The following is a 137,206-nucleotide window of genomic DNA, read 5'->3' as shown; positions in this document are numbered from 1 at the left end:
CCAGGGAAGAGCAATCAAATGCCTATTGCATGATAATGAAATGACGTGGCTGCAATACAATGTCATAATGGAGAGATATAACCAAGGACTCTTCTTTCAATACGTCTTGTGGTAGCTTCAGATTTGGTTCATGTAATAAAATTCATCTTCAGACTGATTTCCATGCTGGTCAGTGCTGGTTTGCTGCTGGTGTGGCTGGTGGACCAAAACAAAATATATACTGGTATAACCAGCATTGCACTATGCCGGTCATGCTGGTAACCAGCTGTACTGGTCTTTGCCACTTCTTGTTTTTAGCAGGGATCACGTCTGGGTGCCCTCACCTGAGCTGCATGCTGTGATAAATCTGATAAGTATCACACAGGCCGTAGCCCTGTGCAGCCGTCAAATGCTAAAACACCCTAGTTCATTGTTTAGGGGGTTCCTATAAAACTGCTTTTTAAATGTGTTCAGTTTCACGGTCCAGTCGTATCTGATGGGGTTCAAACACAGCAGAGGTTAATGCATCGCTGAGCAGATGTAACCCTTGGGAGCAGCTTTTGGGGTATTTCTTGCATGTTGTAGAAGGAAGCCCCTCCCCCCTTTTCAATACCTGCCCCCCTGGTGGTACCGCGATGTGGGGGGGGGGGGGGGTCTTTCCTGCATGGGTGCTGCTGCTGTGAAAATTCAGGAATTGATGAAAGAGAGTAAATGGGAGCCGTTTGTTTGAGGATGTGGCTGCGTCCAACCTGGGGGGGGGGGGGCGTCGGTTTGCGATGCGAGACGCCTGAAAGCAGGCCACACTTCTCACAGGATTCAACCTCACCTACAGCCACATCCGTGACTCACCGCCACCCTGTTACCCTCTCGGTTTTTTCATCCTTTGCACGTCGGTGCTGGGAAAGCGTTCGCAGGTTTTTGCTTTTCCTCATTTGTATTTTTTTGCTCCACTGCCTTCCTTCTGCAAAGCCCTGTTGCTCGCAGTGAGATGACTGGGGTGTCACATAGAGGAGGGGGGTCATTATGTTATGGAAATGAGGCTTTTACAAGCCCGATAGGATGACACTGTGCGTGACGCACACACCTGAATATGGTTGTTTCTTTGAGCAAATCGGTCCTCGAGGACCCATGGAAACATACATGAAAAGACAATCACTCTCATTTACAGTTAATTAGTAAGAGTAATCAGTCACTCAGTTAGAGTTAATGAATTAATGAGTAAATGAACATACAGAATAAAAGCTATGAGCGGTATGGTGATAAATAGCATGAACTTTTTCGTTGGGTGCCTGCTGGTTCAGGTCCTGGGCTGGAACCCGGTATAGCAGCATTGTATCACAGTAAAATATTTGGTGGGGAGGGAATTAGAGGCTCCTGCCCGTACCTTCCGGGATAGGCTCCAGACCCCCCGCAACCCAACAAGGATAAGTGGTTTGGAAAATGGATGGATGGATGGATTAGAGGTTTCTTTAGAGAAGAGCAGGAAATAATCAACTAAAATGCAACAAGCTACATCCACTGAGCCTAAGGGCTCCCCTATAGCAGTAGAGCTCTGCAGTGGGTTTCCCGTGGAGCCCCTCAGAGGTTCAGGGGCCTAAGCTAAATGCTGCAGAGCTCTGCGGTGGGTTTCCCATGGAGCCCCTCAGAGGTTCAGGGGCCTAAGCTAAATGCTGCAGAGCTCTGCGGTGGGTTTCCCATGGAGCCCCTCAGAGGTTCAGGGGCCTAAGCTAAATGCTGCAGAGCTCTGCGGTGGGTTTCCCGTGGAGCCCCTCAGAGGTTCAGGGGCCTAAGCTAAATGCTGCAGACAGCCACATGTAATATTCATACAGCCCACGGTGTTGAAGCAGCAGTGCATGATGGGAGCCTATCTCAGACCCCCGTCCACTACTTCCTTTTCCTCCCTGACTTCGCAGTTTCAAAATGCATCACCCCACCCCCCGCCCCCCTTGTGGGAGCACGTCTGCCACCATGCTCTATCTGTGCTTTTTCGGAAGTGCGCTCCATATCAGCTTTACAGCACAACTTGTATATTTACCGCGCTGCAAAGCCCAAATCCCAGCTGGAAAGCTGCAAGCAAGACTTGCATTGACACCTTCTCAGTATTTAAAATCCTTTATTTTTTCAAGTCATTAATGCATTGGCATGTGTGAATGAGTGGTGTGTGAGTGTGCCCTGCGATGGGCATCCTGGGTTGTTCCCTGGCTCGTGCCCATTGCTTCCGGGATAGGCTCCGGACCCCCCGCGACCCAGTAGGATAAGCGGTTTGGAAAAGGGATGGATGGATGGATTAATGCATTGTTCTAATTGGCTGCTTCATAACTCATGTGTCAAAAAATGGATGCTCTTCCTGAGCAAGTTTTTATAGGAAGCCCATCTACACAATGCTGATGATTCAGGATGGGGGGTGGGATGAGTGGGGGGAGCACGTGCACAAAACCTCACCTGGGGCCTGTACTACGAAGCGGGGTTACTGGCTTATCGGGGTAACCTGTCGGATTTTAGTTTGGGTAAAATGTAAGTGAACGAATATGAAGCCCATTTAAACTGTGGTACCTTAAATCTGACAGGTTACCCCGATAAGACAGGAACCCGCTTCACAGTGCAGGCCACTGGTCACCCAGCCTGCATGTCCCATTTTCCCCATTTTCCAGAAGAAACTCATTTTACAGCTGTGTTTCTGACTTAAACAAGAATCCTTGAAGGTTTCATCTGACAGTGCTTTTCACTGAACTACCCCAAAAATATAAATATTATGAAAACAGTGTTTTACTTCCTACATCAGTGTTTCCTGATCCAGTGCTCGGGCACCCACAGTCACATGACCCACAGTCGTCCATGTTTTTCCCGGGAACAAAATTGTGGTCTGGCTATATATGGATTGGGAAACACTCGTTTAAATATTATAGTTTAGCCACGTGTGCGTCCTTAATCTCAAATTGGGATTTAATAAAACCTGTCTAATCTGCAGATGTGCTGAGCTACATGCATGTATTGAATTCTGCTGACGAGCCCTGAATGGAGGAAGGTGAATTCAGGAGAGCTGTGTAGTTCAGATAGGCGAGACATTGGGGGGGGGAACCTTGACGGCCCTTTCACATGTAAGGTTAGACGTCTACGTGTGTGTGGGAGGCGGCGAATCCAACAATGTACATGTATAATTTGACAATACAGAATCTTTCTGGAGCATTTCTTATGTATGTTGAGTTTCCTGAAGAAACTCCTGAAGGAAGAGGATCGTGTGCTATGTAACACAGTTTACGTGTCTCTGTTCCTGGAACTAAACATAACATAGTGTAATTCCCAGAGGGATTCTGCATATCTTCGGTAGAACATTTCCCAGAGATGAATAATTACCGTTTCCATGTTTTTATTGGATCCACATGTTGGGCTCAGGGTTCCCAGCCAAGAACCATAAGCTCATCGCTCCGTCTTGAAAGAGTCTCACGTGTTATTTACATTTTTCTTACATTTCTGGGTTTTAAGTAGTAATGGGAGACATGGGGGGTTGAAAGCCAAGTGGGCGGGATCATCCAGTGCTCTCAGTAATGGATTGGTTTAACCCACTTCCCACTGGTTACTTTATTGGTTCCTGTTGGGTTAAACCAGCCAGTAATTGACAACATACGGTAATTCCATCCACTGTACGTTTCAAAGTCTCAGGTCACTGTGGCCTGGCCCACCCAGCACTCACCATTGTTATGCCTTAATTATTTCCTTATCAAAATAGCACAATAACAAAATGCCCATCAGGAAAGAGAAACTGAGGTCATCTTTGATATGATCTTTCATTTGATGAAAGGACCAGTAACTCTCTTTTTACTCTCACCTATTTAATTTGCCAGAACAGAAATGTCATAATTTTTTTGCTGCAAATTGTTAATGTGCAGATGCTCCCCGGATTACGATGGTCCATGTCGCGATATTTCAGCTTCACAATGAGTAAATCCTTTTCACTTTCAGGGCTTTATTCAGTAAGTTACATGAGATATTAAGCACTAAAATAGGCTTTGTTTTAATGGTTTTGCCCAACTGTGGGCTAGTGTTCTAAGCATGTTTAAGGTAGGCTAGGCTAGGCTATGATATTTTTTAGGTTAAGTGTACTGTATCAAAACGCATTTTTGCCTTACGATATTTTCGCTTTGGGATAGATTTATCGGAATGTAAGCCCATCGTAACCCCGGGAGAGCCTGTACTTGTCATGAGATTTTATAAAGGATTAGAAGGTGGCCTAATTTTTTGTCCAGTTTCAGTCCTGGTAAATGAAATATGAGTTTTTGCTCACTTGTTGGCACCTGCATGGCCTAGGTCAGGTGAATGTACAAGTGTCTCGAAAATAAGAGGCTGTACGGAAATCATTTTGGTGGATGGAGCTTGCATTAAGGGAGCATGCGAAGACCTTGGAGGACCTCAAAGCCAAATATCTGTGTGGCCATCGGTTGGTTAATTATGGGCTTGAGGTATAGGCTGGGCTTTGAATCCTCAAATAGGCGGCTTTTCAACATGGCCCACTGATCTCAGTTCAGCTCCCTGCCCTCGCTGTCCCCTCTCCTCACTCTGACAAGGAGCTTCTTTACCCAGGCAAGGGGAAACACAAACGGAATGTCAGACTCAAGCGGGACAGGACGGCCATACCGCCGTAGGCGTTTCCAGCTATTTGCGGGATTTCTGAACCTCAGATCCGTGTGGACGCATTTATAAAGCATACGAGGCTGACCTGTCCTGCAGTGGTGAGACGCTCACAGGGTCTCCTCAGACAGAAGTTGTTTTTTTCTTCAAAATGTTGTCCGGCTGGGATGGCAGTAGTCATCGAGAATTTAATGATTGCAGTACACATTTTTTTCAGCAAGTAAACAGAGGGGAGTATCTGTAAGGATGCCTTAAAAAGGGACTGAAAAGGATCTTCTGTGAAATGTGGATGTACTACAATCCAGCTGGGGTCTTCACTGCCCCCTGTGCCACACTCCGACAGTTCCGAGGAAGGGGCTCCCATTTATTTGCTTTGTACCTTCCCCCCGGAATCAATGCCAGCCATGCTTTGGATAAACAGTGCATCATGCAAACTGCCCGAGGAGGCTGTTGGTGCCAGAGGGTCGGGGGGGTCCTGGGTCTGTGACTGAGGAGTGTCACCCCTTTGCCACATCACACACACACACAGACACACACACACACACACACACAGAGTTTAGGTTTTCACATCTTTGTAGGGACTTTCCATTCATTTCTACAGGGAAAAACTCTAAACCCAACGTGACTCTTAACTCCCCCCCAGCCCTAACCGTAACCCACCCCCAGCCCTAATCTTAACCATAAGTAACCAAACAAAACACAAGACTTTTAGCTAATTACGTTTTTTTTTACAGACACATGTTCCCCTTTAGTATGTCAGCGATCGTCTGCCTGCTCGCTGATTCACATTTTCCAGTCCGTCCTCCAGCATGCGAGGTTCCTGGAGGTGAAACCCTCACGACTGAAAGCTCCACTTAACAAAGGTTTAAACTTGCTGTCGCATAAATGTTTTTCTTTTGTTGTGGCCGTAGCCCTCTCGCCGCCCCCCTGCCCGGAGTGTCCCCCCTCCCTGCGCCCTCTGCTTCGGGGGGGGAAATGGAAAGACGGGTGTATCCCTCTTCCTGGAGACTTCCGAACGTAACGCTGAGCAGCTGTGAGTGCCGCTTCTCCCGTGGGGGAGGATTCAGGTCTCCTGAATGACGCAGATTCCTGCACGCCGAGCGGAGGGCTGTCGGTTTAATAAGCGCGAGGCGGAGTGGTTTGGCAGCGGCCTGTCGGCTTGCAGGACCACAGCAGGGGGGCGGCCAGCGACACAGAATGAGCCGCTGCAGGCTGAAAGGAACCGTGAGAAAAGGATAAGTACAGTTAGGTCTTCCTCTCTGTGTAGCAACATTCACCCACACAAACCCCATCCAGGCATGCAAGTGACACTTATGTCTGTGGCTGAGCCGAGAGATAAGGCAGCTGGGGCCCGGAGGAGTAGTTCCCTGTTCGCAGAAGACATCGGATTTCAAATTTTTGTGGTTTTAAATGAGAGATTATTGTGCTGGAGAGTTGTACAAAAGACATGGAGCCAAGTGGCTGCCGAACTGCTCCTGGATCCCAGGCTCGGCCCGACAGCTGCCCGTGGACCTGGGGCGAGATGTTGTAACCAACTGAATGATGTGGGGTGGGTGTGTCCTGCTTGTGATTGACATGGAAGGGGAGGGGCTGATGATGCAGGGGGTGAAGTTTGACACCTGTGTCCCATTGTAATTTGACGCTGGGGACCAGAAAAGACAGACAGCGTAGGACTGGAGTGAATGAACAGCCCAAGCCTGCGTCGGCAGTGACAGGTCTGTTGACACAAGACCCCCTCGTCAAAAGGTGGTTGAGTGGGGTGTCACCATGTGGGGGGGCACAGTGATATGTGACACAGAGTGGCTGATCCTACTCTGTATGTGTCACACTGCGTTACAGAAATCATCACTTAGCTCTGACAAATGTAGAAATTGGCAAAAACCCGAATAAAATAAAAATGTCCAGTGCACGATGTCTCTTAAAGAGAGACGGTCTGGATGCTGCTGAAGGTGGCTCTCTGGTGCCAGCCTGGCAGTCTGCAGGGACCCGCTGAAGCCGTCATGCCTGGCCCTGGGGCAGTGGCAGGCTAGAGGATTCCCCCAGCGGTCGCTGTGAGATACAGAGCTAGCGTGAGGCCTCACCAGTCTCACGGGGTGGGGATCTGGGGGGCGGCCCAGCAGGGATTACTTTCACTAAACGTGTAAGCTGAAGTGCTGTTTGTGGTTCTGTGTGGCCTGCAGTGCATACACTGTGTCGGGAGAGTGTGGACTGTTCAGCCTGATGGAATCCGGCTTTGGCTGCCCCTGCTGTTTGAGGTGGTGGGGGTGACTTGCCCCCCCTGCCTAGCTGCATCAGTGATGCTCCTCAAGCAGGGAGCATGATGTCATAAGTGAAAACCTGCCAGCACCAAAACTCGATGAGGTATAGAAGTGCAGGCACCCAAGTCAGGGCGCAGTGGCTGGTGGGGGGAGGGGCTTGTGTGCTTACTGTTAGAGGTGATGTAGTGGGTGGGGTGGGGTCAGCCAATCATTTTGACCCAGACTGGATGATGATCATGATTTTCTACCAACTGATGTTTCCAATACTCAGCTAGCCAACAGGGAGTCTCCTACCCCCCGCCCCCCCCCACCTTAAGGGAAGGAAAATGGACAGAAATCCACTATTGCTTTATGTGCAGATACAGCGTCCTGAGTGCATTGTATCATTGTATTTGCAATAGTGATTTTCATGTTTACATGGGCTTTGTTTGTATGATGTCAGTATGATGTAAAGGAAATGCAGTACATAGGGTCTGAGCAATTACCAGGAGCCCTCTAGTGGCGTGTTGTAGAAGTGCACTTTGAAACACACTTACTCTAGGCCAGGGGTAGACAGTCCTGATCCTGGAGTGCTGGTATCCGGCAGGTTTTCCATCCTACCTGGTCCCTGATGAGCCGCACCTGATCTCAGGCAGATAGGAACCCCTCAGGTAGGACAGAACACTTGCTGGATGCCGGCACTGCGAGATCAGTGTTGTCCACCTCTGTTCTAGAGCATTCCCACCAAATGAGGATAAAAAGACGTCTTAGTAGAGTAGTCTGGCTGTTCAGCGGTCGTCTTTGCATACTTGAATCATAATGCAACCCAAGTTTATCTTGAGTGACTCATTTCCCAGGCAGCTACCTACTTTCAGTTTTGCGGTGATGAGGTTATAAATCACCATTGTTGTTATTCATTTTAATCTTCATTGTTCTAAACCAGTCTTTTGTCCTCTGTGTGATCAGCACTTAGCTCAACTGTCAACTGTGAAATTCTTTGGGCTCGTTATGACATAACTTCCTGCTCTGGGGTTAACTGGGGACTCCTGTATAATTCTGACCTTCCATTGTGGAACATGAGCAGGCCACTTCATTCCTGAATAGCAGAGGCTTGAGAATATATGCTTGAAAAATCTTCTGACTCATTTATGAATAAGGAAATTTAAAAATTCCACACAGTTGCAATTATTGTAGCGAATGACTTTCTTTCTAAGTTCCTGAGTGCTATCAGAAGGTCCTCCATTTATTTTCAATAACCAGCTAAGCTGTTAATGGTCATGGGGAAAGGGCATGACACACCTGCCCACGGGGACCCCAAAGTTCTCCCATGCATGTGTGATGTCCCAGTATGCACTGCATTCGAGTCCGCAGTTACCATGAGCAGATGGTCGAGAGGGTTTGGGAAATGCCAGAAAAGGACATGGAGGCAAACACGAGCAGATATTGGTATCTACACTGTAGGACGGACAGGCAGGTGTGAGTCACCATCTGAGCTTTGTCTCTATGCACAGCACGGCTGCCACAGGAAGGCCACTGAAACATGAGGGGAAACCTCGACTCGTGCTCAGGAAGCTGAGGTTGGACTGAAACCACCAGCTCGCCATTTTAAAAGGCTCCACGCCCCGGAAATCAATGCTGATTTGTTTTCGAAAAGTGACATTAAACTAATTTGACAGCTGTATGCCTGAGAGGGTCTGTGGTTTTCAGGGTACATCAAGGAATAGCGTACAATAATAACAATAATAATAAGTACAAGGGCAGTTTCATGATGGGGGAGGGTCCTGATAATCAGGTGACCAATCACTCCTCTCCTCATTGGCTCGTGTTTCACGGAAACCCCTCTCTACTCACAGGAGGAGGAGGGAAGAGGAAGGGGAGAAGCAAGAAGTGGAAGGAGATTCTGCGCTTTCCTCACATCAGCCAGTGTGTGGGGCTGGCGAGCGTCATCGGTGAGTGTGAGGTGTATGTAGTCCACGAATGAGCAAGGAGTCTTTTTATCTGAGAAGGATTGTGTGTGTGTGTTACAGAGAGAGACTCCTCCTGCCTGTGTATGTTTGTGTGTTACAGAGAGAGACTCCTCCAGTCTGTGTGTGTGTGTTACAGAGAGAGACTCCTCCAGCCTGTGTGTGTGTGTTACAGAGAGAGACTCCTCCAACCTGTGTGTGTGTCTGTGTGTTACAGAGAGAGACTCCTCCAGCCTGTGTGTGTTTGTGTGTTACAGAGAGAGACTCCTCCAACCTGTGTGTGTGTTTTACAGAGAGAGACTCCTCCAACCTGTGTGTGTGTCTGTGTGTTACAGAGAGAGACTCCTCCAGCCTGTGTGTGTTTGTGTGTTACAGAGAGAGACTCCTCCAGTCTGTGTGTGTGTGTGTGTTACAGAGAGAGACTCCTCCAACATGTGTGTGTGTTACAGAGAGAGACTCCTCCAACCTGTGTGTGTGTGTGTGTGTTACAGAGAGAGACTCCTCCAGCCTGTGTGTGTGTTACAGAGAGAGACTCCTCCAACCTGTGTGTGTGTGTGTGTGTGTTACAGAGAGAGACTCCTCCAACCTGTGTGTGTGTTACAGAGAGAGACTCCTCCAGCCTGTGCTGTGTGTGTGTGTTACAGAGAGAGACTCCTCCAGCCTGTGTATGTGTCTGTATGTCATAGAGAGAGACTTCTCCAGCCTGTGTGTGTCTATGTGTCACAGAGAAAGACTCCTCCAGCCTGTGTGTGTCTGTGTGTCACAGAGAGAGACTCCTCCAGCCTGTGTGTGTCTGTGTGTCACAGAGAGAGACTCCTCCAGCCTGTGTGTGTCTGTGTGTCACAGAGAGAGACTCCTCCAGCCTGTGTGTGTCTGTGTGTCACAGAGAGAGACTCCTCCAGCCTGTGTGTGTCTGTGTGTCACAGAGAGAGACTCCTCCAGCCTGTGTGTGTCTGTGTGTCATAGAGAGAGACTCCTCCAGCCTGTGTGTGTCTGTGTGTCATAGAGAGAGACTCCTCCAGCCTGTGTGTGTCTGTGTGTCATAGAGAGAGACTACTCCAGCCTGTGTGAGAAGCAGCCCATTGGCAGACAGCTCTTCCGTCTTTACTGTGAGACCAGACCCAGGCTGAGGCGATGTATCCGTCTGCTGGATGCCATGGTATGGACACCTTCAGTTCTACTCTGTAGTGCCCCATGCAGGCGGCCTGAGCACACGATGGCACACAAAACAAAGCAGGTTATCTGCAGGCACTTTCTCACACACACACACACACACACACACACACACACACACACAGCCCCAGTGCACAGACCCTGAAGGGTGAAGGTCCCTGCATTCTTCACATTCCTGATTAGCTGCAGTCAGCATCAGACAATAAATCTGGGGTCCAGCTGCTGGCAGTGAGATCCAGCTGTTACGAGTTTATCCCACCTTATCTAGCCGCTACAGTCAGGAATGGCTACATAAGATGGGAACGTATGTAAGATTTACTCTAGGAGGGACGGCTGACAGAATCATGCGGCACGGGGACGGGGGGGGACGAGCAGGGAATTTGTTTGGGGTGCAAGTGGGGAGGAATGAAAACAAAAGATGGTCATTTTAGCATTGGAAACACATGGAAAACAAACAAGGAAGAGAAACAGGAGCCTGGCTGCGTAAAGGTGCTACATTGAGGATTAGACCTGATTGTGTTGCTACTTAACAAGCCTACAGACAATAGAAGGTGGGAGTCTGATGGCAGACGTGCTGGGGGGTGGGGTGTTAGTTCCTGTGTCGATATGTGTATTGTCCATCAAGGTTGCGAGAACCACGATGTGATTAACTGACTCCTCTATGTCTCATGGATGTGATTGGAGCACAGCAGGTACGTTATTGGTCAATAAATTCATTGCCTGATGGTGATTGGTGACTTCACTTGTCACAGGACGAGTACGAGGTGACGCCGGACGAGAAGAGGAGGGCCCATGGGGAGGAGATTGTCCAGCGGTTCCTCACCACGCAGGTATCCGTTAGCCCATGTGCTGCACAGGACCTGCTCCCCGAAGTCATGTGTCTTGGGTGGGGGGGTGTCATAGTGGATTTGGTACTGAGAATCGAGCTTCTCGCTTCTGGCAACCCTGGCTGCAATATAAATATGCAACAAGAGAAGAGAAACGTTGTCTATCTAATTAGCTGGGTTCTTGATTGCTACCGTGGCAACACTGAACCTTAAGGCCAACATAAGGTGATGACATCACTGTGCCCTAATGAATATACAACTTTAACGAGGAATGATCCAGGTTTAGCTTGCAGAGTCCGGATTTTGACAAGAAGAAGATCCAACAGCCTAGTTCTTATTTTCATGTGTTGATGGTCTTAGCTTCTGATGTCACCTTGTGTGTGTGTGTGTGTGTGTGTGTGTGTGTGTGTGTGTGCGCTCACTCGCAGTCCCCGGAGTGTGTACCAGAGGTGGCCCAGCCTCACAGGCAGCTCTGCCAGCATAACCTGGATCTCAGTGCCAGCAAGGAGATCTTCAGCGACTGCCGCAGGTGACCCCCCGCCCCTCTCCACCTCCCCCTGCCCCCGTCCAGCCCCCTGTGCTGCGGCCTCCTCACTACTCGCCTACTCTCCCTTCCAGGGCTCTCCATGACTACCTGAGCGATGCCCCCTTCGTCGACTATCAGGACAGCATGTATTTCGACCGTTTCCTGCAGTGGAAGATGCTAGAACGGTCAGTCTGCCTTCGCTCTCATGCAGCTGCATTTGCGTTTGCAGTCCTGTAACCTGGGATGCCAGTTACACTCACTTCTGTGGCCTTTTCCTGTCTACAGACAGCCAATCACAAAAGACACATTTCGGCAGTACCGGGTTCTAGGAAAAGGTGGATTCGGGGAGGTAAAGATTATCATGTTCTTTTATATACGATGTATCTTTATGGTCCTTTGGCATTCGCAGTGAAAACCGCCTGTAGCGTTGTTTTATTGTTGTTTTAACGTGGACTCGACGCCTCCGGGCTCCTGTGCAGGTGTGCGCCTGTCAGGTACGCGCCACGGGAAAGATGTATGCCTGCAAGAAGCTGGAGAAGAAGCGCATCAAGAAGAGGAAGGGTGAAGCCATGGCCCTCAACGAGAAGCGGATCCTGGAGCAGGTGAACAGCAGATTCGTGGTGAGTGACCCTCTCCTGTCTCCATGACACCTCCATGATAATCTCCTCCCCTCGGGAAAATCAAGATTCATATACATTCACCCACGCTGTAGCTAACAGTTATGGAGATGCTTCAACCATGGCCATCAGAAGACTTACATTTACATTGTTCATGTTTAGCAGACACTTTTATCCAAAGGAACATATAAGTGAGGCAAATAGCACATTGCAAACATTCAGCTAAGCATGAGTGCAGCTGGGCTGAGCTTCCAGTGAATGTCCAGGTAGTAAGCAGTTTTGGAGCAGAAGCTACACAATTTTTAACAAAGCGAGAAGCTAGTAAGACTATTCGAGAACCAGAAGTGTAACATTCAGAGAACATAAGGAGGCATCGGTCTAGTAGAGGACTTCCTAGATGAGATGAGAAGGTAGAGAAGGAGTGTGATGACTAGACGTGGTACTGCTGCTCATTCCACCATCAGGACGTCATACAAGAGAACCATCTGGAGTGACCCTTCTCATGTGGTGAGCTCTGAGCAGCCATGGTTTGCTGACTGACAGGGGCGACATAGGATGTAGGTCTCGAGGAGCCTTTTGATTGCCCATTGATGGACCTGTAAGCCCAGCACCAAGGACTTGATGCAAGCACCAATAGGGAGTCAGTGAAGAGGGACAAGGAGGGATGCGACATGAGGATGTTTAGATTGAATGAATATCAGATGTGCTGCTGTGTTTTTGAATTATTTCTAGTGATCTGTCAGCACAAGCTGGTAGATCTACTAGTAGAGAGTTGCAGTAGTCTAGGCTTGCGGTAGGAAGTGCCTGCACTAGAAGGTGAGCTGCATACTCAGACAGAAGAGCTCAGATTTTCTTGATATTATACCAAGTGAATCTGCAGGATTGGGAGACGGCTGTTATATGGTTAGCAAAGGACAGCTGGTCATCTATCATTACCCTGGGATCTTGGCAGACCTTGATGGAGACAGTGTGGTTGATCCAAGCTGAACAGTGATGTCATGGTGCATGATAGGGCTGGCAGGGAAGACAAGAAGCTCAGTCTAGGAGAGATGAAGCTGGAGGTGCTGCGCCCTTATTCAGGCTGCTTTGTCAGCCTGGCATGCAGAGATCTGAGCGCAGACCAAGGCGTCACTGGGAGAGAAGATCAAGTAGATCCTGATGTCATCGGTGTAGTAGTCATAGAAGCCATGAGACTGGATCAAAGCTGGAGAAAATCGACCCCTAAGTCATACAGTGCACTCACACTTGTCGAAAAAACACATCAGAACAGCTGAAGGACCTCCACGTGTAGCAAAGTTCGGACTCATTTCAGGCAGGTTTGTTTATTGACATTCAGCCAGTCAAACTCTCCATTCGGATGCAGACTGTTTGCATTTCATGCTTTGCAACATTGCATCTCTATCAATATTGATACTGGGGAGCACAATGCTGACCCACATGCAGCGGCAGACCTGGCAGCGTTCATGAAATGCTTGACTCGTAAATATGCGAAAGTTGCAAGTGTGACACTGACCAAGAGAGAGAGAGAGTGAGAGAGAGAGAGAGTGGTCAGGCATAACTGAGGGATCCTAACCTCATTTCCCAGGTCAGCTTGGCGTATGCTTATGAGACTAAAGACGCCCTCTGTCTGGTGCTGACCATCATGAACGGTGGGGACCTCAAGTTCCACATCTACAACATGGGCACTCCAGGCTTCGAGAAGGAGAGGGTGCAGTTCTATGCTGCTGAGATCTGCTGTGGCCTGGAGCACCTGCATAGGGAGAACATCGTCTACAGGTGAGATGTTCTCTGCACCCTGGGATCACAAAGGAACATGGCCAGCCAGCAGGAGTCATTGCTGCACTGGAAGGTAAAATCCACAGCAATAGTGAGAGAAGGAGGATAATTTCATTTTGTGTAAATCAATAGATGTTAAGCGAACATGCCTACCTCCAGACTGACCAAATATTTTCCTGCAGGGACCTGAAGCCTGAGAATATCCTGTTAGATGACAATGGTAAGTATTTTCAGTGGGTGGTAGAATCAGTTAAGGACAGATATCACTTTTATCAGAAGTACAGTCAGCCTCCTCAGGTGCCGTCATAAAATGTAAGGAACCACCTCAGCCAAGGTGGAACCTAAGGTGGAACCTAAGGTGGAACCTTTATGAGGTCAATGAAGCATTTCATTTCCAGGGAAATGTATATTCATCTGGTTGATTCATCTCATATATTCATGTTTCTCAATGTAAGGAGTTTTTATACTACAAATAATGTGGCGTCTGAATTGCACCTTATGGATCATAAACCTCAGCCTGTAACCCGTATTGCTCTGGGATGAGAGTTTGTGCCTGAATATCCTGATAATGAAATATTCTAACATACTAATAATATAAAATTGCCCCTTGACATACAGTAATTCCTTTTTTCGTTATTTTGCTATGGCATTATTTGTACATTAGTTTCTCCACGGTTGATGGTGATCCATTTGACATAGTGGTATACGTTATTCACCATGGTGTACTGTAGCTCATAAACCCCTGTCCATGGTAAAATACCCAACCAAGAGCCATTGAAAGATGATTTTACCGGGATAGGATGGACTTATTCCGAAATGCGGCGCTACGGCTGTGGTGGTATACATGGTAATATGCGTGGTGTTTTATTGACGCTCAGGACACATTCGGGTATCGGACCTGGGGCTGGCTATCAAGGTGCCCGACAGCGAGCTGATTCGGGGCCGAGTGGGGACCGTGGGATACATGGGTATGTCACCCTCTACCCGGATGGGATGGATTAAAAGAATCCATCTGCAGGACGAGCTGCCCTTTATGCGGCAAAAATACACATTTCTTCTTCATTTCTTACGTAAATTTCTTAAAATAACTTTTGATTGTGGAACTCCGAGAAGGCCATTGGTGTCAAACCTCAAACGCTGCCACGCTGAAGCCTGTGTGTCTCTGTCCCGGTCCCGGTCCCGGTCCCGGTGTCGCACAGCCCCAGAGGTCATCAAGAATGAGCGGTACGCCATGAGCCCCGACTGGTGGGGCCTCGGCTGTCTGGTGTACGAGATGACGGCGGGCCGCTCGCCCTTCCGCGCGCGTAAGGAGCGCGTCAAGAGGGAGGAGGTGGAGCACCGGGTGCTGGAGGAGGAGGAGGAGTACAGCGACAAGTTCACCGAGGACACAGAGGCCTTCTGCAGGATGGTGAGGTCACAGAGGCATCCGGAACATCGGGGTGCGGTGGGAGAGCTGGGGGGTGTCGGAGTTAAAACAGGAAATCGTGGTGCTAGACACGCCCTTTAGATCCGGGGCGGCCAAACTTATCGGCAAAGGGCTGGTGACCTTTAGGTCAGCTGTTCACACCCAGGTGTGAGGACTCTTCAGCCAATCAGAGAAAACCCGCACACACCGTGTCCCTTCCTAGGTAAGATTGCCCACCCCTGCTCTAGAGCAACTTCAGAGACTGTAAGTCTTTTCTCAGCACTCGGGTGTGGAGATTCATCCAGTCAAACAAATCAAATGACTCACTGACGTAATGAAGTAGTGAGGACTGCCAGGAAAGAGCTAAGCTTCTTATCCGTCTTCATCTGTCATCCATTTAAGGCAGAAAAACAGTTTGGCACTGCTGACAGCCCAGTCTGGCTGCCGGCGCGTTGCATTTTTTTCACATGCGATATCATTACCTTATCTCAGTACCCAACCTTGCTGAGGCAAACCCTGCTGTGTGCACTAAGCTCCTCCTCCCTTTGGACCCCCCCCACTTCCTAGCTGTTGACTAAAGACCCAAAGCAGAGGTTGGGGTCAGGTGGAGCAGCGGACGTGAAGGCCCAACCCTTCTTTAAGAACATCAACTTCAAGAGGCTGGAGGCTGGGATGCTGGAACCTTCATTTGTACCAGATGTAAGGAATGGAGTCGTAGACTGTGTAACAGCCCACAAGAGGGCGCTGCTTCAACTACTGCTATATATTTACATGTAACCTAATATCCAAACATTACACAAATGGTTAGAATCACAGTAAACAGATGTAATCTGGTTAGTCAGTTCACAGCACTGGTGACTTTCAGTTACAAGCTGTAGTAATGACTTACATGGAAAATAACACATATAAGCTTCAGCCCTGTGATGGGTTGGCGCCCCCTCCTGGGTTATCCCCTGCCTTGCGCCCATAACCTCCAGGATAGACTCTGGAGCCCCTGTAGCCCTGAACAGCATAAGCGGATACAGAAAATGGATGGATGGTTGGATATAAGCCTCAGAGTGAATGCAGTCCTTTGTACATTATTATATTAGTATTAATATTAAACAGAGATGTTGGTTGAGGAAGATGCTTTGAGTCAGGAGGTAGAAGCCTTATTCTGTGGTGCAGAGCTCAGTGTTGCCATATTTCCTCCCCACCACGTCCGTCTCTGTTCCCCCAGCCCAGAGCCGTCTACTGCAAAGACGTCCTGGACATTGAGCAATTCTCCACCGTCAAGGGTGTCAACCTGGACCAGACTGACAATGACTTCTACGTCAAGTTCAGCACCGGAAGTGTCTCCATCCCGTGGCAGAATGAGGTACGGGGGCCAAGGTGTCGATGTCACGAGAGCAGATTCAGCTTTCCTGCCAAGGTTACTCACTCAAATGCACACACCTTCACAGAACTCCTTAAAGTGAGTAAGAAAACCACAAACACACAAGCAACAGGAGGCGTGACAGTTAAGATCATAAACTTCTAACTTGACTCAAATCCTAGGACAGAATCAGCAGTAGGACCATGAGAAAGACCTGAGCTCTGCATCTGCTTTCCATAGGCACTTACCAAACACAGCGTCATAGCCCCCCTGGAGCCTGTCCCAGGAGGAACACGGCACTTCGACACCCTTTATGGGCAATTTAGGGACACATGGGTCATTCAGACTCATATATTCAACACATGGTCCACGCTTGCCCATCGCTTGCCTGTAGATTTTAGTTGCTCTGGATTATTATTAGTCGCTGCCTAGTTGATTTCAGTTCTTGGGAACCAGTGGGTGGCATTTATCCAGAAATGTTTATCTTGTCTGGGTCTCGAGGCTTCCCAATGGCATGTCCATAGCTATGGTGACGAGTGTTTTGTGTGGTTGTGTGTTGTCTTATCTAAAAGGTTCACCAGGATTATGGTAACAGGAATAACAGTGTGTCTCCCCGGCAGATGATTGAGACGGAGTGTTTCAAAGACCTGAACGTGTTCGGCCCGCAGGGGTCCCGTCCCCCTGACCTCGACTGGAACCTCCCCCCTGAGCCCCCCCGACGCAGCTTCCTGGATAGGATATTGAGGCGAAATGTGAGGACATGCCCCTTTCCTCCAGCATGCTACACACAGGATAGGAGTCTCCTTTTTAAAAGACTGAAAGATATTAAGCATTCCAAATTTTATAGATATTACCAGGCAGGCTTTTTTCCATCTAGATAATTTTTATCCAAGATAAACAGCTATATATGGAACACTACCTCTTACAGACATGTATAGGAGATCTACGGGGATTTTGATTACCAGCTATACAACAGCAATAAAAGCCAAGAAGCCATCCAGCATGTACACACAGAGCTCTGGAAAAAATTAAGAGGCTAAGATTGGCACGGGGCTTATGTGAAAAATACATTTTTTGCTAACTGCAGCCTGGTTCTTCCCTGCTTCTCATTGATGAAGGGCTTCTTCTTTGCTTTATGGGTCTTCAGTTCTGCTTCGAGGAGCCTGATATGCATTGTCCTAGCAATACACTTCACACCACTTAATGTTCCTCATTCCTTTTTCTGGTCACTTTATGTCATCGATTCATGAAAAACTGTCGGATAAGTTGACGATCATCTCTGGCATTAGAATGTTGCTTCTGCCCTCTAGTGGGAGTTTTATTAGAGGGAACAGGTAAACTGAACTGGAAACAGCAGGCAATAATCAAGATCAGGGTCACGGGTCCAATGAAGTAAAAAGCCGGGGAGGTCAGTCTTACTGAGGAACAGGAGAAGAAGCACAGGAACACAATGCAGGGCAAGTAGGCAGGTACAAGCTGGGGCAGAGCGGGCTGGACAGGAGCAGTCAGTATGGGAGTGGGCAGGACGGGAGCGGGCAGGACAGGAGCGGGCAGGACGGGAGCAGGCAGGACGGGAGTGGGCAGGACGGGAGTGTGGCATTCTGCCAGCAGAACCAGGATTTAACAATGCAGATTCTTAAAAAATATGGAGTGGTCCCCTAATTTTTTCCAGAGCTGTATAAGCTCTTCTTAGCACGGGCTGTGTTCATGGTACAGAATTATGGAAATGCCTCTTGCAGGCTGCTGCTTAATCACTTCACCCTGAAACCACTGAACTTCTCCCTTTCTAAGCTTTCAGAAGATTAAATGATTCAAGCCAGACAGACACCTCAGCTGGCACTGCGGTTGTGACTAATGCTTTAGTGTATCAGCCAATGGCTTTGCTCAGTCATCTTCCCACCCCCTTTTAAATACACATATGATTCGTTAATTGCATTTTTCAACACACCTCTCACGCGCCTGTCCGCGATGCACAAACGCATACACGAGAATGTGTGTTTCTGCTCTTTCAGCATCCGGATGTTTCCATGGTCCAGAGCAAGGCCACATCTTCCAGCGTGAACTCGGTAGACTCGATATCGAACTCTGTGCCCTAGTGATGAACCACGGTCCGGAAATAAAGGCAAGCGCTCCAGGAAGACCCCGGTGGGACAGGTTGACGGAGCCGAGAGGATGTGCGAGCCCGTGGGAATGCGGAGCAGCAGCAAGGGAACGAACTAGATACGCACCCAAGAAAGACGCAAACTACAGACGCAACTGGTGTATCCTCAGGACTGCCGAAACGGAAGAAAAGGTTGCCGATGTTTAAAGAGAAAAAGAATATCAGGGCATTGATTTAAAAAAAGACCACTGCAGGGAATAAAGTCTGTGTCCTTAATATTATTATTATATTTTTTATTATTGTTGTTATTATTAATATGGTTCATACTGTTTTTTAAAATATTTTAAGACGTTTAAATAAAAGCGCGCACACACTCGCTTAACAAAGGCTAGTCCCGCCTTGCATAATCTCAGGCCAGAGATTTTTATTTTTTTGTTATTATTGTCATTGTTGTTGTGGCTCCGTATCATGTACATTTTTTTAAACACTGCATACGCTTTCAAAAAAATTGCGACGCTAGCAGGTCGTTGTGGGAACAGGTCAGTTGTTTGTTTATGATGATGTCATAGAGGGGAAAAAGTGGGAAGTCTGGGGACTGGAGGAGATGTGGACAGGTGAGGTGCCACCTGAGAGGAGTGCTAGGGAAGTTTTAGGACGAGGTGAGAACTGGAGAGTCTGGCGGTAGACAGACGGTACTGGAGGAACCGCCAGATGGACCAGCGTGAAGTAACAGTGTGTTCCTCTGGCTGACACCTGGGACCTTCAGGGGTTTAAGCTGCCTGCGAGGGGGAGAGAGATGAGCCAAATGGAAGATGTCAGCCAAAATAAAGACTCCAGACTTGAGCAAAAATAAACACTTTTGACTGATTTAATGACTCAAGCCATTCTATGAGTTCCAGAGTCACTCTTCACTACACTGACATTTCTAACCCGGTCCATTTGGGCAGAGAGTTGACACTTTTAAATCTTTGTTTGTACAAAAGACAATAGAATCTGGGTCACAATCAATACACAGTCAGTGTTTCTTCCTTTAACCACCCGGAAAAATATTCATAACGAAAGAGGATGTTGAACATGTAGCAAAAGCCTCCCAGTCTCATGATGATGATGATGATGATTAGATGCTAACCCTACCTGTCACAGGCGAGCAGGACGGAAGATCGCTCAGGAAGTGCGAGCGATCCACAGGCAGGCAGGCAGGCAGGCAGGCAGAAATCGGGGCAGACAGGGGTTTATTCAGGGCAGGTCGATGAACACCGGGTAACATCAATGACAGACAACGGGTTAGTGTACAACAGAGACTTAAATACAGGGAACTAATCAGAAAAGAACAAGACACGACTGGGCATAATCAGGGAATCACACGTGGGTAATTAGGGGGTGTGGCACACACGAGGAGCGGACGGAGCGGGCGTCACACTACCTCCCTTCCTGTGCTAAATGCAGTGCTTCTCATTCAGACAAAAGAGCTCCCAACAGTGCTCACCTTAACTCCGGTTATTTTTTTTTACTGGATTAACATCCTGAAAAATCTGGAAAAAAGGGGAGAGAAAGTGAGAGAGAGTTTATCAAACACCCTCTTAAATAGCCTCACTTGGTGAAACCAACTCCCAGATCCAGAATGTGATAGAATTATAATTTAATGATCAGTGGTCATTGTTGACACCACAGCACACAGTGCACAACAATGAAATATGTCCTCTGCATTTAGCCCATATGTGACATTATGATAGAGCAGTAGTTATCCTTGATTGTACCCCCATCATCATCAATCAGTTCATGATCCAAGAACGATAACATGCGATGGCCAAGAACGATAACACACGATGGTCAAGAACGATAACACGCGATAGCCAAGAACGATAACACTACCGACCTTCCAAAGACAAGGATGATACAGTATTAAGACACTGACTTTATTGTGGCCTTCAACCCTGACTGAAATTCTTTAATTGCCCAGAAATAAATGTGCGATTTGAAATGTTAATTGTTATGCTAAAAATATAGGATTACAAACCTGAAAACAATACAGGGAGAATTTTGTGTATATGTGTAGATTATTGTTGTATTATTATATGTATACATTATTATCCTTATGTGTATGTGGGACATAACCCATGTACAGTGCTCACAGAGGGTCTTGAGAGGGTTGCTATATTCAGTAAAAATACAACAAATTTATTGGTTCTCAAAATCTGAAAATTATTCATTTTCATCAAATTATTCATTTGTTTACACACACATATATATCACATAGAAGAAACAACTCGTAGCTGATTAATTTCAAGTAGTGTTAAAATATAATTATAAATATAAAATAAATAAATATTAATTATAAATTATAATTCTTATAGTTGTTCTGAGTCAAAACATTCATTAACAAGCAGTCTCATTTGATGCCTTTTTAATTATTAAAACCGCTGCAATAATATAAAACAACCAACATCTGTGTTTAGTATTCCTTCGGGAGACTATGACTACAATTGCAATTGATGGCAAAATGGCAAGAACAGACGTGACTGAATCAGTGTGTGTGTGTACTTCATAAAAAGAAAAGCAGTATGTCCAGATATGTTAAGCACTGTTTATCAATGGACTTTTGTTATGAAACCTATAAAACAGATCAGAACATTCCATTCGAATTTCTTTCGGATTAAAATAATGCAAATAAAACGTCATTTTAACTCGCGTGCTTGAAAAATAGAGACCGCTTCAGTGTTTTTATAGAGGGATTTAACAATTGTAATGCTAACTTTAGACGCTGAACGTCTAACGACCTTTCAATATAAAGCAGGGGCGTCTAAAACTTTGAATAAACCCTGTGCTTTTATTGTACAGAGTAATCACTATAATCCGTACCGTCTGAACGTACTGAGAATGAGGATCGGATTTATCACGACGTCCTTGCATGTCCGGAACTGGTGTAACAGTTCCCTCCACGATTTTCATTTTCTGTTTTTCTCATCTGTGTTATACATGGACAATGGGGCACACAGATGGCCCTGCAACACTGAACAACTCTCACATCAAAGCGCGAGTTGATTACTTGCGATTAATATGAAACGCTGCAAAATTCACGACACACGAATAGAAAGATCACCGGAGATGCAAGTCGAGCCTGATAGTAACTATAACGTGGGGAATGGACGCATACGTGAATGACGCAAAAGGTTCTCAGATTCCTATTAATAAGCCAGGGACTCAGCGAGAGTTTAAGGACAAAGAAATAAATCATGCCATAAGTTCAGTCCTTGTGCAAAATTTACGGCTTAAATTCCTTTCCGCAAGCCAGACTTTTCCGGAAAAACGCAATGTCGCAAATCCCTTTAACACGGACACATTGTCATTAAAATAATATTGTGAAAAGTATTTATAAGTGTAAGCCTGAAAGTTGTGCGTTTGCTCCGCAGGAATTCAGATCTTTCCAACACTTTTATATGTGAGTTTTAATAGCGCGTGGCAGCTGACAGACCTCCAAAGAACCTCCAGAAGTGTCAGGTGATGCCGACATTGCAGGTGCATGGGTCAAGATGACTGCGGAATTATTTAGCGTATCATGGGGAACAGCCTTGCTACCTTTGACAGCATACGCCACATACAAAAAAATGCTGCTCTACCAAAGAGGAGGAGTGGTAAAAGCTAACGATGAGCATTTAATTAAATGGTATTTGGACTCATGACGGAAGTCAAATGTCCTGACTTCAATCACCTACAATCACAATCTAAACATCACTGAATCTTCATGGGAATGACCTGCCTTTCCTGAAGAATGCTCCAAAATCCAACTACATTCTGTTTGGGACTTCAGAGTATTCTGTGAAGGACTGAAGCTGTTTTGAAGGCAAAGAGTAGCCTTACTCCATATTTACATGCTTTATTAATACATTGTTAGGTGTTTTACTTTGGCCAGCCCTAAATGACAGCAGCATTTCTCAAAAGATACACTATGTCATGTTCGATCTTACTGTGGCATCGTAACTTTCAAATGCCCCAACGTGGGAAAATCTGTCTCATTTGTATAGTGAAATGTTCCTCTGCCTCTGAGTGAAGATTGCAGGCATGACATGTTCAGTCACAGCGTGCGCCATGTATGAGCACTGGACGTTATCTTGACAAATTGTTTATGAGAATCAGATACGCTGGTTGTGTAAGCGGGCCATCCTTGGTCAGGGTCCAGCCCACTCTTGAGTGATGCTGTTTTTATCTGTCTAATGACATTGACAGCTTTCTGGTCACAGTATATACAGGCAGAATCTTTCTACTCTAGCAGAATCTAAACCCTCTCCTCCGACGAAGAAAGTCTTTTCGATTCTTACTTACAACCGAAACTATGTTGCCTGCAACTTTTAAGCTTTGTGCAGGAATCTCTTACGGACACATGCGGAACACGACGGGTAAGGAACCGTTCATCAGCCCTGGTTTTGTTTTTAAACATCATTAAATCAGTCATCAATTTAAACATATTAAGTAAGATGTAGGAAAGTACTTTAACTGATCTTCCTTTGGAGCATCGTTAGCTGTTTAAGTTGACAAACAATGCGGAACATTTTACAGAAACAGGCATACATGGCTCAATTAAATAGTATTTGCCATCACATTTGACATTTCTAAAATGTTCATATAATAACAAAAGTACTTGCCTATCCCAGGTGTAAATATCATATAACCATAAATGAATAAAGACATACTTTTGGGGCTAGCTTTTAGTAATTATTTTAAACTCTCAGCGTAAATAATAATGTTGATATCTCTTAAAATATGTTGTTACAGTATGTTAAATGTGAGATGGGTATTTTAAATAACTAAACTATTTAAATAAATATATGAACAGAGTTGTACTGAGGGCAGATGTGATCTCGCAAAGGTGTGTATTCACTTCAGTATCTTTCAGACACATTTTCATGGTCTTTAGGGACAGGGATTAATGCATTTAGTCTGAATGACATTTTGTACTGGTTTACAGGACTAAGGAAAACGGCGATTGTCGCTTTGAGCCACGAAATGAAGAGAATAGCAGGTCCTGGTCCCAATCGCTGGATCAGTCAGGTCCGCAGGAGGAGTTCTCTGAGTAGTAAGTGTGCATTATAGTCTTGTATAACTGTACGTGCCTCACCTAGGAGGTTATAAAACTACGGACGAAATTCCTGTGCACAATCCACAGCATCTTTTGCAGGCAGCAGGATTGAGGAGATGCCTTACAGTGAAGCAGAGATGTCCTATGTAAAGCAAGGAGAGGAGGCTCTCCAGAAGTCTATTAGGATTCTCAGTGACCAGGATGGCTGGAAGACTGAGATTGTGGCGGTTAGTGCCTATCTACTCCTACCTGATTTCTCAGAAAATACTGTACTGTGACGGCCACTGGACCCCCAGCTGCTCTAGCTTGAGAATAGCCTTTATGAGACTCCTGTGTAGTTTGTTAAACTGTTTTTTTTTTCGGTAGGAGAATGGTGACAAAGTGCTGAGCAAGATGCTCCCAGATGTTGGCAAAGTGTTCAAACTGGAGGTGATGTTGGACCAGCAGCCCGATGATCTGTATGGAGAGCTGGTTGGCAACATGGAACAAATGGGCAACTGGAACCCCAATGTGAAGCAAGTTAAGGTACGAGGGTCAATTTAGAGCGTTTCGCTAATGCAATTATTGAAATATCCAAGACCATTTAGGACTTTTGTTTTCTTTAAGTAGCTACTCTGCAGGTTTACAGTTTCCTATTGGTTGATCCCTCTACAGATCCTTCAGAAGATTGGTCAGGACACCTTAGTGACTCATGAGATGGCGGCAGAGACGCCTGGCAATGTGGTGGGGCCCCGGGACTTCGTGAGTGTGCGCTGTGCCAAGCGGCGTGGCTCCACGTGCTTCCTGGCAGGAATGTCCACAAGCCATCTGGGGATGCCTGAGCAAAAAGGCTTCGTCAGGTGGGCTTTTTGTCAAATGTCTACGAGCAAAGGAAAGGTGGAGTAGATGCAGGACACTGCCCCTCGGTTAAAGCCTGTGGTGACTGACAGCATGTGATAATCTTGCCCACTGCCTTCTCTCTCCATTAAGTACTGGATTTCTGTTGTCACGTACTATTTAGATCAAATATAAACCAAAATAATAAGGTAAATTGAGAGAGTGGGTGAGACTGTGGCCTTACACCTCCATGTTTGGAGGCAGAGGTGGATAATTCAGGTTAAGGTAGCAAAAATCCAGATCAAGATTTTGTTTCAACCAACCAGTTAAGTTCTCTGATACTGTGACTCTCTATCCTCTTATCTGACCTCACTGCTTGAATACTCTCAATTCAGGACAGCAGCACATTGGCCAACATCACCAAAATGGGCCCTTTCCTGCAGTTCCTGAGTGTGTCGTCATTTCCAGTCCATTTCTCAGCTTGAGTGTGTGTACTCCCATGTCACAGGGCGGAGAACGGGCCCACATGCATTGTCATGCGACCCAGCACCGAGGACCCTAACAAAACTAAGTTTACCTGGCTGCTCAGCATAGATTTGAAGGTGAGAAGGTTTCAACTCAACCACCTAGTCAATACGCTGTCATTAGTGATGATCGGGTTTAGCGTGGAAGTCTATGATGTTCACGTTAACTTCCAACTTCACTGCTCCATCGTTACGTAAACCCACCCTTTTTACCGCTGTCAAATGGAAGGCAATGAGAACTAGATTTTGCCTGTGTCTCTGATCTCCCCATACATTTTTAGGGTTGGATCCCGAAAGCCATTGTCAACCAAGTGCTTTCCCAGACTCAGCTGGACTTTGCCCATCACCTGAGACAGCGGATGGCTGCCAGCACTATGGAGGCTGCCCTAGCCTGCTGACACCCCTAGGCACCGCCTGTCCTACCCCACCCACACCAATCACACCACTGATAAGAGGAGGGGACTCGCATCCAAAAGGGACCTTTCCCACACTTAGAAAACAGAATTCTGCTTCTTCAAACTTAGGCATCACAGGAAAGCTGATCACATTAGCATTGCTTGCAGACATTTGCTGCTACTTACCCCAGAACAATATCAGTATGATCCGTTGTCTATGCGTGACTGGGAGACATATAAGCTGTTACAGCTTTTCTGAATTGCTAAAACACTAAACCTCATTCTTGGAACAAAACTGCCAATTACCAAAACTAATTTATTGAATCAGTTATCCGTTTGGCAAAACTTTATAGACAGTACTCACCTAGTTAGACACAATTTGAAAATCTAAGTCACCTTTTTGCAAAACTCTAAACATTCATCAAAACACATTTCGCACCATGGCGAACTCTGATGCAAAATAGATAATACAGTCTGCAAAAGCCAGCACACAGTAATCATCATTTAAACACAATGACTCACAACTATTCACACATTTCTAAACATGTGTAGAAGCCAAAGAGTGACTAGAACATAGAATACGTCCCAGCTGAGAGTGCAGGTATAATAGGAGCTGAATTTCGACATCAAGGTACACATGGGTCACACTGAGGATTCTTCCCGCATCACCCAACAAGGGAGAGCATTTACTGTGAGGCCGACAAAGTCTGTCCTTATCCAGCCCTGAGACATGGTGATGAGGCAGAATGAATATTCTTCCTTGACTGGCTTGGCAGTTGCACGACATTTTACTGTAATACGCCTCTCATTTGGATTTTCTCTGTTGTTTACAGTAACCTTTTCTGAGTGCTGGATACTGAAACATTACATATCGGTTTAGTATAAATGTGTACAAACATTTTTGGTTGACAACATTTTTTTTTTCTATAGTCTTCTGGTTTCCAATTTTGCGACTCAGCATGCAAAAGGCCACATCCACAGCAAACGCTCTTCCGCATGCCAGTGACAGTTGTGACTGGTAGTGTTTTCAGTTTTTTGCTGTGGTGTGTAATGACTGCTTAGTGGTTCATTTAACTGACTGGTTTCATGTGTTATCTGAAAGCTGTGTTTGCTTTTGAGCAAGGATAATATAGTTCTGAGAAGATTGTTTGATTTTGCAAGACAAGTCAAAGGGTTTTGTGTGTGTAGCTTGGATTTTAGGGTTTGTGTTTAGCGTTTTGTGAAAAGGAGAGATCTTAGGAAATGTGTATTAGCAATACAGAAAACTGTAAAAGATTATGATTATCAAAGGCATTACTCTCAGGGCATTTGAACAAAAAACAACCACTTGAAGCATATATAGTCCTATAGACGTATGTCCTGATTTGATCACTTGCTGACTTTGCGTTCCTACACTGGACCACTAGAGGGCACTTGTCACTGCCATCCTCAAATGACTGTTTTCCCCATCAGCCCCAGTTCAGACCAACAGCTTGTAAGATCCTCCCTTTTCTGTACCAGCTGTACCAGTCCAACCATGAATTTTATCGCTGTATAAATTTTAAATCTGTATATTCATTGTAATTACTGCACTTGGTGTGTGATGCCTTGTATTTATTGTGAACCATTAGAACGGCCTGTCACCCGCAATAAAGGGATCTGTCAAGCAAATAAAAAGCAAGAACTGCAATTTTTCCCCTCAGTAACTTCACGTGAAAGTAGTTCGGACCAAGAACTTCAGGGAGTGCATTTTTAAATATTTTATTTAAAACCAGTTTCATTATAAAACAAAACACCAACCCTGGTAAATGTTATCTAGGGAACTAGCAGGGCAGAGAACTTTAATAGAACAAAAGCAAGCCGAAGGAAGGAAGAAGTGAAACCAAGAACATCAGACCGGCAGCCTAAGTAAATAGGAGGGACTTTGTACTTTGTATGATGGTTTGATTCACATTAGAGGCACAACCAGAGATATTTAGAGACCAACTCCATGCTTCCTAAGCTAGAGGAGTTTGGCGATTCTGAAGAGGGTGAAACAGTAAAGCTACCCAGAATTCCAGGCTGTTTATCTTAGCATGTACGAAGGCTGTCTCCTATGTGTATATTCTGCCTTCCAGATTTTCCCCAAATGAAACCTTTCGGATTTGGATACACAATGCACAAAGAATTAACCTGCTTACATCTGACCGACCCCACAGGTCTGGTTGTACCATAAACACTCTGAAATGCTTTTAAACGTTTTCTGAGAAGGACTGACTGCTGCTGATATTCTGGCCATAGTGGTTCCATCACGAAAGCAGGAAATCTTGAAAGTTTTGAGCACTTTCCAAAGAAATGTTATTTTGTCCCATTCAGTGGCCACGCTGGCAGACCCCCGATTGTAACGAGCATTATGAGGTCATTGATGGAAACCAGCAAAACACTTAGGAACATGAAGATACAGGGTCTTATTGTTGACGCTTAATCGCAAGTATCTTGTAAAACAAGGATTAGGTAACCGTGCTAACTGGTCCGGTCCAGTTCGATCCTTCCTTAAGATGGATGGAGTTCACATTGGGCTTACGGGTCAGTGCTTGGCATGAAGTGAAGTCTACTGCGGTAATGAGAGTCCAGCAGGGAGGGTGTGACACATTGAAGGGATTTGGGGGGGGGGGGGGGGGGGTCAGCCTTCCCAAGGGGGGCTGCGACGGCCATCCACCTCAGTCTCCACATGGTACAGGATATCTGCCAGAGTGTGCTCAATTACAGCTCCCCAACCCATGTCACTCATCTGCAAGGATGCAAATAAACAAGATTTAAAAATAAAGTAAAGGTCTCTGGGATTCGGGAGAGACCTACATGCTAATACTTACAGGCTGGTACTTGATGTCCTTGGGAGCGTATTTGAAATGAGGCCCAAAGTTAACAGATACCTAAAATAGAAGGAAAAAGAAACAAAGTTTACTAAAGAGGAGAATTACATACAAATAACCATACAACAGCCTGCCAGTTCTGTAAGGATGTTCTTGACATTAGTAGAATTATCTTTAAGACATTTTAAGAGGAAAACTCATTCATTGTTCCACACACACAAGGGGTAATGCAGTTACTTACTGTGCAATTTTTGTAGAGGGAGATGGCAGGAAAGTACATTCCTTCAAAGAGGTTTTCAAAAGCCACCCCCTGGTTGATGCCATTCTTGTAGAAGATCATCTGTATGGGAAAGACAAGGGAATCAGGTAGGGCGGTGTGTGGGAGGAGGCAAAAACATGGGACCGTCTGGAGATCCACTTTAGATCCCCAAATCTCTCATATACTTGAGTGGTTGAGAAAAATAATCTCCAAACAGGACATATTTGCATGTTATTTTGACTACAGCAAAGCACTTCAACCCAAGGGCATGTTATCCTGCGCTGCCCTTGGGCGACAGATAAAGGGTCAGCAGCCAATTAAGGCGTAGAAACATTTAAGCGTGTTGTGACTCATGTCTCCTCCGACATGTCTGGCAGTTGGCAGGAGGGCAGGGTAGCAGAAACATTCACCTTGCTTGGGGTCACGGGCTTCAAGCTCTTCTCCGCTTTATCCAGGTAGTCCTTCTCCTCAAAATACAGGTAACTTTTGAACTTGATCAATGCCTGTGAAATCACCCAAATATAACAATGCAATGATTATAGGCGTCTTTAACAGATCTTTTGGTCTCGTCACATCTTGGCGATCATTAACACCCAGTTAACATTTTACAATGTCCTTCTGCAGTCCTTTGAACTCGCTTGTTTCTCCATGGGGTCTGAGGAGTCCAGGCTGAGAAATAGCTCAGCAAACTGAAGTTGCAACCTCCAAAACACTTTTTGCTGAGTCATCACCCATCACTGCACAAAACCGACAATGGGAGGGTGAAAGAAACATCCTGAAGCGCCCAGTGAATCCAGGAAAATCTGCAGTACCTTGTCTTTATAGGTGTCCGGCAAGGCCTTGGCGGTCTCGGTGCTGTCCGGCAGCTCGATGTAGAAGCCCAGAATGTCTCCCTGGCCGTAGCTGTTTGAGTAGTGCTTCCCGATGGACTGGTGGAAGCGGGTGCCCTTCTTGCTCCGCCATGAGTAGCTGAACTTATCATAGCCCAGTGGGGCTTGGAGGTTGCCTGGGATGGGAGTCACGGGGGATGGAATTATCTTAAAACTAGTCAACCATATTCAGCGTGATTTGAAAAAAAAAAAAATAGGAAAAACAGTATCTGGGTGATTCTCATGAAACCATCAATCCCATTTCCAAAAGTGCAAAAGGTGTCCATTTAATGTTAATTTAATAAAGCAAAAAAACAGTATTTTGCTTTTAAAACGCATGTGTAGAATCTGTGTGTTGTGTTCCTTCAGGTTTGCCACATTATTTCAATAATATATCAATTTTCAGTGAAATACAAAAAAAATTAGGTAGATTCCAGAAAGTGTTGCAGTAATGACAGAAATCAGTCAAAATCAAAAATGTTTATATGAAAATATACACTATTTCAGTTTCAAGTAACTGAGCATGACTTAATGAACATGACTTAATAAGCAATTTAAAAATGTGAAAATGTACTGGCTTTCTAATGGTCTTGATGTTTTCAGACTGTTGCGGTAATGAAATTTTAAAAGACTTGTTTTGGGAAATGCTAAACATGTTAAATTTTCTGTAAATGATTTTAAATTCATCCTTAAAAACACTTCAGACCTGGTTATTAAAATTTGTTGATACAAATCTTTTAAAATACTTCATGTTTGAAATCAACATTTCGTGAGAAACAACATGGCTGAAAGAACTCACCTAAGGGCTGGGACCAGCCAAGGCGAGCAGCCGTGTCAGGGGGCATGTCGTCGATAGACGCCTCGAAATACCAGGAGCCCTTCCTGACGCCATGGGATGCTCGCACCATGGAGTAGCCCTTCTCTCCAGTCACTGTCAGACGGTCGTCAGAAATCTTCAGCTGCGGGGCTAAACGGCATGATGAACCAAAATGGCGGATTAGGGAAAGAGTGCAAGACACAGAGGGTGCTGAGCATGAGCTCACCCCGAGCTGGGGGATAAGGGTCTTGCTCAAGAGCTCGCAGACGTGCCAAGGCTGGATTCGAACTGGCGACCTTCTGATCACAGGTACACAGGGTTATTGTGGTCACCTCAACCATGCAGTGTGAGCGACACATGTTTGTACAAGCGGGGAGCTCACCTCGGTCGTGCAGTGTGAGCAGCACGCGCTCGTACAGGCAGGGAGCTCACCTCGGTCGTGCAGTGTGAGCAGCACGCGCTCGTACAGGCAGGCCCGGTACAGATCCCCGGGAATGGGTTTCCCCGCCCAACAGTCCAGCTCGAGCTTCTCAGGGTCGGGTGCGTGGGGGTCTGGCTCGGCCAGGATGTAGCGGTAGCCATCCTTGTTGAAGGGGTGCTCAAGGGGGTATCCATGGGGAGGCAGGCGCTGAGCTGAAAAGAGGGGGTCGCTACGGGGGGAGGATTTGCAACAAGAAACATCTGTTGGCAGTAGTGGTGCGAGGGACAGTAGTTGATCAGTGATCCATATGAATCCCGCCACCCCCAGGCAATTAACGGAAAGAAAAGTTGTTTGTTAAAAAAAAACACACAAAACAGGGGAGCCTGGCTCACAAGATGACAGCAGAGGCTTAACTGCCTTAATGAAAAGCACAAACCGAAGCCGTAGGGCCTGGATTTCGTGCTACTGGAGCACAACAGAATAGGTCTTTAATGAACAAATGACGACTAGGGGTGCTGTGTGAATCAGGCTGGATATGAATACACATCACGCCAGTCAGTTTTCTAGAAAAATTCTGGTATAATTACGTTATGCATAGCAGAATTATACAGCTTAAATATGGATTCTGGATTGTGCCGAGTGTCACACAAGAGTGGAGTGTGTGGGCGTAGGAGGGAGGCTTGCCCACCTGCGAGTTCGCTTGGCAGTGCCAGTTGTGCCACCCTCCTGCTGCTTGCGCTTTGCTCCTCTGCCTTTCCCGGTGCCTCCAGGTGCCAGCCCACCTTCCGTACAAACAGTGTTACTATACAGCGCCGCCCTGCAGGTTGGCCAGCACACAACGGCACACACACAGCACTCAGCCACATGGGGAACAAAGCCAGGTGCAAGAGCCTTTACACGCACACGCACACCCCAACCCACATTGTTGCCTACCCCAACTGCTGGCCGACCCCGTAAGCTCTTGATGGGGGGGGGGGGGGGGGGGGGGGGGGGGAAATAGGATACATACAAAAAAAAAAAAAAAAAACAAAAAAAACTTAAAAATTGTTAATTAAAATATTTTTTGCTACAAACTAAAACTACGTCATCAGTAAAAGCATTGCGACAAAGAATGCATAACTTAAATATGAATATACAAAAATATTTGTAGGAGATTGCAATTCATACTGATCTTTTGTGCCATAAGAGATACTAGGATCCAGAACAATAAATCGCCCAAACAGAAGCTCAGCTCTTTAGCAAAACGCTGAAGCGTCTCTGTGCATTGTGACAGTCGCTGAGGGACACTAATCAAAGCACACAGCCCTCATGGCTGTTACAACCATTTTCACTGTTAATGCACGTACAGGATCAGCATACATCCAAGAGCAGCATCTCAAAAGAGCGTTTAAAATTAGCAGGGCTATACAGTGGTAAATTTCACTGCAATTTTTTTTTTTTAGGAAAAAAAAAAAAACGAAAGTTAAAACTTCAAAGCTATAACTCTCAGAGTGCTTGCTAAGTAGAATTATTTTCCGCTTCCAGTATTAAATAGTATCAACGAATATCACAAATATTTGCTGGGAGCCAGTCTTTCACCCCCCCCCCCCAAACAACAACCCCAAAGACCAAAAAAGAGAGCACTGACAACTCTGCAGCCAATCAGAGGGCAGAATGCCTTAAACCAGTATCATCATAACCACAGGGAGCCCCACAGGAAGCATGGTGAATGCCTGGACCGCAAGCTGGTGCGATGCGTGGAGATGCGCACTGAGCGTGTGCATAAGGAGGGAGGGGCAGCAGTTTAACACAGAGCCAAAGGATTAACAATTGCAAATGGAGCTTGGGGGGAGGGCGAGCGGGTGCAGGCCTAGGAAAAAGCAAGCAGTGGCACAGTGTGGATTCATCGATCCGTTTAATTTAACAGCCAAAGCATTACACCAAGGGGCTAAGGTCTCATAGTCACCTGTGAACGCTGATCCACCTGTAACACAACGCACAGTCGTTTAGTGTCACCGTTCACCCCTGCGACTTCAGTCACAGGTATCCTTACTTATTATTTAAAGAGATGCGCTAAGTGCCGAAGTCAGCGTAACACAAAAAATGCCTGATAGTTTTAAGCTAAGACTAAGCGTTATACAGAGTTGGTAATCCAGGTCGAGAGAGTAAAAATCCAGACCAGGATTTTGTTTCAACCAACCACTGACAGAAGAAAGCGCTACTCGAAATGCAGCTTTTGCATCTTCAGAGACGGGCCACCTCCTTACCATTAAGTCCAGCCGCAGTGGAGACGGAGGTGGGCTGTTTCTGGCTATCATAAGAAGGGCCGATGTTCGCCAGGTCCTGGATAGAACAGGAGAACATACACAGTATTACCAGCACGGTCACACAAACACTAAACAACTTATTAGTACATGTTTACATGCCTGAATTCTAGCCTAAACATGTGTTTTCAATCAGGTTTTAGAGAAGGCCATCTGTAACGGCCTCCAGTCCCACACCAGTGACCTTGCATTCCACCACTAGCTGCTGCTGTAAACCTTCCTAGCAAAGGCTGTTAACACATTAACTGCAGGCTGGCACTACAATAATAATCTATTAGATATTCAACATCAACAAGCAGCACCCCAGCAGCTATGGGCAGCACCTGGTCCAGCAGCCCAAATTTGGGGTAGTCCTCTTCAGGATCTTTGCTTCCCGGATCTGGGTGCTCTTTGACCAGAAAGACATCTCGCTCTTTGCTCTAAAAATAGAAAGAAAGAAAAAAAACAGCAAACGACAAAATCTGAATCCACATTGAATGAAGCAGTACAATCTCTTAATTTTATCCACTAACATTTAATCGTTTCTTTAAATACGAAAATACACCCTGAATTTCCTGACAAAATTTATGTGATCAAATCAGGGATTTTTCAAAAGAGGAGACACAAAGGGCCATACAGACAAGGTGCATTGTGATATATGCACATTTACCGGCCTTCTGTACAAGGTTGTGCTTTTGTTCCTCAGACATGATGAACAATATATCTGCCTGATTCTGCCTGCAGCTTTTTTGTCTCCTGACCAGCCAATCAGCCGAACTCCCAACGGTCACATGATCTCACCATGGCCTTCACGATATTGTTCGGCCAGGTCAGCTTGCCAGGCCTCTGCCGAGTCGTCATGCACTCCCAGGACTTATCGATAAACGGAATGATGTCCTGCGCAAAAGACCAGCGAAGTGTTAATGGCTTTGGAGCGAGTCTCCTCAGCTCCTGGCGCTGAGCCCAATACTAACCTTATCCTTGGAGAACATGGTCTTTGGGTGTTCATCTTGAGTCCTTGACCGCCATGTCAAGTTGGCCAAGGCGGTGAGGCACATCTCCCGAAGATCTATGGGGTCAAACCAAACGGAAGCTCTTGTGGTCCAAGGGATTCAAGGTAACCATGTGATGTCATACAACGCCCATGATTGGCCACAGGCTTCTCAGCATCCCCCCCCCCCCCACGGCTACAGTAACTTCATACTTACTGGCCTGCTTCCGCAAGAAGTACGTGTTGCCGCTATGGTGACACATATTGCAGTGAAACACATAGGTGGTCATGAATGGGAGGGAGGTCCTGTAGGAGAGAAAAGGGAAATATTACCAAGACATGCATGGAAGGTAGTGGAGCAGTCCAGGAGGGTTCTGATGATTATTTCAGCTTCCAGGAGCCCTATGGTAGTATCACTGACCAAGGGGATTAATCCTAAATGTACATTTTATTGAAATTAAGCTTAAAAAATACTACACAAGTAATAAAGTAAAACGATTTAAAGGGATGACCGCATGCACAGACATGGCACTGAGCAATAGGTACAGGCTACTCACGCCGTGTCAATGCCGAAGGTGTCCGCGGTGAACCACTTCATGCAGAGGGCGCACTGCAGCTCCACCTCGCCCAGCTGGCGGCCGTTTTCCTCGTCCCCGGAGCCCGTCTGCGTATCGGCCGCCTCCGATCCCTCTCCCGTGGGATCCTGACAAAGGAGGAAGGGAGCCTCTGTAATTGCATTTAACACTGCGGACACAGAAACGCACACGACCTCATCATAGGTGTTAGACAAGTGACAGGCGGTTCATGGACGTGTTACTGGGATCGGCTGCGAATACTGCAAGCTAGCAAACCATAAGTACCTCAACACGTATTATTATCACGATAATCATTCATTCACATATTTATCTCGTATTTCCATTTACCATCGTTTCTTTCCCATTCGTCGATTCAGTTTCCATATTCGATGCCAGATCTCCAAAAGAAGCGTCCCTGCAACAAAATATACCGGTAGAAGATGCCAAAACTGTACCAGATATTTGGACCTACTATCATACAAATTATGCGCTTTAAACACATTTATCGGTTTTCCAAAGCCAAAAAAGTGACAAAGGTTCACTAAAACGATCATCAGTAAATCAAGTCGTTTGGCGTCGGCGGGGACCCCGATGTCCAGTCAATTCTTCAATGGGTACTTGAATAAAAGCGCTAAAGAAAGTAACCAGTGATAATATATTTCAACGGAGGGGACATTATACTTGAAAAAAAAATAGTAATGAAAAAACACTACGATTCGGGGAGAAATATGTCAGTTGTAAAAGTAAACCGGACTCTGCCAACCAGAAGCTTCCCATAACACTTGAAGACGTTATTCACTGAAGCTTAGTGCAGTTATAGCTAAGCTTCATAATGAATGCAGCTGTTATTTTAAGGATCGACCATACGCTTATAAACAAAAAATATGAATACAACTTCAACATATTTTTGCAGTCACACAGCCTACCCTTCCCCGGACGCCGCCTCTAAGGCTGCACCACTCGCTTCTCCTTCGGTCGCCATTTTTCAAAAACTATCGCTCTAAATAAAATCTCGTGAAACTCAAATCTCGCGAGATGGTGCTCACAAGCCCGCGGTGGCTGGCTGGGAAATTGAGTAAAACGGAACGCGATGGAGCTGCTGCCGAAAAATCCCCAATAATTAAGAGAGAAGCAGTGCTTCAGGCGGCCCAGTACTCACCAGTGCAGATTACTGGGAATGTTTATTGCATACTGCCACCTCATAATTTGTCGGCACTAAATAACAAGTGGAGCACTAGTACCCGTTTTCTCCACTTAAAGCGCTGGCGACGACTGCTTTATATTATAGTCCAATAAGTATTACCCAACAAAAATGGAAGTTGATAAAATATGTAATATTTCTGGATTGTGGAACATTTTCCCCCCAACTCTGAATACCTAGAAAGGGTGCCTGGTCCAGCTGGCAAGATTGCTACAAGTGAATTGCGCCTTTGCCTTTAATTTAAATCAAATTAAACATTTTTTTTTCGGAAACCCCCAATACCGCCTCCTTTGGTCATACGAAACACTACCATTACAGCTGGAACCGTGAAATCTTTGCATCACCATCCAAGAAGACCTCAAATGGGGCATCACCTCCATCACTAAGAAGACCCAACACCGCCTATACTCCTTGCAACAGCTAAAACAAAATTGACAGTTATGTGTATTACAATACGATGCCTTATGATAACTTCGTACTTGTGGTTTTCTTTATCGAATTCTGTCTGTGCAAAACCAACACGTGGCATGGCTATGCACGAACACATGATCTGTGAATGTGTAATAATACGCCAAATGAATTACCTGAGGTTCTGAGATCTTTACGAAGGTAAAGAATTATGGAGAAGATTGATGATGATGATAACCTTTTATTTCGAACATATACAACAAACCAATATATACACATACGTATAAACACGCACACCTGCCTATATAGGTACACACACACGTATGTGTGCCAAAGGCAAAATAAACAAAATTTTAATAACATAAAATGAAAAAAAAACAAACTTTTTTTTTTCACCAGTAATGCGAAGTCAAGCAGCGCGAAGATTTACACTGCGCGCGGTCAGGCAGAGTCCCCCAAAGGTCACTCCGAGGACTTTATTTCTGTGCGATTTCTTTGTCAGAACCGTGCAATTCATTACATTACAATTCACAGTAATGCTTTTTAAATAGTCACATTGTTTTTTTTCCTCGTTAACTTCAAAACAGTAATTAAGGTTTTTGTCTCATGCTAGTTAAATAGAGGTGCACATCTCAGTCAAAAAGGTCTCTTGTTGATCCTTATCAGTTCTTTCCTGAGTTCCTGGTTTAAACCCAACAAAGCACAGAATATGACCCATTCAGTCAGTTGTTTTCTTCCATGTTTGTTTGACAATTCACTCCTGCATATGTATTGATGTTTGATTCACCTGAATCTTTTTTGGTAGCGTCTCTTTCAGCAACTGTCCTGGGGAAGTTTAATGAAAATAATCCTTAAACTGGAGAACCGTTAACCTCCCAGGAGATCTGAGGCGTATATTTACATTCAAGACCCTCATAATGTGATAAAACAGGAGCTGTAAACATCACCAGTCCCACCACGGACAGGAATGCTATTCAGCTCTCTGTTGACCACCTCCCCGTCTTTTTTCAGGTGGTCTGAAAGAAAACGTGGCCTAAACTATTTTATTGAGCGTTGTTAAGTTCTGTCCGCCGATAGCCAGGCAAAGGAATTGCCCCTGAGTGCAATTTCAACAGTGCCTTGGAGTGCTGTTCAGAGGCATGCATTGTCTACACTCTGCTGTGTCATAGCCCATCTGCAAAGAGAAGAGGAGATGCCTGACACAAATACAACCCCCCTCCCTATTCTTTTACAAACAGTTTAGAACTGGTGTTCAGCCCCCTAACCACTTTACTGTGACAAATTGTACCCCCGAAAGTAGACAAAACATGATCATATGTTTCACTTTTTTTGACAAGAACTTAACGTTGGTCAAAGCGATTCGCTGGCACATTACACTCACTGCTATTCTTGGCTCTATTTTCACATTCGGACCTTAAAATGCTCAGGGAATATCAATCTCATGTGACATTGTTGGATAAATGCTTATTTAATGCAGCCACAGTTAGTGCGGAGTCCATCCCAGACAGAAACAGCATAGAAGGGATGCCTGTCCACCGCTGCTCTGCTTAGCGTACAGCAGAGTGCAGCAATTGGCTAACAACAGCATTTCCAGTCTTACTATCCTGGCTAGACACAGAGCTCTGTAGACGTTATTTTGAAAGATTCACTTTTTTTTTAGTTGGGCATAGGGTGTTCCCTGTGGTTTTCCATTATATCCAGTGCCATACCACGATCTGGCAGGTCGGATGAGTTTGTAGTGATAATGTGTGTGCATGGAATCGCATCCCTGCCCGAGGTTTGCTCAGTCTGCACCTCGAACAAGATAAATGTGGTTTTGAAATAAATGGTTAAATAAACATTTATTACCTAGTTACACAGCAAACATTTGCATACTGAGCCAAGGGAAGTTCTGTTTCTTAGAACTAAGGATGGTCACTGGATGTCTAAGTGCAGCTTTAAGTCCTATTACCCCCCAACCTAAATTCATTTATTTCCCCCAGTAGGGAGCAGGCTGCAATATACCCACTATATACCTCACTGGGGGGGCAGTAAACCATGAGTCTGCAGGCACACTTCAGCCAGCTGGACCCTCACTGGCAAAGTCACCCCACTCCTGTGACACCCCCCTTCAACAGATCCGCAGGTCAGGAGGGGTCAGTGTCACCCACGGCATCTGCTAATTGTCCTGGAGGGCGGCTTCACCTTTCCCACCCCGCCACAGAATAATGGCTGTGTGGCTGTCTTGGGGAGTCCTGTCAGTCGACATATTCGCCATCAGTCTGCCAGTGAGTGCTGCTTGGGTATTGAATCCTAGTTAATTAAACGCAGAACAACAGCATGCATTGTGGCTTATAGATCAATGAGCATCTGAACATTGGTTAACTCATGAAAATGCTTTTTTATTGTGTCCCCAGGAATGTCTATAGAACTATTGAAACTGACGACAATGCACCCACACAAAATCAAGGTTCCTTTTTCATAGTTGGAAAAGATTAAAAATAGCAGATTCAATGTACAATTGTGCACAACTTCTCATATTTGAAAAATAAAGAAAGGGAAAATAATGAGACAGGAGTTGGTGAAAGTAATTTTCAAGTTAAGGAATACCACCGTAACTTTGGTATTCCTTCCAAGCTAATGGAAATCTAAACTTCCATGTTTCCATAGTCTAAACATATACTTCAATAAGAAAAAGTGTCATATATTTAAAGTTTCAAGTGTTCATGGCGGTTACAGGAATAGAACATGAAAAGTTCAAATCCACCAGATGATCTACTTTAATATCCTGCTTTAACAGTCCTTAGGGGTTATTGCACCCATATCCTGAATAGATGTAGTGGTCAAAAGAGGCGTAATTTTCTCGTTATAACTAAATCGGGCATTCAATTACGTCAAACACTTGTGTGATGTTTAGCTAAAGCTAAATCAATAAAAATCCCCTTTGAAATAGCAGCACTTTCTCTTCTAGGGAATGTCAATTGTAACGAGTCGATGAGATTTACATGAAAAACAGCATTCACGTGTCCTACCAGCGTAAAATCACAGAATTGCAAATAATGACACGGCTCTCAACAAAAAAGTACACGATTCTAAAGAAAACGGGCACATTTTAACCAGATGCCCCGCAATAAATAACCGAGCGTTTACATCACCAATTGTCCCCTGACATTAGCATTTTAAAGTGGCGGGGGCTGATCCTCCAGACTTGAAGCGCATAATCTGCCCCAGGTTTTGCATCTTTGGAATGGATTACTTAACATGGGGTAACCGTTTGAAATGCCTGTTTTGTGTTGTAATCACCACGGTTCATATGTCGTTGAAGAGCTTTTAAAATGCTAATTTTGTAAGTGTGAGCGTCGTGTGCTGGCTGCGTATAAATTGAGCCATGCGAGGCCAGCGAGCCACTGTCGTGGATCAAGGTGCGTCAGAACCTGCGCTCCTGTCTTATTTGTTTTGTTCCTTTAAATTCAGTTTATCTAGGTATTTATCAGATAAAAGCAGCAATGCAGCCAGGAAAAATGCCAGAAGTTATAAAAACTTCTTTTACCATAGTAGATATTCTGGATCCCACTAAGTTTAACGGAAGATGTGCGGTTCCTCGAGGAGGTGTCACGGTGCAGAAAAATAGTGGTAAGTGCCGCGTTCATTAAAGCATTCATCAGACACGCACTCTGATCAGTGTAAGGGAATAAATGAACAGTCAGCAAACTGTAAGAATTATGTTCGTAACAAATAGGTGTTAATTTTGCTTTTTATTTTCCATAATATTTTGACCACCAGAGGACGACATTTGGTTAAATTTTGTAATCATGGTGAAATGATTTTATTTATAACCTGTGTCAATCCCCCCAATAATATACTTTAGAATAGTTTATAGGCTTGTGCGGTTTTTTTTTTTTTTTTTTGGTGTGTTTTTAAGCCTGTTATTGTGGTAAAACGCGGATTTAAGTAGTCGGCATGATTTAAGGGGAAAGGGAGAATTTTGCAATTGAGAGATTTATTTTATTTATAGGCAAACAAGCAGAGACCGTAGGGATTCCTGACTTTAGCATCGTGGAGGGACGAAGTCCTCCTGAATCCACCGCAGATCAGCCGAGGTGCAAGACGAGGCGCATCCGGACAGCCTTCACGCTGGAGCAGCTGCGTGTGCTGGAGCACAGCTTCCGCGCCAGCCATTACCTGTCCGTCTTCGAGCGCTACGGCATCGCCACCGCGCTCCAGCTCACCGAGACGCAGGTGAAGATCTGGTTTCAGAATCGGCGCACCAAGTGGAAAAAGGAAAATAAGGACAATGTGTCTGATGACCAAGAGCAAGCCGGACCGTGCTATGGGCTGCCGCACGCGGACCCCGCGAGTTTACATGGCCTTCCCACGCGTTATTGCCACACCGTCCCCATGTGCTCGCAGCCGGCTCTGATGCCTTCGGTTCTAAGTCACCATCACCATCATCATCTTCATCATGTATTTTAAAATGATTGAGACTTGCTGTGTTGCGTTCCTGGTTCACTATTACCTAAATTAGAAAGAGGGAGATTTGAGTGCGTACATTGCAAAATGTTAGAAGCAACAACGTGTAAGTAAATTATTTTAAGGTGCGAAACTGTAAAACTATGTTTTTACCCTTTGGGTAAATTCTTGAGATTTTGTATAAAATGTTAATATAAATATATGACTAATAATTGTGTTATTTAAAACGGTGTATGTCTAGGCCTACCTCTGATACTTGACTATTACCTTGAATATGTTATATTACTTTTAATTTGGATTTAGTAAAAAAATTAAAATAAAAAATAATGCAAAACACATTCTGCAAATGACTTCTCAAAAAAGTAATACTTTAAAAAGATATTTTTGTATTGAGCTTTTGTGTGTGTGTTTTTTTTTTTTTTACTGAAATTATTTTGTTAAATAAATGTCCAGAAAAGTTCTCTTTCGTGTTATAACTGCTTATTCCTTCCCAAAGTTATTGTGAGCCACAAAAATGAGGTAAGACCGGCTGCCTGCCCATCCTGAATGTTAATAAGGGCAATTCAGACACTCCAGGTCCCCAGAACTACATGCATGTCAACTGCCGGTGAAAACCAGGGAATGTGCAGAGAATCACAGGGCAGGAATAAGAGCCACAACCTTAGAGATGTCAGGTCACGATGCCTCTCTGCATCTCTGTGCCACACGCAGCATCACCTTTGCAGCTAGTTTAGCTCCTTTATTTTGTTTGCGGATATAATTTAGGAAATTAGCAAATAATGCTACCAGCTGCTTAGCTGTAGTGCTGCCTGTTGTATTGATCCATTCATCCAATTTCCTATATTTTATATTCACACTACATGGTAAACAAATGATATTTCTGTGGAATTCTGGCCCTGTGTCTGCCATCCCATGACCGATGCGCTATATCTCCAGATTGCATATCCGGCTTGATCACAGTGAGTGGGGGGGGGGGGGGGACGTGCAGCCATGCGACAGCCCCCAGTGTGCAGGAGCTGGGAGGTCAGCGGGACACTACAGCACGGACGTTGCTCTGGGCCTTTAATCCTTAACACACTGAATCTGTAAACAGATCCCGGAGCGTATTATTAAAAAGTAAAAGGAGACAAATGAATGGATTACGATGTGAGTAATGTCTTTCGTGTCTGGTTAGAGTTAATTGCTTTACAATACCAACCATGGAAATCTAATGCCGTAATGACAGTTATGGGCATTTTCTGACGATGATTATTGCTTGTAGGAGAGAAATGAAACAGAACCTTTAACAATAAATGCGTTGAACAGTAGGAAAATTGCAGTAAAGTCATCATTTTGTGAAGGTAAGATATTTCAAGTCAAGCTGCGTAACCCAAGTCACTCTGCGTTGTATCCAATGGCTTTATCTACTGTTAACTAGTACATGAGCAAAATGATTACAGTTGTAAGTAAAATCATTTTCTAGGGAAAATACTAGATCTGGTTTTGATTTGGATGTGAAAATTACTGAACTTCCTTTGCTTGGTAATAAGTGAGAAAGCGTCTCTAATTCCCTTTGTTCCGTCCCTTGACGTGGCTGCGGGTGTTGTTCTTCTCAGCACTGAACATTTGGCCCTTATTTTTGGCTGAGAATCTGACTGGACACAAACTCCACATGAGATATACTGACAGCCAGATGAAGCGAAGAGTCTGATCATTGATCAGCAAGATAAAAAAAACGCTGAAAAACATGTGAGAAGAATCAAGCAAGGAAAGAATAAGAGTGAGGCCATGTGGTGAGTCTCTGTGTCTCTGGTCTGGAAGTATGGAAGCACATGTTATACTAAAACTAACAGGGATTTCCACGTCATTCTCATCATAAAAAGCACTGATAATCCATCCATCCATCCATTTTCCAAACCGCTCATCCTATTGGGTCGCGGGGGGTCCGGAGCCTATCCCGGAAGCAATGGGCACGAGGCAGGGAACAACCCAGGATGGGGGGCCAGCCCATCGCAGGCACTGATAATCACCTTCACAAATAAATTATTAGGGGAACACGGCAGATAATTTACTGCCCCCCACAAAAATCTTCTTAATTTTATATATCATGTCTGGTATAGGCACCATAAAATACATTTTATTCCCCAAAATTAATACATTTTCCTAAAAATACTGAAGAGGATGGAAAATAAACTGTTTCTACTATGGTTTGCTTTTAAGCCATTTAAATCAGTAAGTCATGTAAATTATTTTACCATTGTTCTTATCTCTTGGCAGTGAAGCCATTTCCCCATAATCAGACATGGTGTGAAATACTGTACATCACTACATCTGAGTTGCACAGCCTTCTGGGAAACTGTGCATGTATTTACTGAGCAAATTCTTTCACATTTACCTGAACGGCTAAGCTAGGACCTTTCATTTAAAATTTTTTATTTTTTTTGTGAAGATCCTGCTTGGCTGACGTGGACCTTTGTGTGGCTGCGTACTGGTTTGGGTTATTGTGAGACCTTGCATCCTTTTTCATCTTTATCCATCACTCATATGTCACGCTCTCCCCCCACCGGTACCTTGAGGTCCTTGCGGTGCATGGTATTAAGTTTCTTCTTCTTTATCCCACAACCCTGTGACGGACAGTGATTCGTCACCGTGCTAAAGGTCCTGTTCATACTTGTGTGCCATGTGGGAGCAAGAATGACTGTCTAATTGTAAACGTCTCTTGATTGTAATGAAAACCTCGGTAGACTCCATAACTTCGCCTCTGTGTGCATGTGTGAGCTCTTGCTGAAAGTAACTGTGTGGAGATAATCCACATTTTTAAATGCCCGTTAGCTTTAAGGCTCTTTTAATTGTTTCATTATGATGAGGGACAGTCGTGCGAAGACCTGCATAGAAATAGAAATAGAAATACTAGACTGCAAATCAGTTTGTTCAGGCAAATAAAAAATTGGTGGCAATAGGGTGTTCCTGAACTATTTTAGTAGCCACTTTGAACTGGGACACAGTGGATATTATATTCATTGTAATGTGTCAGGACTTCAAAGTGCATGGAAGGAAGGAATGTCTTCCTTTCCACAATGACAGCTGTGCATGGTTAGAATAGTCCCATATGCAAATCACATGTAGGAAGCAAAGTGCGTGCGGGTTCTAGAATCCATTTGAATGACATCACTCTCCTGAGGCTACCTAACTTCAGGGCTTTATGAGTTGAAGTCTTTGATTGCGTTCTGAGGAGACAGTTCTGCTGTACCTCAAAGAATGTCTAGCCCCTAAAACGTTATCACTATGTGCTGCGATTATAGGGGCTTCCTTTGTTCCTTTGTACTGCACATTTTATTAAAGCATCAGGATACTTAGCTAAGAGTTATACGTATTACCCTGGCATACAGCTGGATTCCCTGATGTAGTGTTGGCTTGATGGCTTCGCTTAAGGGTACAACAGCTGGTTTTTTGGAGGTTTATGACACTTTTTGGGTATTACTGCTGGCAATAGTCTGTAGGCATATCTCAATAAGTAGCCTTATTATGTAAAATGGGATTTAAAGCAGTGTTTCCCAATTTGGTCCTCAGGGACTGACAGTCAGTCCACATTTTTGCTCCCTCTGAGCTCTTTGTCAGACAGCCCACATTTTTTTCTTCCTCCGAACTCCCTGCCAGACAGTCCACATTTTTGCACCCTCCGAGCTCCCTGCCAGACAGTCCACATTTTTGCACCCTCCGAGCTCCCTGCCAGACTGTCCACATTTTTGCTTCTTCTATCTGGGAGGGAGCTAAAATGTGAAGTGCCTGTGGGTCCCGGAGCACTGGATTGAGAAGCAGTGCTTCAAAGGGATCAGTGACATTCTGGCCGAGTGACCAGCTGCGGAGGATCTCTGTGAAATCAGGGCTCCCGTGATTTGGCCAACACGTGTCCAGGACTTAACTGAACCCAGTGCTGGAGTGTGACCCTGTGACTCATTATTCCTGCTCAATGCAGCATTTGGCTTCTGATCAGGCTCTTAAACTCGGCTGTTAAATCTTTTGTTTTCCTATCCTATGCTCCAGTTACTTCATCACAGGCTCATAACTTATTTATCCAGTAACTTTTCTCTAGCAAGAACCAGAAATATACTTGCTTTGATGAATTGGTATTTATGAAATGTCTTGGGAAAAAAATCATACATCTTCCATCAGGACATCTGGTTGAACACAGTTGGAACATTTTTATTCCTTAGATCCCATATTTTCTGAAAAAGAAGGAGGAGAAGATGAGAGACCAAGGACAGAGAGAAGGAGAAGAGAAACGCTGAGAGGATGGTAACAGAGAGACACTTCAAAGCTGTTCAGCAATGAAGAGTATGGAGTTGCCAGACTTAAGATGCATAAGTAGATTGCTGAATTAGCTCATTAGGTCTGTCCCACAAAGTTCTCCAAATATCACATAACCTTTACATTTATTTCACAGACACATTTGTCCAAAGTGATGCACAAGTGAAGGAAATAGCACATGAGTAACATTCCTGCTGACTAGGGAGTCAACTAGGCACTTTCAATGAATGTCCAGGTACACATCTGAGCAGTATTGGGCCAATAACATATTCGAAACAAAGCAAGAAACTATTAAGACTGCAATTCAATCAGCAGAAGTTAAACTGGTCAGGTGAGAACATCAGAACATTTTTTAGTTATAAAACCTTTGCTACACAATTCTGCAGGCATTTTCTTGGGTGATTTTTAAGGAAAGGGCCTCCCAATTTGGGCACAAGTCCTGACATGCCTCAAACCCTTAGCCCCTCATTCCTTCCTTTCAGAAGCCAGAGGACAGTAACGTTTATCCAGTTTCACACCTGCATTAGCCAGTTTGTCTACAAATGAAGGGTGCCGCTAGCTAAAATGTTGCCCCTACAACAGCGTGTTATACATGAGTATAACTGAGTATGGGTGAGTATTATTGAGTTTTTAGAGTCAGGGTACTGTTAATTTACATTGATGGTATAACTGGAGACCAAGTCAGCTGCTGGTGCAAATTCTCTCAAATGCTTGTTTTTGAAACCACAATGAAATTGCCATCGGCAAATATTTGGTCTGCCAGCATTTAATTGTAGCCAAGCAGCCCTCTTGAGTACAAAGACTTATTGTTTCCTATAATTGCTTATTTCAGCCTGGAAGCTTTATAAAAACAATTTAAAAATGGGGGTAATGTACATCCCCAGAACTCAGGGCTTTTGCTTTGTTTACATGGGGTGACGGGGAGAGGTAGCCCCTTTCCTATCAGCTCTGTGTAAAGTTATGTTATGACCTTGTGTATATTCAGACGTTTTATTTGGTTATCCCTGTTTATGATTGGACGTGTTAGGAATGAACAGGATAGTAATGACAGTCGGAGTCTAATAACCAAACATTTTTTCATCCCAAAAGGAAGTCGGCCACGCATGATAAAACTGGGGTCTCCAACTCCGCTCCTTGAGGGCTACCGCCCAGTAGGGTTTCTATTCTACCTGGCTTCTGATCAGGTAAATACCAGGAGCAGGTGTGGCTCAACAGAAGCCAAGTGGGACAGAGAACCTACTGGACAGAAGTCCTCCAGGACCGGAGTTGGAGACCCCTATGATAAAACATTCAGCAAACATATACGATGGCTTTTCGTCCGTGTCTGTGGATCAGTAGATAAACATAAGGGCAATTACTTCTCTGCTCCATTTCAGCTGCCTTAGGCTGATAACGTAAACAGCAAAGAACGCTTTTCCCAAAGGACAGGGAAAGGACGACAGTATGTATCATAAAGAACGGCTTGGGAACAGCCTGGATCCTACATTTCTAGGCAGGAGTATAAAACCATTGGTTTGGTAGGAATTGTACTCTTCATTTCATTCCTCCATTGAAACTGTGTGTCACCTGGCTCCTGTAGGCGCTTCTCTGGTGATAGAGATTACACTCGCAGTGCTCTCAATGGATCTCTGGGTGTGGTTAAAGGTGTTCTTTTACACCCCTCTCTCTTTCATTCGCTCCACCTTCAAGGATGTTTCTGGTGTATTGAGACTTCAATGAACTCTTTGGGTACATAGTTGCTGCCGTTCCAGTGCTGGAGATGGATGCTTTACTAGAGCTGAAAAAGTGAGATGTTGATTCAAATTAGTGGGACATCAGTGGGAAAAGTAACACAATCACATCTCAGTAGAAGAATCATACATTGCAGCAATCACAGAGGTGTTATGAAATGAAATCCATTGTTTGTTTGTTTTTTTTTAAGCACAACCTTGTGTCCTTATCCACATCAGATAAGTGGCTTGAGCTCTCTTGGTTCCAAATGTGTGGTAGCACCCTCCTTGGGGAAGTGAGTGGGCAGATCTTACCATTGATTCAGATTGTAGACACACCCGGCATGATGATAGCTCAGGCCTGAGAACACAGACCTCATGATAATGTACTTTTAAGTCAATCTTTGTACTAAGGCTTTTAAAGGTGACAGAATCATGTAGGCAGTTTACTTCTGAAACAGATGCAGCCCGTTTTTTCAGCTGTCGGCTGAACTGTTCTCCCATTTTAAGATTCGAGATTTTTTTTTTGCTTTCCGTACTTCAGAACTTATGAATTCTTTGTCTGTGCATTCAGTAATATGTACCATGTTACAGATTCAGCAATGCTGGCAACTCTCACGCATCTGGCGTGACACTCACATTTTCAGACTCTCACGGTCCTGCAAGAAATCTTACGGCAAATCTATATTATTCCATTAGAAACCTAAAATGAGCTGCATCAAAAGCTTTCGGGTATTTTGCAAATCCGACAGACTATTCACAAAGTAATAGAACTGTTACATGCATGTAAAAACGTGTGCATGCGTGTGCAGACTTGTCTTGAATTGAACATCTCATGCCAGCCAGCTGCACAAGGTAGGTAACCCTGAATTAGACAGCAGAAAGCACAAGAAGGCCACTCAGAAAACAAGGTAGATATAGCTGGGACCTGCAGAGATACATATTTATGGAATAAATATGAAATAAAAGGAACAACTGAAACAGAAAGAATGGCTGAGTAAAGTACAAGCTGTAGTATTGCTCTGCCCAGTAAAGTGTACTGCGCATTTATGAAGCTACAATATTATTACTCAGGATTGTATCTGTCTACACCCTCCCACTTCCAGTGAGACCCCTCTTGCAGGGGATCAAAACGATCAGACTCGGCACAGCCTGCTCTAGATACGCACCACATGGCCAGATTTCTCCTGTGACCTCATTGCTCAGACGTGCTTGGAGATTTCAGCTAGAGCTCTTGTACAATAAAAATCCGCCAACTGGCAGTAATCATCGACTGCGCTGCAAACAGCTTTTAACCAACACCGGTCAACTTGCTCTCCCAGAAATGTAAACATGGCACTTCTCCGACTACAGATATGTACATTCTCCATGTTTTTCTGCGATTTCCCTGGGCTCTCGTTCCCTTGACTAACGCATGTGATGTAGCTTTGCCCAAAACAGGAATACTGTTGAAAAGTGAACCCTGGCCCCTTTCAAATGTGAGAAGCACTCTTGTAAAAATGCCCATAATAAATGACTAAACTTTATTAGCCAAGCTAACACTAACTATAACACTAACTCTAACCATTACCCTAACACTAACTATAACACTAACTCTAACCATAACCCTAACGCTAACTCTAACCCTAACTCTAACCCTAACACAAACTCTAACCCTAACCCTAACCCTATATAACTCTATTATAACTCTAACCCTAACAATAACTCTAACGCTTAGACCAAAGGCGCCCCATTCAGACAAACTGCTGACTCGGTGAGTGTCTGTAAGAGTTACGTAAATATGTGTATGAGCACAATGACCGGACTGCAGAATGGCAGCCCACTTGCTCCATGCCTTTCGGCAGCCAGTTGGCCTTGGATCTTCCAACAGTTTCTTTCAGCATTTTGTTTTTTGATGTTTTCCTATATTTTCCATGCCCACTGCACCATTTTCCCAGCCAAACCCCATCTCCCAGTTCACAGGGTTAACAGGGTATTGTACGGGAGATAATGTTTTTCATAATAACTATGTGGTATGAACCCTCCCCCCATCTGCTCCTAATTAGTACTGTTGATACTTTTCTCCCCCAGTTTGAGGTGACCTGCTTTGCTGGCACACATCTATCTGTTGGATTCAGTGTTCTGCTTGAAACAGAGAACCCTGCAGACCCGCCCCCCCCCCCCCCCCCAAGTCCTCCCACAGAAAAACACTGAAAAACAGCACGCTGGGGGTCATGAGTGTGTCTGACATCCAGCCGTCATCTGATAAGACGACCACTTCTGGAATCTTTTCTAGAGCGTGTCAGGCAGGTTCCGGCGAAGAGTCTTCAGAGTGTTTTTGTATGTGTACTGGTGTGGAGGCCTGTGTGTGTGTATGGGGGGGGTAAGTTAAACAAAAGAACATCCTTTAAAGCTTCGCAATAACATGCAGTTTACAGACACACAGCCCCCTTGGCTCTTATTAAAATAATTATTTTTCCATCCAGGATGCTTGTTCATTCATGCTGGTAACTGCCTGTACTGTCCATCTCTTCTCTTCTCTTCTCTTCTCTTCTCTTCTCTTCTCTTCTCTTCTCTTCTCTTCTCTTCTCTTCTCTTCTCTTCTCTTCTCTTCTCTTCTCTTCTCTTAAAAAGCTCAGCATTCTCCAGCCATGGAAGAACTGATATAGAAGGTATGCAGTCACATAGTTTTCTGTTTTCATGTGTGGTTCTCACACCGCATGTATACAGCAGAGATTAAAAGTCCAGTCTCTCTCTCTCTCTCTCTCTCTCTCACACACACACACACACTTTTTCTCCCCCCCCCCCCCCACAGTGCTCCAAGTCTCCGCCTCTGGAATTTCACATCTTGGGAGGTGTTCACCCCTACCCGCAAGCCAGCCCCCACTACATCCCAGTATGACAGACCGGGGGGAGCATTACTGGAGGGATTCCACTGGAAGAGAGAGGCTGAGGGGGACAGGAACGAGGGCAGCGCTGAGGTCCAGCTCCACGGAAACACATCACTGCTTCTCCTCTGCTGGGAGTCCATCTTCATGTGATCCAGTTTTTTTTTTGTTTGTTTTCAGTTGCAGCTCTTCAGACCAGAACATTCTTCACTTTTCCCTCAGTCCACAGCAAGTCATCCAGCCTAATTCGGACCAGTGGCGGATGTTTCCTTGAACCTGCATCTATATGGGTGCTGGGGATTACAACCTTTGCTCTAATTCAGTGCCAGTTCTCCACATCTCCCCCTGACAACTCCTCACACAGCTCTCCTCTAAGGATTCTCATCTCTTGGAAACCTGAACCGTTTAGGTTTTGCTGTTGAGTCATTTCGCGTCTGGCCAGCTCTGGTTGTTTTATTTTCCACGGGAGTTGCAGGAAACATCAGGATTTTGGAACCAAAGTTCTCTCTTCAGCTCTTCCAGGACCAGCCCGGGACTCCCCTGGACGGGTGAAAGAACAGAGCCATGTTTAAGATGAGAGGCACTGGGGTGATGCTCTGTCTCGCTGCCCTGCTGGTCATGGGCTATGCGTTGGCATCCGCTGAGTCAGCTGACACCGTGGCCTCGGTGGTCCAGGTGGGACAAGGCGGGAGACATGCTGATCGACGGAAGGAGGAGCGACAGGCTGAGATCAGAGAGGATGTCCTGATGGATGAGCCAATCGCAAAAGGAGATGCTGAGAAAACCAAACCAAAAGTCAAGAAATCGCCAGAGGAAGTACTAGCAGGTAAAATAGAGAAGAATTTTAAAAACCTGAAAACAAAGCTTTGTGAGAAATGTACGGTCCAGAGGGACAAATTCTCTGTCATTCCAAAGCACCGCATTCATCACCAAGTTGTATAGCAGAAGCATTATTGTGCAGATTTCCATTTTGATTGTTTGCATGCGGAATGTAGCTGTTGTTTTTGTTTACTGCTTACATTAATCTAGTCACTAGAGCTAGAGAAGCATAATGTTTCGTTGCAGATGAGAGTAACTGAGCTGGCCGGGCATGAGCAGAGAGGTCTTGGTCTCACTTTGTGTATCTCTGTATGTGGTTAAAGTCGTACTGAGGGGGAAAAAAAGCACAGCTCACTGCACACTGCGCACTGCGCACTGGCCCAAACACCCACAGCCATCCACATGAGGCTAAGCCTTTGATTTACAGGGCGTTTTGGAAATACAGCATGTGATTTTGGTGTTTTTTCTTTTACTGAGGTAGGTTCATTAGTGGGATGTTTTTACTGGGATGGAAAAATGTATGTGACCTGACAGCAGGGCAGCATTTGTTTATGGTGGTTTTTAAAATGATTTGTTGATGGTTTTGAATACCTCCATGAGGAAGGGGGGTGCTGATCTTGCCTGTTATTGTTGGTGAAATGCTGTTTTGTGTCTTTGTTAGCTAGCCCGCACTGCACAGTTTACCGTCAGGTCACAGCAGCAATAAACTGCTTATAAGACAAAATTAAACTTGCATCGTACAAAAAAATGTTCTACTAATTTGCTCAGCTAACAAAGAGTAAGCTTGGAAAGAGTGGAGCTGATCGCCACTGTCGGAACTTACCGATAGCAAAGAAAAAGGCTGAATCAGCAGTCTGAGGAGAAAGAAAAATATAATATCCTTCTGAAGGAAGTGTGCCAAGATGGCCGCGTGTGATCTGCAGAATGACTGACTGTGTGCGCCTTGATTAATATAAATGCCATGTTAGTTTTACTGGTTTGATTTATAGAGACTTACAGACTTGGTGCATAGAGAAGAAAGTTCTTAGTGAGGACTGGTGTTATAAGTCCTGGCCAAACTGAGTCATTATGTGGGATTATTGGTAGCATTTGAAGAAGGTGCCTTTTGTCCCAGCGCCAGTTAATGCCACCTTCTTCTGTGGCGATTAATGGACAGTCTGGCAAACCCTGGACGTCTGTTTATCCAAGACCCATGCTGGAACCTCTCTCCATGTTCTAGTCACCCCATCCTGGACCATCCACACAGCCAGACGCAAACGTTGTCAGCGTTCCAGGAATCAAGACTGTAACGTCCCCAACCTAACCCTTCATAACTAGCCAAGAGCTTTCATGGTGATTTGTTTAGTCTGAAATCTGTGCCAGCTATGGAATTTTCTATCCAAAAAAGAGTTTGGAACCCAGAAGCAAGTATTTCTTGGAATACCTGAGCTTGTATTTCAAAGGTACATTTGGATGCTTCTTGCGTTGAGGGTCTACACTATATATTTTTGCAGATTTACTAGGCTGACAGTTAAAGAGCATACCTTCTTCAAGTAATGGGGAAAAAATGGCAGAAGGACAAGGAAAATGGAGTTAATGGTTGACAGACTCGGGCCTCTCCTTAGCCTTTTGGGGGCATGCCTCTGCACTCTGCCCAGGTCCACTTACACCAAAAAAACACAATGGAATCATTTGAGTGCAGGAAAGGCTGCTCCCCAATGACAGGATGTGCTCAGCGAGCCGTGCCAAGCTCGTGGTTTTATTGGAGCAAGTGTGAATTTGAATGAAGAACCCAAGTCCCAGTGAAGCAGGGCAGTAAAAGATCTGGCAGCCTGCAAGGCCCTCAGAAACCCAGAACCCATGCCTAACCTCATCTCATGCATGATCCCATGATTTAGTACCGTAGAACCCAATGCAGGACAACATAGTGTTGAGCAGCAGTTAATGGAGACGTCACCTTTGAAATGGTGTTTTATTCCCAGGGGTGTGCCCCAATAATGCCCCAAGCCTTGAATATTAATCAGCGCACCGTAGCTTTTAATCAGAAAAACTACAGAGCTGTTACTCCCACAGCCGAGAGGTAAGCAGGAGTATTTGAGTGATTAATGTGTCTGTTTTTTCCCTTCTAACTCTTTCCAGCTAAGGTAAAGAAAGAAGAGGAAAGAGAAGCTAAAGCTAAGAAGCTGAAAGCCCCCAAACCCACTAAGAAGCCAAAGCCCCCCAAACCCACTAAGAAGCCAAAGCCCCCCAGGCCCACCAAGAAGCCAAAGCCCCCCAGGCCCACCAAGAAACCGAAACCCACCAAGAAACCAAAAGTCACCAAGGAGCCCAAGGAGACAGAAGAACGACTGACCAAGAAGACAGACATAGAGGAGAAGGAGGAGGAGCAGAAGAGTCATCCAACTGGCAAGGGTACGTCTGCCTCCCGGCCCTTTGCTGGACCATACCAGCCCTAAAGCAGGCTCAGTTCTGCTTGAGAGATGTCCTGAGATTGACGTCATAGTACTCCAAATGTGGTTAACGGTCTGAAGCACAGCGGCATCCTCACTGGTGTATAATGTATATTTAACCTCAACCTGTCAGAACATATGATATAAGTATATATACATGAGATTTTAACTTTCCAGATATATTCAGTTCGATTTGTAACTACTAGCATCAACTCACTAAGTGAATGAATCATCTAAGCACGACGTCTTCATCTCTGTAGATGACTGTTCAAGCTAAACGTTGGTGTTCCCTTCTAGATTCATGCTTGATCAGTGAAACTCGACACGATGAGGTAGTGGAACACTGATGTTAAGCTGGACTTTGGAAATGGTCACAGATTTAGACAGCATCATCCTGAATTTGTTGCGGATTCACTTTTCCCAAACAGCAATCGGCACCACAGACCATAAGGACCCATGGGAAGAGGGAACTCTATGGTCTCAACATGGTGAGATAGCAGAATTAAATATAAAAGCCAGTTACTAACCATTAAGTCATGCTTTCCGCCCTGTGGTACCTTGCTTTGTTTGGGCCCAAAAGCAGTGTTTTCAGGAAACATGGTGACAATGTCATGATGACTGGAATGTTCTTATTTTTTGGTGTTTGGGAAACCAGGGTCACCTACAGCACCAAGCACTGTGACCAAGAACTTAAATAAATTCGAGGATAAAGACTGGGATTCCAAATGTAAGTTGGAAACATGACTAAGCTTTTTAGTACAGTTTTACCTCGTTTAGCTCTTCTGAAAATGTGTGTGTTGCTTGAGTTATTTTCTGTCTGTCTGTAACAGTGGCGTTCGGCCAAGCTGAAGTCTACTTACCTAATGTCTTCTGGTTTATTGTCAGCAATCCATGTGCTTTTGATGCGATGGTCAGCTCTTAACTTTAGGTCTGGATCCTTTTGATACTGACTTCTCCTCTATGCATATGCATCCTATTCCTTCCCCAGTAGATGGCGAGATAGAGATCTTCCCCGATGCCAAGGAGCTCCTTCCCACAGAGGAGTGGCACCCATTTATCCCAGGTAACTTCATTATCGCCCTGATGACACCAGCACATGAAACTCTGTGGTTCATCGTTTGCTAATGTCTCAGCTTGTGGGTCTAGGATGGAAATCTTCAATGGCTTGTTTTAAGGGCAGCAGCAAGGGTCCCATGTGGGTCCCATTCAAAGTCCCATGTTTCTCTAGTCAGCTGTGAACAATCAAAGACAGATCTGTCTAAATTACAAACTAATATCCCAGGAACTTGTGAGTACAGAAAGGACCCTAATAATGAAGACAGACCTACTACTGTGTAGGTCTACATCAAACAATGCAACAACCATGTCTGATAGTAACTTCAGATTCCAGACAAGGTGACAATATTGGACATAACTAATATGCATAATACCTGAAGATAAAACTTTAGTTGCCTCCGTAATATTAGTCCATCTATCAGTCTTACAGTTATGGTCGTGAGGGAACCTGTAACCTATCGCAGGCAGCATAGGGCACAAGGCAGAGCTGCACTCTGAATGAGATAATATATTATAATCTTAATATTTTGCCTAATTTTTTTTTTTTACAAGAGTTCTAATGCTTTGCTTGTGGTTTTTCTGCATTAGAGGAGACCTCCCCTCCACCTGTCGAGATTGAATGGTACGAAGAGTACGACTATGAGCTGAATGGTGTGTGACGACAGCCATTTTCTCATATGTGTAATGCACCCGGGGCATTGCAGCTGGATGTATCACTGCAGAGCGGGCAATACATGACTATGCTGCTTCAGTGGATCCGAAGACCATGGCACTATGGATGTATAGTAAACTTGTTGCCATGACAATATAGCCATGACATCATTTTCAGGCTATACCTGTTGGAATGGGAAAGGTAGCTATCCTACATTCCTAAAGGCAATGAACATTCGTGGTAGGGTGTCTGTCCCCTTCTTAGATTAAACATTAGTGCTGATTGCTTTGAGGGTGTTGCACTACACCATAGCAAACGTCCCTGATTCCTGATAAATTCTGTGCCCCCAGCAGCACAGAAGAAGCTTGAGGAGGAACGAGAGAAGGCGCGAAAAGAGAAAGAGGAGAAAGGTAAAAATAATCAGCCACCGATGCTTAAGCTAACCAGCTTCACCTTAAGTTCAGGGATCATTTTCAAGCTGGAACGTCGTGCAAGGTTTTCTCACAGGCCGCTCAGCGATCCAGGCAATGTGTGACAGAAATGTTTGTGCAATTTGACAGTTTCCTGGAATTTGTGTATAATGTTGATCCAAGAGCTTCTAGTCAAGCTGTTTATACATTATGGGGCAGTAAGAGTTGGGCTTTGATGTAGAACAGCAATAACATTGTAAATAAGCCGGTGTTATTACTGTACTGGTAAAGAATAGTGGAAGAGGTCAGAGGTCAGGATTGGAATGTAGATGGTAGAAGAGCTGCTGCCTTGGCGCATTAGGGAGGGGAAGAGATGAAGAGCGAAAGACAGGCAACAGGAGAGAAACAGAAGCATGTGTGCCACTGCGGGGGGGGGGGGGGGGTGTTCATAAAATCAGCAGCTGGCGCTGCGTGTTGCCTCCTTTACAGAAGGGGCAGTTTTAGGGATTGTTGGGGCAAAAGCACGGGCCCAGAAAACAAAATACCCCAAGTCTTCAGCGAGGAAGAGGAGAGGAGCCCATAATGGACTTTCCACTCTTCCTCTTCCTGTCCCTCTCTATTCTGGAGCTCCGCTTAGACAGGGCAGGATGCAAAAAGCAGACTGCGGAAATCGCGATGCTTCGTTTGCAGCCCCTCTGGCAGAAGGTCCCCGATCTCGTCGTCTCTCTAGTTGGCCATGCTCACTGGGGTCTTCTTTGTGCAAACGGCCCTTCTTCTTCGCCATTGCATGTTCTTCCGTTTTTCATGCCAGCTGTACGACAGAAACGTCACCAACACGCCCGCGCGCTCCTGGTGAATTCTCCGGACGACTTCCTGCTCCAGTCACACATGCGGGTCAATCTGAAATGACCCCGACTTCGCACCAGGGACCTAGCAGGGTGACATGCATTTAATGTCTGAATGGGGCTAAACGCGCCGAAATGGTGAAGCTCTGACTCACTGTTCGCCCCTGTTGGTTTGTGCCACAGAAAAACAGAGGAAGAAATGGGAGGAGGAAGAGGAGGCCCATGTGAAGCCACCGCCTGTTTACGCCGGGCCAAAGAGTAAGAAGGAATCACCCCTCCACCCCTAACAGCCCCACACAAATCCGCCCCCCACCAGCTGGTATTTCAGGGATGTCCAGTCTTCCGTATGTCCTTTGTATCCCAGCATTCAGTGATTCATAAAGGTCTCGCTGAAACTTGATAGGCTTAACTGCTATAGTCATTATCTGAACGGCTGCAATGGTGATTTTCCTTTTTTTTTTTTTAAATAGGATTTTATTTTTCATGCAAAATGAGAGTAATGTGATTTTCTAAATTTATCATGACTATAAATAATAAATAATCAACCCAGTTGTTAATCTGCCAATACAGCTGAATGGACACTGGATTCAGACACTTTTGTTTGCACCGTAAAACCACTTTAAATGACAAACTGTGTCCACACATTCCTTAGATCACTTTAATGCCAGCAAGTAGTAACACACTTCATGTCCTCCCGGAGATTTTGGATGCTGAGAAGGTAAAACATGGCCCTCAGTGTAAACCAACTCATTGCTCATTTCCCACAGTTGTGACACAGACCATTTGTGTGTGTGTGGGGGGGGGGATTTTGGACGTGGGTTTTAATGTGAAACAGAGCCGTCTGTGCAACTCGAACAGACATTTCCGATGGCCCAGCGTCGGGGAAGCGCCTCTTGCCAGAACCCACGTGCCTGCAGCCCACTAGTGCACATGCAGACTAATGTGTATGGAAAAACACTGAGCCTCAGCTTTAGGACAAGCCCTTGTCCACTTCTCAGAAAAACACGTACTCCTTGCTGATTGTGAGCTGTGGGAATCGCAGGCTGTGCACTGCGTGTGAGCTGCGGGAATCGCAGGCTGTGTGCTGCTTGTGAGCTGCGGGAATCGCAGGCTGTGCGCTGCGTGTGAGCTGCAGGAATCGCAGGCTGTGCGCTGCGTGTGAGCTGCGGGAATCGCAGGCTGTGCGCTGCTTGTGAGCTGCAGGAATTGCAGGCTGTGCGCTGCGTATGAGCTGCAGGAATCGCAGGCTGTGCACTGCGTGTGAGCTGCAGGAATTGCAGGCTGTGCGCTGCGTGTGAGCTGTGGGAATCGCAGGCTGTGCGCTGCTTTACTTTATCTTTAACGCAACAAGTAGAGACTTACATACACCCATGTTAAACCCAGGGTGGACACAAAGGAGAACCAAAAATGATGTTATTTCCTTTACAATGGATTTATTTACAATTTGTTAAAGTGGTGAGACTTCTTGGATGAGCGGACATTTTGGCTTACTGTGTGTGTCAACATCTGCCTGCCAGCTGAAATGTAACGTAGAGTGGTGTCTCGTTCCGCCCCCCTCCCCCACAGTCTGCCCGCCCTTGGGGCTGGAGTCTCACCGGGTGGACAGTGACCAGCTGCTGGCTTCCTCCATGTCTGACCATGGCTTTGGCCCTCATCGGGGACGCCTAAACATGCAGGTGGGACGTCACCTCCAACCCCCCCCAGGTCATGGGTGACTGCGGTCTGATCCACAGCCCCATCACAGCATAGTCTCTGCCACGTACCACAGCCCTGATGGCTCCCATATGTACCAGTCACAGTCACCAGGCCCATCACGGGAGGGAGGTACTGCATGTAATGTGGTGCTCATCTCACACATGGAGGTGTCAATCACAAGTACCATTACTTTGAATAAAGTTTAGCAGAGAAATGAGGAGTAGTTTTATGAAGATTATTTGATTAAACGTCATGTGTGGAGATGGATTTATCCAAATGGTGGAGAGGAATGAAAACAAATTCAAATTGGCTTCAGTACAAGACCAAAGACACAGGAAACAATGCTGGGTGTTGGGTAAGGCTACAGCTGCATGTGGGACTGGGCTGCAGGGTCTGGGTGTGTGTTCTGCAGGAAAGAGATACAATAAGGCACAAGGGAAGGGAATGAATGGGCTTGTCACCTGACCTCACCCCCACCGAACATCATGCCCCCAAATCTTACAGTATCATTACATGGGAATATTATGTAAAGTCATATGTCTGTAGGGTTTGGATGACAAAGACAACATGTATGGCGGGGCCTGGTGTGCTGACCCAGAGGAGCGGGATCACTGGCTCGAGGTGGATGCCCGCCGAGAGGTCCAGTTCAGCGGGGTCATCCTCCAGGGCAGGGATTCTCAAATCCAGTAAGGAGGGTGCTGTTTCCTTCAGTGAAAAAGACGTCCACCAGATGTGGGCAAGCCTGGTCACGACTAGTACAGGAAATCAGGCCCGTGTTTGCCCTCTCTCCCCTGGTCTTAGTGAAGACTTCGTCACCTCTTACCATGTGGCCTTCAGCAATGACAGCCGAGACTGGACTGTGCTCCATGACGGATACGCAGAATGGGTGAGTCTCCTCTACGGCTTCGCAGCTGCTCCATAACCAATAAGATCCTCTTCTGTGAACTACTTCAACCCCCCCATCCTGTTATAGTTGTTTATTTTACAAGATATCAATTAAAAGTCAAGAATTCAGAAGTTAGAACGAGTACAGTATGAAAAGGCTAAGCTCCTCTGTGTGGGCTAGCAAACGATCGCGGCTGACAGACATGTTTCCCTTGTGTGTGTGTGTCCCCCCCCCCCCCCCACTGCACTACCCCAAGCTGTTCTTTGGGAATGTCGACAAGGACACACCAGTGCAAGTGCAATTCGCAGAGCCCGTGGTGGCGCGCTACATCCGCATCCTGCCGCAGAGCTGGAATGGGAGCCTCTGCATGCGACTGGAGGTGCTGGCCTGCCCGCTGCCCAGTGAGTGACCACCCGCCCTCAGCGGCACCAGCGGCAAAATTAACATCTGAATAAGTAACTGCTTGTATATATAGAATTACACCTAAACAAAATCACCCTTTAGGTTGCTGAACATCTGGTAGGACAGATGCTAAACACAACTGAACATTTTTGGTCTATCTTCATGTTCTCTGGCTGACATTGAAGTCCCACAAACTATGTCTAATATCCCACAAAAGATGTACAACAGTAAGAGTTCTCTCAAGTTGCTCTTCCAACCACTGTGTTCCCTGCTTTCCGCCATGATACGCAGACGCTCCTCTACTTACAAACGAGATACGTTCCGAGCGGCCGTTCGTAACTTGAAATGTTCGTAAGTCATTATTCAACATCATTTTACGGGTTTACGCAAGTACAAAGAATGGGACAGGAAACGGGAGCCCAAGGAACACAATTTGGACGTTCAGTCCTCTTCGTTCGTATGTCTGAAAGTTCGTAAGTTGAAAGTTCATAAGTAGAGGATCGTCTGTATTGTTGCTGTCCGATGGGAAATATGTATACACGCCTTATTTCACTGTAGATGGGATACGCCCATCTCCTCTGTCTACTGACAGTATTTGACAAGTCCATTTAAAACATGGCTGTGTAAAATAAACTTGTAGTACAGAGGGTGTCTCATTACATTGTTTTTGGGTTATTTTGTAGTTTCTGAGAAAATGCATTTATTCATGCTCCTGAAATAATGGATTGTTGGAGATACATATTTTTGCTACAAATTTATACACTGCCCGGCCCAAAAAAAGCCACCATTTGAATTTATATTAGCAACTACTTAAGAGCCGATGACTGGATCATTATTACAGCCCAGCAACATTATGCAGCAATAAGGTGAAGTCAGCTGAGCACCTGAATCTCCTGAAGGACCAGGTCACACCTCCATCCATCAGCAATGGAAGTTTCTCTTCCCTGTTGGCATGGACATATTCCAGGGCAAGGATGCCAAGATTCGTTGGGTTCCGATTGTCAAAGAGTGGTTCAGGGAGCGTGAGGAATCATTTTCACGCATGACTTGGTCACCACAGAGTTGTGACCTTAACCCCATGGAAGGTCTTTGGGACGTGCTGAAGGAGGCTCTATGGAGAGGTTCACTATGCTACGTCAGATGTGCACCATAATCAAAGCTAAAGACGGTCCAACAAAAAATTCAAAAGGCGACTTTGGAGGGAGTGTATTTGACTTTTGTGAAGCATTTTGACTAGAGAAGCCTGGGTCCTTGGGCCCAATCAAAATGCTTCTGACATTTGAGTGTGTAAGATGCTGGGACTAACAAGTTTGCGAGCTCACCTGTGAACATTCTGGTTCAATCCCGTAAACTACTGCTCTGTTAATGTCTACATGATACCTTTCTATTAGACCCTGATCAGATGGTCTATTGCCCCTGTCTCTCAACAGACTCCTACTACTTCAGTGAGAATGAGGTCACACCCGTAGATTACTTGGAATTCAAGCACCACAACTACAAGGAGATGAGACAGGTATGCCCCCCCCCCCCCCCATGCAATCAAGAACAGAAGCAAGTGACACTGGATCAGGATCTCTATTGAGGGAAACCGTATTTATGGGAAACTGAGCTGGGTAAAGATAAGGAAAACTAAGCATGAAAATACCAGATATCTTGTGGTAACAGGGATATTTATACGAGAGCATTCCAAAGCTTGGTCACTTTCCCATGCAAGACCACATGGGAAGTCTTCCTCCAGTCTTCCTTCTCACGACCCAACTTTGGATCTCAGGAAAGGGTTTTGCTTGGCATAATACCAACGTCTCCTAGGATATCAGTGTGCAGGTAGAATTTAAATGGGTTACTACCACGGTCTGTACAGCTTAGCATCTTACCTGAAGTCTCACCTCACCGAGCCCTTCCTTCATTTCCTGCAATTCTACCACTGCCTCTGTTGCCCTCCCCCCACCCCAGTTAATGAAAGTAGTGAATGAGGAGTGCCCCAACATCACCAGGATCTACAACATCGGAAAGAGCTCCCAGGGGCTGAAGATGTATGCCATGGAGATCTCCGACAACCCCGGGGAACATGAGACAGGTAGCATGCCACAGAGACATCTGGCAGGGAAACTCTCACGCCACAGTGGTGGCAGCTGCGAATCCCACACACTTCATCTGCGCAGATCTCCCTGGATTCCTGTGGAGGTCACCTCGCTTTACAGAACAACATCGACATAGCTGTCACCTGAGTAGCTGTCTCCATTCCACATAATCACTAGCTACATGCCATGTCTGTTATCCTGAGTGAGACAGGTGTGGATGTAGACCCTAAGCTGTGCTGAAGTGAGGCTGATTGCTCTCTGGCAGGTGAACCTGAGTTCCGGTACACGGCTGGTCTCCATGGGAACGAAGTGCTGGGCCGGGAGCTGCTGCTGCTGCTCATGCAGTTTCTGTGCAGGGAGTACAACGACGACAACCCTCGAGTGCGCCGCCTGGTGGACGGAGTGCGCATCCACCTAGTGCCCTCGCTCAACCCTGACGCCTATGAGCTGGCCTATGAGATGGTCAGGAAGCGGCTCTCTGCGCATTCATCCTCACTGTCATTCTCAGCTCAGTTTTTGCTGTAGCGTGTCAGCTAAGTAAGACCCTCTTCGTCGTTTCTGTGGTCCAGGGCTCTGAGATGGGCAACTGGGCTTTGGGGCACTGGACAGAAGAGGGCTACGACATATTTGTGAACTTCCCGGACCTGAACAGCATCCTGTGGGGGGCGGAAGACAGGGGCTGGGTCCCCCGCTATGTGCCCAATCACCACATCCCTATCCCAGAAAACTACCAATCAGACAATGGCTCGGTGGGTATGGGTATGGAACAGGGGAGCAAATGGGAATCAAAGAGTTTATTGCCCTGATCTGGGCTGACAACATGGGCCTAAATGGTTCTTAACCAATCGTTTCAGAAGCTGCAGTTATAGACCTACAGTGATTTTTGAAATGCTCTTCATTTTGATCGCAGATCTCAACGTGTGTTGTGTGCGCGCAACTTGTGTGCTTCTCAGGTTGCCGTGGAAACGCGAGCCATCATCGCCTGGATGGAGAAGCACCCATTTGTACTGGGGGCCAACATTCAAGGAGGAGAGAAGCTTATAACCTACCCCTTCGACATGCAGCGCCCTCCCAAGATGACAACGAGGAGCCATGATGGGAGGGTCAGGGGGGGCCAGGAGGCAGAGGAGGAGATCAATGAGGAAGCCTGGGGGCAGGCACAGTGGCAGCGAGAGGAGGGGCTGAGGGAGACCCCAGACGACGCTATGTTCAGGTGGTTGGCCACGTCCTACGCCTCCAGCCACCTCACCATGATGGAGACCTACCGCGGCTCCTGTCACACTGATGATTTCACTACTGGCCAGGGTATCATCAACCGTGCCACCTGGAAGCCCGTCGTGGGCAGTAAGTATGAGAAATTAGCAAAATCGACAAGACCTTTGCAACCTTGACACGGTGAAAGCAGCTGCAAACCAAATGTGTGAACCTAGAACCCTTCACTACATTAATTACCTGAAGCATTCAGCGTATCATTTTATACATACGGTATCATGCTACAGCGTCCAGGCGGCACTGTGGTCTCATACCCCAAGGTTGGATGTTGTTCCCAGTCTAGGTGCTGTATGTGTAGAGTGTATATGTTAGGGTCTGTGTGGGTAGATTTGCTGTTGCCCAAAGTGTGCAAATTACTGGACTCCCATGTAGACTGTCCTACATGGACTCCCATGTAGACTGTCCTACATGGACTCCCATGTAGACTGTCCTACATGGACTCCCATGTAGACTGTCCTACATGGACTCCCATGTAGACTGTCCTACATGGACTCCCATGTAGACTGTCCTATGCCCTGTGCCACGTTTCCTTGGATGTTCTCCAGTATTACGGAGACCCTGTACTGGATGAGTGGTCATGGATGGGCCACATGTTCTGGGAAAATACAGATTCCTAGACTAGACCACAACATAACACAGGCATTAGCCTTCATAAAGTATGTTTGGGGTCTCCAGTGCACTACAATTCAATACAATACATTTACAATCTTTGCCTCACTTGAACTTCCTGTAGTGCCATTCTTACAGACACAATTTAACACCTGAGGTCCGTTCCTACGACTATGCTGTTAAGTGAATTGGTCGATAGGTCAGCATACTGTACTGGTAGTGGGTTTGTATCAACCATCTTTAGATGTTATTCTAGTGTCACATTTGCAGCATTTATAACATTTTTAGTATATTTATAAATACACAATAAAGTGCAAATTTATAGAAGAAATATGTAGTCTTGGAGATCGCAAATGTTAGTGTAATGAATACTGAGTGACTGTGGGAATGAGACTGAGACTGAGACTGAGACTGAGATGAGACTGAGACTGAGAAAGGGTGATGCGAGATAAGAAGCTTGAAGCTGAGATGCCGCGCTATCCTTCCCACGACCAAAGTTCTCGGACAGCGTACAATGCTGAGCGGTCAGAGAGCGTTGATCGTAAGTCCAGGGGGTCGTTAACCAGGTAGGTCATTAAGTGAGGAGCGTCTTTGCCCGCACTGTGTGACCCTTTGACACTTTAGCTCGTAGCTGCACAGTAAACACAGTAAGTTAACCCCCCTAATGGAGGTTCCTTTAGGTCTGTCCAGGGCTACACCACACAGCACTTGGCTAAAACAATCCCTTTCATCTCTCAGGCATGAATGACTTCAGTTACCTGCACACCAACTGCCTTGAGCTGTCTGTCTTCGTGGGCTGCGACAAATTCCCCCATGAGAGCGAGCTGGCCCACGAGTGGGAGAACAACCGCGAGGCTCTGCTGGTCTTCATCGAACAAGTTAGGAAGGCTGCAGTGATGGCGCTGGGCTAATCCCTGCAGGGCTGGCTGCTTTTTATTGCTGACTGGGTCTGATAAAATCTGACGTAAATCGCTGCTGTTACAAGGATTTCCCAAAAGCTATGCAGCTCTATGACAGAAGAGCTATTTGTCTTTGAAGAATTATGTTCTGTAAATGCACAGTTTAAAGGAACCAGATGTTTGAGATGTTTACTGGCCGATGATTATTCAGTGTTGTGCAGCCATCAGTATATTTACTATATAGAAATGATGTGCTCTAAGGAGATAAACACCTCCATGTGTTCCCAGGTGCACCGTGGCATCAAGGGCCTGGTGAGGGACATGGATGGTGACCCCATCGCCAACGCTACCATATCCGTGGAGGGGATCAAACATGACGTCAAAGCAGGTGACGTGAGCGTCCGTTTTGTTTGTAGCTTATCGGCATTGATCCAAGGTTGGATTCCCGGGTTCTCATTTATCAACCGTGCGTACAAACAGTTTTGTGCATAAACCGTGCATCACACATTTTTACGCATGGCATAGTATTAATCAGTTTCTTCCTGTGTGTAGAAATGTGCCTGTGTACAGTGGGGGCCTGGTGAACTCGAAGAACCTTCGATGATGATAGTTCATCAGATTGAATAACATCCTTGCATCTTTTGCTGCGTAAATGGAACAGTGTGATATATTTAAGCAGATCCATCCGTGCATCCAACGGGGAAGTTAGCTTCGCTAATTAGCGGTTAGCGGATCAGCGGAACCCCGCCCACCACTGATGTCAGGGATGTTTTGTGGTCATTTTCAGATCAAACCACTTCTTTCTCACCTGTGCCACTTTTCGCGTTACAGGTGTCTGCAGGATAATCATCCATAGATTAATTTTCTTGACTCATTGTAAGAATTTGTGACCCAGAATATATTTATTTTGCCATTTTATTTCGTCATTTGCTGTAATTTGGATTTTAATGATTTTTCATACAAACAGCGGCAACGGGAGACTACTGGAGGCTGCTGAATCCCGGCGAGTACCGGGTGACCGCCCGGGCGGAGGGGTACACTCCCCAGTCGCGGCTCTGCCTGGTGGGCTACGAGCAGGGCGCCACCACATGCACCTTCACGCTGAGAAAATCCAACTGGGATCGCATCCGGGAGATCATGGCAATCAACCGGAACCGGCCCGTTCGCGTGCTTCAGGGAGCCGGCAAGCCGGCCGCTACATCAGGCGTCGGCAGAGGAGTTGGGGGCAGCGTTGAGGGCGATGTCAGGAGAGGCATTGGGAATGGTGTTGAGAGAGGAGTTGGGAATGGCATTGGGAGAGGCGTTGTGAGTGGTGTGGGGAGAGGTGTTACAGGCGGTGTTGGGAGAGGCGTTGGGGGCGGTGTTGGGAGAGGCGTTGGGGGCGGTGTGGGGAGAGGCGTTGGGGGCGGTGTTGGGAGAGGCGTTGGGGGCGGTGTGGGGAGAGGCGTTGGGGGCGGTGTTGGGAGAGGCGTTGGGGGTGGTGTTGGGAGAGGCGTTGGGGGCGGTGTTGGGAACCCCCAGCTGAGGCGTTTGAGGTTGCTCCAGCTGCAGAAGTTGCGGCAGCAGAGGTTAAGGGCAAACATGTCCACCACTCTCCCCCCCACCACCCAGCCCCCAACAACCACCGCGCCCCCTACCACCACCCTGCCTCCCACCACCACTTTCGAACTCCAGACCGACACCACCTACCCGTCCGTCACCGCCCTTAGCGAACAGCTGCAGGACACATGGCCGACGCAGGATTATAACTTTGAGTACATCATAGACGATTACTGAAAGTGGCCACAGTCACAGCGGGGTTACCTGGGACCCCCTATGAATCAAAAATGTCTAAAAACACCCCCAAAAAAACCAATCCAATGACACAATATCCTAAATACTTAAGAAATAAAGATTCAGCCCCTCAGACCCACACCTGAACAGTCATTAGCCCTACACTCTTAACAGTTACTGGGTCAGGGGACATTCCTGGAAAACAGAAGGAGGATTTAATTAATATGATAATATACTATATATATAATGTGTGTGAAATAAACTTAGCTGAATATCCAACTGGGAATATAGAAACATCCATAATGCTTCTCCCCTTGGCTGTTTTCATCCACACATGTAGAGGAGCCCCCCCTCTTCGAAAGCCCCCCAGCCACAGGACACACAGTCTGCTGGGCAGAGAAGTGTCTGCCTGTTCAGTGCAGCTTCAGAGGATGGACGATAGCTCATCCTCTCCAGGATGTAAATACGAAAAGGTTTTTTTGAGGCCCAAACCATGAATGTACCTAAAAAACAAAAATATGTACAAACCAGTAAAACTGATTACAGGCGACTAACCTGAACGGAAACATTACAGCTTGTCACAAATCCGAAACAGAAGTTTCTTCTTTGCTTCACGATCACCCTGCCTTCTTATCTGATGCTTTTCCAAAGCCAGACAGAGTGGGAGCAAAAAATTACAGTGGTTAAGTGTGGTATCTCACTTATGTCATTTTTACACCGGAGCAGTGTGGAGAAATGAGATGACTGCAAAGATGCTTTTTTTATTGGTGGTTTTCTGAAATGCTCATTAAAGTACTGAGAGAGATTTTACATTTTGGGTCTGTCAGCTGGTGTGTTTTTATTGGGTGGCGGAATCAAACCACTCCACCCAGCTATAGTCACATTTTCTGGAATCTAAAATAACAGTTAAAAAGATGTGTGATTTATATGTTTAATGCACAGACTGATTCTTGTTATTGAAATGCAATCTCTTGGGTTAATTATTTGCTTATTATATACAGTTTATTGGATACATGAAATGACTGAAAAAAAAATGTTTCACTGTAGTGACACTGGAATGGAGCAAATTAACAGTCCACACTGATAGATTGTTTCCAAAGAACCAGCTCAGCTGTGAGTAAATGGAAGGTTGATTTGAAGGAGCCCCCCCCCATCCCCCATTGCCCTGCAAAGAAAGGTACCTGAAGGGTGGGGGGAAATGGGGACTGAGGGGGTGCAGACGGGTTTAACAAAATGGAGGAGAGGGACAAAAACATGAGGGAAACTCATAGGCAACCAAACTGAGTAGTGAGTCTTGGGAAAGGATGTAAATGAAGAATTCTGAACCAGGATGTGTTTATTGTCAATATTTAATCCAGTTTCACAAACGTATTTACAAAACATCATTCTCAAATGCTGCTCCTACAATACTTCAAGATCATAGACCATCCATCCATCCATTTTCCAAACCGCTTATCCTACTGGGTCGCGGGGGGTCCGGAGCCTATCCCGGAAGCAATGGGTACGAGGCAGGGAACAACCCAGGACGGGGGGCCAGCCCATCGCAGATCATAGACCATATATTACAAAATATAACAACCATTTTTGTGGATTCAGATTGCTGAAATACCATATCCTGTTTGATAAACAAATTGTAGTTACTGAATTCCAGTAAGATTACATAATCTATCTAACACAGAAGGCTTACACTTCAAATGCAGGACTATACAATATCTTGCCGGCTTTTCCTGCAAAAGCAGAGTTAACAAGCATTAGTAGAACTGACAACTTTAGCAGATACACAGATAAACATGTAGAAAACATTCAAGAAATTAAATTAACAATAAATAACAGTGTTCTGCTGTATTAACATGGATTGTGTCTGGAGCTACATAGAAGGACATAGTAGCAAGATTCTGTGCCTGAAAAACATCACTTTTTAGGATCCTCCTCTGTATCTTCTTATATAAACTGAGGCTCAGCAAGGAGAATTCCTTCCCATGACAACCTAAATCCTCCCGCACAGTAATGACCCCGCTGGAGAATAGTGAGGCACAATCCATTTCATAGTCAGTAAAATCATTGTCCTCTTGCACCCCCAAGTGGCAGGAGGCTGAACGGCACCCTTCTAGCAGCGCATCACGTGGCTGCCATCTTGGAAGCCACCGCAGAGATTAGCGCCGCCCCTCGTCCGCTCCCTTCTTCTGATTGGATGAAGGTGATGTCGCACCCAGGTGTCAGTTCCTGGACAACTGCATGAAACTTCTCCTGAAAACTGGGGAGGGAATTTCAGAGAGAACATTTGGGGGAGCTTAAAGGACAATATTACTGATGCCGTCACCAACATGCATGACGTCTGGCTACAAACAATCCTCCATGAAAAACCAGCGACATGTGGCTTTCTGCTGCCTTACTCACCTCGGGTGCAGTTTGTAGACGGAGCCGTCGATGCCCACGGTTATCTCCAGCAGATCCTGGCAGCGGCTGTCCCGCATGCGATTGATGATGCCGGCAAGCCCGGCTGCGCACATGTGAGCGGAGCGTGTGGAGACGCGCTCACACGCCAGTCGCACGATGTCGCAGTCCAGCTCAGAAGGCATCAGACCCAGCGTCGTCAGGACGTTGTATATCTGCTTCCTGTCACCACAGTCACTGTCAGGAGAGCAAACACTTCTTATAATGAAGCCCTATATTGTAATTATGGGATGCATGGTACCTGGTAATAGTACATCTATAATAAATGATAGTTTAATGTGGAATAGTTCATATAACTATTTTCAGTTAAGGCTTCTTGTTAAAAGGGAAAATACACAAATAGACCAAATTAATGACGATTGTTTTGCTTTCTTTTCATTTTCATAAGTAATATGTTTAAAACAACTCCATTATCTATATCAGTGTTTCTCCACTCTGTCCCTGGAGACCCCCAAAGAGTCCATCATTTTGCACCCTCCCACCTCCCAAGACACCAGTGTTAGATATTTGGTGTTCTTGACTGGCTGGGAACTGTGAGGGAGCAAAAATGTGGATTGTATTGGGGTCCCCGGGAACTGGGTTGAGAAACACTGGTCTAGACCTTCAACAATAAAACCAAATAACAAAAACAGAGTGAGACAAACAGGAATATGGAAAAGGGCATCAAAACAACTGCATTGTTAAAGCAGGACATGCCAGAAATGTACAGAGATCATAAAACACAAACATTTTTTAAGTGTATGAATTCTACTTCTGATATTAATTAACAGCCCAGAAAAAAAATTATCTCTTGATGATATCAAGAAGAGTCAAAATGGAAATGGAAGAGCTGCAGTGAACGAAGGTTTGGCCGTGAGGACCCTGCTCCGCTTCAGTCTTGGGGGTCTGCAGGGTGACCCGGTCTCGGCTTACCTCTCGATCTGTGACACGAAACGGGTCTCGAAGCTGCCCTTGGTCCTCAGCTGCTCAGAGGCCTCGCCGTGAAAGAGCAGGTCCTCGTTGACCAGCTTCAGCAGCACCAGCCGCACCAGTTCGCCCATGTACTTCCCGCTGATGATCTTCTCGAAGCTGCGGGTGAGGAGTTGCGTCACAAGGAGAGAAGCGATGCGTCAAACACACCGCCTTCGCCATATGCCACCCTGGCTGCTATTATGGTGCTTAGCAAACATCCATTAGCGTCGCAGCCCGTAGGTCTGCGGTCTGCGAGGCAGATTGATGGGGGCTTTATGGCAGCCTACTGACAGGACGTCATAAAAAACAACCTGGCTGCCAGGAAACAATGCGAGAGCCAACAGAGGGTAGGATCAGCTGAGGTGAGTTAGCCTGATGGACACCTCTGGACAAAGGTTTGGTCTTCTTAGGAACACAAAACACATGGCTTCCTGTCCCCTAATTGCACCCTGAAGCCTGTTTGCGTGAAGTTGAGCTGGAGATCATGCGTTTTAACATGGATTAATGTGCACTGAACTTGCAGAACGCAAGTCCAATGGTCTCAGTCCTCTGTGTGATGTGTCCATGTGTTTTGGATGAAAAGAATGAAGATATATGTGGGTTTGTGTGTTGGGAAAAACCAGTAGATATGTACATGGATATATCAGAAGACGTAAAATAAGGAAGTGGAGAAAAAGTTGCCCAGGAATGCAATGGGAGTGACTTACAGCTGCTGGCCAGGGTTGAGGGACATTTCGTCTGCTTTGCGGTCGTATTCCAGGCGAAACTCCTCCAGCTCGCCATTGTCCCCAAACGCTCCCCACTCGGTGTTCACACACATGCGCCCCTCGTCACCCTCCACCAGCTCCACCATGTTCATCTCTTCCATGTAACATGCATTGCACCCGGTGCCTAGGAGGAACCCAGCCAATCGGCAACTTAACAAGATGTTGGGTGAAGCAATTTCCAATGATGCCCCAGGGCATGCTCCGAGATTAGCCACTTACCTACAATCATGCCAACTTCACAGTTGCGGTTCTCATAGTAACAAGAGATCATGGTTGCTACGGTGTCATTCACCATGGCGACCACGTCCATCTCAAAGTCCTGAGAAAAACAGAATTCAGTCACTCAGTATATCTAAAAAGATAAGCTGTTGGTGCAGGATGGATGGATTTTAAACATTCCAGTTGACTTTGCTAGTTTAAGTTTAACTACATACATCAGCTGACCAGGATTAGCTGACTCACGCCTCTCCTTTTGATGGCATCTCGGAGAAGTCCCACTACGTTGTTACCCTCTGCTCCCGAGGCTTTGAAACCCTTCGTCCAGTTCAGCAAGATTCCCTGGATGAAGGGTGGGAGAAGGGAGCAGGGGATGGGTGTCACGGCTCACGTTCCTCAGAGTGTCGGCACGGCAAGCCGCCACTGCACCTCTCACCTTGTCGATGTCTTCATGCCGCACAGGGAAGGAGAAGGTGAAGCCGAGGGGTAGCTTCTTGTGCTTCAGCTGGTGCTTAGCCAAGAAGTCAGAGATGCGTTCAGCAATGTAGTCGAAGAGCTTCACAGGAAGGGAGGGAGCACGAGAGACAGAAGGTCAACAACCGGCACTGAGGAGTAACGGCACCTTTCAGACTAACGCGCTCTGGCCCGGCCCACACCATTTCTGCTGTGCCAGTCATGGCATCCTCTGGGATCGAGTACATCTGTTGCTTGGTCTCCAGCTTCCAGCCGGTCTCCTCATCCTCACCAACCTTCACCAGCATCACTCGAAAGTTTGTTCCCCCAAGGTCCAGGGCAAGGAAATCTCCCACCTCTGTGAGGAGCCCCACACCGTCAATGACATTAATAATGCAGGTTCAGTACTCCGGTACCTCCTGTGACTAGTCAGCGGGGGGCTGGTACGTACCCGAGCCCTCGGGGGTGGAGCGCACATAGGTGGGAAGCATTTTGACGCTGGCCTCCTGGTGGGTCTCCAAGCGCAGCCCCCGCTCCATCTCTCGCTGCAGTCGGCACATGACCTCCTCCAGATCGACCTTCTCCAGGTTGAACTCGGACAGTATCTGATCCACCTGGGGCAGCCACCGGTTAAGGGGCTTTCCTTACATGTTCTTTCCTCACAGTTTTTTTTTTTTATTTTCTGCTATAAGTACACTTTGAATCACTTTATGTTATCTTTATATCATTACGTGGGTATGGAAGATGGGTGAAAGGATGAACAAACATTTATTAGCCAACTTATTCCAAAAAAAAATAGCAAATTCAGAGATATATCAGCACTAACATTCTTGCAGTAAACATTCCATCAGGTTGACTTAGCTATTTAGCTCCAATCGGTCTCGCCCACAATGTTGTGTCAGCGGCACGTTTTCCTGTGACCGACTGACAGTGAACTGTAACGACGGACTCCGCCTTACCATAAGGACTCTCTCCACCAAGGAGCTGCGTCGGCGGGCCAGCCTCATCCGCTGAGGGCGGCAGGAACGGGCACAAGGCATGGTCGTGGTGAAGAATGTGCCGGAGAGTAAGTAGAGCTGCTTGTGGGCCGATGGTACCGTGGGGCTGCAAGATCACAACATTTTATTCTGCTTGGACGATGGGAGGAGGGGCCAGGCTTCCAGTAATATTCAGGCACACTAAGGCACACCTACATCACACTCGTTTAGCCACGCCCACTCACCACACCATACCCAAGATTTACACACCATAGCCCTGCGGTCAAGGCTCTGCCTTATCATACTGGGTAAGTCTCTGATCTTGGGTCAGATTGCCACAGAGTCAGGACATGCTGCCAAGGGAGAGTGCTGAGCAGTTATTTTTAGAAAGTTCATCTATCTTATCGTTCATTCCTGACCCTAACCCCAAACCCGGTTCTATTTTTGGTGCACTGTTACGAAAATGTTTCTAATGTTAAAAAATGACCCAAATGGGTCACTGAACGCAGAAATATGCTTGCATTTGAAAAATTCCTTTAAAATGTATTGGTTACCAATCTGCTAAAAGAAAGTGCATTATATGAAACGTAATAAATGTTGTGTTATACAAAAACAATTGCTTATACATGTGTGTAATACAAAAAGTACGCGATCGATAATTGCAAATATGCTGATGCTAGTTATTCTTAAGGAGGTGTCCTTAATGCATAGAAATTTAAAAGGTTGCAAAAACGTTTGACAGACAGGATATTTTAAAAAGTATGTTGCAAAATATATCTGATTAGGTCTAGCCAGTAAATTGACATAATAAAGCTCTTTAGTAGAGTGAATGTGAGTTATGGATTTACTTCAATGATGAATAACATCAAAGCGGGAAGAGAAAAGGCGATTTACTTAATATTTCCTGTCCGGCAGACAGTTCTGTGTTTTCCCGTTAAAACAGTGTTCGTATTTAGCAGTTTCAAATCATATATTTCAATAAATTCCACAACGGTGGCTTCAGTCTCTGACCTTGGTCAAAAGCGATTACTCTGTTTGATCTGGTCAATGTCCTGTCCTGTAAAACCTGCGGTGATGAACCTGAACCTGAGGTGAAGTTAAATATGAAAACTTGTATTATATATATATATATATATATATATATATATATATATATATATATATATATATATATATATATATATATATATATATATGGCCACCTCATGAAATATGGATTATTTTATTTTCTAAGGAGAACCACAGAATAGATGCAACAACCAGTGCCTGTCCCCTGAAGTTGCAGGGAGGCGACCCACTCCTTCACTGGGGTGAACTCCAACATACTGGCACCAAACTGGTCGCCTGTGAGTAGACTCACACGGCGCCTCTCATCAAGTTCGATACCAGAGTAGAATGGAGTCCAGCTTCTCCAGGACTGTGGTTCCAGAGCCCAGGCAGTACGTTGAACAGATGTAGTAGCTGATGATCGCTCCACCATGGTCCCCTCCCTCAAATACCACCCCATCTATAGGCACTTGAACCCCATGGCTTCCCCCCCCCCCCCCATGGGAACCACATAATATTTTGGGTCTGACCTGCCGGACCCCATGGGTAGAGACCCAGTCAGCGGGCTCCCTTTCACATAGCCCTTTTTATTATATGCCATAGGGGTGAATTGCACTTTGCCCTGGGAGACCTTACCAGAGGGAACTGCCTCAGACAGCAGAGATGCACGGATTACAGAGGCAGGCAAACCCTTCACCATGATAAGGTCAGTGAGTTAAAATACTTATGCAACTCTGCTTGTGAGACTGCGCATTTCGCTGTTAATATATACACCTACAATATTCAACATATAGATGATTATTAATTATAATAATTACTATTTCGTTGTTTATTTTTCTAGGCCTGGGCTGAAGGTGTCATTCAGCATGAACCACACATATGACAATATGTTAGACTGTGGTAATTAATTTCCTGCTATTCCGCTTCTTCCCAGCGCAGCGCACGCGAAGAACGTTTTATATAATCATTTTTGTCTCCTGATCGTTCTATTTTTTCCACGTTGCTTGACATGCACCTTTGTTCTATTTTATTTACTTTCATTTCTTATTTTATTTTATTTCATTATTACCCAATACTTTTATCAGGAAAAAAATGTTCAGCGACAAGGTCACTCAACAGAATTTGATATAAAGTTGCAGACTAAGCGTTTCAAATACTACACTAATGGCTACATGGTCTCAGATTGCTTTGTACCTGCAAAAATCTTCAATTATTTATTAAGTATAATACATATTTTTCCCGAGTAATATGTGTGGTCACATGGATTTAGACATTCATAAAATGTGCATTCACACTAATTCACACACTTAATAGGCTTTACGTATTGGCGTATAAGTCATTGCATTTGTTTCACAATCTTAATAATTTAAATCAAGGTTTAAGAAACTCGTGGAAGGGAATCAGTTACTGATGGAAAATCCCAGGTTCGCTCATTATTCATGTAAACCCAAACACTGAGGTAACCCGGATGTGTGCCAAGTGCCTCTAAGTGGACGATTATCACGGTTGATCAGACTCAGTGAGGTGCAAGTTTGCGTGCCGGCCCATGTTAATTTAGCTACTTCAAAATTAGATAATGCCATGACCTAATATACCAAACGGAACAAATCGTGTTAAAACAAATTTAATATCTAAGGCGATCGATTCACGCTGTGCAGAATAACTTTATTAAGGCAGAAATGAAAAATGACCCCGATATTCTGTCCCATGTTGTCTGTAATTCCAGTTTCTAGTCTCATCTCGATGACTTAAGTCCTCCGCATTTATATGTGTATATTCACGTCCCCACGCAAATGATGCAAGACAATTTGACTGGTTTTGGAAGACTGTTTCCTTAGCCTTTGGCCGTGCGAATAAACAAAGGTTTCACTATTTGCTTGGACATTACAACCCATTACTATAGCAACCTACGTACGGTCTGTCAGGGATGAACTTCCCAAGCCGTTAGCATGGAAACTCAGGATTCACTGCCGTCGTATAATGATAACGCAATAAATAGTAAACTGGAACGAAAGAAAATTTGAAAGAGACTTAATAATGATAAGACGTTGCACAAAAAATGTAAAAAAAAAGCAAATATAAACTGATTTTTTTTTCATGACATTAAAAACAGACCAGTTTATTTCTTTTTAAACCATTGGCACAGTATTAAGCGATATTCCATTTGAAATTAAAGTTAATTTTACAAATAAAGACAACTGAATGCGTAGGAATCTCTAGAATCCAATAAACAAGATTGTATTTAAAAAAGATTGTATTTATTTCTATAACAACGTTTCTTTTAATTTATTTTTAGTTCAGTTTATATGTGAACATACGCGTTCAAATTAGTTCATATTTGTGAAGGCTTACTGTTAATGTACTAAACCAGACTAAAGCTGAAAGCTGCCGTTAGAGAGAACTATTAGATAATAAAAGGTCTACGTTATGAATACATTAATAATAAATGAAAATAAGTAGCAGCAGTGACAATAATGTTATTACATAAAACATATAAACTACTGATTCATATTCTATGAGTAATAATTATTAGTATTAATCATTCAGTTTGGAAGGACAAATCACAAACTATGCGGAACTATTGACGCGTGTCTGTGTTGTTGGTCGGAATCTTTGCCGGGGGGCTGCTTTCCGCTTTTGACGTGGTCCGGTAGAAAAGGAAAAGAAGGGAGTTTCTGTTTCCTATCCGATTGACTGTCTTTGGACCTTTAGTGAGTGATTGGAGTAATTGTCAGTTGAATTGTTTATTCTTTATTTGTATTTCTGTATGTTTTTTTTGCTTTTTTGTTGCTGAAGTGTCCTCGCACGAATATCAAGTGTTTAATCTGTTCCTCTCAGGTTCGGAGTTGACTGCTGAAGGCGTGAGAAAAAGGTAGCTAGGATTTGGGGCGACCAGCTGCATCTATATCTTAATAGCAGGAAAAATAACACAGTTTAACAGATTTAGTGCATGCCGTACAAAGGACCAGTGACCTGGTTTAGCTGGCTTTCTTAACAAGGTGGTTGGCAGAGCACTGATCTGACTAAGTATGGGCGTAACGTTGTTGTATTTTTGAAGTAAACCTGCAGCGTTAAGCGTCTTCCCAGAACTGTTGTTCTGTTGGCTTACCAACATAATGTAATTTGCATTTGATCTAATTTAGCTGTTCTTAATTCGTCCTGAATACTTGTTTCGCTTTCGTTCGTGAGTCTTTCTGACACATATGACTGATGATCACGAAGCTATTTTTATCATCGCTGATGTATATCTAAGACGTTCCTTGATCCGTTTCGGTTTTCTCATTACCTTCATATAAGTTTGTGGTAATAATCAAGGGCGATGCTAGTTAAGGTAAGATTGGGAAGCAGAGGAGCCACATTTATCCAGCTCTGAAGTTCAGTAGTGCTTCTTGATAGTCACGAGTTAGGAAATAATCGACAATTTAATATAACTGATTTTGCGAGTGTGATTTTATTTTGGTCCTTTGCCACTGGGGCACATTTTAGCGATCGCGAATCACTGCTGCATGTGGATAGGCGACACTTGGTCTGAGTATCACTTTGTTGATGCAGGGGCTCCCGGGGGGCACAAGCAGAGTCAACATGAAGCTGTACAGCCTGAGTGTCCTTTACAAAGGAATTAATAAATCCAACTTGCTCAAAGCTGCGTATGATCTTTCTTCCTTCAGCTTTTTCCAAAGGTCGAGGTAGGTGGTACAGTCCGTGCTGTCTTATCTGTGTTGTTATCTATAAAAACAGCCTTAAATAATTATGCTGACTCTGTATTGTGCGGTTGTAGGACTGATGTACTTAAGTCATTTATAAAGATCTGTCTGTTGGGTGATTTTTCCAAGCCCCTGTATTCTGTGTTGCCTCTATTGTTACTGTAGCTGAAGATGGGCAGGTATAGGAGCCAGACACTAGCTGTGTATGTGACAGCAGCCCTGCTGTGTCTGTCAGCTTCTCTTATCTGTTAAACATGAAGCTTTAAGTTATAAGTCTGTACCCTGACAAGAGCGGATTGCTTCATTCATATGTGCGGCAATTGTGCTGTTCAGCGTGCAGGAGTTCATGACGTTCACAAGCGCCCTCATCGTGGAACGTTCTTCAACCGGGACACGTTCCTCCATCAAGGAGCAAGGTAGGGGATGGGATGTAGTCCTGCTTCATGGAAAATGTTACCACAAAGATGCTCATAGTCTTAAAAGCAGGTGTTTTTTTGCATTATTATTATTATTATTATTATTATTACTAAACACTTCAGTTTATTTGTTCAGGATGTGGGGTGATTGTGGGGTGAGATGAAGGGAAATTCCCTCAATGATGAAAATGTTTGGATCATGGGAAATGGCCTAAAATAATGTCTTTTTTATCTCTGTACTCGGTGCTTTGAGACATTAATCTAGATTTCAGAGTTTTTTTCTTTATGACCACTGGAAGTGGAGGGACTAAATTGCAGGTCTTGACTAGAGCTTGTCTCAGGCGTTGGTGTTCCCTCCTTTAATGAAAGGTTCCGTGCTTTGGGTGACATTAATCCATGGCTGTCACTTGGCAGTGCTTAGAATTCGAGCTGCAGCAGTAGCGATTCTGATTTAGATTGCAGGGTTTCTCTGCCTGGTCTTTAGACTAAATGGCTTTAGATACATTATTGTTAACTTTCTCCCATGACTGAGAAAACGGCATATTCTGTTTGTGGAATTAAAATGGTGTGTTCTCCCCTTTTTTGGTCTTTGCTGCAAACCCTACTTATCTGCTTAGGGCGGTTATGAGGCACATCTGAGGGAGGGTAGTGAGTATAAGCCTGTGAGCTTTTGACAGTCGTTTTCTTCTGCCAGAGTACCTGTGCCATGTGTACGTCAGGAACGACTCCCTGGGCGGTGTCGTGATTGCGGACAGTGAATATCCATCGCGAGTGTGCTTCACGTTGCTGGATAAGGTGTGTGTCCCGCCTCCATATACCAGCCTCGACGGCATTCTCAGGTGTAGCAGTGATTGTTATCACACTGTCTTCATATTATTATTAACAACAGTATTAATAATATGTTTTTCTATTATGTGCCATTACATTTGCCTGCCTGTCTTATCAGTATTCTGCCGTTGTAAGCTGCCTTCGCTACCAGATCTGTAGGACTCTATTGACCAGAAGGGGGTGCTGTTTGTGAGGCCCGGCTTGTTCCTTTGTGGGCTTTCCCAGGTGTTGGATGAGTTTTCCAGGCAGGTGGACAGCATAGACTGGCCATCTGGTTCTCCAGCCACCATCAGCTACACGGCCTTGGACAGCTACCTCGCCAAGTACCAGGTGAACGCGGAGGGGGGGGCACGGTTTTAGAGCTTCCCTTGGTCAGCTGACTTCTTAGCCTCTTTCTGAGTGGTCGTTGCTTGGTGGCAGTGCCAAGCAGTGTGTTTCAGTGTCCATTTTCTCTTTTGTGGTTGTTAATCGGTCAAATTATGCGATTTTCCCAGAATCCACGAGAGGCCGACGCTATGACCAAAGTGCAGGCGGAGCTGGATGAGACCAAAATCATTTTGGTGCGTTTCCCGATCTAATTGTACCCCTCTTTGTCTGTGTGTCTGAATAATGTCTGTCTGCCACCTCTTTCTTTCTTTCTTTCTTTCTTTCTACCCACTTCTCTCCCCTCCATCCTTCCTACCCATCCATATTCCCTCCTTTCTTACAGTGCCGCGTGTCTCTCTCCTCAGCACAACACGATGGAGTCTCTCCTGGAACGAGGGGAGAAGCTGGATGACCTCGTGCAGAAGTCGGAGCATCTGGGCACACAGTCCAAAGCCTTCTACAAGACGGTGAGAGCGGAGGGCCGGCTCTGCACTCTTAAAAGCTGCGGTTAGAGTGGAGCTTTTTATTTTCCAGCTGAACATTACTGCAGGTTAAGGGTTGTTGGTTTCTGTTCCAGGACCGGATACTTCTTTTGTACCTTTGAAATGGATATTTAATCTGAAACTTAACACTGATATTTAGCAATATATTAAATAATCTATAGACAGCAGGTCCAGATGTTTTTGACTTGTTACTTTGAGATGTACTGTTAGACCAAGGTTTAACTTCCTGTTTAACTGCGTGTGTGTGTGTGTGTGTGTGTGTGTGTGTGTCCATCAGGCGCGGAAGCAGAACTCCTGCTGCGAGGTCATGTGATGGAGATGGACAATCTCGCTAGGCCCTGCCCCCCCCCCCCCCCCCTTCCACAGATACCACTGTTACCGCAAAGGTCCTGGAAACCTGCAGCCATTTCCCGGGGCTCATGAAGCAGCCAGTCTGGGACTTAGCGGTGGACTGGTGGGAAAAATCTACATCTGAGGTCCTGAGGGGGGGTGGGGCATAGAGGGTGGGGGCAGGAGGCACAAAGTCCAACCCATAAGCAAGGCTAAGAGTCTTAGATGAGCCTGAGTCATATATCATGCGTGTGCTTTGCTTCAGAATTGGTTTGGTGCAAAGCTGCTTGAGCGAATATGTGCTGTAAACGAGTCCCCCCCCCCCCTCCTTCTCATTTCTTTCCACAATGTCTGTTGACTGGGTTGGGTGTTAATGTTATTGTGCCATTCAGTGGTTTATAAAAAAGCAAACTAGCCTTGTTATGGTTTTTCTGGCCTTAATTATTCTGAATATTAGATAGGCATTCATATAAAACATATGGTGCTTTTGTCAAGCATAGGAAACTGTGGTCCTTAAGATGCAAACGTTGGTCCTTAATGTGGAGAAGGCACACTTCTGACAGTGATTTATGCTTGCAGGCTGCTGTTGTAGAAGCGCAAGCTGCCTCGACAGACTTTGCCACCAGATGGCGATGTCTCCCGAGTTCTGTCCCTATATTGCGGTCCAGCACATATATGTTGATGTTAGGACCTCTGCACCATGTTGTAGCTTCAAACATCTACCAGGCATTCAGTGTCAGTGTAGCTAACAGCGTCCAAAACTAGTAAAGGGGCTAGAGCATAGAGGTTTGTGAGGGAAAAAGGCGACCTTGGGTGGTGTTTGGGCTCTACGCCGAGAAGATATAGTGGGCTTCTGTGAACCATGACTTACACCAGCTTTTTAAAACATCTGAAAGGATGGTTTTCATGGGCAACTTTGCTGAGCACTGGGCTACGATGGGTGACTGTGGTTTCTCACCACTCAGCACCAACAGAACAAGCTTCTGCATATATGGTAAAACGGGTGGAAATAGTGCAGAACACTATGCACATTAACCTATTCCACAATTATTATTATTATTATTCGTAAGAACGTCTGACTTCTAGTCTTGATGCTTGATTGAGCTGTTGTGAAACAGACGGTTATTACATTTACTAAAAATTGTGGTTAATGAAATTTAGGATTTTTAACATGTAATAAGTAACATGAGTGAGCTTATTATCTAAATGTTGTACTTACTGATTAACTGTAGACTGCTTATTGATGGTTAAACAATTTAATTTAGTTTATATATAACCAGCACATCCACAAATACTTGATTCACCAAAATCACGGAACTGATTCCATCAACAGCTCAGTTGAGCTTAATGATTAGCAGTGAAACCATCAGGTTTCTTAAGTGCCAGTTTAAGGGAAAATTGCTTCATTATAGCAAAATGTTCAACCGTTGATGCGTTTGCCCAGGCCGTCGTAAAATCTGCCCCAAGATGGATGGATGGATGGATTTTTTTCCACTGAAAAATAAAGAGCAGAATTTTGTCATTTGATATGGAGGAATGTTAAACCTCGTTTTCAATCGGTTTAGTTTATCCTAGTAGACAAATGTTAATGATAAAATCAGGACACAGGACAAATATAATCTACACTGACAATTTTGGAAATATTCTCTAAACATGGATCCTCATTAAAGGATGATTCTTTGCTGCTTCTTGGAGCAACTTTGGGTCCCGGTGTTGGGGAGAAACATTATTTTTGAGACGCATCTTAATGGTTAAAATTAATAAGGTAATTTCATGAGAAATAAAGGCAATTTGAAATTGAACGGTGAAACTTTTTTTTTTTTAAAGTCTGTAGTGTAATTATGAAAATGTTTCGTGCATCTAATGCCTTTAATACAAGCTTCATCTTTCCATTGGCTCAATGTGCTGGTATTTGGTGTGTGAGTGAGTCCCTTGGTGTCCGTACACATTATACACGCTGTTTAAAAACGACAAAAAAATGCGTCTTGGGGTCGTCTAAGACACTGCTGTAAAATGACCTGGGCAACAGTGCTTTGTGTTGGTAAAACTGACCATACCGCTCAATATGGCCTGTGTGTGTGTGTGTGTGTGTGTGTGTGTGTTTTTTGTGTTAACTTCGGGATTTGACCCTCGACAAAAATACCCAGGGTTTTGCTTCAGCCGTAGGGCGTGAAAAATAGCTTGCAATTGCGTACATTCATTCAGGTTACGTTAAATGCATAAATAAGCTCAAATGTTAGTATTTGAGCAGTATTTCTGTTTTCATATTTGTTTGTTTTTGTTTTAGCCCACATGGCTTCTATTAAATATTTGACCCCCTATTCGAATAACGTCTAGTGATTTTCCCAGACTAATTCCTGCATATACACGGCATTCCCAGCTCGATTTGGGTTTATTTACATTGAAAGTGGAATTGTATGGAAATGTGGCGTAACACACTACCTTATTTGTACTTGCATCTCTAAATTGATTTATAGAATCGACGTAATGTTTGGTATTAACTATGTAATGTGTCTATTAAATTTCCTTAAAAACTAAAACTACTTGTCAGAACTTTTTTGGCCTGGTGATGGGCACCGGTGTGAAGCTGCTCATCCTGTAGTGTATCAGACGACATCATCTCTCTGTCTCAAGTTGTCCTGCTAAGTCTTTTGTTGATTTGTCTACTGTTTATTGATCATGCTGCAAATCAGTGTCCCCCCCCCCCCCCGGTCCTTGGGGACCCCCAGACAGTCCATGTGGAGACGTGCCAAATTCTACTTTATGGTCAAATGCGACGATACTTTATTAATATGCTCCCCCTAATGAAGTGGGCGCCCTGAGTTTGGCAGTACTGATCCACTCCATTTTGTATAATAAAATTAATACACATTCGCTTGTAGTTTTCTTTTATTCTTTTTTTTTTTTCCAAACACATCTTTGGATAGTTTTATTTTAGTATTGGCTTTTCTTAATTGCTGTTTATGTACCTTGCAATCTTGTTTAAATAAAGGATATGAACTGTTTTAGGTTGTCTGAGTTTGTATAAGGTTTTTTTGTGTGTTGGAAAATCGCATATGTACAGTTGAGGCCAAAATTATTAGCCCCCCTGGAATCATGGAACATTTTCCTAAACTTCTTCCCAAAGTTTGCAACATTGATGAAACTTGATATAATCAAACACCCACCAGTGCTATTTACTAGCTTTTGATACATTTTGTAATATAAAATATATTTTTAGTCTTGCTTTATATCAAATATAGTAAAAAAATGGGGTGGCCAAAATTATTAGCCCCATGCCCATTAATAGTCAATACTCTACTCTTTTTGAGCCATAACTGACAACAATCTATTAGAGTAGGTCTTTACTAGATTAGCACAGGTCTCCTGAGGGATTTTGGTCCATTCCTCCATTGCAAATTGTTCTAGCTGGTCCAAATTGCGCGGTTTCCGAGCATGGACATTCACTTTGAGCACTCGCCACAGATTCTCAATGGGATTGAGGTCTGGGCTCTGAGGGCCACTCCAAGATCTTGGTTTTGGTATCCTTGAAAAACTGTTGAACTAATTTTGATGCATGCTTTGGGTCATTGTCTTGTTGGAAGACCCAGTGACGACCTAAGCCTAGACTACGAGCAGATTTCTGCATATTCTCCCTCAGAATGTCAACATAATTCTTTTTTCATGATGCCATGCACCCGAACAAGGCTCCCTGTGCCTGAGGCTCCCTGTGCCTTTATTCGCACAGCCCCACAGCATGATGCTCCCACCACCATGTTTAACTGTGGCAACTGTGTTCCTAGGGTTGAAGGCCTGTCCCTTTCTTTGCCAAACATAAGCAACATCCATGTGCCCAAACAGTTCTAGTTTAGTCTCATCAGACCAAAGCACAGACTTCCAAAAAATCATCTTTACATTTCAAATGTTCACGGGCAAACCTCAGTCGGGCTGTGATGTGCCGCTCTTTGAGTAAAGGGGTTCTTCGGGGACGATGGCCGTGAAGCCCACCACGGTGAAGAGCCCTCACAACTGTGTTCCTTGAAACATCAACTCCAGAAGAGGCCAGGTCAGCAACAATCATCTTGGCAGATGTCCGGGGTTCCTTGCTGGCATCTCTGACTATTTTTCTCTCCAGAGTTCTTCAAATCTTGCGCTTACGGCCACGGCCAGGTTTGTTTCTAATAGAATTTGTCTCCTTGTACTTGGCAATGATGCAACGTACAGCAGTTCTAGACACTGTGAATCGCTTTGAAATGGCAGTGTAGCCTTGCCCCTTATCATGAGCCTCTGTTATCTTCTTTCTGAGCTCCAGACTGATTTCCTTTGTCTTTGGCATGGTCAGTAACAGTAGTCCCTCTCATGTGTTCAAGAGCCCTGTTCCTTGGGAGTCTTTTTATGCTGATTGAGTGTTGTTAGGATGCCAATTGACTGCAGGTGTTGTTGGGAAGCCAATTTATTGCACAGGTGTGGTGTCAAAGCTGATTGGTTCATTACTGTAGGTGTGTTTTGAAAGCAAACATTAACATGGGGCTAATATTTTTGACCACCCCATTTTTTACTATATTTGATATAAAGCAAGACTAAAAATATATTTTATATTACAAAATGTATCAAAAGCTAGTAAATAGCACTGGTGGGTGTTTGATTATATCAAGTTTCATCAATGTTGCAAACTTTGGGAAGAAGTTTAGGAAAATGTTCCATGATTCCAGGGGGGCTAATAATTTTGGCCTCAACTGTATGTTCTGCTGTCGCCAGGTAGGAACTAAATGAATGAACTGAAATAAACATGCATTCTTATAATGATTTTCATAATTACATTTTGCATCGGCTCAAATGCCCATTGGTGAATTGTAAAGTTTTCTGATATTTCAGTTCATCTTAATGGACACATAGATGCTCAGATTTTACAATTAATTTAAAAACGTAGTATTACTTCAGTAATTTGATAATCTAGTACCATTAGTTTACACATGTTTATACATTAATTAAGAAAAATGATAAATAAACGGTAACAGTGCAAAGAACGACAGCTGAAGTATTACACAGAATTCCATAGTAACGGCTCAGAAATAAACAGAATCGCATGGTGGGTTTTGCAATGTGCTGTGAATGTGAAATGCGTGTAACCAGTTCAGATCCACTCAGACAGTTGGCTGCCCCCCCACCTACCCTAGGGTGACTTCTTGTAGAGTCCAATGGTCAAAGGTACAATTTAAGAACAAAAGTATTGGGACATCTGCTCATTACCTACAGGAACTTTTATGACATCACATTCCCCTCCCGCCTTTGCAGCTTTAGCAGATGCCTCTCTTCTAGGAACATGTATGTGTGAATGTTTGCCCATTTATCCAGAAGAGCATTTGTGAGGTCAGGCACTGATGTTGAACGTGAAGGCCTGGCTCACAATCTCCGTTCTAGTTCATTCCAGAGGTGTTCACTGAGGTTGAGGTCAGGGCTCTGTGCAGGCCAGTCAAGTTCTTCCACACCAAACTCAACCAACCATGGGTAAGTTTCCTAAAGCCTGATGATATGACATGAATGATATATCATTCGTAAGTCCTGTGTTAGAAGACTGAGCTTACGAATGGCCTAGCATTAAGAAGGCTTCGGGAAACATACTCCATGTCTTTAGGGACCTTGCTTTGCCATGGGACGCACTCATTCGGGAACAGAACAGGGCCTCTTCCCCAAACTGTTCACACAGAGATGGAACAAAGTTGGTGGCAATGGCTCTGAATGAAACACCTGAATTCAATGCTTGAGAGGTGTGTCCCAATACTTTTGTCCATATTGTGTATGATTGACATTGTATAGCATTAAATACTGTCTCCATTTGTTGCTAAAAATGGTCCTTGTTATTCAGTGCCCACTGTTCACGAGCCAGGACATCCACACCATGCAAAACGTTCATATAAATTACAAGCAACACACTGAGGCACCATATAGCCATCTCAAAACCCACTACTGACCTCAAACATGACTACTAAAATATCCATGGAATTACACTCATTAATGTGGCGATTTTATCCAAAGTAGAGTGAACCTTGTTAACGTAATGTTCTAGCGGTCGAAGCATAGGAGTTTGTGTCACGTTTTATAACTGTACCGCAGCTATATAGTTATTAAAGACTCAGGATAACACTTCAGCAAGTACCTGAGATACCTGCAACTCATTTGCCTTAAATCAATCAATACTCTTAGACCCCGTTGTAACCTAATAAATTTAATTATGTTGTAGTTAGTTGTCTTTCGACCAACGCCAGGAATCGCATATAAGCTCCACCTAGCTGGAATATCGATCATCCCAAACGTCTGGTCGTAAGACGTCGATATCCAGTCGTTTTAATCAGTTGGGTTTACCTGACTTTGCGCAATGGATTGCGGGGGGCTTCCTCGAGCTCTGCGGCGTATCGGAGCAGCGCAGAGATGCGGGAGTGGGGATGAGGCGAGATCCGCAGCGGGGCAGCACGAACATGCGGGCGGAGGCGAAGAACAAGAGCGACGCTTCTTCGGAGCCGGTAAGGTGGCAACGGGGAAACCTGTTAGAAAAAACTGGATTTAATTTGTAAAATTATAGAATTGCTTCCGATCTTTTCATGCGCGGTATCCTCCTGCAAGCTTTCAAAAATACAAATTAAAACTATATTATAAACAGTAACTTATGATCAATGCTATTGTCTATACAAAACTTATATTTTATTAAATCATTCATCCCTTATCGCTGTGTCTATTTATTTAATATATGCATAAGTCACGGAATGAAAATAAGGCTACGACTGATCAATTTTGATCAAAATATCTGTTTAAAATATCTGAGTCTAATTTCAAAAGGAATTATTCGGAAACGGGGGCATTTGGAAAGGCGTTTTCTGAAGAGCAATTTTTTTAATCGTTTATGTATTTCAAATTGTCATTGTCAGACCGTAAGTAAACTTTAAGAAATGTAATCCAGCCGCGTCAGCGCACGTTTTAAAAAGTTTACGGCTGAACATGGATAAGCAGAACCGCCGCTGAACGCTGGTGGGTGTGAGATAAACGCAGGACCTGCAACTGGGCACGAAAACGTTTTATTCCGTAGCTATTCTAAGCTATGCTAATTAAACGATCCGCATATTTAAGTGCCACTTGCATCCGTAACATTTTCTCCAGTAACTGGGAGCAGAACTGAACATGTTGTATTGACTAACTTTTAACACGGGTAGTTTAATTAATGTTCTGTGTATAATTTAACATTTGGGGGGGGCGCCGCCGAAGTCCATCTGTTTGCAGTCTTCGTATGCGCAAATTTAAGCAGGATAGGAGGAGACACAAAGTTTTATTACGTCCGGAGGCCATGGTCCCAGTCGCTGCATTACACATCTCTGGGCTCATCGCTAAATGAGAAATGTCCTATGGACCCTGCACTTTCCGCAATGTTTTCACACACGTAACTACTCTTTAGGACCGTTCCCGTCTACCTGCCTCAAGTTAAAAGTACTTTACACGGGATCCTCGTCCACTGACAAACACTGTCATTATGGCCTAATGTGCAACGGGGGAAACTGACAAATTGCGCAATTTTTAGGCTGCAGTACTGGCTGCAAATGCAAGGTTATCTTCAGACTTTAAAGTATTTGCATTTTTTCCATCAGCTAATTGGATTCTTGGTTAATGTTTACTAAAATTTTTCAACATCTAGGAGGCTAGTAGTAACGTCTGTTTAAAGACCCTGGAAATCGGTGGGGAAATTTTTGCTCTCCTGCCATAAACCCATTTTCCACTAGATGTGCTGCGCTAGTTTGTGTCTGACGGGAGACCATTTCTACGGAAGCAATTATGAGTCTCCAGCAAGTGTGCACTTGTGAATGAAGGAAATACCAGTTTTTATGTCCTGTCCATCTGCCGGATGGGTCTCTTTGAGTTTCCAGAGAAGTTGCAGTTTTTAGCTGCCAGTGGAGAGCTATGTGACCCCTCCCACTTTGCAGGCGAGACCTTTGACCCAATCTCTGTCCTTGCATTTCAGGGGGTGTTCCTACCATCACCTGGAGGCCCCCTCTTTGCAGTGCATGGCAATGGTGAGCATCTGTATGGGTTGCTCTTCAACTCTGAGTTCTCGCTTCTCCGAGCAGTTAGCCGTTTAGCGCACACGTGGGCTCTTCAGTCACATGTAACTGGAGCAAAGACTGTCCGTCTGGGGTTGAACCTTGAGGTGGAGCACTGGAATGCCCAGTGCTGGAAATACTGGTAGCAGTCTTTAATATTCTCAATTCGTAAATGGTTTTTCCACACTGTAGAATGAAACTATAGATTGTTAGAAGTATAAGGCACATTTCCAGCTAATGAGCACCAGCAGTAGCTTCTCTTGGATCATTTCTGATGCCTTGGTTCCTGAACACTCCACACCCCCCAAATTCCTCTCTCAGAGGTGGTCACACCTCCTGTAGATCAGCCAGAAGCAGCTTGACTATCGCATTTTTGCTAATTGCTATTTTTAGTTGGCGAGGGCTAGAAGATTTGATTTATTTATGTAATACCATTGTGACAAAGTGCTTAGCAGAATCGTGTTCCATGTACTATACCAGCCATGAATGTTGGTTGAATCTCATATTTATGTGGTTGGAATGTTCAAGGAAAGCATCCTGCATCATTTAGCTCTGTCTGTTTATTGAGTGTGACATTTAAATGAGTCTGTTGTAGTATGTTCTGTAGTATTTGTCTGTTAAAATAGTAGGTTTCCCGGTGGTTTTTGACCGGCTGATCGTCCGGTTCCTAAAAAAAGGAGATTGTACTTTTTGGCTGTATTTTAGGCAAATTTCTCCTGGCTGTAAAATCAAAAATGACTACGGCAAAAACAAATTTCTCTTCTTTGTTTCTGTGTTTGTTCGGCAGGGATGAAAGGCTCCCTGTGACGATTTCTACTCTTATGCTCTTTAGACAAGATCTTTTCAGGACTCATATTACTCCAGTGCTCACTGCATCCTCTAAAGTCAGGGAAAGTGCTTTTTTGGGATGGGGGGGTGGAGCTTTCAGATGATGGAATAATACAAAAATAATTCTTGAGACTCACAGTAATTCCCCCCCCGCCATTTGAAGCAGAACTCTTGCTGATCTGTAGGTATGGTGGCAGCTGTGATGATTGATTTTATATATTTTTGAACAGAATTTATGTTCGGCATGTTGACACCTCTGTGGTGTCAGGTTATAGCACGGAAGGAGGGAGTGAACTGTGACCTTTGACCCGCGATTACCCTCTCATATGTTTTTCCCAGGTTCCTTGGCAACAGTGGACCCTTCTCAAACTGCACCCCCAGTGGACGGGGGAAGCGGCATCATCCCTGGTAAATAGCAAGGCTGCCTGCTCTGCTCATTCTCCCCATTTTCGTTCTGTAGCTTGATGCCGATCTGGGCTAAGATGGTAGCACTGTCTCAGCAGACTAGGAGGGCGAAGGCTGCAAACACAGACACTGCATTCTTGTCTCCCCTCTTCCTCTTCCTGCCTAATAGGGCTGTGCTCAGGTGACGTATGCAGTGCCACTCTTTGGTTACATTCTGTTCCATATCCAGGTGCCTGATCACACAGAAGCTGGAACTTCTGCTCAAGGTTAAGTCGACTCGCAGAATATTATGTCCAGATTCGGTGTTAGTTTTTACCCACATAGGGTCTGTTCACACTGGGCTCTGCCTTTCTGTGAACTATGTAGAGTCACTTAGAATGTGTTCTGAACCTCTGGCACCATTGCTGTGAAACGTCAGGCTTTGTCACAGATAAACTCACAGGCTAACTGAAGTATTAAGTTGATATCGCGGGGTGTGTAACAGCACTGTGCTGTGTATTCCCTTCATGACACCTTTTATATGGCTGTTAAAGCTGCATAATTAAAAATCAAGGGACACATTCTCATGGAATATGGTTATTTTTAAACCGCTTTTAACATTTTCTGAGGCGAGTGGCAGTTGGTGTGTTGGGAATCCGATGCTAGACTTTCCTTCTGTAATCTTTGAGCCCCCCCCCCCCCCCCCTTTAAAATACAGTGACTGGTCCGCTGTGTGGGCTTGGTGAACATTGACTCCCACATTCCTGTATAGTCGAGTTTGCACTGTTATCAGAAGCTTCTATTACCATTTTCTGCAGGATTTTCTATGCTTTTGACTCGGCCGGTCTGGATACCCCAAAGATTTTCCTTATATAGCCTTTTTTTGGAATCCAGACCCAGTTATCAGACTGCCTCTCTACTGCCACCTATGGGTGTGTAAGTAGAACTGTTCTAATTAGTAGCATGTTTACCTTCGACATTAGATGTATTTCTTAAAATGGACCGTAATGGCTTTCGGAGGCCCACCATTACTCATACCCCCCTGAACAATCCTGAAATTTGATCATGGTGACCGTGCCTGATAGCTGAAGGCCTCCGTCTTTTAAAGAACTGCATTAGAGCTGTATACCGAGCAGAAGGGTTTAATGGGGATGCCATTTATGCGTGCAGGTGGGATTGCCGCGGCGGTGTTCATCAGCCTCCTGCTGGCCCTCTATGCAGTGCTGTGGAAGTGCATGGGGACCCCTCCCAGAAAGTAAGATCAAGCCCCCACCCACCCACAAACTGTAACCCCAAAGTTAAAGCAAAAAGCATATAATGAGGGAAGGCAGTGACTGGGATTATGCGCAGTCTATAAATGTTCTGATGTTACACATTTTTTTTAATGGCTTGAAATGTAACTGTTTCTGTGTTTTTTGTTTTCATGTTTTTTATTTTAGGAAAGAGAAGAGAAAGGTGAAGATTCATGAACAGAGGGAACAGCTGTGCTGAGGGGGGCCGGGAGGGGGGGGGGCATTTGCTGTGGATGTTCATGTCCAGCCCTCCGAGCGGACTCTGGGTCACGTGGGCTAGGGGGTCCTGCACAGGAGTCCTTTATAGCGCCTTTCACCGTATGGCTGACCTGCTGTGGTACGTCTCCATAGCAACTGGACTGAAGTTGGAGCTCATTCTTCCTGCTTAAATGTATCCGGCTGGTGATGCGAGCAAAACAGCTCGTCGTACAGCCGCCGCAAAGACGTTGGTCTGCTGGTGCTGCTCAGGAGCCGAGATGAACGGCGAGTCCCCTGGGCTACAGCCACAATCCCTACTGATCACCGTCTTGACGTGAGGATATGCAGCGTATTGCTCTTAGGTTGCTTGTATGCTGGACTGTGTTGCTGTAACCTTAACCGGGCTCCTGAAATGTCAGTGCTGAGATGCATATGCTGTGTGACGCGGAAGGAGAAACGGCAGCCAGCGGTAGCAAAATGTGTTTATTTCTGTTAGATTTTGCAACTTGTGAACTTCAGGCCTGCTCAGCTGTCACTTTTTGGCCAGTTATATATTGTTTTCCAAAATGAAAAAAGAATGTACAGATAAATAGTTATACATCATAGTAATGTGGGGAGTTAACATCCCAGGCACGGTGTAAATCTCTTTCTATACGGTATGTCATACCCCACATGGCCGCCGGCAGGGTGTCCAAACATCTAACCATGTGCTGATTTGAGCTTTTAGAAGCTACAGTCCAATAGCATCACTCCATCTGCCAGTAACAGCCCTGACGTAGCTGGAGGGATACAGAATTTCACCTCGCACTGGGTAATTCAGTCAGTCATAAATGAAATGTCTGCGCAAAAGGATTGATATTCCCATCGTGCTAAATCATATTTATCAGCGTCCAAGGCTGCAGTCTCTTCTTCCCAAAGCAGATGTTAGATTTCAGGCTTTCAACACACAAAAAAAAGCTCATCCTGGAATTTCAGTCCCTGTCCAAGGAAGTGGAACATTGCAGCTGATCCCCGGAAGCGCTCCTCTGATTGGCTGGCATGGCTGCGCAGCTGCTCATGAGTTTAGGATTTTCCCGCCTTGCCGGCGCCTCTCTTGGCCCTTTTAGTAGCACAGCGGAAGTTCTTCAGTGGATTTGCACCTTTGCGGTGACCCTGCAACAGGCTCGAGTGTGAGCAAGTGTTCCTTAACTAGGTAAAGCATACAATGACACCAGCAATAACCACTGATTGGGGGGTGTGGGTCAGGCCAATTATGCATCAAGGGAAATAGGGCAAAAAATGTATAAGTATCTCCCACGCTGTTTTGGACCCAAGGCAGCTTCTCACCTTGAACTTGGTCTTCGTCACACTGAGGGGGGTGGCTCTTAAACGTTTGTGCTTCTTTCGGCCGGTGACGGGACGGACCACGCCCTTCAATGCAGCAGGGACTTAAAAAAAAGGCAGACGTGATCATTATTGACACATTCCAGCAGGACAATGAGAAAAGAAGCTGACGTTCGATGGCTCACTGAGGTATTCCGGAACGTTCTTCAGGTGGGGCTTGATGATGGCTGGGTGCAGGTCCTTATCGTGACGCAGCAGCTGCAGGTCGCGGGGATTGTCCTCGAAGTAGGTCTGCATGGAGCACGAGTGTCAGTCACATGACCACCATGTCTCACGGGCTGCGATCATGGTCATCAAAAGGTACATGGTGCTCCACACCCCCCCCTTACCTTGAGCTTCTCAGAATTGAGCAGCTCCTGCTTTATCTCCTTCAGCCTGGCCTCCTTGATGGCTTGCTTTGTGACTGACCTCATGGCATCCTAGCGAGATGGTGACACAGGATCAGCCAAAGGTTCGAGAAGCACACGAAGCCAAATGTGGCAGAAACGCATCTGTGGCAGAACCTTGCTTATCCTGCGCATGTGTGTGCACTTCCGGAACGGATACGGACGGTGCTCACGAGTCATTCACCGCGCACCGTGTTCTGCACATGCTCACTCTTGTGAAGGACAAAGCTGTTGGCAGTCTTACCCGACATCTATACCTGAATCCCTCTATTTCCTCCATCTTAAATGCATATGGTTTCAAAGCACAGTTTTCATTATCTGGGGAGAAAAAGCAACCAGTCAAATTTCAGCCCCAAGCCAGACATTTACTGATCCATAGAACTTATGAAATCTACAGCTCTAAAATAACGCCCAGTACCTGGGTCATGAAGCCACCTGGGCTGAAGCGTGAAACAGGACAAACCCTGGATCCACTCAATCACAAGGGACACTAACAAACTCGAAGTAGGAAACTCAGCGTCTCGCATATTTTAAAATGACAATAGCAAGTATACTGTTCCACAAATTGCTAGCTGACCTCCTGTAAGCGCGTCCTGAATTTCAGCCAGCAGGGGGAGCTCTGCGTGTGAAATAAAGGCCAGTGATGTGCCAGGGTTGTCTGCTCGTGCAGTTCTGAGGGAGAGACATTTAGAAACAAAGAACATGGTCTTCAGCCTCTCTTGTAACACTGACCCAACATCTGAAAGCAACGACAAAGTCAGGCCGGTTTGTTCCTGGTCTTGGCGTCTCACCTGCCAACACGATGGATGTAGGAATCGACGTTGTTGGGGAAGTCGAAGTTAATGACATTGGCCACATTCTGAAAATCAACACCCCTGGACACACCATACTCTTTGTCTTTGCCCCTGTGAAAAGCCAAAAAGCACACGAACCTGTGCTGAACAGCTCTACACCCATATGTATCACATTCTCTGCTAAAACACTGAACCTCAGTTGTAATATCACATCCAAGATGCCAGTGTAAATTCCATTTCCTATGATGTCATCCTTTATGACGCTTTAAACAGCCAACCTTCTTGAGTGGTAATACTAAATGCTCCTGTATAACGCTGTTAGCCACACCTACCTCCCCTTGCCCACATTCTTCCTCTTCTTGCCCTTTGCCTGAGGCGCCAGTGTGGGGTCGGCCAGGGTCTGCTCATCTGTGGCGATGATGTAATCATAGAAGCCCTGATTGAACTGGGTGATGATGTGGCACCTGGGATTGGGAGGAAACGTGAGAAAATGGGGAAAGATCGTGACCCCTGGTGACCCCTGGGGGGAAAAGGCCTCACATGCTTAGGCATCAGCCAAAGTCCTACCAATTCAAAATGGCCCATCACTCTCCACCCGGCTCCGCCCACACGAGCTCCGCCCACACAAGCTCCGCCCACACAAGCTCCGCCCACACACCTGGATTGGACGGGAAGCTCCGAGTTCAGCACGCAGGCCGGGATGCTGAACTGCTCCAGGAAGAGCTTGAGGCGGTAGCAGCGGTCGATGGAGCCCACGAAGATCAGCGTCTTTCCTCGCACCAGGCCCAGCTTCAGTAGGGTGTAGATGAGCAAAAACTTGTCCTCTTCTTCACACTGAATGCTGTACTGCTGAAGCTGGGTGCCGTCTGGCAGCTGGGATCCCTGAAGCTTCAGCGTCACCTGCAGGACACACACCCCCTTTAGATCAAACCTCACACACCCCCTTTAGATCAAACCTCACACACCCCCTTTAGATCAAACCTCACACACCCCCTTTAGATCAAACCTCACACACCCCCTTTAGATCAAACCTCACACACCCCCTTTAGATCAAACCTCACACACCCCCTTTAGATCAAACCTCACACACCCCCTTTAGATCAAACCTCACACACCCCCTTTAGATCAAACCTCACACACCCCCTTTAGATCAAACCTCACACACCCCCTTTAGATCAAACCTCACACACCCCCTTTAGATCAAACCTCACACACCCCCTTTAGATCAAACCTCACACACCTGAAGCCAAGCAGGAGTCTACTGTCATTACATTAAAATCATTAATCATTATATCCGGTGTCCACTGCAGGCATCATAGAGCATGAAGGCACAAGGTTGTTAATAATAATAATAATAATAATAATAATAATATTATTTCCTCCCAAGTTTTGGCGAAAGTAAATCCTCCTGGGGCATGCGCTAAGAAAGCTGACTTACTGGGTTATGGAGCACAAGGTCCTTCAAAGCCTGGACGTCTTCGTTCAGGGTGGCAGACATGAGGAACGCCTGGTAGATCTTGGGAAGGTGGCTGAGGAGGTTTATCAGAAGAACCGGGGGTGAACAAAAACGGCCAGGTTCCACGGGAGCACAGAGCCACACGCGGGATGGCGCGAAGCTCTGTCGTTTGTGGAAGCTTAGCATTAGCTCCCACAAGGTGTTTAGCACTCAGATCGATCCTGTGCTACTTTGCGTGCAGTGACTGCTCTGTGACTGGGATGGCAATGGCATCTCTGGGCCATGGTAGGAACAGCACTAATGTCCATGGCCTGCGGGTAAGTTAGCCACAATGGTCCGTGGTTGTGTTAGCAACGGTGCCAATAGCCTTGTACCTGGAATAGTGTTACTGTCCACGTGTAATACATGCTCACCATAGCAGACTCTTGAGGTCACTTTCAAAGCCAAAGGAGAAAAGCAAATCAGCTTCATCGATGACCAGGGTCTCCAGTGACGAGCTAAGTGTTATGTTCTGGGCGTTGAGGTGAGCCAGTACTCGTGAGGGTGTGCCCACTACTATGTCTGGCTTCTCCATCAGGATTGGCCTGTAGAATGTCACATGATCACATACCACAGATGTACCCAAGGACTCAGATATTTTCATTCTTTCAATAGTCACACAAGAGATTAATTTCCTTTTTCAAAATTATAACCAAAGTAACTTCTAACAATACATTTCTGGGATTTGTATACAACCTTCAAGTGAACTAGAAAATGAATGACAAAAGTTACTACAGTTCAGTTTGAATGCCACTGCATCATGCATGACATTGTCATACTAACCTCTGTGCCGACAGGTCAGCCTTGCTGGAGATATCGGCCACTTTCACATCCCGGGCGCAGTAGGCAATGAGCTGGCGGATCATAGTCTGGACCTGATGACCCAGCTCCTTGGTGGGAACTAGGATCAGCGCCCGAACTGCCTGATCGCGCACCGTCTAAACAAGCACGCATAAGTCAATTCAGCTAAAGCTTTTGATGTGGATTACTAGACTTTTAGACTGAGAAAATGAACGGTACATATACTAGAACTTGTCAACAACAGGGACAACACTCAAGCAACTGAAGGACATGAGCAAAATAAACAGAATGAAAATTCTTCATAAAATAACCCAATACAATTGAAATTTAACTTTGCTAAATAGAAGCTAAAGTCAACTGGCTTATTTTCTTTAGAAATCTAGTGTTTAGAAGCGTGGCGTCGCCTACCTGTTTAGAAGTCAGTATTCGTTGGATAACTGGAATCCCGTAAGCTGCGGTTTTACCGGAGCCAGTCCGCGCCCGGGCCAGGAGGTCCTTCCCGTCCAGAGCAAGAGGGATCGCCTTTTCTTGAATCAGCGTGGGTTGCGCCCAACCCAAGTCCGCCAGCGCCTACACAGTTATTTAGTTGAAATACATCACTGCATCGCGGGTACATATCGACCACTGGAGCCGATCGTTCGACAACTTCAGCTCACCGGTTATTATTATGTAGCGGTATTTGGTCGAGCAGTCAGCAGTAAACTTTACAGGGTAAATAAATCACTGTTTCTATCACGAAAGCGCATCCGCATACCTTTAAGAGGCGATCCTCCAGACCCATCTCATGAAACTGCAGCTTGTCAGCAGCCATCACTCCTCCACGTGTGCCTCGGCACTGCCGGGTCAGGCGGAAATGACGCACAAAGACGGTCCTACGTCAATTAAGGATCCCCTGGTACATCCCTGTTGTCGGGTTAAAATATATTTAAATATATATGTTTGTCCCTCCTTCACGATTGCGTCGCTCAGATGTGAGCAGAAAGGACTGCCGCGTTTATCCAAACAAAGAGGCGAAATGATCGATTTGGGGAAGGCGGTCGACGAAAACTGAGTTTGTGCTTCAGAGCAGTGACGAATCGGTCTCTAGGGGGCGGTAGAGTGTTTTTGACAAAGCGGACAATGTGGATTAGTGTGGTTCCTGATCCACTTTGTCCCTAAATAAACAAAAGCAACTGCGAGGAAGAGGAAGCGTCACCGGATCCTGAGCAGCCCAGAAGTGAGTTGCGCCGCGTTGCCTTTCAAACTTTACCGTCTAAATGAAATCCTGTCCTTTTAGCCAGGGTGGCGTTTAGACCGTCCACAATTTTCGGAAACCAGGGTGGATCTTTTTGTAAGTTTCTTAGCTAGCTGAGAGGGATCGCTCAGTGGGCAGATTTTTACTGTCAGCGTGAACGCGGTTAGCTGCATTGAGTCGTCACCACATCTGCCCCATTATTCCAGCCTCTGGGAATAATGGCTGGTTTCCATCAAGCCCAGTAACTTGCGGGCTCGGTAACTTGCGAGTCTTTCCCGTGCGGCTGTTTTCCGGCAGCTGGCGACCCTCTTTGTCATACTGTTCAGTTGGCGAGGCAGCAGGTTTCCCTGCATCTTTAAATGTGGCTAAGCGACGAGCTACGTACTGCAATCGCGGATTTGCGTGCGACTGAAAGTCACATTCGTGTTTCCATTCAAATCGCGTATTAAACTCTACAGCTACAGCCAGTCACTTATTTACTATTATGGGGGGTAAGCAATTAGTTAGCTGGCATTTCCTGGTGTGCGATCATTTTTATGCACTCTAACTATTCTTGCAAAAGCTCTCTTGCTTGTCTGGCTGTGGGTCTGTATTATTGTTAATATTAACCGCAAATCTAAGAAAAATAGCAAATATAACAAGCAATCAGTGATGATTATTACTGGATCTGATAATTATTTTGCGACTGTGAGCTGAGTTTTGCTGGAGGATCACTTTAAGCGGACCGTATCCCCCAGTGCTGGTTAAACCAGCTACGTGTGGCAGCGCTTCGGGTTTGATGACCCAGGCTTATCGGCACATGACATTTTCAGGCATTTTTGGGCTGGGGCCAGAATGAATGTTACGCATAAACGTGTGCGGGCTTTCCCTGCAGCGCATTATACAAGGGAGTGATTTAGTTGTGAAAAGCAGAGTTGAGTAACAGCTGTGTGACTAACCACGGGCAATACGGAGATCCAGCTGGGAACCACTCCCGAAGCCTCACCTGTGGGGGATGGGGGGCACTGTGGGCCAAGCTGTTAATTTGAGAGAGTTAACATAGTCTTTAATGATTTGATACTTTATTTTGGGTGCTGGAAAGCTGTTTAATGTGAGAAGTGTACCAAATCAAGCCAGTTTCAATACCTTCCAGAGACCCCCAAGGACCCCTGAAATTCTTCCTCGTGTTGGTGCCAAATCCGTGGCCATGGAGGCGCAGGTTAGTGTCTCTCTCTCTCTTTTTTACATTTTTTATTTTTCCCTTGCCAGCCATACCCTCTTTCAGAACTCCTGCAGAAACACCCAGTTTACAAGCAAATTTAAACCTCATCTCAGTAAAATTAGTCATTACTAAAGGGTGCTCATTTTATTTCATTCAGACAAAAGCGAGTTGAGTTTGAGTGTAAATATTTGCAGATGCACTGGTTTGTGTTGTGTTGGTAACATCATAGGTTACCTGGCCTGAACCTGTTGTATGTAAAGATAGTAATGCACTTGGCAGGTGACGCTCACCGTGCCTCATAGGCGTGGTGCATTAGGCTGGCATTGCGTCTGGATGCTCTTGGTGACGTGTGTTATAGCAGCTAGCTGTTTTACTGTGCTGATCACCTGTTGGTGGCTAGGTGTGGTGTTAGCTGGTGCCATTGATCTGAATTTAACACACCTGGGGAGCAAAAGGTTTGGGATTGGTCTACGGTTGCAAAGGGGCAGTGAATTTCTGGAAACTTTCCAGAAACCTTCCATTCCGTGGGAAGTTAAGCTGGCGAGTTTTGGAAAAGTTGGAAACTTTATGGAAATTAACAGAGAATTCCCAGCATTCTGCGAATGATTGGGATTCTGATTCTGATTGGTCTCCATCTCCAAGGAGTTGGGTGGCAGGAGGTTCACTGAGATTTTGTATTTGCCTCAGTTGAAGCAGCGTGTCTTCACCGGCGTTGTCACTCAGCTGCAGGACCACTTTGGGATGGTCGATCAGGAAGTGCACTTTCAGATGAGGTAAGAATCTTCATCAGGAAAAATACGAAAACCTTTCTGATGTTTTTGTTGGGTGTAGATCTGGGCGTGGAGGGTAGAGACATACTGATATTTGTGGAGTGTTTAGGTGGGTGGGGGATTCAGGCTGATTTTGTCCCTACCGATGTTGAAACCAAACCCACAGCCTTTGGGATATACCAGTGATTGCAATCGTGGCTCTCTTTAGATATTAATAACATTTTGTTGGTATGAATACAACGTTTCTTGTTGTTGTGATTTATTACTTTGCATTTTTATCTTGATAGCCCGTTACTGACGCGGGCTCCAAACTCGGATGCAAGAGATTTTACTTTGGAAAAGACTCGTAAGAGTGAGCTAACCCTCCCATTGCCGTGTCACCTGTTCCCAGTGTGGTGGTGGGCCGGATACCCCAGCTGGGGGAGAAGGTGCTGGTGAAGGCAGTGCTTGATCCATCTGTATCCGTCAGCTGGACCGCGCAGAGGGTTCAGGTCCTCAATGGCCAGGTAGGTTACCAGTTCAAGACCCCAAAGTGAACACGTTGGAGTACAACTGCACAATGAACCTGCCTCACTGCTTCATTCCACTCGCGGTTATTCCTGAACGGAGAGATTCTGGAGCCTTTTCACAGTTTTTCTTCCCTGTAGCTGCTGTCGTCTTGAGTATGTTTGATGTATTTTTGGGGAGCCTGGGAAGATCCCTCTATAGAATAGTAATGTATTGTACACAGAAAGGCAAAGTACTGTTTTTTTTCCACCTTATGATTAAGTTTTGTTCTTCCTCCAGCCATTCAAATCTCCGCCCCCCCTTCTGCCATCTATGGCGCCAAGCCAGAAGCCAGGGATTCTGGGAAATAAGCCGCAACCCCTGCTCAAATCCCCCAAAATACCCCCACTCATACCCAACATGCAGCAGACACCCCCGAAACGTGAGTGCTAGTGACCCACACTGCCTGTGGTGTTAAGGTTTAACGAAGGGAAATCTGAACTCGGCCAAAATAAAGTTGTATGTTGTTTTGGGTGGCTAAAAATATGAAATAAATAGCCAATATGTTTTTAAAATCTTGCGAAAATGTGATTTATATGAACGTTTTATGTACCTATCATGACGCTGAGTAATTATTCCTTGCGACCATATGTTGCACATCTCTGTCTCTCGCTCTCTTTCAGCTGGTTTGCTGCAGACTCCCCTCCAAGCTCCGTGGGGGGCACCGTTCGATGGATGGGGCAGCGCCAACAGGAAGAGACACAACGAGGGGATGGGGAGCCGCCGCGGGGGGCGCTGGTGAGTGCGGTCGGACCTCACGCTGCTACGGGCCTGTGCTGTGCTTGTAGCCGCTGTGTCACTGCAGGCCGTCCGCACGGTGCAGATCTAATGGAGTTTCTGGCTATACAGGTGTGTGTGTGTGTGTGTGTGTGTGTGTGTGTGTGTGTGTGTGTGTGTGTGTGTGTGTGTGTGTGTGTGTGTGTGTGTGTGTGTGTGTGTGTGTGTGTGTGTGTGTGTGTGTGTGTGTGTGCGCACTCACTAGATTCTGATTCACTTGTAAGTGTCTCTGCAGGATAGAAATTGTCCCTTTTATTGGAGACGCAATAAAGAATCCGCTTAAAGACAATGACGGCACACGCCAGCTGTACTGCGACATGTAAATCGATTCCTTGCGCGTGATGCATTTAAAAAGAAACTGGGGAAATTGCTTTTCATTAAAATAAACCATTATTGAAGAGCTTGTAATATATCCGAAGACAGACGCAAAGTTTTTCCATTAAAAAAAAAAAAAAAAGATATTTTCTTAACAAAAAAGTGTAATACTGACAAGCAGTGATGCTGAATTATTCGTATGCGAGAGATTTGGCTCAGGCTGATCGTCACAGTTTGGTCACATGAAAACCTTCCTGCTTGAGAGGTTTCTTCTGCTCCTGCGCCTGCATCCTTGTCCCCACGCCTCACCGCCTTTCCCCAAACCCCAATCGCAGGGAGGACGGAGGCCCTTGGGGGGGTGATGGCCTACACCAGAAAAGGCGTCGCTGGAGGGGTATGCCGGAGGAGGGGGCTGTGAAGAAGAGTGTGCCCCCTGCTGCCCAGAGCTGCCCCCTCTTCTCCCGCTTTCCCAGAGACAGGTAGTTTGCCAGGAGACTAACATGGCATCCGGTGCTTTTACTAAAGGGAGCCGTTTATTAACGTGTGCCTGTGTCCCTGCCCCCCCCAGCTCTGCGTGTGACAGCTTAGAGATGCGTAGGCGCTACCCCCACCTGCCCCTCCCCGACAACTTCTTCCACCTTCAGCTCTCCTGGACCGAGAGCTTCTCCCCTGACCACAGCTTCATTCTCTCCGGTCCTTGCCGCTTCCACATTGGCTTCCCCCAGCCTTCGGCGCAGGCCACGCCCACATCCACCTCTGACTCCGCCTACACTGCCAAGGTAATGCACATCCGACACACTTAGGTAGTCAGCTGGTCCTTCCCACAGGTTCATGTGCTGGGGGGGGTGATGAAACCCCACAAGGTTAGTCATAAATATGAATTATGAATTTAATATTTCATATTAAATATGAATGAATATATATAGTGTATATTCAGCATGTGTGTCTTCCTCCTCAGGTGATATTGCTGTCCATGCCCGGTGTAGAGGAGCTGTACCAGCGCTGCTGTGGCCTCTCACAAGTGCCGCAGAAGGCACAAGGGGGCGCTGTGCACCCTACCACACTTATTAAGGTTTGCGGTCATTGATACTTATCCACCCCATGTTTATGTGCTTCTGGTGTTTAGATGCTTGCTTTAGAGGTTCGTCCTTCTGTTTGTCTGCACCACAGTTCCTGCTGGCCGAATGCGGGGGGGAATTCCGGATCCTCGGAGGCCGTTGGCTCTCGCAGGCGGATGGGGCCAGTCCCGCCAAAGACCCGCTCTCCCTCATTCGTACTGCGGTCCGGTGTGTCAAAGAACAGGCGGGACTGGACCTGGGCCCCTGCAATCAATGGTGGGCATCCCTGGCTGGATTCTGATTGGCTGCTGCACTGTTTATGATAGCCAGTAGGTGGAGTGTTAGTCAGTGAGCTGATTCCTGGAATGAATTTTAAACTGATAGATGTAGAGGGAGGCGCTTATGAATGAAATGAGGGGTGGTTAGCATTGTTGCCTCACATCTGGAACTAGGGTTTGAGTCCCCACCAGGACTCCATGTGTGTGGAGTTCGCATGTTCTTCCCCGGTCGTCGTGGGGTTTCCTCCAGGGACTCCATTTACCCCCACAGTCCAAAAACACGCTGAGGCTGATTGGAGTTAGCGAATTGCCCTTTGCCATAATTTTATGTGTGAGCTCCCTGGACGTCTTGCACAGGCACAGGATCGCAGAAGTGAGGTACCTGCATGATGGCGAAGCGGAGACCACAGTGTTATTCCTGCCGGACATTTGGCGCGTCGTCCCCGGGGTGGAGGAGTGGGAGGCGCTGAGGACCAAGGCGGACGGCCAGAAGGAGGTCTGTGACGCTCTCGTTTGGCTGCACCGACCCGCGTGTGACTCGCTGATGACGGCCTGCTGCTTGGACCCATAGTGCTGGTTTGTCTCCCAGCAGTGGCTGCCCTTCCAGGTTGCTGTTATCACACTTTCACACCCTTCCTCTCCCAGGATGAGGTGCAGCCCCCCCTCCCCGCGGATCCGTCCCTGCTTCTGCACCCCTGTCCTCGGATGAACCTCTCAGTGCAGCCCCTCTCCTCGCTGCTGGAGCCCCGAAGCTCCCAGTCGGCGGATGCCTTCGAGGTATTTCCTGCCTCAAAGTGTGTGTGTGTGTGTGTGTGTGTGTGTGTGAACACCACCGTCCTGGAATGCTGCAGAGCATAACTAAAAATCAGGGCAGCCTTGGACACCCATCAGGCCTACAGCATGATCATGTGATCGGCACTCACTGTCATGTGATCTGCAGCAACCAATCATGTGTTGGCGGGGGGGGGGTGGGGGGGCAAAGGAATGTTGCCAGAAAAATGACAAATGGCTGAACAGAGTTCTTTATACAGAACAACTCCAGTAAGAACAGAAGCGAAAGCGAATTACTCTTTATTGCCAAGACATGGATTATGCAACAGCTAATGAATATAAAATGCACACATCCATCCATTTTCTGTAACTGCTTATCCAGTACAGGGTCGTGGTGCTTGGAGCCCGTCCCAGGAGGCACAGTGAAAGACGCAGGGCACATCCCCCCCCCCACAAACACACACAAAGTGTGAGCAATTTAGAGACACAGATTCATCGGGAATCCTGTGCAGTTCTGAGAAAACATGCAAGCTTTTCCTACACAGAGCTGGGTGCTGGAGTCCGTCCCACCGATCAGGGGGTGTGAGGACACGGTTCAGCGCCTCCGAGCTGCTGTGAGATGCAGATCAGCGGATAATGGATAATGAGTCACGATTAGGAGCGCCGTGCGTGTGCAGAGCATGACCTCACATGTGCGCTCTCCCTCTCTCCCTCTCTCTTTCTCTCCCTCTCCCTCTCTCTCTCTCCCTCTGGCTCGGTCCCCCCCGCAGGTGGGCCTGATGGCGGAGCTACTCAGTGAGATACTGCAGAGAGACTTTGGCCTCAAGCTCCATGGCAGTTTGTGCCGGCTGCCCCAGAGCCCCCGTGCCAGGACTGCAGAGGGGGAGGACGGCCGAGCGCCTTCCACGGTATAGCCTGTACCCATGGGTCAGGGACACACTGACCACTTGTATTTTGATACACTGATTGTAATGGTTGTTGTCTTTAATAGAGCTTTGATATTATTTCCTCAAGCAAAAGTGAAACAAAAAGCACGACACGGTTGAGAAAATAAAATTACACATTATTTCCTGGTTATGTCTTTGCAAAACAAAGGCCCTCCTTTCAGCTCCCTGCTTTTGAAACGTCTCCCTCTGGTGGCTAGGAGGAGGAGCTGCAGAAGCAGGCTGGACGAGCCCGGACAAGAAGCGGCTCAAAGGACCGCAACTGGAAACTGGGCCGTCAGCAGAGGGAAGACGATGGGGAGAGTGAGGAGGACCAGGCGGACGAGGACACGGACGAGGAGGCGGAGGAGAGGGACCAGGGCCACAGGGAGGAAAAGAAAGAGAGGGAAAGCAGTGAGTGGAAAGAGTGCCAGCATCCATGATCAGTCTGGGTCTTACTGTGACGTCATCCGCTATTCTGATATAATACTAATACAACAATCGGGTATAGTAGCACTTCTAAGACGTGCTCTTTCAGCAGTTAGTAGATGGATGATGATGCTGATTATTGTTATTTAAAGTGTCATTAGGCAAGATTGATGTACGTGTGTATTCTGATACATAACACCTAATAATAGATAATTGGGATGTCATTCTTTTTTGCCTGAAATTTTCCTACCTCTGCAGGGACGACGGGAGAGGAGGGGAAGACGCAGCCTGCAGCACCGTCTAATGTGGAGGGTAGTGCTGCCAAGGAGGGCGTAAGCGTTTCCTGTTCATCTGTACTGACATGGGAATTTACAGGCGTGGTCCTGGAGCGGAGCAGGACGGACCAGTCGGCTGAAATTCGTAATGACGCATGCTGCTGTGTGACTGGGTGGGAGTGTGAGACTGCGATCGTGTCTCCTGCAGGATGGGATCGTGGTCTTGCCCCGCTCCGTGCTGCTGGCCTGGGTCTTCTTCGACCGACCGCTGGCTGGCAGCCTGAGGGAAGCGGACCTGCAGGACATTCTGCTTTCGCTGGGGCTCCACCTCACTCCCGGCCAGGTGATGATGCCATGGGTCCTTTCCTGCTCCACATAGCTTGTGCGTGATACTCCAGCTACTTAGCATTACACCTGTAGTGTAGTGATCCGCTGAATCTCTGTCTGCCAGGCAAAGGCGCTGGTGAGCAAGGTAGCCATAGGAGGGCAGTGTCACTACCGGAAACTGGCTGCCCGTTGGGAGCAGCCTCAGGAGCCAGAGCAGCTAAGGACGGACCCCACGGCACAAGGTTCGAGCACTATCCTGCGCGATACGTGCACTGTCACTATTCAGAGAGCTTGGGCAGCAGGTGGCACACTGGTAACCCGGAAGGTTGCTGGATCACATCCCTGGAGAGGCCCTGAATACCTTATGAGATGTACTTAACCTGAATTGCTCAGTCAAAATTTCCAATTATTACCACTTGAGCATAATAAACTTGCTATAAGCTTGTTTGTAAAAGCATAAAACACAACATTCAAACTTCCGGTGAACTCGCAAAATGGGATTTCATGTGATCTAGTTGCATGGCTTTTTTTTTCCCTAGGAAATACTGCCCTCTTGCCTTCAGCCCCATCAAAGTGTGGCGTTTCCACCCGGCGATCCGGTGGGAACAGCAACGTGGACGTGGTGACTCACAAGGGGACTGTGCTCAACATTCCCAACCTTCTACAGTCCCTGCAAAAAGGGGAGACCAAATGCCAGGGGCTGGTGCAGTGTGTCGCCTCCCTGCAGGCCAGACTGAGTAATGCAACCCATCTCTTCACTGCTGCTATTTGATGCAGTTGCTGCTTGTTTAAACATGAGAAGGGCACCCTCTAGTGGCTGCATTTGTCTACATTCTCCTACACAGACAGGAAAACGTCCATTTCAAGAAAGCAGATGTGCTTTCAGATTTAGTATTTCAATTAACTGAAATGCATGAAGTGTGGGTGCTAATGTACCTCCTCCGACCCCTCCCACCAGCGGAGCTGGAAGCGGGGGCCGCCACCCTGTCAGCCCTGCGGGAGGGCCAGGAGGACCTGCAGGAGCAGTTGGAGCGGGCGGAGAGGCGGAACGCAGCCTACGAACGGAGTCTGAAGGAGAACGCCGGTCACATGATCACAGTCATCGAGACCATGCAGAAGCTGGTGGATAAGGTGAAGCCCAGGGAGCCCCAGCAGTGACGTTTTAGTCAGCAGCCGTTCCAAAGTGACTTCCCCATTTGATATTGCTGGATAATTTATTGAAACTAAGGTTCAGGACCTTGTTCTAAGGCAGTGTCTCCCAGTCTGGTCCTCAGGGACCCACTGACGGTCCACGTTTTTGCTCCTTCCGAGCTCCCTGCCAGACAGTTCACATTTATGCTTCCTCCCAGCTACAATGTGGACTGTCTGGCAGGGGGCTCAGAAGGAGCAAAACATGGACCAGCTTTGAGTCCCAGAGGAGCGGATTGGGAAACACGGCTCTAAGGTACAGGAGTGGAACCTTGGCACCTATCAGAGTCCACTCCCTCATCCACTGTGGCCTGTTCTGTGTGTGTTTCTGTCGGACAGACCACCAGCCTGACAGAGGCGTGGAGCGACGGGGAGGAGAAAGCCTGAGGGGGGGGCCGTGCCGACGGGACCCTGGATAGAGCTGCGCCGAGCCCCGCAGAGGCGGCCGGACGGGGGGGCATTTCCAGTCACATCCACGTGCTCCGACAAACTCATGCTTAACAATATTATGCAGCTAGTGTACTGAAAAGAAACATCTGTGGGTAAAGGAACAGGAGAAAATGTCATGTCAAGAATAAAAATCAAGTATAACGTCAGTTCCTGTAAAAACAAAAGCTAATAGCCGTATGCTTCTGTCAGACAGCTAAGGCCGTGACGTTTTGTGAGACAGAGGTCATTCACTGCTTTTAAAACTGTACAGAATTATTAAGGTGTAGGATATTCAGTGGCTGTGATTAATTCATAATTCTTGTTTAGGCTTTTTATTCTGAGTTTTTGGATTATGGTGTTGAGATACCAGGGCAGTTTAATGTTATTTTATTTTTTCCCCATTTAAGTTGGGGAGGACTAATGTTTATTCACTCGTTTTCTTAATCAAAACGTATATTTGTATGTGCACTCTAAGTGTCCGACCCCTGAAGAAGCATTGGATTTAAACTATCCGAAACGTCTGCTATTTCTATATTAAAGTGCTCCAAAACAGCGGGACTATTTAGTCATTTCACCTTTTATGGGAACGTTACCACAAACATTTTGCCATTTTTTGGAAATGTGGACGTGTTGAATAAACTCATTTGATTGTGGTATGTTTATTTTATATATGTGGCAGTTTCGGTATTCCACCAGTTAAAGGATCAGAAACGATTTAATCGGTCATCAAGAACCGCACTGGCCCGTCTATAGTTATACCAGTCATTTTATGTTTTATTTTGCTGGTAGATTCCTGTGAAGTGCGCTGTGTTACTTCACCTGTAGATGGCGTATTACGTAACGCAGTATTTACCATTAAAGCGTCGTTTGTACATCGCGGAAGGGCTCGTTTAAATATGCGGGTGTGGGGTTGGTTTCCAGTTGGATGTGATCAGTTACGCATGATCGCCATCCCACCTCGGCCTGGGAGTAAAAATTAAAGTCAGCAGAATCAGTTTTAATTGGTATAAAAGTGTCTTATGGAGAGCAATTATAAATCCTATTCATAACTCAGCTTTTTCCTTGTTCGGTTACGTACCCCGGACGAGTACGTTACGTACGTTTCCCAAAAGGGAATCGTCTACGGTTACTGTGGTAGATTACGGGTAATGTTTTAATTGTTTTGCAGCATGTTCAGCTGAATGAAATGGGAAGAGCAGTGAGTCTCTGCTGTCTGATCCAGCGCGTCCGCCGGCTCGGACAGTCCGCGGAGGCGGGGCACATGCCTGTCGCACCGGGGGTTAGGGGCCCTGTACGTGCAGGGAGTTGATGCGTCGATGAGTTAAATCAAGCATGAAGCATCGTCATCATCATCAAACACCTTGCTGTTTAACGAAGCGGCTGCAAATCCTGTGAAGGTGGTAGAAATTGGGGGGTTATACCTGGGCGCTCCGTGTTTGGCGTCCCCACACGGGAAGCAGCACGCCAATCCCACCAGTCCCAAGGTACCGCTCATATTATTAGGCTACATTGTATTCCAGTACACTGAGGTCTAAAACATAAACCTAAGAAAATCCTGAACATTTCGTTTGCTGTACAGTTGTAAAAGATCGCCACTTACCGGTGTTACCCTGCAACTTCGCATCTGTAGTCCGTCATGGAAAATCCCACCAGCCCCTTTAACCTAGATCCACTTGTGCCTTACAAACGACAGTAAATTAACGTCTGAGTGACCTGCGTTCACACGACCAACTATAACTATGAAACTATATCGATGCCCGCAGTAACACCTCTGCGCTTTGTTGTCTGTATAAGGAACACATATACACAACAACAGTCAGTCGTGTCCATATCAGTGAAGATCGAGTAAACTAGTGGGCTAATGGGCCTATCAATTATTATTCCTGCAGACATCTTTGCAAACAGTGTAATGCAGGCAGCTTCACTAAACACACGACTTGCACGTGCGTCACTTCAGGGCACCTGCTTTGCACACTGGGATCAAATAAACCAAGTTACTGCTGTCTGGGCTCCATAACAATATTGTTTAACAGCTGATCTGCTTCTAGGTCCCCCCTAATGAGAAAATGAACGTTTTACAAGTTTTGGCGATTTATACCATCTTCACAAAAACCGGTAGCCACGATTATTAACTAATAATCTAACTAATAATCGTTGATTGTAGAAGACTATATTCTGCTGTTTTCCGGTGAAATTTCGGTGACTAGTCTTGATATTTTAATCGGAAGAATTAACTCTGATCTCCAATCGTCTCGGAGCTGTATGCAGCGTTTTGCGCCACCCACCTACATATCTGATGCATGCATAACCCCAGTTAACCCCTTTCTCAGCTTTTGAGGCCAGGACAACCGATCACTCCGAGTGGACGCTGCAGCACAAAAAGATCAACCCTGAAACAATACATTGTAATTTTGTGGAAGCGTAATCTACTTTTGATTTAAACCCAAGTCAATCTAAATCAGTTCAAAACTTTAATTCACAATGTTCTTGTATTCAATACTTGCTTGGACGTCCGCTGTACTTATCTTAAATATATGGTTAAAAGCAAAGATGTACCGACCAAAATGACGCGACCTTTCTTCTCAGCTGGCCGGCCTAACGCGTGCGGTGACGTCATCGAATGGGACAAGCTGAAGCTGGTGAGTTTTAAAAATTTTTTTATTTTTTTTTTTGTTATTTTAAAACACGTATTGTTTCATATCCCTTACGACATGCCACGGTATTTGATGGATATTTAGTAATAAAGCGCAAAAAGCATTAAATAAATGCTTTGAATCGACCCATAATCAGGTTCACAAACCCTGTACTAAGTGGATTAAAACATTTTCCGTCCCTGACTGATGAGTTAGATGGACATGCAGCTTCGTTTGGCTGCTACAGAATGACGTATCATTTATTATAGCCTAAGCTGTTGTAAGTTTCAATTATTAATTTTGTGAAAATGACTTGAGTCCCTCTGCGATGGATTGGTGCCCCATCCTGGGATGGGTGGCCCGGAGCCCCCCGACCCTAAGTAGGATAAATGGTTTCAGAAGATGGATGGAGATGAGTTGCAGTTTGAGTTTACATCCTGAGTTCAAAACAGTCCGTTTTTCCTACTGTAGGCCTAATTACCGGGCACGGAAAAGCCCACCTAACCGTAATATTAAAAGGTCCAGACGGGTTTTAATTTTGTTTGTGGTGGAAATTCTTAGGCCAAATGAAAAGCTGCGAATGTTAAAAACGGAATTGTATTTACAAATATTTCATGTGTCGGAAGCGGGAAGATAGAAGCGCCGAAGGGCAGCTGTGGCCCGCAGAGAACGGGACAGTGGTCGTGCCCTTTGTCATCAGCCCAGCGCTAAGTAAGGAAGCCGGGCCCTCGACAGAGACCCAAGCACCGGCTCAGTGCGATGGTATTGAATTTGCTTCCTTCGTTTCGCAGGAAACAAGACTGCTGACATCAGGGGCGCCTTCGAATTAATTTCGCAGAAGACTTGCGTTGTGTTTAAGGAGCGCACGACTGACACAGACTATCTGGAATTTGTCATCGGCGATGGGTAAGTGCCCCTCGTGTGGAACCGGGCGTTGACATATTGTAGGAGCCCCTGTTATCTTAATTAATTTTAATGATCACTGCATCCAATTATGGCAAATGTACTTGGACAGAAGTTGATATAACTTGAATTTTCAGAGCTGGGTAATGACACAAATGAAACAAAATCTCAGTCTGGACTTTTACTCTCTGGACCTGAATTACCCAACTCCTGTGAATTTTAGTGAAGTTTCAGGGTTGTCATTAGCTATAGTATAAAAACGAACTACATGGACGCCCCATTTGGCGTCTGCCACATTTTGAAATGTTACGTTTTCAGCCAAACCCTGAATAACGAATTTTGGTTAAATCTCGCCCCGTTTCCTTTCCCAGCTGCGCCTCTTTCGTGGGTCACTGTGGCGGCCGGCAGCCGGTCTTCATTGGCAAAAAATGCGCGACGGGCAACATTTGCCACGAGTTGCTACACGCGCTGGGATTTTACCACGAGCACGTGCGCAGCGACCGCGATGATTACATCACTGTGCAATACCAGAACATTAAGCCAGGTAATGATGCCTTTCAGACACCCCTAGTACAAAACAAATACCAGCTGTGAGCACCTGCAGGCCATTTCTGCATTTTAGCTCTTTGCCCCACTGCCTCTAAGATTACTTATGCAATATTGAACTACTGTCCAATTCATTCAGCTTTGCAGCTGTTTTCTCTCACCAGCTTCTGTTATTCATTATTATGGAAATGAATCTAAATGCAAACTGGTCCAAAGAAGCTTGGCATACAGTTGACCAGCGTTTCTCAACCCTGAAGCACACATGCACCACATAATCAAGAACGCAGAATACCTGGGACAGGTGTAATAAGAGTTGGGAGGCAGCAACAATGTGGACTGCTGTGGGGTGTCTGAGGACTGGTTGAGAAGTATCACCTTTGACAATGGCTGCTTTTTCTTCAGGAAGGAAAGAAGAGTTTTTTAAAAAAGATATCAATGGCAAGGATTTGCCCTACGATTTAAACTCTATCATGCATTACGGGAGGTGAGTGTTTGTCCTGAAATGCTGTTAGTTAGTGTGAGCTCCTGTAGTGTTTCAAGGTTGTGTTCAACGTTCCAGCTATGAATTCTCTGCTAATGGGCAGCCAACAATTGTCGTCAAGAAAAAGGGAGCGGTCATTGGACAGAGGAAGAGTCTGAGCGATCTGGATGTTCAGCGACTTCAGAAGCTATACGCGTGCGATAAGCACTGAGTCACCCTTCCCAGTATCCGAGGTATTGCAGTGGTCCTGTATGTACAGTCGCTTGGGGATTTTTGTCGATTTCACAACTGTTGGTGCTGAAATTTGGCTTGATCTTGGAAATTGCAATGTATTTCAGCTAGTTCTGAACAGCATACTGTGTTTTGTCAAAAAAATATATACTTTGTTGGAATAAATTGCCTTGGGGGGGTAATGGGCAACGTAGTGGCATGTTCTTGATTGATGCTGGATCTGTTCTGTGCTAAGAGGACATTTTGAAATGGAGTTTGTAAAAGGAAGTATGAAAATCACAGTAGTCTCCAAGGTTAAATAGGGATTGTCTACAATTTGGATTTTGAGAGAACCTAAACGGTTAATTTAGTACTACTGCCCATAAATCCAATAAACTCAAGATTATTTCATAGTTGAAGTGCTTCTTGCATATATTTATGATGGTGGAGGTGACCTTGAAACTGTTTCGTTTCTAGCTGACCAACAAACTATGTAGGGAGGAGACGTATTTAAGGGACTCCAGCCCCGAATTAAGTTCTAGTAACGCTGTTGTCCTGTTGCAAAAGTGTTTTGAAACTTATAACATGCAGCAAATTCATTAAAGGCTTCTAAGAAAATCTGTCGTCATGTTGTATGTGGGTTTTGGGTTTCTGGGGAGATGACGGTGGGGGGCTTCTTGGTAGGTTTTCCCTACTTGTGCCGTCCCGTGACTGATATTAGTGTTCCTGCTCAGTTTTCATATTTCCACAAGATGGCGCTATTTAACCACTAAGTAACTTGCCTTGAGGCGTACATACAAGTAAATGACGTGTAATGTCGCCTCAGAAAAAAAAAATCTGCCCTAATACTTTCATAATATTATTGGTCATTTGTGTGTGTGTGTGTGTGTGTGTGGGGGGGGGGGGATGGTGTTGGACAGTGTCAGCATGGTGAGAGGTGAAACTATTGTGATACTTCCCTCTCCGAAACTCAGGTTTAAGCTGAGATCAGCAATCTACCATTCCGGTAGGTAAAGAATTAAGTAATGGAAACGGTCATGGTCGGCTTTCCAGACTGATGTGGTGCTTCCACTGCGTCTGCCATCTGGTAAAATGATCCATGGGCAGCAGTACTGATGCTGATCCTTTTCACTCCAGTCATTTCGGGTGTCTTCTCGAGCCTTTGATTCATTAAAGCAGCCCCCAAGCCTTCTGTGAAATATTCTGTGCCAGAATTAGTGGGTCATTTTGAATGTTTATGGGGTTTTAATTGCACAGGTCGTTTTTTCTGAAGGATTATATTTAGGGAGACGATCCAGAGAGTAACATTTACCATTCAATCCCAGAGTATAATTTCAATTATTTCTAAATCTACCTACTTTAAATTGTAGAACAGCTGGTTTTGAAGGTTGTGTATAATTTAACTGGCACTTGAGATTTGCCTGGACATTTAGATGAATTCGTCTTTTAAAAATACCCACCTCAATAGAAGAATTAGTGGTTTATTCATAAATTCTCAGCTTTTGTCTGAACAAATGTGCAGCTAACAGTGTGATAAGTCAAAATAATACTACAATTTTCACATTTCTCATAACATTCAGAGTTTAGTGATCATAATCAGCTATTAACATGTCTAACATAGTATTGTCCAAAGAATACAAACTTTTTTTTTATTTTTTATTATTATTTAACATGAAGCTCTGGAGAAGAGTTATGTATATTCTCGAGGCAGATTTGTGGGTGAGATGGACTAACGCTGGCTTTTATAATGGCGTTAAATGTCGCTTCAGATCCGGACAGGAAGGAACACTGGGATGACCTCGTTAGTCACGGGCTTCCTGGATGATGGACTTTATTAGTTCTTTTCTTTCTTTGCTTGTGCTATGATTTACAGGTTTGCTTTCATGACCAGAAAGTGTTTGCAGTTATTACAGTGTAACGCCAACTGCATTTTTCTATGCCTTTGCGACATTTGCAGTTTAGCTGATATGTCGTTTTTTTAATGTTGCCTTGCTTATCATGTCAGTGGGCAGCATTTTGGCCTCACAATCTCCAGTTTACATGCTCTCCCTCTGTAATAGTGGGACTCTTCTTCCAGTCCAAAATACATGCTGTTAGGTGAATTGGTACCTAAATTGCTGCGTGTACCCTGCGATGAACTGGCATCCTGTACAGAACGTCCCCTGCCTCATAGCCTCTGGTTGCTGGCATAAGTGCTGGCATCACTGTAACCTTGTGCTGGATAAGCAGCGAGCTATTAAGTGTGTTAGGCTTTAATCTGCATGAATGGCATGACTTAATAAAAGCATAAATTAAACTCTGGTCTTGGTAGGAGGACATCTATAATTTCACTATTTTAAGTAGATGGATGTTCCATTTTTGTCAGCCTTTGCATTTTTATAAAAAAAATTCTGGCTGGATGGTCACGGGCTGTGTTGACAAGCTGACTGAATGTGGTTACCATGTAAATACAACTGACTATAATTTGAGTCGCATACTTTTCATGTCCAGCTGAGATTTGGGTATTAAGAGGGGCTCCCTGCTGAAACTGCTCATCTCTTCACAAGCTGGGGCTCGACCGGTGTAGCGGGTGAAAGCTGAGCCTGAGCTGGGGGGTAATCAGGGGCGAAACCCTCTCTGGCACACGAGGCAGGGGCAGCCTCAGCCGCTCGCCAGGATATCTTACTGGGGCGATTCGCCAGTCTGCTGGAGACTCCGAACGAGCCCGTTTGAGTGTGTGGTCACAGATGTCGGGAGGAGTAACCTTCGGGACAGTGACATTTGCGTAATCGAGGCGTTTGCTGTATGCTACACCCAGCCCAGGTCAACCTGAAATGCTGGAGGGGGCTGTGATGTCCCAAGTGCCCCAATGGAGTCATGGTACGCAGGGGTATCTGCGTGTGAGGCCTGGAGCCTGGTAGGATCACCCTTGTGTTGAAACAAAGTACCGCATAGCTTGTGTTCTTGTAAAAGTCCCGCCTGCCATTTGTGATATGCAATGAACTGGCATCCCAAATAGGGTATCTCCCGTTCTCGGCTTCCTTGATAGACTCCCCTCTTACAGTACTCTGCTCCTTACAGTCTTGTAGTACTTATGTAGATGATGGGTATAGATAAATATCATATTTGCTGCAAAAAATATTTACCCACGTATAATTCTTTAAAATATATTTATTTGCACAGATATAATTACACACTTTGTCAAACGATGAGTCAGCTTGTGGAGAAATTGCAAGGGAACGGAGTAGATTTGAGAAAATATGATAACGGATGCTTTGCTGAAAGAGAGATTCTGCTCAAGCTGAACGGAACGGGGTCTTTCCGTCAATCCGTTACTTAAGGACGGAGCCCGAAGACGGGGCGCTACCCGTGACGCCAGGTTTGACAGCTCCGTGCCAAGAGGGGGAAACGCGGCGGTATTAATGCTGGGGCTGAAGCGCAGCGCTCTCAGTGCGGGAGGAGGGAGCCGAGGTGTGCAGGCGGTGCGGGCGCTGCAGCGGGAGGCGACATAGCCGAGGCGGATATGAGGCACCACGGGGGCGCAGGGGGCTCCTCTCCTGCAGCCAACACTCGCAAAACGCCGACTGTCCTGGGAAATAAAACCAACCATATGAGCGGTTCATGATAAGGAAAATGACATTTCGTCTTATTTTTGACTAGAACTAAGTTTGATCATCTTATTGCGCCGAGAACATTTTTAAAATATCGCGATGGGAAACTTCTGTGCGCGAAACCTTTTATTTTAATTAGATGTGGTCTACAACATCATGCATTAAAGGTAGGACTCAAAACTTTCCCAGAATACTACTAAGAAATCTTTACCTTTTGGTGGTCATAATTGATGGTCAATTAACTTAATCGTTTAGGAACATTAACTGGTAGGATAATTTTTTTAACCCTAATTTTACACTCTCCGATTGCTCTTCGCCTAAATGCATAGCTGTAATTATTAAGCTTTTACTAAATAAGAAAACGTAACAATTTGCTTCTCTTCTCCAGCCGGTCAAAATGACATTTTAGACTTTTAAAACACGCGAAACTGTCTTTCTCTGCCCTAAGTACGTATTTTAACGAATCATACGGCACAACGACAAGTCGTGGTTCTTTTAATATAGGATTTAAAATACGAATTGGCTTTTTGAATTGTTTGGCCGTGCAATATGGCAAAACATGTAAACAAAGTGCCTTGGATCCGCTAAATGTCATGAACCTTCTTTTTGATTTGATTATGAAATAAAGGACTAATAGTTACGAACAATAAGAAACCTTGAGGACGAAAGTCATATGTCCATCGTCTGCTGGTGAGAAAGGGCTTGATTGAGGACACAGCGTTTCTCCAACAGGACCAAGAAACGCTTTTAATGCTGCTGTTTATGCCTCCTTTAATTTAAAAGTATTTCTGTTAGACGGGAAACATTCTTTTTTAAAATTTTATTTCAATTTTTTTTTTTTTTTTTTGCTGTTACCTCTCAGAACCTCCACCGACCGGTTTCATGATGGATTTCTCTCTGGATGGTGCATGCAAATCAGTTTGGCTTGGTCTGGCCGGCAGCAACCTCAGTACCAGCGGAGGGACGAGCGGCTCCGGTCTGGCGTGCAACCAGAGCATCCTGAAGCATCCGTACTCGCTGGCGGCCACCGCTGCCTTCGCTACCACCATCACCACCATGATGCTCTTCACCATCTTCGGCAACATTTTGGTCATCATCGCCGTGCTGACCAGCCGTTCCCTCCGCGGGCCCCAGAACCTGTTCCTGGTGTCGCTGGCTGCCGCTGACATCCTCGTGGCCACGCTGATCATCCCCTTCTCCTTGGCCAACGAGCTGATGGGTTACTGGTATTTCCACTCGACGTGGTGCGAGATCTACCTGGCGCTAGACGTGTTCTTCTGTACCTCGTCCATCGTGCACCTGTGCGCCATCAGCCTGGACCGGTACCTGTCGGTGTCGCGGGCTATCAAGTACAACGCCCAGCGCACCCCCGGGCGCATCAAGGCGGCCATCCTGGTGGTGTGGCTCATTTCGGCCGTCATCTCCTTCCCCCCCTTACTCTCCATGAATAAGAGGCAGGAGAGCCAGCAAGGCCCCCAGTGTCAGCTCAATGACGAGCGCTGGTACATCCTCTACTCCACCGTCGGCTCCTTCTTCGCCCCCTGCCTCATCATGATCCTGGTCTATGTGCGCATCTACCAGATCGCTAAGCAGCACACGCGCTGTCCGCCGGGGGAGCCCAGGAAGGAGGGTGTCACTCATGCCTCGGAGGTCAAGCCTCAGGCACAGCAGAATGGCAGCGGCAATGGCAGTGGTCTGGATATCGCTCAGAAAAGAAGCCTGCGGAGACCCCCTGACCTCGCCGTCCCGGCTTTGGCCGACAGGGGACAGGCCGAGCAGCCTGCCAACTCCCATGGCAAACTCCCCTCGCCAACGCCAACTCCCAGTCCAATAACGCCCTCTCCCATCATCGGCCCCAAACCCTCTCCACCCACCGGCGCCGCCATGGTCAGGCTGCCAGAGGACATCTTTAGACGTGAGGAGAGGAAGGGTACTATGAGGCGAAGTATCGACAACAGCAACCGTGACAGCTCCAGCTCGGGCTCAGATGTAGAGAGGGGGACTATCGGACCCCGAGGTGACGGGTCCTCCAGCTTGGCAGGGTCTCCAGGCGGTGGGCTTCTCACCCCAGGCTCAGCACGGCGCTGTAGAGAAACTGTCGCCACGTCGGAGGGAACGGTATTAGCTGAGAAAAAGGCCAGCCTGGAGAACACGCCCAACACCGCCCGACGAAAAGCCCTCGTCAACCGGGAGAAACGGCTCACCTTCGTGCTGGCCGTGGTCATCGGGGTCTTCGTGGTCTGCTGGTTCCCTTTCTTCTTCTCCTACAGCCTGCAGGCCATCTGCCCAGAGTCCTGTAGCCTCCCGCAGCCGCTCTTCAAGTTCTTCTTCTGGATCGGCTACTGCAACAGCTCCCTCAACCCCCTGATCTACACCATCTTTAACAAGGACTTCCGCAAGGCCTTCAAGAAGATTCTCTACAGAAGCAGAAAGGACACGCTCTTCTAGAAGGTCGCTCCGCCTTTGAGAGGAGGCAGAGCTGCTTCGGGGATGTCCGTAGTGCTGAGGTGGTGTGTGATTTCTTGAATGCGTGGGGTTTGCTGGACATTCGTCTCCTGTGAAAAAAGACTTGATGACCTTCTAAAGAAGCTTTCTTTAGAAGATTTGAGAGAAGGAAAAGAACATTTTTGAAGATATTTGGACAAACTGCTAGAATTTATGTATTTTGTTGTGGAACCTAAACAAACATTTGTGTATCTGTAAATATCTTTCTATTATATATTTAGCTGAACATAAAGAATTCACAGGACTATTGTAAATTTGAAGAAAGATTAACCGTATCAAAGATATGGTTTTAGAACAGGTTTTTAAGGCATTCAGTTAAAAATACACAACATTTTAAATGGAGACTCTAACTAAAATATAATAATTTTGGCAGATTTAAATCGCCATCGCATTTTACCCCCGGGCACAAGAAGGTTTCGAAAGAGGAAAAAGCAGGAGCTGAATGATGCACTTTTTTGGGGGGTGGGGGAGTGGATGTGTTTTTTAAGGTTTTTTAATGTAGGTATTTTTCGTCCTTGTATTCCCCTCACCCCCCCCCCCCCCAACATGCCTTTTAAATAACTGAATGTTGTATCCTGAATATCACAAGCTGGCCAATACATTTGCCGGTGCTTTCTCTCTGTCTTTTACTTTAACTCTATAAGGTGTTAAACCAAGGGCTGCTGGTTCCATGGTAGCTGATGAAATGGATGGTGGTGGACCTAACCATCCTCTCCCCGCTAGCAGCAGACAGGCACGAATTTGCTAAAATATAATCTAAACAAAAATCAGAAGCTGGATTCTGTGTGTAATTGTCTGTGTGGGGAAAAAAGCTCTTTGGCATTGTGACTGCCTGTGTGATTGTCTGTGTGGGGAAAAAAGCTCTTTGGCATTGTGACTGCCTGTGTAATTGTTATGCTTCTTGCACACAGCAGCCCAGCCCGCATTTGGAATTAAAAAAGCTCTGTGAACACAGGCGTGTGTCCGTCTGAGTGGCCGTGTGAACACAGGCGTGTGTCCGTCTGAGTGGCAGTATGAACACAGGCGTGTGTCCGTCTGAGCGGCAGTATGAACACAGGCGTGTGTCCGTCTGAGCGGCAGTATGAACACAGGCGTGTGTCCGTCTGAGCGGCAGTATGAACACAGGCGTGTGTCCGTCTGAGCGGCCGTGTGAACACAGGCGTGTGTCCGTCTGAGCGGCAGTATGAACACAGGCGTGTGTCCGTCTGAGCGGCAGTATGAACACAGGCGTGTGTCCGTCTGAGCGGCAGTATGAACACAGGCGTGTGTCCGTCTGAGCGGCAGTATGAACACAGGCGTGTGTCCGTCTGAGCGGCAGTATGAACACAGGCGTGTGTCCCTCTGAGCGGCAGTATGAACACAGGCGTGTGTCCGTCTGAGCGGCAGGATGAACACAGGCGTGTGTCCATCTGAGCGGCCGTGTGAACACAGGCGTGTGTCCCTCTGAGCGGCAGTATGAACACAGGCGTGTGTCCGTCTGAGCGGCTGTGTGAACACAGGCGTGTGTCCGTCTGAGCGGCAGTATGAACACAGGCGTGTGTCCCTCTGAGCGGCAGTATGAACACAGGCGTGTGTCCCTCTGAGCGGCAGTATGAACACAGGCGTGTGTCCATCTGAGCGGCCGTGTGAACACAGGCGTGTGTCCATCTGAGCGGCCGTGTGAACACAGGCGTGTGTCCGTCTGAGCGGCTGTGTGAACACAGGCGTGTGTCCGTCTGAGCTGCGGTGTGAACACAGGCGTGTGTCCGTCTGAGCGGCAGTATGAACACAGGCGTGTGTCCCTCTGAGCGGCAGTATGAACACAGGCGTGTGTCCATCTGAGCGGCCGTGTGAACACAGGCGTGTGTCCCTCTGAGCGGCAGTATGAACACAGGCGTGTGTCCGTCTGAGCGGCTGTGTGAACACAGGCGTGTGTCCGTCTGAGCTGCGGTGTGAACACAGGCGTGTGTCCGTCTGAGCGGCAGTATGAACACAGGCGTGTGTCCATCTGAGCTGCGGTGTGAACACAGGCGTGTGTCCGTCTGAGCTGCGGTGTGAACACAGGCATGTGTCCGTCTGAGTGGGCGTGTGAACACAGGCGTGTGTCCCTCTGAGCGGCAGTATGAACACAGGCGTGTGTCCGTCTGAGCTGCGGTGTGAACACAGGCGTGTGTCCGTCTGAGTGGCCGTGTGAACACAGGCGTGTGTCCGTCTGAGCGGCGGTGTGAACACAGGCGTGTGTCCGTCTGAGCTGCGGTGTGAACACAGGCGTGTGTCCGTCTGAGCGGCTGTGTGAACACAGGCGTGTGTCCGTCTGAGCTGCGGTGTGAACACAGGCGTGTGTCCGTCTGAGCTGCGGTGTGAACACAGGCGTGTGTCCGTCTGAGCGGCCGTGTGAACACAGGCGTGTGTCCGTCTGAGCGGCCGTGTGAACACAGGCGTGTGTCCGTCTGAGCTGGCGTGTGAACACAGGCGTGTGTCCGTCTGAGCTGCGGTGTGAACACAGGCGTGTGTCCGTCTGAGCGGCTGTGTGAACACAGGCGTGTGTCCGTCTGAGCGGCTGTGTGAACACAGGCGTGTGTCCGTCTGAGCTGGCGTGTGAACACAGGCGTGTGTCCGTCTGAGCTGCGGTGTGAACACAGGCGTGTGTCCGTCTGAGCGGCCGTGTGAACACAGGCGTGTGTCCGTCTGAGCGGCCGTGTGAACACAGGCGTGTGTCCGTCTGAGCGGCCGTGTGAACACAGGCGTGTGTCCGTCTGAGCAGCGGTATGAACACAGGTGTGTGTCCCTCTGAGCGGCGGTATGAACACAGGCGTGTGTCCGTCTGAGCGGCTGTGTGAACACAGGCGTGTGTCCGTCTGAGCTGGCGTGTGAACACAGGCGTGTGTCCGTCTGAGCAGCGGTATGAACACAGGTGTGTGTCCCTCTGAGCGGCGGTATGAACACAGGCGTGACTCCTGACCAAAACTCAGTCCCTGTGTCACTCCTCAGTTGACAGTGAGGGCTCCAGTGACCTGTGATGGTTACACTCATCTGCACTGCAGTGTGGACGTTTCGCGGGTGAATTACATAACATGCAGACATTAATACTGGTGGGATACTCAGTGTCCAACAGTACCCCCCCCCACCCCCCCACTCCGGAAAATGTTTATAACGAGCATGCATCTTTTTACATTTCCCCTCTTTATCTATTTATTTTGTTATTTTCATCAACTTGTTTGCTTGTGATCAACGTTATTCTCTGACTAATGAATTGATGGTAATTAAGCTGGAAAACAGTATTTTGTTTATATGGAAAAAATATAACAAAGACCTTTATGGGAGGTGTGTCCAGTGCTGTCAGCGCTGGGGAAATTGTGTTACTGCCGTTTGGTTTATTTTGTTTGTTTTTTTTAAACATTGTGCAATATTGCCGCCTCTTTCAGATTGTAATGTTGCTGATTTATATTCTATTGCGCACGAATAAAGACAATTAAAGAAACGAAACTTACTATTTTGCTCTCATTTGCGATATCGGGCGGCTCAGGGTGAGAACTCAGCCGCCCAGATCATTAACACCAGGGACATGTGTTGCATTGCTAAGATCTCAAAAGGGAATAGCTGTTCCTCAACTGACATGCGTTTGCTTTTTTCTTTCCTCCCAATGCTTACGTGCCTGCAAGCAGAATCACTGGATCCATCCATTTCCGGGCCAAAAGTCGCCCCTCGGTCCCAACACAGTCCTGGCCGGTGTTCGAATTGTGTCAGAGGTCTTGGGGGTCCCCTGGTGGGCAGTCTGAGCATGACATGCAAGTGCAACACAGGGAGGGACAACAGGCTGCCGTCAGAACACAGTAGGGGGTGTGGATTCTGCAGGCCAGCTGTGGGCCATGCTGAGACCAGGCATACTGATCACCGGTGCTGATCCGACTAAGAATACAAGAGCTTCCCCCTCACAGAAGACGACACACATCGAAGTTTGGAACAACGCACATCAGAATGACATATCAGGTTCTTTCTCTGAATTTTGATTAAATATGCAGCAGTTTTTATGAATGGTTTTTAAAGGCAGAGACATTTTGAATTCTTGTTATTCTTTGGAATATCTGCTCTTCACTGATAAATTAATCATTTATACAGTAAAACAAATGTCCTGCATTCAACATGCACAGGTCACATGGTATTTGAATACCTAGAATTATGTCAGTGTTCAACAGGAACTGGAAGACTAGTGTTTCTTATTTAGGGAGATGGATTTTTTTTGGCCTTATTGTTCATGAATTTTGAGTGAATTTCATTATGATTTTGGCTGCGGCAGAAGGGAAACGAATTTAGCCAGGTCAATGCATAAAGTTACCCAATATCACCCATTCTCTGTGTGAATAGGCGTTGCATTCTTTTTGCAAAGCAAAACAAAGACTGAGGACTGATCATTTTAAAAGTGCAAAGTGGTTTGTTTGTATATATCTTAAGACACTTTATTTCAATGGAAAACATATCGATAGCATGTAACACTAAGCTGATTGGCTCCGTCTTATCAGGACTGTTCTGTGATTGGTTTGGCAGCAGTATTGGGACGGGATGTGCAAACACTATATCAGCAATAACAAGGCCGACAATTAATTTTAAAGTAGATCGGGAAAAGAAAAACATCCGCAAGCAGATGACCCTATAAAGCAGGTTCAGCAGAAACAGCGTTACTGTGACAGCATCTCTATTTCGGTATTTACAGATGGAGGAATCGCGGACAACACCGTCAAGTAAGATGTGATCCTTTTCAGATCCAGCCCCATAATTCCTAGTGAATTCTCCGGAGACACAACCATTCCTAATCCAGGCCACGTGATATATTTTTATGGCTTTTGCTATTGAAGATGTTGAGGCCATTTTTTAAACAATGAACAGATACGTAAAAGTTAGCAAATGAATAAAGCAAACATAGATCATTTGACAGACAGACACAGCACATCCCCAGTCCCACATTAATAGCAAATTAAAAAGTAAAACGGAAAGTGGTCTTGTTTTCAGGGGCCACTGATGCATCGGACCCACTGGGGATTGAGCGGTGAGGTTTTCCCACATGAGTAAATGAGAGTGAAAGCAGGACTGGGAAAAGGAGAAAAAGGATGAATATCCGGACAGTGAATGTTCCCATCCAGTTAATAAAAAAGAGAATGTTTCATTTGGAATTTCTGGAAACGAAGAGTGGCAGGGCGCATAAAACTATAAGACAGACATATATGTATATTGCTATCTTACACACATACACGACCAAAGGAGGTAAAATTAGATCCCATAATTAGGTTAGTAATTATGTTAATTACGTGTTCGTGAGCCAGCAAAATGCACTTCCTGTTTTACTGACTCAACCTGTTGAGTCAAAAACCTGTTTTCACATGACGAATATTAAAGATTTATATGTATCTAAGTAGATAGACAATTGATTATTGACATACAGCCATGGGTTGTGGAACAGGGGGGGGGGGGGGGGGGCTCTGTCCGTGGGTATAATGTGGGGCATCATTAATAATGCAGCAACAATCATCAACCCATGAAATGCAAACTGGTATTAAAGGCCTTAATTATGTCCGCATTTTTTAAAAACAAGGCAACGACATTGGTTACTCACTGAATACTGTGATTTGGTACTGTTGGTGCTGTAAAGGAGACGAACAGGCAGGTCCGGCCATATGAGGGAGGGAGACTTTCAGGGGCCAGACCCAACCCCCTAGTGGTACTGGTACAGCCCATCCCTAATAGGAAGGTGAGCAGGCTTAGACAATTTAAGAAGAAAGGCGTAAAGGTTATATCTGAATTTTTCAAAAGCCACCAGACAAGTGATCATGACTTCATACGCCCCCTTGTTCAGAAGCGTTCCGTGGTCCATGCATACAGCTGTCAGTAATCCATTTGACTGAGAGTGAAAGTGATTTCTTAGGAAAATAACAGCACTGTTAGGATTTCGACTGGAAATGCAATGACAGGCTCAGGACCTGGTGGGTAATCAACTTCAATTAAGTCAAGTGAAAATAAGGAATTAATCCATTATTCGGTGTCTCTTTGCTCGGGGGGGGCACTGTCCTGCTCTGACCAAACTGCTCAAGGTTCTATTCGACCCCTTTAGGTATGCGATACGTGGGTAGCATCTATGAAACAGAACACAGAACCAGAAAACATCAAATGGTGTCTGGACATTTATGGTGGAAAGTGAGAAATTTCCATTGCATATAGATAGATAGATAGAAAACTTATACAGCACATAAGAAATGTTTATATCTTCACAAAGAATGTCCATGCAACCCTTGGTATTCTAGTTAATTTGTATTGCTTGCATAATTCATAAAATTGCATTTAAAATCTATACAGATAACTTTTGGTTGTTTCTCGTCATTCGTATGCTTGCATAGCCAGTCATCCTGCCGGGAGCCAGAGACCAGAGTTATCGTGGGCGAGAGAGACACCAGTGGACCCAGCAACACTGAGAAGCAATGTATACATCCACGGTCATACCCCAGACCGGTCCTGGATACCACTGCTGCTGGTGAAGCCAAACTTTGATATAACTAAGCCGTTTGTGAGCCAAAATGGATTTTAACCGTCTTCTAGAACTGAAAGACCTGAACAGTAACAAATGTACAATACATACTATATAACATAGCAGATGGATTGTTGTGGAGGATGTTAATAAATTATGATTTTTATTTTTTTTCTTTGCTGTAACCTTTAGTTATTTAGTTAAAATAAAAACAGCTTATATGGTACTATGGAGGACGAAAGAGTCATTTGTAAGCCAAAATTATACAGGGTCTAATTTAATAACTATTGTAAATTTAGGGCAGCAAGATGAAATTGTTATTCAGTGTAGTAGCAGCCTGAAGGTCAGTGCCCTACACTGCAGGAAAATTCATTGTTACGCCCCTGAGTGGCTCCAGTGAGATATTCAGTTGTGTACATGGGTAAAATTTTCATACACCTTGTGCACAATTAAATAATGGTTGCACGGCAGTAACAAAAGGGCATTTGATTAGCTGATTACCTCTTGTTTTTTGCAGATTATCTGGGAGGGGGCATCCCTGGTCGATAACAAAAAAAGAGCTAAGATAATTTCTGATATGTCAAGTCATGTTTTTTTATAGAACACTTTTAAACTACAAGAGTTGAACCCAAAGTTCTGTACAGATAATGGACCAATAAAAGCAACGCAGATGACGAAAAAATGTAATAAGAGGAATTTAAATGACAATAAAAGAAACAACTGAATGGCTATAACAATAAGAGCCTTAAGTAGTTATGAATGGTAATCAAACAAGTCTCAAACTGAAATAAAAGCTAAGGAATAATATTGTCTTTTTAGATGAGATTTGAAAATGGGCATTGAAGGTACCATTTAGATATAACTCTCATTGGCTGCTTCAAGATCAATTTGATGCACATTATTTCATTTCCAGGTAATGTTCTGCTGTTGTACCACCGAGGCAAGTAATTAATCCATGTAGTTCCAGAGATGTTAAGATGTTTAAATGAGGGCAATTCCAAAAAGAATCAGCTAAGCAGCAAAATGACACATCACATACTCATTTCAGTTGATATACATTAGTAATAGAGTAAGAATTCCTACAAATGTGATCCTTGCCTCAAGATAAATTGTGGAATGTTACGACCACATAAAAGAGTGGGGCAAATCTCTGGACGAAGCCGACCATATAATGGAATTTTATATTAAAAGCCACCTCTGATTTACTGTGTTCATTACATACTGTACAAACGTCTGTTGCAGATGATCCACCAGCCATCTTGTTGGCTGTTTCTCATACCTCAGGACGTCGAGTCTCTCTCTCATTTTGTTTGAGGAAGATAAAGACCCACTCCGCTGACAATCACTCAGGCAAATTTCCTTGGCGATTTAGAACGTGAAAAGCCTGACACGGTTTTGTGGAGAGTGCGCTTTTCTGGAAAGACTGAGCTGGGTTGGTCCAAGGATGTGCTTCTGTAATGAGGCACTTCAGTGTTCCTAACCTTCATTACGCTGTGAAACTTGTATTATACTCTGCAAAGGTGTGTAATTGCACTGAGTTGAGTTTTTTTTTTTTTTTGCGAAAGCAGATTTCTCTTTCGGATTGAATTTCTAGATTAAGCTCATATATCTGAAACCAGTGAAAATCTGATATGACAGAATTTTACATGTATTATGGGGGAACGCTGGTGTCCCAAAACATCCCAGTAAGTCTGGATCACATCTGATATCTATTAAGCACCTAAATCACATGCCTGGCTGGGGAAATGTAAACCCTGAGAGATCAGTAAGGTATTAATTTACAAGCATTCTTCTCCATCAAGGAAGGAGAATCGTGCAAATTCCCCCACAGAGATAAATGCTACAATTCTTAATTTTCTTTTTTGGGTTGATATCTAAGGTAATATCCCTTCTTTCTGGTTTGAAAAAGTAGGAACATGCGGAATGTCGAGATCTTTGTTTGATTAGATATTGTGCTGTTGAATGTTCTATGCCAGCTTTGCAGAACACTAGAACACTTGTAGTCGATCATTTTAACACATCTTCCTGCATGGTCCTGTTTAGACATGAGAAGTAAATACAAGATATTAAAAACATATATTCACCTAATTCAATCAGGATCCACGGAAACAATAGCAGTGAAAGCCGTTGACTCCCTTTGGTGATGATTTTTGCAAACTGGTATCCATCTATTCCCATTCGCATTTGATATGATTTGATTTGGATTCACATTTGATTTGATTTGTATTCATATCATGCCGGTGTATCTTCTTACATTTATTATTACATCTGCAGAATAAATCCTAAAACATCAGCACTCATAATGTTTTGGGTGAAAGATTTATTTATAAGGTGATATGCAGTCAGATTGCCAGTCATAGGTTAAATGCTGATTTTTAAATAATAAAAGCTGACTTAACTGCTCAACCAGACAAGTATCAAACGAAACAGACGAAAAGACCGATGTGAAATGACCTGAGTCTGACAGTGATCCCTTATCTGTTATTAATGGCAGTTGTTCTGTTTACACACAATTAACCGTGGTTCTGTCAGGCAGGGGGTTCCCTTTATGCTGTATTTGCTGAGATTTACCCGGAGCACTTTTCACATCGCTGTGATACTGAAACATGCCAGACGTACACAGAGGTAACAGAAATGACAATGAGTCTTGTAAGGTTGGGTGGGAAGGAGGACAGAATGACAGGCAATGGGGATGTGGGTAAAATCAGGGTCTTTATATGGGTATCGGGGTTTCCTCTGGGAGCTCCGGTTTCCCCCAACAGTCCAAAAACATGCTGAGGCTAATTGGACTTGCTAAATTGCCCGTAGGTGTGCATACATGAGTGAATGGTGTGTGAGTGTGCCCTGCGATGGGCTGGCCCCCCATCCTGGGTTGTTCCCTTGCCTCGTGCCCATTGGTTCCGCGATAGGCTCCGGACCCCCCCGCGACCCACTCGGATAAGAGGTTTGGAAAATGGATGGATGGATATGGGTATCTGAGTGGAGGGATGCAAAAACATTTACACGAGGAACGAGGAAAACACAAGGATACAAATGAGGTATCAGATTGTAAATAGAGCGAAATCTCACCTCATCCCTTAGAAAAATGTGCAAAAAGGCATTGTTTTCATATTAATCACGAAGGCACTTCATCTCATTTTTATTTTTATTTGGAAACTTGGGGTAGCCAAGTTCACCATCAATATTTAATTATCACTCTTGTACACAGTCACAGTCTTGGTAACGAGCTGGTAATTCCGCAAAGCCATTCATTAGCGATCACACTGATAAGAAAATTCTCCTCCTTGATGCTTTCTTCTTTGATGACAGCAATCTGACAATGTTTTTTTATCTGAAAGAAAGGAAAAATTAATATTTTCTCTTCTGTAGGTTGCTGGCAATCAATTGGAAAATCACAGACTGCAATCTGAAAAGAACTTTTTCATGAAACAAACAAACGCCCGTTATTGCTGTGTTCTACAGCGATGAGCTAAAACATTATGACCACCACCACTCGAAGCGGATAATATTGACTCGTTAAAATGGTGTGTGTCAAGGTCTGGGATGTATTAGATGGTCACCTAACTTTTTGCTGAATGCAGGAGGAATGGGCAGGGATGAAGATATGAGTGACTTTGATAAGGGTCAGATCGGTATGGTCAGATGATCGGGTCGGAGCTTCTCCCAAACAGCAAGGCCTGTGGAGTGCTCAGGGTCAGCCCTGGTGAGGACTTCCTGAACGTGGTCCAAGGAGGGAAAAATCATAAAAAAGAAGACTCGTGTGAAAGGTGAATGAAGTCTATCCAGTGTGGTACAACGGAAGGGCTGCTGTGGCACCAATAACCGTGATGATGGTCACAGAACATCGACTACAAATACCGAACGTTGGCTTCCTATCTAATACACTGCCTGGCCAAGTCACACACTTGAGTAGTCATTTGAACCGCCTTTAGCTTTCATCATGGTGCACATTCATCGCTGCATTATTTCCACGTGCTTATGCAACATATCGACATATTTTTTTCATCCAGATTTGCTTCCATTTCTCATTGAGATTCTGTATTGATGATATGTGAGTTGAACCTCCATAAAGTCTAATGATCCAATCATTGGCTCTTAAGTACTTGAAGTATTTAAATTCAAACGGTGGCTACTTTTTAGCCAGGCGGTATATATCCCAGACCCTCACATGTGCTGATTTTAGTTAGTCAGCCTTATTCACATCAAGCATGAAAAGATTTAAGTCCCTTTGAACAGGTTATGAGAGAGTCGGTGCTAGATGGCCCACTTGAGTGGGTCAAGAATTGCATTCCGGCTGTTTTTCCACATTCGGCAGTGTCCTGTGTATGCTTAGAAAGCCCCACCACCTTAAGTACATTCAGCCGGTTCAAGTGTGGGGGCTTTAGATAGAACAGGGGCAGAATCCCCTGTGGACACCTGGGTAAGTCCATGCTGCCTGGAACTGAGATGGTTCTGAGGGCAAAGGGAAGTGAACCAGTATCCGTAAGCAGTCCCAAATGTTCCACACGTTTGAGGTACACCTCTGTTGTAGAAGATACCACTGGCGAGTTCTTTTTGGAAGCAATTGGGACTCAGAAGTTAATTCTCCAAATTGCTGATGGCCTGGAGATGACAGATGCTCGTGTGCATTCACTGGAGGTGTGATCATGATCTGTTTGGCTGTAATTCTAATCAGAATCAATATGCATGCAGTCATAATTGGCAATCACTTGAAAACAAAGGAACCGCCTGATTATGAATATTCAGCAGCGCGTGCCGGAGAGCAGAATGCCTGAGCGGAACCTGGGGCTGCGTGGTCTACTGGAGTGCGATGCTACTGTAGGGCCACAGTAAACAAATTAAGGCTTCCTCTAGACGCTCCCTGAGAAGCTCCCCGAGAAGCTCCCCGTGGTGCTCAGCACCGGATCTTAACGTGCTCCAAACGAATGGCCGCTTTAAGCTGAAACCCCAGTGTCAAGATTACGATTGAGGCTTGACTTGAAATTCCAGGCAGGTGAGCCTCAGCCTCAATGATTTCGGCATAATTAAATGAGTTTGTCACAATGAAATAACGCCACATTCAATCAGAAGGTAATTAATTAAGCTCGTAACCACAACAATGCGCTTTATGCGCAAAACAAAATCTCTACAGTGTTTTTCAAGATGTAAAAATTTAAAAATAATTATAGAGCAATGTCCTACCAGACTCTGCTATTATTCTAACAATGACTTATCTGCATTACGAAAACCTCCCCCCGAGCCTGACTTCTGAAGTATTTCACGGTGAGGTACTTTTAATGTATTAGAATTAGATTCATTGTGGAAAGAAAAAATCCCAAGCCCACTTCAGGTGGGTGTTACTGTCTGCCCATCTGCTATCTTCTCCTGCCCTCTGAAGGGCACACAAGGCTCAGTACCTCTGAAGGACACCTCTAACTAGACGCTTCCTTGGGTCTGAGAAGCCCCTGCTCAGCAAAAGAAAAAGTGGTTGTTTTCCTCTGCACAGTCGTCAGCTGCTCCCCCCGGGTGGTCACACCGTTACGGGCGTCCAAATCACTGGGAAGTCTCCTGTCTCAGATATTTTCAAGAAATGTAAATGATCAGCCCAGGAGTGGCTGCAGCAAGAATATGCATGAACCTTGTCAGCTTCCATAGGTTCCAAATAAATATTTTTATGCGATAACTGGAAAGTAAAAAAGGAGGTTCAGTTTTACTCCCCCACATCAACATGGGGGAGTTTTATTCGCAGTTTAGCTCTGGGCTGCACAACCTACTGAAATTAATCTCTGGCACCATGAGGGTTGCACCGTTACAAAAGAGGGAAAAGCTACTTCCTGCTGCGCGGGCATACATCAGCCTCCTCCCCCCCAGCCCCCCACCATGCCCAGCGCTAGTAGTGCCAGCTTGGTCTGCTTTGCCTCTTGGAGAAGCTGCCTGGATTGTAATGAGAGCGGGATGACTTTGGGGAAATGCAGCTGTTTCAGGATCAGCTCTGGAGCCACGTTCCACTGGCGTCCCTGACAACGCACTGCCGCACTCAGAATGCCACATTCCGCTCTTAGGGGAATTTTCAGTCAAATCTGTTTTTGTTTTTTTTCCGTTGATTTAGCAGTTTTCTAATATTCCAAAACCGTCATTTAAAAAAAAAATGATGTGGAGATTTTGTATATCTCATCAGAAAAACGTATCTGCTGGCTTTGTGTTTGTGGGAATAGATTATACCCATAAAGTCCACTGCAGACAGTGCAAGTGAAAATTGCAATAATTATTTTTTAATATCATCACAATATAATAATTTACTTTCGATTTTACATGGTGCCTATTTTATCTTGGCATAATTAGCCTGTATTTTTCCGGGGGATCAGCTGACCATTTCTTTACCTGCTACTCTGCCAGATGCACATTATATATTCCAGTAGAAAAAGGGAATTTAAAGTAAACTTAATTCAAAAGCTTGTGTGTGACTCTGTGAAATCGAGTTGTGTTGCGATGTTTTCACGGATGATTAGGTCCTAATTTGGTTAGGACTGTTTCCATGAACTTAGGAGGAGTCTAGCCAAGTGGGACTCTGTTGTCCATCATCTGTATAGCATCAAGGCTTCAACAGTGGCTGAAGACATGCAAGTCACTCACCAGCACACGTCACCCAGAGGGCCATCAGCAGGCTGCGTTTAACGAGCTCATGTAGGAAGGTGTTTAATATTTGCATTTTACTTTCTGCAAACATGTCCGACAGCACAGGGATACTGATACCACCGCTGGCCTTGGCAACCCTTATGATTTCTGGCTGCTTGCCAATTGAATCAGAGGTTTGTGGGAGATAGACCGTGGTCCCGTAACTCCACAGACTCAGGTCCAGATCAGAGCATGGGAAAGGACTAGGGTGGTATGTGTTCCCTGCGTCTGAGGTGAAAAACCATGTTTCCTTTGCAACACATGTACAGAATGAATGACTCATTTCATCTCAGAATGTCACTTCCAAGCAGAATGGTCCCTCAACGCAACATCAGTCGAATCTCGCGTGCTGCCCTATGCAAGCTCCACCACCAGTGCTTTGCCTGAAAGCATGGACAGCACTTTCCATTGGATATCTGTCCCTCACGTTCTGGCTAGAAATGCACCGATCAGCTGGCCAGGGACCACAATGGGGCGATTTTCAGAATTCTTGGCCGGGACCGGAGACAGGCAGCCGGCAGTCTCAGGTATTTCTCATACTGAACTGGCCATTACATTCATGTGCTGCACGTCATACGCACAGCACCTCTGGGAATAGCCTCACAGCCACATGCTAACATGTCTTTAGCGTGGAATTTATCCACTGTGAGTGAAGACGACACAAAGCTTGCAATTTCTAATAGATGTAAACCATGCGGGAACCACCTCGGAAACGTAGTGAAACATCGGAAGTGAAATTTAAACTGATTATTAAACACATACTAGATAATCTTATCTAAAATTATAAAGCTAAGATCAGCTAAGGTTTTCTCCTACAGGAATGTGAGAGTAAAAATGTTTTAGCGAAACTTTAACCCCCTGCACATCCGACCAGTATGAAGTTATGAAAAAGCCTTCTTCTACTACTACTTATTATTATTATTATCTTTTATTTAAATCTGTTGCACCTGCTTTTGTTTAGCAAAGTAAAATATGTCAGATAAAGTCAGGTGTACAGCAACTCACTTTCAGTTGTGTTAATTGTACCTCTTTCCAGTCACTGAGCACTTTATTTTGAGCTTGTTTAAGTGAGAGAAGATCCTGTAACTTAGTGCAGTTTGGGGGAAATTGTAAAGTTTAACAATTTCTTTTATTATGAAAATAAAATTTTGCATTGAAGAGAAGATTCTTTTTGTCTGTATGCGCTGTCAATTATAGCACTTAGAAAGAAAATCGGAATTGGCAGATCACACTCGCAAAAAAATCGGAAATCGGAATCAGCCAGCCAAGAAAATTGCACTCGGTGCATCTCTCATCCTGGCTTTTCTGAGGGGTCTTTCCCCGGCTCTGGCAGACGTTCCAACGAAACGGAGTCAGTGAGTCAGTGAGTCAGTGAGTCAGTGAGCTCGTCCTTCCACAGTCCTGCACTCTACATTTGCCTCCTTTGTGTTTGTTTGTGGGCTGAGTGAACAAATGATAAGCGCCTACTGACTCCAGGAGTCAGGGATAATCCATCCATCCATCCATTTTCCAAACCACTTATCCTACTGGGCCACAGGGGGTCCGGAGCCTATCCCGGAAGCTATGGGCACGAGGCAGGGAACAACCCAGGATGGGGGGCCAGCCCACCACAGGGCACACTCACACACCATTCACTCACGCATGCACACCTATGGGCAATTTAGCAACTCCAATTAGCCTCAGCATGTTTTTGGACTGTGGGGGGAAACCGGAGTACCTGGAGGAAACCCCATGACGACATGGGGAGAACATGCAAACTCCACACACATGTGACCCAGGTTTAGACTCGAACCCGGGTCCCAGAGGTGTGAGACAACAGTGCTGCACCACCATGCCGCCCACTCAGGGATAATCCATTATCAGTAATCATCATCTGCGATAATCCTTTAAGGTGCAGCCGAAATATCAGTCCCTTGTTGCATAATTTGCAAGATATGAGCTCTTAACGTGAAACTGACTCAAACTGACCCATTGCTGTTTGTGAGTTTTGGGGCGGATGGATTGACAGCAGGAGGGAGGGGAGATGGGAGGGGAAGATTGAGAGACTGAGAAGACCAAAGTGGGTTTGTGTCAGAGGGAAGGAATGATGCTGATAAGGTGAGAAAAGTGGGGGTGGGGAGTGTGAAGTGAATGTTTAAGATGCTAAGGTGACTGGCATGGGGAGTTTGGCCAAATCCTTCCTCTGCCAAATAGAAGTATTTTTATTCCAAAATCTTTTTAGAATCCTGGATTTTTAAAGATCATTACACACTAGCACAAAAGCATTGGTGTCTGTCACCACATGATGCTAATAAACTGATCACGGGGTAAAGCAGGTATTCTAGAAGTTTCACACATGGAAAATCGAAAATTAATTCCTTCAGCACCCATGGAACGATAAATAAATGTATTTACATTCAATTCAAGGAAATCTGCTGTACACAGGAAGACTAATACTTCACAGTCTGTATGTGTACAGCCAGTGGACTTTGTGGGTGGTCTGACAGCTACATAATTACATTAGAATGGGACAGGGGCAGTGCGAAAATGGCTGAATCACGTCTTGAAATGAATGCTGATTGTGCTTTTCTGTTTCCTGGCCTCTGTACCCCTACGCCTGCCAAACGTAAACTTCACAGCACACAAGCTGAAGACTCCCAGCTCTGAACTTTAATTAAAAACCTAACCCCAGCAGCGGGGAATTAAGTGTGCAGCGGTACATAGCTGCAGCACGTCACTGTAAGTTAACACCACCGATCCGATCTGCGTTGTTCTGTACTGAGTGTTTGTCTTACCATTATATTGACAAGATGCTGTCGTTCATCTCCTCTAGGTTTGTTATTCTGAATTTAGATTGGAAAATCAATTAAAAGATCCATTGAATATGCTAATAATAAGAGTTAGAGGATGGTAATTTGTAAAACTCAAACGGTGGTGGTTTCTTAAGCACAACTTAAACACTTCAGGTCAAATGGGGCCCAGGTGCATTAATAATGTGTGTCTTGCATTACTGTCGTTGTCTCACTTTTGTTGACACTGTAAAGCATCTGTCAGTGAGGCTTTAAGAACATTTCAAGGGAGAAGGAAACATCTAAACATCTCTGGAGAATATGGCTACATTTGAGGAGCCTTGGTTTGCAGCACGTTGAAGCTTTAGTGCTGAATCTCTCTTGTAGGATAGCAACCGGGGCAACGGATGAGTTAGTAGTGACGTTAGCTTCTGGTCAAACATCCTTAATTCAATTCGGTCATAATGGTGTTTGCTCTTAAGTGTTCCTTTTCTGTTAGGTTAGGCCGCATTTTCTTTCGTCTCAGTGCCGGAGACGCCCATCATGTCAGGTTAGTGCCGGTAAAAAGGCGACAGCTGTTTTTCTGTCGTACCGGGAGCGAGGGTCGGACCGGCCGCTGTGAACCCAGGCCTGACGGAGCCTGACGGAGCCGACTTTCAGCATGAATTTTTCTCAGACAGGAAGCAAAGTTTTCAGACACTCGAGGGGAAGAATAAGAAATGATAATTTTATGACAAACCATCAAAGATAAATTTTAGGTAGCTGCGAATTTTCGGGGTCGGAATTGAACTCGCTTCACATTGAAGGAGACAAATGCTCTTCCCTTCTCCCAAGACATATACCTACACAGATGAATATACATTTTAACATCTGCTGATAGGGTTATATGTCGTCAATGATGTTCATTTATTAGTGACGAGAGATGTAAAGATTCTATACATTTGCCTTGATTTTTGTGCTATATAGGAAAGAGTAGAAAACTAAGGGAAATGAGTTAAACCAAGCAATGAATCACGATGCTGTACTTCCAGTTTATTGCAAGTCTCATTCCTTCCATTATATCTGGTGAATGTGACTCTGTGGGTTGGGGCCGCTGTGCCTAAGGTCAGGTCCTCTGACCATATCCTCTGCTCGCCCAGAAATACTGTCTCACAGGAAAGCGAGATGGAATTTGTGAAGATTCAGTGGTAACACATAGCCTGAAAGGTCACAAATAATATATTATTATAATGATTCATGAACCAGCTTTTCCTTTTTTTGTATTATTTAACCACAAACTAAGGCTTATTTACAACCAAATTAGAAGTACGTACTTAGCAGCAAGTCATTGATCTCAGTGTTCACATAAAATTTAGTTAACCATTAATATATAGAGCACATAATCATTATCTACCTACTAGATACTGGTAAATACAATTCTAATGAACCAATGAGTAGTTTTGCTCAAGTGAAAGAGGGACGTGGGAGCTACTATTTATTTAGTAGTTCTAATAATTATTGTACTTATCTAGAGAGTGGGATCCCAAATGTTTCAGGCCACGCCCCCATTTTGCTGAGCGGGCAGGGGTGGGGGTGCGGGTGGGGGGGAGTCACTGGGGTGGTGGACCCCCCTTATTTTGTCAGTTCGGGGGGGCTTTTAGGAACTTTTGTTTGCTGACTGGACTCTGCCCCCTCGTTAGGTATTTGATGACTGGGGGAGGGGGTTCAAATTAAATTTCTTTTTTTTTTCGAATTTAAGAATTTAGAAACATATTCTAGAAATAATCTTGCAACCTTCAGTGCTTAACTTAATGATTAAAAGGTCATAAATGTAGCCACTAGGTAAGTACATTTTAATAGGAGAATAATAGGATATTATTCGCGACATCAGGAAAGTGTGACCGACTCGATTTCTTTGTACCCGTAAAAGGGCAATAAAAAGATTCTATGCTTCGTTTACCATCTGTACATCATCTGAGGATAGAATTCAATTTTTATTGCCATTTCATACACAGCTTCAGTACTTAAATTATAAGATGACTATTTGGATATCAGTTACCAGTCCAATTACTGAACCTCTCGGCTGCCATTATTGTCATCATCGAACAGTGGTTAGTTTGTAAATGAGAAGGTGCCGGATCGCAAAGGGTGTTTGTGAGCAGAGAGTGATGAGGCGGGCGCAGGTTCTGGAACGTGTACAAAACACGATGTCGAAAAGAGGTACTGCTTAGAATAAATGTAAACTAATAAAGGATGAAAAAACTGCATGAGAACTGGTCTGAAAATGAAAACACATAATTATTTTATTTTATTCATTAATCACTTTTTTTTAATATATATATATATATATATATATATATATATATATATAGAGAGAGAGAGAGCTGCCGGATCTGCACAGACAGCGTCCAGAACTCGGACAGTGAAAAACAGAGAGGTTCTGGAAGATGTTCCATCGGATAATAAGGCTGATAATTAGCCTCTAAACGAGATTGCCACATGGGTACTGAGAGGTCTGTCACCGTATCACGACGCCGAACTGAGCAGCAGCAGTGGTAAAACTCCATGCACATCACCGTTAAACGAGCACAGTCATTATCACTCATTTTTAGTGGATTATGCACTTCTGTGAGATGTGCTCATTGAACGAGAGCATGAGTTCGGTTAGCCGGGTAGTAATTGCACAATAGCCTCACTTCGGTACCATCCATTCAGCTTTCAATCACTTATCCTGGTTAGGGTTGAAGGTTTGCAGAATACAATCATCCAGCTTCTAAACATTTATCCAAGTCAGGGGCACCTGGAGCAAATCTGGGGACGCAAAGGGCGAAAGGCTGATTCATACACTGGATGGGATGCATACAAACACAGTCATACTTTATGGGCAACTTAAAGATACGTATTACCCTAAATGCATTGCAGTGTTACCTACAGGACTACAAGGAAAGCCATGTTAAATGGGGAGAGCATGCAAAGTCCGCATGCGCCAAAGCAGACGAAGGATTTCGAAATGCAACCAGTGGGTGAGGCAACGGTGCTGTCATCCGAATCACCCTCACAGGTATACTGGTATCTGACGTAGATTTTGTCATATGTCTGTTGTTTTGTGGGCTGGGCACACAGTCAGTGTCTGTGTCTGTCTTGAATAGTAACTATTAGGTTCAACGCAAGCATGTGGCTCCTTGGTGAATCTTTAGCTGGGTGTTTGTGTTTAATGGCCTCGTCAGTTTTTCTTTGAATAAATCAAAGAAGGAAAGGTTCCTGTCAGCCCCAGGGCTGTTTTTTAGCGGCTATTGTTCACCTGAATGGAAAGAAAATAACACAGGAATGAACAAAAAGTACGTTAGACAGTCATCACACTTACCGGGAGTGATTAGACTACGGTAACATTTTTTTACTCCTTTAAAACAAGTAGTTTGCGAGAGATATTTTGGTTAGTGGATGATAAAACAGCTGCAGGTCTCTGTCAAGGCCTTGACCGCGGATGGAAATGAAACTTGCCCACTCACCTGAGGGAAAAGGCGGGGCTTCAGAAACGCGGGAGGGGGCGGGTCCCCCTGTATCGGCCCACCCGCCTATGTAATCTTGTCATTGTTTCTCCTCAGTTAAAATCTCGTGTCGTTCTCCATGCAGCTTCAGTCTGACCCGCACCCTCTGCAGCTGCCACCAAGTCCTCAGCGACGTCAGGTGAGCAGATAACATTTCCCCGCTCGCCATTCATAGCGGCACTTCTTGCTATTCAATGCATTTCTGTCATGATGCAGAGCAAACAGATAAGGGGAATTAAAAGCTCGTTGCTTATCTTTCATTATGAATCCACGCATTAATGAGACCAATCTGCTGCGCATTCGAAGCCTGAGGACAAATCGTATACCTAACGAAGACTGTAATCCTGTATCAGACAAAATCATCGTATGACAGGGATCAGTTATTTGTTAAGTTGTGTTCAGTTGAGAAAATGCAGCCTAAACACTATTAGTCTTATTTTAAATCATGGAATCCTTTTTATTTTAAAATTATTTTTAAATCCTTCTTACATAACATCACGATTTGACTATTGCATGTTTGCACTGCACCCCGCATTTCGGTCCCCACAGTGTCAGTAAAAAACATCGATTGTCAGAATCCAGTTTTTACTGAACTAGTCCAGTTGGCAACATTCTTAAGTTCCTCTCCTGGCCTCGACCTTGCAGGCAGTCAAACATTTTTTACGCCTTATGATTTGTTTTCATACTCATTCAGAATTATGTCAGAATCACTGTTAATGTTTATTGTTTCCATGTGTTTATTTATCGACATGATACACTTTACATCACTGGAGAGATGAAAATGAATATAAAAGACAGTGAATCATGGACAGATTACACCATATTCAAGTAGTGGAGTAGGAAAGATTGTTTTTAAATATATTCTTGTTTTTTTGTTATTTTACTTCAACACCAGTGCAGCATCAGTTTGACTTGTAAGGTTCAATGATGATTTCCGTTCTGAAAATTGAGAAATCGGCCAAGGTGTCGAAAGTTAAAAATACAAATACTTTGACATAATGAATAACATGAGAAGACTTGCAGATCTGATCATATCTGACATTAAAAAAACCATCACTGGGGAGAAAGCTGAGAATTAACAGGGGAGAAAACAGCCCCACTTTCTATTGAAAGCTGTGAAGGAAGGTAGACTGTTTACCACAGAAACTGACTCAGAGAGATCAATATTCCTCTGTCTGCGGTTTCATCATTAATACGTTCGTTCACCTGTGTTTGAAATCCAGCACGTGAACCTGATGACCGCACTTTGAAGCACATGATCCTGGACAGGATGCCAGTCCACTGCACATGATCAAAACCAGTTTATGTAGTCACATGCCTTTGGACTGTGGGTGAAGGCCTGCAGGGAGAGGGATGCAAACGCCATAATCAAGGATGCAGAACTTAGAATGAACCGGAGACCCCAGGAGGCATCAGTGCTACCCACTACCCCATAAATATTGTCATTAATACTACAGTATGTGTTGCACACGTCTCTGGTATTGCACCTCTAGGTTTTGCACATATAAAAGAGAGCACTGTAAACCAGTGCTTCCCAATCCAGTCCTCAGACTAGTGGTGCTTATAGGAACATTACCATAACAGATAAGGTGTATTAACTCCCTGTAATAAACGCTGATGGTATCCACTGCATGCCTCCGTTATTTCGAGGCTGAATGGCACAGAGAGAGCAAATGGCAGCATTAGAGAGGCGCTGCGCTGTCGAACACCATGGTCCATCTGACTCCTGATTGTACCGGGTGTGGGTTTCACAATAATCTCTCCTTTCCTCGTGTTGCTGCTCCTCAACTTTCTTTTCTCGTCCCACATCTAAGAAGAAATGATTCAAATCCAGCTTATTATATTACAGGGCGACATGGGCCCCCGTTGACTTTGCTAATCTCGTGACTTGGTGGAGCTGTGAACATCTTCACCGAACCGAGTGCACTGAATACGTCCCAGTGCTCGGCCAACTCTCTGGTACGAGGCCGCTTGTATTCAGAAAAGACTCTGCGAGACATGCGTCTTCTCAGCATCTATTGCCCATGATTTGGTATTTAGAAGAAGCTGCTGCCCGTCTTGGTGTATGAATGAAGTTTTCTTCATGTCCTTTAATTCCCTTAATTCCAAGCAGCAGAGCTGACAGAAAATGGCATCTAAGAGCATCACTGAGAAGCCCCCACTCCTCTGACTTTTTTCTTTAACTACCGTAATATCCAGGAAAGGTCAATGTCATGCATATGATTATCATGCTTTTTGTGGGGTTGTTCCACTTTCTAGATGAAATAGAAACATAATGTATAATAATAAAGTATGAGTACAGGTGCATATAAATTTGTCTCCTTCCTAACCCCATCTTGCTCTCCGTAGCTTGGCGATCACAGCACAGGGTCAACCATCGCGCAGCCCCCCTGGAGCTGGGGGTTAGGGGCCTTTCTCAAGGGTCCGCAAACACGCGACTGTTCTGTCGAGGTCGGGGCTTAAACTGGAGACTGTCAGTTTAAGTATTGAGCACAGAGACAGCTGAGCCACTCACTGCGATCTGGTTCCAATCCAGTTCAAAGGAGTGTGA

General features: G+C 45.4%; 12 protein-coding genes and 2 long non-coding RNA genes across 28 annotated transcripts in view; 9 read left to right on the top strand and 5 right to left on the bottom strand.

The window, feature by feature from the left end:
* LOC125746272 (G protein-coupled receptor kinase 5-like) overlaps positions 1-19,452 on the top strand; it is a 34,900-nt gene extending 15,448 nt beyond the window's left edge. For all 3 annotated transcript variants that reach the window (XM_049020057.1, XM_049020056.1, XM_049020058.1), the window contains 15 exons: positions 8,696-8,791; positions 9,853-9,965; positions 10,732-10,809; positions 11,235-11,335; positions 11,425-11,517; positions 11,618-11,681; positions 11,812-11,952; positions 13,535-13,725; positions 13,908-13,945; positions 14,604-14,693; positions 14,925-15,133; positions 15,698-15,829; positions 16,350-16,487; positions 17,105-17,236; positions 18,497-19,452. In XM_049020057.1, the coding sequence (XP_048876014.1) occupies positions 8,696-8,791; positions 9,853-9,965; positions 10,732-10,809; positions 11,235-11,335; positions 11,425-11,517; positions 11,618-11,681; positions 11,812-11,952; positions 13,535-13,725; positions 13,908-13,945; positions 14,604-14,693; positions 14,925-15,133; positions 15,698-15,829; positions 16,350-16,487; positions 17,105-17,236; positions 18,497-18,580 (1,700 nt within the window). In that variant the 3' untranslated portion in view covers positions 18,581-19,452. The remainder of the gene's footprint in view (positions 1-8,695; positions 8,792-9,852; positions 9,966-10,731; positions 10,810-11,234; positions 11,336-11,424; positions 11,518-11,617; positions 11,682-11,811; positions 11,953-13,534; positions 13,726-13,907; positions 13,946-14,603; positions 14,694-14,924; positions 15,134-15,697; positions 15,830-16,349; positions 16,488-17,104; positions 17,237-18,496) is intronic.
* LOC125746273 (uncharacterized) lies at positions 8,894-9,322 on the bottom strand. The gene is made up of 3 exons (XR_007398908.1): positions 9,117-9,322; positions 8,999-9,040; positions 8,894-8,962 (listed from the first exon to the last, which is right to left on the bottom strand). It is a non-coding gene; the product is annotated as an uncharacterized LOC125746273 (long non-coding RNA).
* A 3,372-nt stretch (positions 19,453-22,824) lies between the features above and the next one.
* Positions 22,825-26,036, top strand: star (steroidogenic acute regulatory protein). The gene is made up of 7 exons (XM_049020539.1): positions 22,825-22,979; positions 23,549-23,656; positions 23,759-23,886; positions 24,026-24,184; positions 24,314-24,498; positions 24,984-25,077; positions 25,281-26,036. Exons 1-7 carry the CDS (start codon positions 22,916-22,918, stop codon positions 25,395-25,397), a joined length of 855 nt encoding a protein of 284 aa, XP_048876496.1. The 5' UTR covers positions 22,825-22,915; the 3' UTR covers positions 25,398-26,036.
* A 1,082-nt stretch (positions 26,037-27,118) lies between these two features.
* ash2l (ash2 like, histone lysine methyltransferase complex subunit) lies at positions 27,119-35,466 on the bottom strand. 3 transcript variants are annotated; one of them, XM_049020536.1, is made up of 18 exons: positions 35,366-35,466; positions 34,788-34,854; positions 34,422-34,567; positions 34,082-34,170; positions 33,848-33,942; positions 33,675-33,770; positions 33,218-33,313; positions 32,838-32,913; positions 32,537-32,554; positions 31,525-31,551; positions 31,280-31,373; positions 30,603-30,820; positions 30,153-30,320; positions 29,297-29,490; positions 28,895-28,987; positions 28,467-28,565; positions 28,226-28,285; positions 27,119-28,143 (listed from the first exon to the last, which is right to left on the bottom strand). In XM_049020536.1, exons 1-18 carry the CDS (start codon positions 35,419-35,421, stop codon positions 28,036-28,038), a joined length of 1,800 nt encoding a protein of 599 aa, XP_048876493.1. In that variant the 5' UTR covers positions 35,422-35,466; the 3' UTR covers positions 27,119-28,035. The 3 variants fall into 3 exon arrangements, with proteins under 3 accessions (XP_048876493.1, XP_048876494.1, XP_048876495.1); XM_049020537.1 differs by lacking the exon at positions 31,525-31,551; XM_049020538.1 differs by lacking the exons at positions 31,525-31,551; positions 32,537-32,554.
* A 3,859-nt stretch (positions 35,467-39,325) lies between these two features.
* On the top strand, positions 39,326-40,752 carry pnx (posterior neuron-specific homeobox). 2 transcript variants are annotated; one of them, XM_049020617.1, is made up of 3 exons: positions 39,326-39,449; positions 39,583-39,660; positions 40,043-40,752. In XM_049020617.1, the coding sequence occupies exons 1-3, from the start codon at positions 39,416-39,418 to the stop codon at positions 40,498-40,500; spliced, it is 570 nt and encodes a 189-aa protein (XP_048876574.1). In that variant the 5' UTR covers positions 39,326-39,415; the 3' UTR covers positions 40,501-40,752. The 2 variants fall into 2 exon arrangements, with proteins under 2 accessions (XP_048876574.1, XP_048876573.1); XM_049020616.1 differs by lacking the exon at positions 39,326-39,449 and having other exon boundaries at positions 39,457-39,660.
* Positions 40,753-49,357: 8,605 nt separating this feature from the next.
* On the top strand, positions 49,358-65,998 carry aebp1a (AE binding protein 1a). 4 transcript variants are annotated; one of them, XM_049019994.1, is made up of 20 exons: positions 49,358-50,186; positions 52,298-52,570; positions 53,037-53,096; positions 53,264-53,335; positions 53,600-53,671; positions 54,253-54,315; positions 54,670-54,726; positions 55,755-55,829; positions 57,138-57,247; positions 57,813-57,952; positions 58,068-58,152; positions 58,409-58,553; positions 59,985-60,067; positions 60,508-60,631; positions 60,901-61,097; positions 61,205-61,384; positions 61,589-61,979; positions 63,255-63,394; positions 63,704-63,803; positions 64,383-65,998. In XM_049019994.1, the coding sequence occupies exons 1-20, from the start codon at positions 49,925-49,927 to the stop codon at positions 65,189-65,191; spliced, it is 3,438 nt and encodes a 1,145-aa protein (XP_048875951.1). In that variant the 5' UTR covers positions 49,358-49,924; the 3' UTR covers positions 65,192-65,998. The 4 variants fall into 4 exon arrangements, with proteins under 4 accessions (XP_048875951.1, XP_048875950.1, XP_048875949.1 ...); XM_049019993.1 differs by having other exon boundaries at positions 54,667-54,726; XM_049019992.1 differs by having other exon boundaries at positions 49,359-50,186; positions 53,597-53,671.
* A 530-nt stretch (positions 65,999-66,528) lies between these two features.
* Positions 66,529-71,106, bottom strand: gck (glucokinase (hexokinase 4)). Of its 2 annotated transcripts, none has more exons than XM_049019995.1 (10): positions 70,989-71,106; positions 70,481-70,643; positions 70,233-70,387; positions 70,013-70,132; positions 69,823-69,918; positions 69,580-69,679; positions 69,301-69,484; positions 68,555-68,710; positions 67,586-67,819; positions 66,529-67,442 (listed from the first exon to the last, which is right to left on the bottom strand). In XM_049019995.1, the coding sequence occupies exons 1-10, from the start codon at positions 71,067-71,069 to the stop codon at positions 67,307-67,309; spliced, it is 1,425 nt and encodes a 474-aa protein (XP_048875952.1). In that variant the 5' UTR covers positions 71,070-71,106; the 3' UTR covers positions 66,529-67,306. The 2 variants fall into 2 exon arrangements, with proteins under 2 accessions (XP_048875952.1, XP_048875953.1); XM_049019996.1 differs by lacking the exon at positions 66,529-67,442 and adding an exon at positions 67,445-67,478.
* A 3,521-nt stretch (positions 71,107-74,627) lies between these two features.
* ykt6 (YKT6 v-SNARE homolog (S. cerevisiae)) lies at positions 74,628-78,365 on the top strand. 5 transcript variants are annotated; one of them, XM_049019911.1, is made up of 9 exons: positions 74,628-74,764; positions 74,892-74,925; positions 75,606-75,739; positions 76,091-76,173; positions 76,868-76,968; positions 77,227-77,331; positions 77,496-77,561; positions 77,733-77,834; positions 78,148-78,365. In XM_049019911.1, exons 3-9 carry the CDS (start codon positions 75,636-75,638, stop codon positions 78,181-78,183), a joined length of 597 nt encoding a protein of 198 aa, XP_048875868.1. In that variant the 5' UTR covers positions 74,628-74,764; positions 74,892-74,925; positions 75,606-75,635; the 3' UTR covers positions 78,184-78,365. The 5 variants fall into 5 exon arrangements, with proteins under 5 accessions (XP_048875868.1, XP_048875871.1, XP_048875869.1 ...); XM_049019913.1 differs by having other exon boundaries at positions 74,664-74,783; XM_049019914.1 differs by lacking the exon at positions 74,892-74,925 and having other exon boundaries at positions 74,643-74,764.
* A 6,099-nt stretch (positions 78,366-84,464) lies between these two features.
* On the top strand, positions 84,465-89,570 carry sb:cb288 (uncharacterized). Of its 2 annotated transcripts, XM_049019872.1 has the most exons (6): positions 84,465-84,700; positions 86,185-86,236; positions 87,431-87,499; positions 87,726-87,762; positions 88,646-88,730; positions 88,915-89,570. In XM_049019872.1, the coding sequence occupies exons 1-6, from the start codon at positions 84,556-84,558 to the stop codon at positions 88,932-88,934; spliced, it is 408 nt and encodes a 135-aa protein (XP_048875829.1). In that variant the 5' UTR covers positions 84,465-84,555; the 3' UTR covers positions 88,935-89,570. The 2 variants fall into 2 exon arrangements, with proteins under 2 accessions (XP_048875829.1, XP_048875830.1); XM_049019873.1 differs by lacking the exon at positions 87,726-87,762.
* ddx56 (DEAD (Asp-Glu-Ala-Asp) box helicase 56) lies at positions 89,430-94,749 on the bottom strand. The gene is made up of 14 exons (XM_049019870.1): positions 94,579-94,749; positions 94,233-94,394; positions 93,807-93,961; positions 93,398-93,568; positions 92,967-93,057; positions 92,187-92,428; positions 91,861-91,992; positions 91,526-91,639; positions 91,312-91,406; positions 90,979-91,052; positions 90,678-90,767; positions 90,474-90,579; positions 90,292-90,392; positions 89,430-90,117 (listed from the first exon to the last, which is right to left on the bottom strand). Exons 1-14 carry the CDS (start codon positions 94,633-94,635, stop codon positions 90,028-90,030), a joined length of 1,680 nt encoding a protein of 559 aa, XP_048875827.1. The 5' UTR covers positions 94,636-94,749; the 3' UTR covers positions 89,430-90,027.
* Positions 94,750-94,797: 48 nt separating this feature from the next.
* ccar2 (cell cycle and apoptosis regulator 2) lies at positions 94,798-104,998 on the top strand. Its single transcript, XM_049019869.1, has 20 exons — positions 94,798-95,040; positions 96,191-96,256; positions 96,947-97,032; positions 97,421-97,535; positions 97,816-97,957; positions 98,199-98,313; positions 99,003-99,146; positions 99,236-99,446; positions 99,626-99,739; positions 99,838-100,001; positions 100,361-100,499; positions 100,649-100,780; positions 101,545-101,682; positions 101,919-102,111; positions 102,385-102,458; positions 102,610-102,744; positions 102,853-102,970; positions 103,268-103,465; positions 103,687-103,859; positions 104,256-104,998. Exons 2-20 carry the CDS (start codon positions 96,245-96,247, stop codon positions 104,301-104,303), a joined length of 2,451 nt encoding a protein of 816 aa, XP_048875826.1. The 5' UTR covers positions 94,798-95,040; positions 96,191-96,244; the 3' UTR covers positions 104,304-104,998.
* A 292-nt stretch (positions 104,999-105,290) lies between these two features.
* Positions 105,291-106,219, bottom strand: LOC125746180 (uncharacterized). Its single transcript, XR_007398872.1, has 2 exons — positions 105,946-106,219; positions 105,291-105,734 (listed from the first exon to the last, which is right to left on the bottom strand). It is a non-coding gene; the product is annotated as an uncharacterized LOC125746180 (long non-coding RNA).
* A 69-nt stretch (positions 106,220-106,288) lies between these two features.
* LOC125746177 (blastula protease 10) lies at positions 106,289-109,537 on the top strand. Its single transcript, XM_049019871.1, has 7 exons — positions 106,289-106,460; positions 106,932-106,984; positions 107,605-107,689; positions 107,770-107,884; positions 108,253-108,425; positions 108,830-108,911; positions 108,987-109,537. Exons 1-7 carry the CDS (start codon positions 106,412-106,414, stop codon positions 109,117-109,119), a joined length of 690 nt encoding a protein of 229 aa, XP_048875828.1. The 5' UTR covers positions 106,289-106,411; the 3' UTR covers positions 109,120-109,537.
* Positions 109,538-112,562: 3,025 nt separating this feature from the next.
* LOC125746221 (alpha-2B adrenergic receptor-like) lies at positions 112,563-115,293 on the top strand. Its single transcript, XM_049019971.1, has 2 exons — positions 112,563-112,875; positions 113,571-115,293. Exons 1-2 carry the CDS (start codon positions 112,848-112,850, stop codon positions 115,154-115,156), a joined length of 1,614 nt encoding a protein of 537 aa, XP_048875928.1. The 5' UTR covers positions 112,563-112,847; the 3' UTR covers positions 115,157-115,293.
* The last annotated feature ends 21,913 nt before the right edge of the window (positions 115,294-137,206 follow it).

This window comes from Brienomyrus brachyistius, chromosome 7 (assembly GCF_023856365.1).
Source record: "Brienomyrus brachyistius isolate T26 chromosome 7, BBRACH_0.4, whole genome shotgun sequence".
Classification (NCBI taxonomy): Eukaryota; Metazoa; Chordata; class Actinopteri; order Osteoglossiformes; family Mormyridae; genus Brienomyrus; species Brienomyrus brachyistius.
Note: the sequence above shows the minus strand (reverse complement) of the source record. Positions and strands in the feature narration are given on the sequence as shown.

Excerpts from the sequence above, each read along its gene's own strand:
- star (XM_049020539.1), top strand. The coding sequence starts at position 22,916 with ATGTTGCCTGCAACTTTTAAGCTTTGTGCAGGAATCTCTTACGGACAC. Across the intron at positions 23,657-23,758 it reads CAGGAGGAGTTCTCTGAGTA|GCAGCAGGATTGAGGAGATG; the intron begins GTAAGTGTGCAT and ends CATCTTTTGCAG. Across the intron at positions 25,078-25,280 it reads TGCTCAGCATAGATTTGAAG|GGTTGGATCCCGAAAGCCAT; the intron begins GTGAGAAGGTTT and ends ATACATTTTTAG.
- ash2l (XM_049020536.1), bottom strand. The coding sequence starts at position 35,421 with ATGGCGACCGAAGGAGAAGCGAGTGGTGCAGCCTTAGAGGCGGCGTCC. Across the intron at positions 28,988-29,296 it reads CGGACACCTATAAAGACAAG|GCATTGATCAAGTTCAAAAG; the intron begins GTACTGCAGATT and ends GTGATTTCACAG. Across the intron at positions 28,286-28,466 it reads CCCTCTACAAAAATTGCACA|GTATCTGTTAACTTTGGGCC; the intron begins GTAAGTAACTGC and ends CTTCTATTTTAG.
- pnx (XM_049020616.1), top strand. The coding sequence starts at position 39,534 with ATGCAGCCAGGAAAAATGCCAGAAGTTATAAAAACTTCTTTTACCATA. Across the intron at positions 39,661-40,042 it reads CACGGTGCAGAAAAATAGTG|GCAAACAAGCAGAGACCGTA; the intron begins GTAAGTGCCGCG and ends TTTTATTTATAG.
- aebp1a (XM_049019991.1), top strand. The coding sequence starts at position 49,925 with ATGTTTAAGATGAGAGGCACTGGGGTGATGCTCTGTCTCGCTGCCCTG. Across the intron at positions 60,632-60,900 it reads CCCCGGGGAACATGAGACAG|GTGAACCTGAGTTCCGGTAC; the intron begins GTAGCATGCCAC and ends GCTCTCTGGCAG. Across the intron at positions 63,395-63,703 it reads TGCTGGTCTTCATCGAACAA|GTGCACCGTGGCATCAAGGG; the intron begins GTTAGGAAGGCT and ends ATGTGTTCCCAG.
- gck (XM_049019995.1), bottom strand. The coding sequence starts at position 71,069 with ATGCCTTGTGCCCGTTCCTGCCGCCCTCAGCGGATGAGGCTGGCCCGC. Across the intron at positions 70,644-70,988 it reads TGGTGGAGAGAGTCCTTATG|GTGGATCAGATACTGTCCGA; the intron begins GTAAGGCGGAGT and ends TGGCTGCCCCAG. Across the intron at positions 69,485-69,579 it reads TGAAGTTGGCATGATTGTAG|GCACCGGGTGCAATGCATGT; the intron begins GTAAGTGGCTAA and ends GGTTCCTCCTAG.
- ykt6 (XM_049019910.1), top strand. Across the intron at positions 75,740-76,090 it reads AGCTTTTTCCAAAGGTCGAG|CGTGCAGGAGTTCATGACGT; the intron begins GTAGGTGGTACA and ends TGTGCTGTTCAG. Across the intron at positions 76,174-76,867 it reads TTCCTCCATCAAGGAGCAAG|AGTACCTGTGCCATGTGTAC; the intron begins GTAGGGGATGGG and ends TTCTTCTGCCAG.
- sb:cb288 (XM_049019872.1), top strand. The coding sequence starts at position 84,556 with ATGGATTGCGGGGGGCTTCCTCGAGCTCTGCGGCGTATCGGAGCAGCG. Across the intron at positions 84,701-86,184 it reads GCGACGCTTCTTCGGAGCCG|GGGGTGTTCCTACCATCACC; the intron begins GTAAGGTGGCAA and ends CTTGCATTTCAG. Across the intron at positions 88,731-88,914 it reads ATGGGGACCCCTCCCAGAAA|GAAAGAGAAGAGAAAGGTGA; the intron begins GTAAGATCAAGC and ends TTTTTATTTTAG.
- ddx56 (XM_049019870.1), bottom strand. The coding sequence starts at position 94,635 with ATGGCTGCTGACAAGCTGCAGTTTCATGAGATGGGTCTGGAGGATCGC. Across the intron at positions 91,993-92,186 it reads GAGCTTCCCGTCCAATCCAG|GTGCCACATCATCACCCAGT; the intron begins GTGTGTGGGCGG and ends TCCCAATCCCAG. Across the intron at positions 91,053-91,311 it reads TCAGGACGCGCTTACAGGAG|ATAATGAAAACTGTGCTTTG; the intron begins GTCAGCTAGCAA and ends TTTTCTCCCCAG.
- ccar2 (XM_049019869.1), top strand. Across the intron at positions 98,314-99,002 it reads AGCCGCCGCGGGGGGCGCTG|GGAGGACGGAGGCCCTTGGG; the intron begins GTGAGTGCGGTC and ends CCCCAATCGCAG. Across the intron at positions 100,781-101,544 it reads AGTCGGCGGATGCCTTCGAG|GTGGGCCTGATGGCGGAGCT; the intron begins GTATTTCCTGCC and ends TCCCCCCCGCAG.
- LOC125746177 (XM_049019871.1), top strand. The coding sequence starts at position 106,412 with ATGAACGTTTTACAAGTTTTGGCGATTTATACCATCTTCACAAAAACC. Across the intron at positions 107,885-108,252 it reads GAATTTGTCATCGGCGATGG|CTGCGCCTCTTTCGTGGGTC; the intron begins GTAAGTGCCCCT and ends TTCCTTTCCCAG. Across the intron at positions 108,912-108,986 it reads TCTATCATGCATTACGGGAG|CTATGAATTCTCTGCTAATG; the intron begins GTGAGTGTTTGT and ends TCAACGTTCCAG.
- LOC125746221 (XM_049019971.1), top strand. The coding sequence starts at position 112,848 with ATGTGGTCTACAACATCATGCATTAAAG. Across the intron at positions 112,876-113,570 it reads TACAACATCATGCATTAAAG|AACCTCCACCGACCGGTTTC; the intron begins GTAGGACTCAAA and ends GTTACCTCTCAG.